This window comes from Halichoerus grypus, chromosome 10 (genome assembly GCF_964656455.1).
Source record: "Halichoerus grypus chromosome 10, mHalGry1.hap1.1, whole genome shotgun sequence".
Classification (NCBI taxonomy): domain Eukaryota; kingdom Metazoa; phylum Chordata; class Mammalia; order Carnivora; family Phocidae; genus Halichoerus; species Halichoerus grypus.
The window spans coordinates 117899664-118028676 of record NC_135721.1 but is presented as its reverse complement, the minus strand read 5'-3'; the positions used below and the strand labels follow the sequence as shown (position 1 = coordinate 118028676).

At 44.4% G+C, this 129013-nt stretch overlaps 2 protein-coding genes and 2 long non-coding RNA genes across 9 annotated transcripts; 2 read left to right on the top strand and 2 right to left on the bottom strand.

The window, feature by feature from the left end:
* Positions 1-9144: 9144 nt before the first annotated feature.
* RPRD1B (regulation of nuclear pre-mRNA domain containing 1B) lies at positions 9145-74139 on the bottom strand. 2 transcript variants are annotated; one of them, XM_078057165.1, is made up of 7 exons: positions 73624-74139; positions 68792-68921; positions 61155-61288; positions 53138-53250; positions 51215-51341; positions 45135-45310; positions 9145-9287 (listed from the first exon to the last, which is right to left on the bottom strand). In XM_078057165.1, the coding sequence occupies exons 1-7, from the start codon at positions 73772-73774 to the stop codon at positions 9198-9200; spliced, it is 921 nt and encodes a 306-aa protein (XP_077913291.1). In that variant the 5' UTR covers positions 73775-74139; the 3' UTR covers positions 9145-9197. The 2 variants fall into 2 exon arrangements, with proteins under 2 accessions (XP_077913291.1, XP_035957467.1); XM_036101574.2 differs by lacking the exon at positions 9145-9287 and adding an exon at positions 25000-26218 and having other exon boundaries at positions 73624-74134.
* Positions 33027-44205, top strand: LOC118541768 (uncharacterized). Its single transcript, XR_004920248.2, has 3 exons — positions 33027-33314; positions 41305-41344; positions 44132-44205. It is a non-coding gene; the product is annotated as an uncharacterized LOC118541768 (long non-coding RNA).
* Positions 74140-74252: 113 nt separating the features above from the next.
* Positions 74253-118729, top strand: TTI1 (TELO2 interacting protein 1). Of its 4 annotated transcripts, none has more exons than XR_004920246.2 (8): positions 74253-74312; positions 90370-92702; positions 97422-97631; positions 100561-100709; positions 103366-103506; positions 105362-105645; positions 105941-106028; positions 117994-118043. XR_004920246.2 is itself a non-coding variant. In XM_036101566.2 (8 exons), exons 2-8 carry the CDS (start codon positions 90401-90403, stop codon positions 118175-118177), a joined length of 3279 nt encoding a protein of 1092 aa, XP_035957459.2. In that variant the 5' UTR covers positions 74256-74312; positions 90370-90400; the 3' UTR covers positions 118178-118729. The 4 variants fall into 4 exon arrangements, 3 of the variants coding, with proteins under 3 accessions (XP_035957459.2, XP_035957460.2, XP_035957461.2); XM_036101566.2 differs by having other exon boundaries at positions 74256-74312; positions 105441-105645; positions 117994-118729; XM_036101567.2 differs by having other exon boundaries at positions 74271-74312; positions 90363-92702; positions 105441-105645; positions 117994-118729.
* On the bottom strand, positions 115412-123279 carry LOC144379286 (uncharacterized). Of its 2 annotated transcripts, none has more exons than XR_013442029.1 (3): positions 123135-123279; positions 116977-117088; positions 115412-115544 (listed from the first exon to the last, which is right to left on the bottom strand). It is a non-coding gene; the product is annotated as an uncharacterized LOC144379286 (long non-coding RNA). The 2 variants fall into 2 exon arrangements; XR_013442028.1 differs by lacking the exon at positions 123135-123279 and adding an exon at positions 120862-121094.
* Positions 123280-129013: the final 5734 nt, after the last annotated feature.

Sequence of the window (129013 nt, the reverse complement as noted above, 5' to 3'; positions counted from 1 at the left end):
GACCAGAAACGAGCTGACAACGGGCTCTGGAAAATATCATTTTCAGGCTTCCAGCCCCCCTGAAAAACAGATGGCTAAGCAAGGGTGGGGCGTGGGGATAGAATTGAGTAGCTGATGCCTATCGCTGTTCCCTCTGCTAAGCTTTGCCGTCATCTCTACCTAAGGAACTCTTAATCAGCCTTCAAGACCCTGCTCCAAGGAGGCCTCCTCTGGGAAGCCTTCCTGGACTGCGGCCAATGGCTTCAACCTCTGGTTCTCCTGGGTCTATCATAGGTAGCATTTGCTCCACTCAGCAGCCTGGATTAGGAACAGCTGTTTGTGTGCCTGGCCGGGGCTCTGGAGCACCCCAAGAGCAGAGTCAGGGCACACGCCCTGCAAGGGGGTCACCAGGTGGACTCAGGACTGCTGACTTTGCCTCCAGGCCTGACACCTCCCCCCTAAAACACAAGGGCAAGGCTGCTTCAGCAAAGTCGGCCGATGCTGAGCAGATTCAGAGGCCTCTCCTGACCAGCCCCCATGCCTGTCCCACCCCTGGGAGCCTACTAGCCAGGAACCCAGGAAGGAGAAAGGCCCTGCTGCTCCTATTGGCCCATTTTACAGACAAAGAAAAGGAGCCTGAGCTCCTGCTCCCAGAACCAGGGGATGGCTGAGTCCAGGCCCCTACAGTGCAGGGCTATGCCCTGCTCCACGACGGCTCAGAGCCCTGGGCTCAGAGGCCTGGGTGCTGGAGCCACAGACCCAGGATCAAAGCCTGGCTCTGCCATAGATTCAGAGTGTGGCTTCAGGCAGGTTCTCAACCTCTCTGTACCTCCGCTTTCTTAGCCGTTGAATGGGGATGATATGGTGTCTCCTTCCATGACCAGTATGCAGGCTCAAAACAATGACACACATAAACTAGCTGACTCTTACATGTTATAATCCTAAGAGCCAACTTCACGTCAGGAACCTTTCTGTGCATTGAGCTCTTTCCTCCTCGGATAACCCTAACAGGTTGTTGCCCCCATTTTACAGATTCTATAGTCACAGAGCTGGGACTGGCACCCAGGCAGCCTGCCCTCCCCAGCACACAGCCTAGGCCAGGGGAGGTCTGATTTCCACCCGAACCCTCCCTTCCCACGTACTCCAGGACGCGTGGCGCAGCGTACTCCACACAAGCTCTGACAGGCCTCAGTGGGGATCTGATTGGGTCCATCTCCCCACCCCTAAAAGTACCTCTCCTCTCCAGCTGCTCTTGCTTTCCTAGGATGCCTGCCAGCTCACCCCTCAGCCTCAGGCCAAGCCTAGAATAACAGAATATTGACAGAGTCCAAAAGGGAGGGGCCTCGGGAAGAGGGCCAGGTGGCAGCCTCCTAGAAGTACATGCACCTTGGGGCCAGGACTGGGTCAGCACATACCCTATCCTGGCTTCCCCACTTCCCTCCCACACAGGCCTGGGCAGATGCCCAGACACACACTCTCGGGAGAGTGTGAGACCTGGTGTTCTGTTTCAAGAAGAAAAGCCCAAAGAGACCCATTAAAAGCAGAGGCAGTGAAAACAATCATCATTGTTTTCAATCATTTGCACGGCCTCGAATACAGGGGAGCTATGATGACACATAACAATACAATGAATCTCACGGACCTGGTGCTGACCAAAAGAAGCAAACACAGAAGACCGTGAACTACGGAACTGCCCTCATAGGAAGTTCACGAACGGGCAGAACTCATCTGTGTTCTCCTTGGCGGGGAAGACGGGGCTGGAGCGCAAGGGGACTGGGGGGATGGGGATGGGTTTCGATTTCCTTCATCTGGGCGCTCAGCACCAGGTACATTCAGCCACGCACAATGGTGCTCTTTTTGCGTGTAGGGCTTACCGCAGTAAAAGTTCAAAAGATAGAGTACTCCTAGATTCTAAAATTAAGTCTCAAGGGGATGGAGAAAAGGGACTTGGCTTCCAGAGTTCTCTCTTCTTTTTCTTCTTCTAGGAGATGGGATACCAGGAGGTATTCCTCCCAGGGCTATCCTGAAGCTTAAGCAAGATGCTTCCTGTGTAAATACAAGGGATTTTGAGTATCTCCTCCGCTATGAACAGGGCATGGCACATCAGCCACCAATGAATGTAATGAATGAATGGACGCAAACTGTGTTTTTATGATCTCAGTTAACCCTCAGAAGGGACCATAGAGATTACTATACCATTTCCCAGATGGGAAGACTAAGGTTCAGAGACGTAACACAGCTCACCCGTAACATGCTGACGTAACATCAGCAGGTTGATGGCAGAGAGCAGGAGTTAGAATCCAGTTGACTCTCCCATGCAGAAGACTCTGCAAAGTGGAAGGGAAGACTGGGTTCCCAGACCCTGGGCACTGCAAATGGCAAGCCTCCCCACCATCAGCACCCTGAGGGTCTGAGAAAGCCAGAGCCAGGAACCTGGGCTCACAATCGTAGTTACCATAGGACCCAGCAATTCCACTCCTAGGTATATACCCAAGAGAACTGAAAACACGCCCACCCAACAAGTTCTACATGAATGTTTACAGCAGCACTATTCACAATAGCCAAAAAGTGGAAACAACCCAAGTGTCCATCAACTGATCACTGGATAAATAAAATGTGGTGCACCCATGCAATGGACTATTACTCAGCCATAAAAAGAAATGAAGTACTAATACAGGCTACACCATGGATGAAACTTGAAAACACTATGCTCAGTGCAAGAAGCCAGTCACAAAAGACCACATGTCGTATGTGAAATGTGCAGAATAGACAAACATATGGAGACAGAAAATGGATGGGTGGTTGCCTGGGGCTGAGGGGATGGAGGGCTCGTGGGGGCTGGGGGAGGGGAAGGGGGTTGACACCGAAAGGGTACGGGGTTTCTTTTTGGAGTGGTTAAATGTTCTCAAAGTAATTGTGGTGATGGATGCACAACTCTGTTCTAAAAGCCATTGAATTATCTACTTTAAAAAAGTGAACTGTAACATATGTGAATTATATCTTAACAAAGCTATTTTTAAAAATAATTAATAATGTTGGGGGGGAAAGAAGGCTGAGACCTGGAATCACAGACTTGATTCTGATTCGGGAGGTCTGCCTGGATGTGCTGGGCGACGTTGGGTAAATCTCTTCCCTCTCTGGGCTTTAGTTGCCCCTGCGTCACCTGGGAGAGGAGAGAGTAGGAGCAGAGGAGTCGTGAAGTGCCATTGAGCTGGACATGTTATCACACTGTTCACAACAACTGTCCAAGATCATGTCTGCTCGTTGCCCACCCTGTGAGGTGGCAGTTGGGGGGGGGGGGCATGTATTCCAGGGGCTGGCAAACCCTTAACCATTCACCGAGATCTTTGCAGATCATCTGGGCTCGCCAGCGGCGTTTCATCAATATCTATCAATATCCTTTAAAGATGGCAGAGGAGCTGCTTCTCCAAACATGGCTCCCGGCCACTGCTCTGGGTCAGGACGGACACCAGAGGCTTGGAGGGAAATCCCAGGTTCTCTCCATGCCATTAGTCAGTCCCGACTACATGCCAGCTCCTTCCAAAGTCATCATGGAGTAGACAGACAGACAGACAGAAGGACCGAGGAGAAATACCACCCAGGCCAGTTGAGATAAATCTGCCTTCACTTGGTAAGTGAACCCCTCTTACAGATGGGAAAACTGAGGCACAGGTGGGTCAAGGCCTTGCCCACGGTCCCAGAGCCAACGACTAAAGCGCAGCCTGTCCTCTTTCCACTCTTTCTGAACAAGCCTAAGTGCCTACTATGTGCTCAGCCTCTGGTGCTCATCAGAAGGGATGAGAGGTGCCCTGGGACCAAGGGTGGGCAGCCTACCCAGGAGTCCTGGGCATGTGTCCCATCCCCCCGCTTTCTTGAGCTGTGTGACTTTGAGGAGCCACTTACCCCTTCCAGACCTCTGTTGCACTGGGGCTCCCAATCTCGGCCCTGTTACCGAACCCAGAGATGTGGTTATAGAAGGGAACAGGCCTAGTAAACTGTAAAGGCCTGGGGGACACAGAAGCCAACAGAAACTCTGGCCCCAATCTGAGAAAGGTGAGATCAGGGTAGGCGGCCAAGGCTCATGTATTCAGTCAGTGCCTGCTCCAGGTGAGCAAGGGGGCCGCTGCCTGCACGGAATGATGAAGACAGACCAGGGTATGGCTGTGGCTTGGACACACCTGGACGGATGTGAGATCCGTTGAGGACAGTCAGTCACTCAACATCTTCTTTGCTCCTGCTATGTGCCAGGGGCCACATTCGGCCTGGGGATACAGCGGACACCACGACAGATGTGTCCTGCAGAGCACTCAAGCAGATCATCAGTGTGAGGTGAGATGTGCCAGAAGGAGAGAACCGAGGCTCATGACGATGGGGGCCATCATGACAATCTTATGGACAAGGGTGCCAAGCACCCTTTCAACTGCATTATGTGCATTAACTTGCCGGGTCCTCACGTTGCCCCACCACGTGGGAGCTAGCATGGCCTACTTCACTCTACAGGTGAGGAAACTGAAGCCCAGAGAGGTTGAGTGACGTGTCCAAGGTCACACAGCTAGAAGATGGTGGAGTCAAGAGGTCAACCCAGGCAGGCTGGGTCCACAGTGACTGCTCCTAAGCCCCTGCTCTGTCATCATCTGTCTCAGGACGTGGCCTTACAAAATGAGGGCAGAGAAGGCCTTCTGAGAAGCTGACGTGGAAGCTGAGACCCTAAAGAGTAGGAGATGGGCAGGGGCCAGAGGTCCTTTCCCGGGAAGCTGGTGACGCCTGAGTTCTGGGCCCCTCACTCACGGGGGCCTGTTCACCAAAAGCAGCTGTTGAACACTGCAGGCGGCGAGGGGAGCCAGGTCGCTATCAGGAAGCACTTCCATGTAAGCATTTCTGGGAAACAGCCTCAAAAAAATCTCACAAGAAAGGAATCTGAAGCTTGAAAGTCTCCAGAAATTTGTTATGATTTCTTTTCACATTCTTAATAAATATTCACTTTTGTACCCAATGTTATATTCAAAATTCTATTTTATATTTTTTCTCTTAAAGATAGTCCCCTGGGGCGCCTGGGTGGCTCAGTCCATTGGGTGTCCGCCTTCGGCTCAGGTCATGATCCCAGGGTCCTGGGATTGAGCCCCACGTCGGGCTTCCTGCTCAGCAGAGAGTCTGTTTCTCCCTCTCCCTCTGCTCTGCTCATGCTCTCTCTCACTCTCCTTCTCTCTCTCAAATAAATAAATAAAAATCTTTAAAAAAAAAAAAAGATAGTCCCCTAAAATCAAAATTAAGACCACAATGTGATAACACAGCCTACTCACCAGAATGGCTAAAATGGAAGAGGCTCTATATATATAACCTCTCTTTCTGTCTACATCACACACACACACACAAAGTGTCCATGAAGATCTGGAACAAGAACTTTCCTATGTGGCCGGGAGAGGAGTGTAAATTGGCAGGACCACTTTGGAAAATGATTTGCGGTATCTTCTAAAGCCGAACGTTCACTTGTCCCGATGGGGTGGCAATTCTTCTCACGGATGTTTACCCAACAGAAATGAGTCCATGTATCCTCCAAAAGACATGGGTAAGAATGGCTTTTTTTCATCATATCCCAAAGCCGAAAACAACCTAGAGGCCCAAACCCAGTGGGAGAGGCATCTAAAGGGCAGTGCAGGGGCTCTAAGCACCGCACAGGGATGAGAAAAGACAACGTCTGGCTCCAGGCAACAGCTTGCCTGACTCTCACAGACGTGTTAAGCAAAAGATGCCCGACACAAGGTACACACCGAATGATTTCATTCATGTGAAGCGCAACGCCAGGCAAAACTCCTCTGTAATGTAAGAAGTGGTTGCCACTGGGTGATGGGTGATAAACTAGAAGGGGCCCCGGGGGCAGGTGTCTGGGTGCCCGTAACGGTCTGATTCTTGACTATGGTGTCGGTTTACACAGACGTGTTCAGTTTGGTGGAATTCATCGAGTCGTACACTTAGTATGTGGAACTTCTCTATATGTATGTCATATTTAATGACACACACACCCCCCGCCCACACACACACAATGGTAAAAACTTCAAGGCCCTTAAAACTTGCACTTGCCGTCGAGACCAGAGAAGCAATTTATCCTCTGGCAGCCACTGCCACTGGAGGGTTGTGGGCAGCGGGTGATAATGACCTCCTGGATGCTTTAGGAAGCTCCCTCCAGCTGCCTGGGAGGGAGTGGGAGCACCAGGGTGAAGACGGAGTGGGGGATGTGGAGTGGCCCAGGGCAGGGGGATGAGTCTTCCTTGGTGGGACCTCAAGGGCAAGACAGGCATTGGGGAAGTGGAGGGATTGTTTGGGCAAAGAGGAGACGGGACTTGAACAGGGACAACCAGTGTGGGAAGCTGAGGGGAAGAAGGAGGTCTGGTCTCTGATGACTTCACAAATAACCAGGTATCCTGGCACCACCAGGCCAGGCTCTACCTGGAAGCCACTAAATCCCCCTTCATTCCTTCCCAGGCCTGGCCAGCCTAGCTCACGCAAGCTCTAAGGGGCCCACAGCCAGCTCTTGGCAGCCACTCACACCCTCACAGCCCTGAGAGTTTGTCTCTCTTCAGTCATGACTCTGGTTTTTCTTTCTCTTTCTCTTTTTTTTTTTTTTCCTATTTTATTGATCCAAGCCTGCATGAGGGCCTCCTTGGGGCAGACCTCAAGCTTGATGATATTTTATCTCATGTCATCAAGGTCCCTGCTGGCCCTGGTGAAGTGGGTGGCACTAACCCATTTTATGGATGAGGATAGTGAGGCTTGATGAGGTGAAGTGACTTGGGGCCAAGATCACCCACCCAATAAGGAGCAGAGCTAGATTTTACAATGATGCCAATAGCAGCTGCCATCTCTTAGCGCTAAGTGGGGCCAGACCTATGCCAAGCACTGTGCACGCATTCACTCATCCAGTCCCCACAATGACACAGTGGAGGAAGCAGCAATTATGATCAGCCCCTTAAAAAACTTGTTTATGGAAATCTTGCATACATGTGCAGAAAAGTACACAAACTAATAGCCCAATGGGTTTCCACAAACTGAACCACCCAGGGGACCAGCACCTAGGTGAACAAAATAGAACGACTGATACAACACCAAAAACACAAGTGCTAAAAGAGAAAACTGATAAATTGGACTTCATAAACGCTTAATACTTTGGTGTTTCAAAGGATACCAGCAAGAAGGTGAAAAGACAACATGTAAGTTGGGGAAAATATTTGAAATCGTGTAACTCATGAGAGTCCAGTAGCCAGAATATATAAAGAACTCTTGGAACTCAACAATAAAATGTCAAAGAACCCAATTTAAGAATAGGCAAAGGATTTAAATAGGCATTTCTCAGAAGATCTACAAATGGCCAATAAGCACATGAAGAGAGGCTCGACATCATTAGCCATTGGGAATCGAAAATCAAAATCACAAGCTGCCACTTCACACCCACCAGATGGCTGTGATCAACAAGACAGATGTGAGAGAGGATGTAGAGAAATTGGAGTTCTCATAGGTGCCTGCTGGAAATGAGGTGGTGCAGCTATCTTGGAAAACAGTTTGACAGTTCCTCAAAAGGTTAAACATAGTTACCATTTGACTCATCCATTCCACTCTTAGTGGAATCAGAAAATAAAAACATACCTGCACCCAAAAGTTGAACACAGATACTCAGGGCGGCATTATTCACAGTAGTTAAAAAGTGGAAATAACCTAAATGTCCATCAACTCACAAATGGATAACAAAATGTGGGGCATTCATATAATGGAATATTATTCCGCAACAAAAGAGAATATGGTGCAGATTCATGCTACAACGTGGATGAGCCTGGTAAACTTTAGGCCTACATGAAAGAAGCCAGTCATAAGAGATTATATATTGGATGATTCCATTTATACGAAATGTCCAGAATAGACAAATAGACAGAAAGTAGATCAGTGGTTGTCTAGGGCCACGGGGTGGGCCAGGGAGAGGGTGGGGTCAAGAGGATAGGGAGTGACTGCTAATGAGTACTTTCTTTTTGGAGATGATGAAAATGTTCTAAAATTAGGTTATGGTGATGGTTGTGTAACTCTTAGATACACTTTAAAACCACTGAATTGTACATTTTAAGTGGATGAACTTTCTGGTATATAAATTATATCTCCATAAACATAAAAAGATATTCCATGCCTTCATGCTGCTCCCATGCCTGAATTGTTCTTACCTTCTTCTATTTCTCTGAACGTCCAAAAATAACTGGTTTCCAAGGCCCAATTCAAATGCCATTCCAAAGATTGCCTGGATCCATTCCCATCAGACATAATTTCTCTCTCCTCGGAACTCTTGTGGCAATTCACATCATTCACTCAGTGATGATTTATAAAGGCACGTATCAGATGTCTGGCACTTATTACATTCCACGTGATTTTTGAAGTACCCATGTCATCTCTGCTACTACACTGTAACCTTTTGGAGAGAGGAGACTGTATCTTGTTCTCTTCTATGAACTCATAACCCAGCTACGTGACCGGCACACATGGAAGGTATGTGGAATTCATTCTAAATTTCCCTTTCCTCCCATCACCCCTCCCACTAGGAAACATAAGGATATAAAATGGTGGAGGGCGCCTGGGTGGCTCAGTTGGTTAAGCGACTGCCTTCGGCTCAGGTCATGATCCTGGAGTCCCTGGATCGAGTCCCGCATCGGGCTCCCTGCTCGGCAGGGAGCCTGCTTCTCCCTCTGACCCTCCCCCCCTCATGTGCTCTCTCTCTCTCATTCTCTCTGTCTCAAATAAATAAATAAAATCTTTAAAAAAAATAAAAAAAATAATAAAATGGTGGAAAGTAAAAGGATGGAATAAAATACAGCTTGCAAAAGAACTGTGGCATGACTATATTAATATAAAATAAAAGAAGCTTTGTCATTGAAAGTATTACCAGAGATAAGAAGGGCACCATATGATAAAAAATGTTTCAGTAAACTATTTTAATTTTATAAACACCTAATGGCATAGTTCAAAATGGACAAAAGAGAAATTGACAGAACTATTAGAAATATTCAAATCCAAATCGGAATGGAAGATTCAATATATCTCTCTCAGAATTTGGCCGGACATGGAGGCAAAAAGTCAGTAGAGGGATAGGTTATGCAACGGTGACCAAAAAAAAAAAAAAAAAATCCCAAAGTCTTGGTGGCTTAATACAACAAAGGTTTATTTTTTACTCACACAAAGTGCAGTGGTCAGGCAATTCTTAGGGCCGTTCTCCTCCGTGCAGTGACCCAGGGATCCAGGCGTCTCTCACCACATGGCTCTGTCATCTCAGTGTGCTTCTAAAGAAGAAAAAACGTGGAGGTAGCACACGTTCTTAGGTGCCTTGGCCCAGAAGGTAAACATATTTCCATTCACATCTCTTTAGCTAGAACTGGTCACATGGCCTCTCTTGTCTCCAAGGGTATGGAAAAGTGTAGTCTGCCTATAACCACCCTCAAAAGAGAAGAATTAGGTAAGAATGAGCATTAATAGTCTTTACTCAAAGGACTTAAATAAATGACACATACAGAAAACTGCATCCAACACCTTATTTTCAAACACATAAGACAATTTACAAAATTTGACTATGACCTGAGCTATAAAGCCAGTCTCACCAGATTTCAAAGAACCAAAACCACACAGAGCATATTATCTAAACTGCTATTCCTTATAATGAAGGTATAAATCAATAATGAGATAATTAGAAATTTTCCATAGGATAGGAAATTTAAAAATACACTTCTAAATAACCCATGGGTTAAAAGAAGAACTGATAAAGGAAGCTAGAAAATATTTTTAATCAATTGATAATGAAGAAAATTCATATCAAAATTTGTAGGTGTGGGTAAATCAGTATGTAGAGGGAAATTTATAGTCTTAAGTGCATATGTCAGAGAAGAGGCTGAAAACTGATCAACATTCATGCCAAGATATTGGAAAAAGAATATCAAAACAAATCTAATAAAAGTAGGAAAAAGTAAATGATAAAGGCAAGAACAGAAATTAATAAAATAAGAAAGCAAAAATTAAAACAGAGCTACTCCAACAAAGCCAAAGTTAGTTCTTTGAAAAGATGAATTGACAAACCCCTGAATGAAACTGATCTAGAGAAAAACATAAATGGCTCCCCAAAACCCCAATATTAGGACTAAAAAGTGAGACGTCACTACAGATACTGTCACCATTAAAGGAAAAAAGAGAATGTTTTGAGCAACTTTGAGTCAATACATTTGAAAACTTAAATGAAATGGACAACATCCTAGAAAGGCAAAATATACCAATTTTGACTCGAGACAAAATAGGAAGCCTACATAATCCTCTAACAATTAAGGATATTGAATCAGTTGTTAAAACCCTTTTCCATACAGAAAACTTCAGCTCTAGATGGCTTCACTGACAAGTTCTACCCAACATTCAAAGAAGAAACTATTTTTGTCTTTGACAATCTCTTCAGAGAGTAGAAAAAGAGTGAGTAATCTCCAGTTCACTTTATGAGGCTAACATAACCTGCATATCAAAACAGGACAAAGATATGGCAAGAAAAGAAAATTACAGGCCAATTTTACTCGTAAATAGAAATGAAAAATCACGGATAAAGTGTTAGCCACAAAAATCCATCAGTATGCAAAAGGATACCACAACCGAAATGGACTAATCCCAGGAACACAAGGTCAGTTTAACATTAGGAAATCCATTAAGGTTGGGGTACCTGGGTGGCTCAGTGGGTTAAGTGGCTGACTCTTGATTTCAGCTCAGGTCATGAATCTCAGAGTGATGAGATTCTCTCTCCCTCTGCCCCTCCATTCCCCACTTGTGCTCTCTCTCTCTCTCTCTAAAAAAAGAAAAAAGAAAAAGAACAAGAACAAGAAAGTCCATTAAATGAAATGAAATTCAGGTTAATTCAGCACATAAACTGATTAAGGGACAAAACCTACATGCAGAAAACCATTTGATAAAAATTTAACACTTATTCATGATCTAAAACTAATAAAAAATAATCTAGGAAATTATGAACAGAAGGGAATTTCCATAATTTGATAAAGATATGTCTGCAGCTAACATGGTAAAATATTGCAAGTTTTCCCTTTGGAGATCAGAGACAAGTCAAGGATGCCCACTGCACCCATTTACTCATTTACTGGTGGTCTTAGCCAGTGCAGTAAGGCAAGAAAAAGAAATGAAAGAAGTAAGATTTGGAGAAAAAACAAAACCATCATCTTTCCAAAGTAACATAATTATGTACAGAGAAACCTCAAAATAGGCAACTATGTCATTTAAATTGACAAGAAAATTTAGCATTTTTATTGGATTCAAAATAAATATATTAAAAGTATGCTTTTATATAACAACCCACTGAATTATTGAATGAAGCTGTTGGGGGAAGGTTTGTATTTGCAGGGTGAGAAGCTCTTCTGAGCATTGAGAGCTGAACAGGCTACTCCGTATGGGAATGTGAGCTCCCCCTTACCGGAAGGGTTTAAGCAGGAACACGATGGGCTGCTGGGAAAGAACCTGGACTCAGAGTGAGAGGTTTGTCCCTTGCCAGGCTGGGCCTCAGCTCTCTAAACAGTCAGTCCTGGAAGGCGGCCTATCTTCTTTCTTTTGGCTCCTCTCTATGTCAGCTTAATCCCTTTGGTAAATTGGGTAAAATGAGCCAGGATTTACGGCTCCAGGAAATATGTGAAAAAGTTTCTAATCTTATCGCTGTCCACTCCCCCCTTCCAAGGCTCTGCTTTCAGAGAAAACCCACAACGGTTATTTCTCATCCTCTTTCCCCTGCCCATACTGCACCAGACTTATCTTCCTACTTCAAGTTCTCAGTTCAGAACACACATTCTGAAACACCATGCTACCTGGTTTGTGAAATGGAATTTTACATGGTCCCTTGATGGCACAATCCGGAAGAGGAGAGCTGCTTTTGCTGGAGTTGGATGGGGCCCTGCCTCCTTGGCTCTCCCACCTTATTCCCTGAACCAGCTCCCCCAACCACTGAGGCACCAAATCCCTCCTCACCACAGAGCCACCAAGGAGACACAGTGGTTAAGCACACACTTTGGAGTCAGATGGTCTTGTGCTTTTCAGCTACGTGACCTTAGACCTTGGTTCTCTCACCTGCAAAGGGGCGGAGCTCATAGGCATTCCCACTTTGGCAGGATTACTGCAAGGGTGAAACGAGGCGATGAGTAGAAGGGCTCATCACCCAGGAGGTGCTCCATACACCTGTGTGGTTACTGGCAGTCTCTGGGGCTTGGGGAAGCCCCTCAGCACCTCTCTCAGGACCCAACATCGCAGACCCGGGGCCATGAGCTCCGCGAGGCCGCACGGTGCAGGAGTGGAGGCCGTGTCCCCCCGCTGGGGACACGCCCATAAGGCCCCACTGGCTCTACTTGCAGCTGGCCCGTCATGGGCAGATGCAGGGAAGCGAGGCTGTTGATAAATCTGTCCGTTTCCAGGATGCCTCCCCTCTAGGATCCCTGCTCTGACAGACACGGCAGGAGGGCTACGGCCCAGCTGGCTACAGACCCAAATGTTGGCTGAGCCACTAGATGACTCTGTAATGAACTGTCCCTCAGGCTGGAGGCATTAACCTTGCTGCTGGCCTGGAGGCCTGGCTCTGCGGTTAACCCTTCCCCTCCCAGCCTTAGGGAAGCCGAGGGCGCAGCCTGTGCCAGGGAGAGCTGTATTGATTACCTACGGCTGCCTAACAAATGACCCCGAAATTCAGCAGCTGCAAATAAAACCTGATTGTTAACTCTCAGTTTCTGTGGGTCAGGAATCTGCAAGTGGCTGAACGGGGTGGTTCTGACTCAAGATTTTCCATGAGGCAGCCATCGAGGTGTCAGCCTTGGTGGTGGTCATCTCAAGACTTGACTGGGGGTGATCAGATTCCAAACTCACTTAGGCAGCTGTTGGCAGGCCTCCAAATATCCACTTCCACGTGCACTCGAGTGGGCCTCCCCCCAGCACGAGCCATGGAGAGACCGAGAGAGAGCGCCAAACAGAGGTCACCGTCCTTTTATAACCCAACCTCTTTACCCGTCACCTCTGACATAGTCTTTTAGCGGTATGTCACTAAGTGCAGCCCACAATCGAGAGGGAAAAGCACAGAGTTGTGAAAAACGAGAAGTGGGGGGTCCCTGACAGCCATCAGGGGCTGCTGCTTGGAAATGCCCATAGATCCAAGGCCCGCTCGCCTTCAGGTGCCCCTGCTCAGACCACCGGGAGTTGGCCCCAACTCCTCCTTCCATCTTTCACCAAGCCCCGAGAACTCAAAATCCTAAAGTGCCCTCAAGTCTGACCTCTCCCTCTCTCTTGGCTGTCATGGTTCCAGGAGGGCCCCTGTCGTGTCCCCCCAGGATGTTGTCACTCCGTCACCACCTCCTCACTGGTCCCTTGAATCTCTTCTGCTCCCCTAGGTCCCCACTCATCCCTTCCACCATTCCCTGTCTCTTCCCAACAGTACTCAGAGAAGTCTTTTCAAAATGCAGATCGGACCCTGTCTTTCCTTGCTGGAAATCCTCCAGAGGCTTCCCCACATGCTCAGCACCAGGATCCAAGTTTCTCTAAGGATGACAAGACTCTGCAGGGTCTGGCTCAGTCCGAACCTCGACAGCCTCAGCTCACACAGTGCTGGCTCCTTTCAGTGCCTCTGGTCACAGGCTTTGCACATGCTGTTCCTCTTCTAGCAGTTCTTTTTCTTGTCCCCTTCACCTTGTTCGCCCCTCAGCATCCTTTGGATCTCGGCTCGAGTCACTTCCTCAAAGAAGCTGTCCCCATGCCACCCCGACTAGGTTCTAGTCTCCCGTTGAAAACTTGTGTTCTTATGGTACTCTGCCAGTCATGCTGTTCCCTTACCGGACTGGTAATTATCTGGCCCCCAAGACGGTAGGCAGCACAAGGGCAGGTTTTGCTGGCTGCATCCATTGTGCCTGTCACCAGTGGGTGCTAAAGAAAGAGCTGTTGGATTTAAAAAAAAAATTAAACTCTGTGCAGATGATAAAACTATGACTTTTCGACATAATTGGTTAGAATCGTAGAACTCCGAGGCTCAAAGGGGGCTCAGAAACCGGCCAGCCAATCTCCTCATTTTGAAAGGGGAAACTGAGGCTCAGAGACAGGGAAGGTCTCCTCAGGTCAGAGTGAGTGAGAGCAGAGAGCAGAAGCCAGGCCTCTGGTGTGACCCTCCACCTGCCATTCTCCATCTGTCATGGAAGCCCCACTTGCCTTCTGTCACAACCTAAACTCACCACTGGTGCTTCACGAATACCAACCCATCACCTCCATCAGCCCTAAGCCCTTGGCACAAAGACTCTGGAAGGTGCTGGCAAAGCCTCCTCTCTGGTAAATTCTTTTCTTAGCTTTGGAACTCCTTCAAGATGTACAACCAGTCCCGAGGATAGCCATTTCACCCCAAATGAACCGCAAGCCCTACTTTTGAAGATTCTCCTTCTGGGTTCCTCCAAGGAACCCGAGACCATTTGAACTATCAGGGACCTGAGATGTTCTGGGCCAATTCCAGAAGGGGAAACTGAGGCCAGAGAAGGCCCAAGACTTTCCCAAGGTCACACAGGGCAGCAGCAGCAGGGCTGGGACCAGAACCTGGGCCTCCTCACTCTCAGGCCAGCGCTCCTGTCTCCACAGTGGGATCAACCTGAACGCACCGGCAGGCTCTGACCTCACACCTACAGATGCCTCTTAGAACAAGGATTCTTTCTCGGCCTGCGGTCGGCCCTGCAGACTCCTGTCACCGCTCTTTAGCGAGAATAACTCTCTATTCGCAAAAGTGGCAAACACACTGGCATTCTAAAACAATCAAACATTCTAAAACAAAATGATATCGCAAACAAACCGGTATGGCAAAAACGAAACACACTGGCATTAAAAAAAAAAAAAAATCTCCAACTGGTATTCAAATGAGTTGCCATCATTTAAAAATGGAGAGATTTTTACAGACAAATCCAGGTTTCCACCTTCTCTTAGAAAAACCAGACAATCTGGCCATCGTGGTGGCACTCTCAGCCTGCTGACACCTGGCCCCGCTGCCTAGCGGTGATCACACACGCCCCTGTCCACGGCTGGCCACACTTCTTCCCTCCCACTGCCCTCCCAGGGCTTGAATGCATTCAAGTTTACCGCCTTTCTTCTGCTGGGTTCGAGAACCCTCTCTGTGAGCATGGCCCACATACGTGGTCACATAGGCACTGTTTGATGCCTCCGGGGACAGAGGGGTCACTACCAATCTGTTGCACGGCTGGTCGAAAAGCCCTAGTGGGAGCGAGAGCTTGACTTGAACCATGGCTTATTTGAATCCATGTTTAACAGGTCACGCTATAATTTAATACCAGAGCCTAATAAACTTTTAAGTGCCTCAGGACCAGGATTCTCCATGCTTGTTTTGGCGGAGGCACATACGAAAGCCACTCTTCGGAATGACTTCACAGACTTCCAGGCCATTGAAATAAAGTCCAGATGCCACTGGATTATGGGCAAACGCGGGGCCAGGTCTGAATGTCCCTTCTGAAATTTCAAGGGCAGCCACTGCAATATCAAAAGAGGGTTTGAAGATCCATCTTTGGGTTCTTGAGCAATGACAGCTCTCGGACATAGTGCCTTTCCATGGCCTTGCCAGGAGCTGAAACTACCACCCCCATGTTTCATAATCCATGGGGGGGGGGGGGGCTTCTTACAGCAATGTCAGGCCACTGAGCACTTCATTAGGAGGCAGCCCAGGGAATCTGGGCAGATGCTCTTTATAGAGTCTTGGCAAGCTTCAAATTTTGGAACTTTAGAATAGCACACTTATCAGTAGTCAAATCTCAAAGCCAACAGAAACACTAGAGTCCGGGACTCTTAGATTGGGGAGGGGCCGTACATGTCTCATCTCCAACGACTCTTTACCTTCATTGAGAAACTCCCGACAGAACCCCAGACAAGAAGGGTCAGCCAGCCTTGGTGGGGCAACCAGTCTTCCTGATGATGGGTCAGAAGTTCTCTTCACTGAAACGTCCATCTCTTGTCGCCGGTTTTATCCTCAAAGTAAGAACCATTTTTATGCCTGTATTCATCTACAGCCCTTGAGGACCACCACGCTTGCCCTCCCCCCATCTGCAAGCTAAATCGTCCTAGGTCATCCACTCCTCCCTGGGAGGTCGAGGCCTGCCCCGCCCTCCTGCAGTTGACCAATGTCCCCCCTTGGCATCTTTTCACAACAGCTGGGGCTTTAAGAGGGTGCAGTTCTTGCTCCAGGACCTCCAGGAAGAAGAAAGGCTGAGTCCAGCTGTGCCACATCCCAGCCTCGCAGGCCCAGAGTTTGTTCAGACTGTTTCATATCCGCACACAGCTTTTAGTTATTTAACACATACTCATCTCGCTTGGCTGACTTTAGCAATATCCATTCATTAAACTGCCATAAACATCTGAGATAGAGTCTGTTATCGTCCAGAGGATACGGATGATGAAATCAAGATATCAAGATGCAGGGAAGTGAAGTCACCCGGTAAGGGCGCCACTGCGCCTCGAACTCAGACCACTGGAGCCGGGAGCTGGTGCGGACGGCAACCCCGTGCTGCCTTCCTTCCACGGGGCCGTCATGTCGAACGTGGGGATGAAGGCCTCTGCGGAGAACTGCAAATACCGTCTTCCTGTTAAGTCAGACTCACCCCAAGATGCGAAGTGACTTGTCTCAAGTCACTCCGTTCTGCAGTGATGGAGTTGGGGTTTCAACCAGGTTCCAAAGTCAGGGCTCCTTGCTCCAGCCTAGAGCACGCTGAGTGGACTAATCAGGTTTAGCTGAAGCGGAATCCTCCAAGGTAGCAATACTACAAGGAACCTGTCGAGGAAAGTGAAATGCATTCTAACCTGGCTTCAAGTCCACATACATCTCCGAGAGGCCACAGTAACCCAGTGAGCCCCTGGGCCAGGGACAGGAGGAATACCCAACATAGGCATCTGATATTTGGAAAGAGTACATTTTAGGAATTTACATGGAGACCTCATTAATTCATAACCCAACAATCTGGAAAGTCATCACGCTCCATGCTGGGCTCACGCACACATTCCATCAATCCAGAGATGGCATAAAGAACCCTCCTAGCCAGTGCTGGGCAGGTCACCTTGTCTGGAAGAATCTTTCCCCCTCCAGTGGGCTTGATGTATACTTGTTTGTTCTGCATAAGCATGCGCATCATATGGCACGCACCTGGCTGCTCTCTGCTCCCGGTGGGAGGGAACAGGTCCTCGGCCTGCAGCACAAGAGGGGCACATACAGACCGTCCCCATTTTGGCTGCGGGATGAGAACCTTGGGCCGTGGGGCACTGATGCTCACTACTGTCTTACACTGTCGCTTTGTTGTATGTTATAAACCCCAAATACATTATTATCTCTGCTGCAACAATTCTCTTTTAAAGACATTTAAATAAAAAGAAAACATGATATACTTCCCCATGCAGTTTTCAGTGTTCTGCCCTCCTTTCTGGAGATCCAGATTTCCATCGGATATCATTTGTCTTCTGTCCGAGGTTGCCGAGGTCTAGTGGTGATTAATTCTTTCAGCTTTTGTTGCACTGAAAACATTTTTATTTTGCTTTTATTTTTATTTATTTATTGTTTACTTATTTTCAAAGACTTTTTTGCTAGGTTGACAGATCTCCCCCCACACCCCTTCAACACCTGTGGGATGTCATGGGTGTTCTCTTCCGGCTCTCGTAGTGTCTGAGGATAAGTCGCTGTCACTCTGATCTTTTTTTTTTATCACTGGCCCAGCACCTTGACTATGATGTGTGTGAGCCCGTGCAGCTTCTTCAGGGTTGTTTTTCTTGAGGTGCTGAGCTTCTTGGATCAATGGCTTTATAATTTTCATCATAGTTGGGGAATGGCCCTTATTCCTTCAGATACGTTTCCTCTTCCCTCTTTCCTTTCCTTCTGATACATATTTTTGGCAGTCGGTGTTGTCCCACAGGCTGCTCTGTTTCTTTCTTTTCTGGTATTTCCTCTCTGTGCTTCATTCTGAATAATTTCCATTTCTGTGCCTTTAATTTCACTCACACTTTTCTGTTGCAGTGTCCAATCTGTGGTTAATCCCACCCTGGTTAGTTTAGTTTCAAATACTGCATTTTCATCTCTGGAAATTTGACTTGGATTTTAAAAAATATATGTCCTATGTCTTTCCTCATTATGTTCATATTCTCTTTTATATCCTTGAGCATTTATCATGTCAACAACAGCTGTTTCAGATCTTTGTCAACCAATTCCATCCGTCTGTGCCATTCTGGATCTATTGGTTTATTTTTCTTCTGACTCCGATAGTATTTTTTCTGCTTCTTTGCATGTGTGATTTTTTTTTTTTTGGATGCCAAAGAGTAAATTTTACACTGTTGATTGCTAGGTTTTGTTGTATGTCTTTAAACAGAGCTGGACTTTGTTTTGCCAAGCAGTTCAGTTACAGACCAGCTTGAGGCTTACTATCAAGTTTTATTTATGGCTGGCTGAAAGCAGCCTTTCCTCTAGTACGAATTTAGTCCAACTACAAAGGCATGACCTTTCTGAGGACTCTGTCCAGTGCTCTGTGTTATGATGAGGTCTCTCTGCTCTGGCTAGCAGAAACTTCCAACTATTACCGGACCCTTGTGAGTGGTGGGGACTGTCGGGGCCATTGCTTTCTGTTTGTTCTTCCCTTGGTCACGCTGACTTTGATCCCACACATCCTGCTCAGAACTCACCTAAGGGGTCAAGGGAACCCTCTGCGGATTTTCGGAGTGCAGTCTCTGTGCAGCTACCTCCTGTTACTTCTCCCCGCAAATCCCAGCCACTGCAACCTTCCTGAACTCTGATGTCTGCCTCCTCAGTTCAGTGATATGGGGCGCCTCTGGCTCCCAGCAGATTGGGAACACCCTCAGTGAGTAAGATGGGGCAATCAACTCTCCTTATCTGTTTCCCTTCTCTCGGGAACTCACAGTTCTGTGCTTCCTGATGTCCAATGTCTGGAAACATTTGTTTTACATATTTGAATGTTTTTCCAGTAGTTTATGGCAGAGGGCAATTCCCATAGCACTTGCTCCTTCACAGGTGGAACTGAAAATCTCTTACCCTAGTTGTTTTCATTTGGGGTTAAATTTCAAAATATCATTTAACTAATAGACGGTGACTTCACTAAAGGTTGCTAGAGACCTTTAAAAGAAAATTGTGTTTGGAGTTAATTCATGAATATTCTTGAGTTTTACAACTCTCAGGAAGCCAGGCTCTGTGAAGATTTTATGAAAAGCTGAGCTGGGAAGAGATCTTCAAGGTTATTGATCAAGATACGCCCATTACTTAACTCAAAATGGATCGAAGACCTATATATAAGAGCTAAAAGTATAAAATCCCAGAAGGAAATATAGCAGTAATTCTTCATGACCTTAGATTTAGCAATGTTTACTTAGATATGACATCAAAACCACAAGATGCAAAAGAAAAGATAATGGAATGCATCAAAACTACAAACTTATGTATATTAAAGGACACTACCAAGAGAGTGGAAAGACACCTACAAGATGGGAGAAAAAATTGGAATCATGTACCTGATAAGGGTCTAATATCTAGAATATATAAAGAACTCTTAGAACCCAACAACAGAGACAACCCAATTCAAAAATGGGCAAAAGGGGCACCTGGGTGGCTCAGTCGGTTAAGCATCTGCCTTCAGCTTAGGTCATGATCTCAGGGATCCTGGGATTGGGCCCCGAGTCGGGGCTGCCTGCTCAGCAGGGAGTCTGCTTGTCTCTCTGCCCCTCCCCCTGCATGTGCTCACTCTCTCTCTCTCAAATATATAAAATCTTTTTTAAAAAGTGGGCAAAGGACTTGAATAGACACTTCTCCAAAGAAGGCAACAAGCACATAAAAAGATGCTCACTGCCATTAGCCAGTAGGAAAATGCAAATCACTTCATACCCACCAGGATGGCTCCTATTATGGGTTGAATTGTGTCCCCTCCTAAAAAAGATAGGTTAAAAGCCTAAGTCCCAGTATCTGTGACTCTGACCTTATTTAAAAATAAAGCCTTTGCAGGTTTAATCAAGTTGAGGTCATCAGGGTTGGCCCTAAAAAGAGGTAAATTTGGACAAAGACATAGGGGGAATATGGCCATGTGAAGACAAGGCAGAGATAAGAGTTATGTTGCCACAAGCCAAGGAATGCCTGAGCCACCAGAAGCTGGAAGAAGCAAGGAAGGAGCCTCTCCTAGAGGATTTGGAAGGAGCATGGGCCTGCAAACATCTCACAAATATAAGACAATAAATTTGTTGTTTTAAGCTACCTGGTTTCTGGTACTTTCTTGTGGAGCCCCAGGGCACAAATATAGCTATAATTTTTAAAATGGAAAATAAAGTGTCGGCAAGTGTGATGGTTATGTATCAACTGGGTTGGGCCACAACGCCCAGCGCTTTGGTCAAGCATTACTCTGGATATTTCTGTGAGGGTGCTTTTAGCTAGAGAATAACATTTAAATTGAAGGATCAGATGACCCCTCTACATGGGTGGGCCTCATCCAATCAGTCGAAGGACTTACAAACTAAAACAGATTGTGCAAGAAATGCTGCCAGCAGACTGCCTGTGGACTCATAGGCAAATCTTTCTTGGGTCTCCAGCTGCTGGCCTACCCTACAGATTTTGGACTTACCAAGTCCCCCACAATTGCATGTACCCATTCCTTAACACTTCTCTCTCTCTATGCACACCTCCAGCTCTTAAGCTTTCTCCTCCTCAGCACTACACCTTGAGGAGGGCCCTCGCCTTCTTGGTTAGGATCTGAGATGACTCCATGCCAGTTCTCTTGCATACAGCCCACCCTAGTCCTTGGGAGACAGACATGCATCCCTTGCCTGACAAACTCTAGAAGAGGCTGCACCCAACCCAGCCAACCTCTCCCTTGCTCCGTCATCAAAGCACCTTGCTACTGGCATCCCATCCTTTAGGTTTTTTCCAGGCAGGGGTCCGTCCTGTGCACTGGATTGTCACCCTACAGGAGATACATACTAAGTTCCGCTGAAGCCCTCTTCCCTAGCCTGAAGGTAAGGGGCAGCTGGTATCCACTCCTCTCCCTTGGGGGACTCAAAACATCAACGGCTCTCTTCCAAGAAATCCACACCCCAAGTCCCCCTCCTTCAACTCTAACTCTTGACTTTTTTCTACCCTCCATGTGAGTGAGGAAGTTTAAGTGGGCTACAGGTGTTTTACCATCTCCATTGTAAACACAGCATATGGTACAGGCATGTGGGATCTATCGCTGCCTTCCAAAAAACATCTATTTTAACATCTTGTTGTATGAGCATTTAAATACCTACATTCATTATTGAATATAGTATAGCTACCGTCGAACCCCTAATTTAGCCCAGACATGGCACTAGGCCCTTTTTAAAAACTCCACATTTAAAGTTATTAATAGGTATGTTAATTATAATATAATAATAGGTATGGTATAATAGGTATAATAGGTATAATATGGTATAATAGGTATAATAGGTATGTTAATTATACCACTTACAATTCTATAACTAAGAATTCATCCAGATAACTGGCATTCAAAAATCTATGGAGTGCATTCATTGTGTGGGCACTTTAGTAAGATTCTCAGTAGGAGGAAATCCTCTGAAAACCTGGGCGTATTGAACTTTGGATCTGGAAAGGACTTCTGAGGTTACTCAGTCAACCCCCCCCCCCCCACCCAATTTGTTCCCTTTAAGCAGCAGCTAAGGTCTCTAAAGGCTAAGGGACTCAACCAAGGTCATCACATTGAGATCAAATGTGGGTCATCACTTGCCACAACTGCCTCCTATTTATTAAATTCTGATTCGTACTGCTAATTTTAATGTTTATCCAACCAGCGGTAGAAATGAAATTTTAATGAAAAATAACTATTTCCGAGTCTAAAAAATTGAACCACCTGGGCTTTCAACACTACATGAAGCTATGTGAATCCCAATCTACTGTACAGGAGAATAATGGATTCTTAATTGAAACTGTGCCTTAGAGTGGAAGAATGATTTTTAAATGAAAAACCCCACGGAGGTGGTGATGAGAAATGAGTTTAGCCAGATGAATGGTTCTGGCAGAAAATAAGACAGCAAACCAGGCTGGAAAATAGCTTTTTCTTAAAGATCTCAAATATACCAAATGCAGATTAATTTGTGCCCAGTGAACAGTGTTTACTCCCATCTTCCTAGTCCTGGCCCTGTATCTTGTGTTCTGATCCTTGTAGACTACAATCTCCAGGGTTCCATATATGCTCCCCTCTTTTTTTAAAAGTAACTGTATACAGCACAACGGTGGTATTATTAACTTATCTAACAAATGTTCCTGGGAACCTAGGATTTGCCATTCAGCGTTCTCAGACTTCAGTCCTGCGTTTTTCTCCCGCCAACAAAACCACCACAAGCTTTTAGGGCTGGCAGAGAACCCAGAAATAATTTAGTCCAATACCACGTTTCAGAGGTAAGAAAACGGAGGCAGAGAGGAAGTACCTGGCCCAGGAAGGTCACAGAGAGTTAACGACTCTAATCACAAAAGTTAAGCATTTTGACAGATTCATGAACTCTTTCTTAGGCAGTTCCATCTTCAGCTTTCAGGAGCTCGCAGTCATATTTTGTAGCCTGAAGTGCTAATTAAACCCGAGGAATTATGGACTTACTATTTATAGGTAGGAGTGGAGGCATTAAGTAGGCCATGAAACCTGGGGACACAGGAGATTCTGTCTCCTGAGATTCACGTATCTCATTCAACCTTTGTATTTTAAGGCAGAACTTCAGCAATGCATAGTTTCAACTCCTCTGATTCTGAACTTGGCCTTGAGCTGCACTTCAGTCTTGAAGGACCACAGCTACTGCAGCCTCCTTGCATTCTGAGATGGGGAACCCCACTTTTTCTGGCAAATATTGCCATTATCCAGTGGAAAGGTTAAAATCAGCCTTCCAAACCGGTTACTTCAAAAGGCTGTATTTCAAACTGTTTTTCTATTATTTCAAGTATTCACCAACAATGCTCAGCCAATATGCTTTCACTGAGAGTGAAAGGAAAAGAGAAAGGAAACCCACAAAAATGTTTTTAAAAGACACGCCACTTGGATTTATGATTATCTCACATTTTTCTTCTTTTTAACTGTTCAGAATGCCTTTCACTGGATTGCCAAAATCAAATCTCTCTCTGGAGGCCCAGCAGTGTGAACAAAAGCGCTGAAATCAAAGAACTTCCAGGTCTGAATCTGTCAGAGACTGTGGTACTGGGGAAAAAAGTCATTTAACCTCTCTCCATCGGTTCCCACTTCTGTACAATGAGGAAAAAACTATGGAGGTACCTCTCCAGGGCACTGTGTGGATTGGCTAATTAAAGCTAATTAAGCCCCTGGAAAGAACTAGAAAATACTATATAAGTGCCGAGTATTTATGGGCCACTAACAGTCACAAAACTCCTAAGGGACGAGATTCTGTGCAGACAGCACAATCTCTACTGGTGATTACTAATTACCCACTGCTTACAAAGAAAGCATCGGGTGTTCTGTAACAAGGCAGGGAAAAGAAATATCACACGATGTCATTCAACAACACCATCTTTATTCAAAAATATATATCTATGAGACATTTCAGAATATACTGCTGCCGCCAATGACAGCCTATACTTCTAAATAAAGTCCTAAATTAATATACAAATTTAAGCTTTAAAAATATTCTTTAAGAAAAAAACAAAACAAAACAAAGAAGGATGAAGACTTTCTGAGGAATATGACCTAAAAGGAAAGGTCCTTTGAGGCCTATGGATGCCCTAAATAAAGAAAAAACACAAAAAAACCCCACCCACCCCACCCCACCAGATCACCTCATACATACAAGGAGAAGAAAGGTTCATTTAAATTAAACAAATGAAGTAATAAGCACACTTGGGGAGGATACGGGAGAATTAAGATTTAAAAAACAAAAGCATTTCATTAAAAAACAAAACAAAACAAAATAAAAAACCCAAAACTAACTTCCTCATAGGAAGTCCACTAGTAACAGGTGTTAGGAGGCCAACACATTCATTTACATAATTGCTACAGTTTCATTTTTTGCTCTTGCTGTAATAATTATGCACCAAGTGCTGGTCAAACTCAATCAGATAAAACATAGCAGTGGGTGAAATCCATCATGTTTTAACATTTTCAGCTAGCTGATCAGAGCAAACATCTACTATACCCTTTTGATTCATGGCTAGTAAAATTTTGCTTCCTCGGTGAAAGCACAGAGAATGTCCAAGATGGGTCTGTTCCAAAGCAAGCTCACGCACAGGACTAAAGCAGCACACCATATGGGGAGGGGGCGCATGTGCAGAAACAGCGAAGACTAGAATTGATCTTGCAATTTTAGTAAAGTCACCTACTGCCCTATGGCCTCTGGGAAGAAAAACTTTATAGTTAGAGACTCATTAATTTAATGACAGGACAACAGGCAGTGTCAATAAGCAAACAACACACGGTCCATATTCAAATCCGAAAAACACCTTAAACGCTACTATGTTCTACACAGAGTTAAACTGAACACCTGCTAGACTTTTCGTCGTTCTCACTTCATGGCAGGCCGGACAGCTTCTTAAAGGAAAGCCTGCCACACGTTTAAAACACAGGCTATGTTTCAACATGTTTAACATGTAAAATTACAAGTAATTGGCTTTTTGGTAATCCTGAAAATAACAACTCAAAATAATGGAGATTCTGAAGCCCACCCCCCCCCCCCCCACTGAATTCCTTTTTATAGCTTCTGGATTTCAGCCTCTGGGCTCTGACTCCTATTATACTCTTGGGGCAAATTTTTTTCTGCCCTTTCCAATGTCAAAAATAAGCCTGCCAAATCAGAATGATTTACAGTTAGCAGGCCTAAGCTTCACTAAAAGCAAGGTAAAAATCCTCTCTTAAGTACATTATATAGTCATAATGTCAGCTGGCATGATAATGGAATTAAAACCCAAAATTAAAATCCCTGACTTCCCCCCTTCCTCTGCCCGAGATGAGCTATTCAGTAACCGCCGATCAGAGTATTCCTCCTCCCCCAGGCACAAGGACACGTGCAGTGGCCAGTGGCGTAAACATGCACAGAGTGTCGTGTTCGCAAGGGAGATATTCAAGTCTACTCACCATACTGTAGACACGCGCCCAGTGAAGTAAATGTTAGTGTGAGCCCTGCTCCCCAAAAGACATGGGTCGAAAAAGCAACACCTGTGCAGAGCCCAGACTCTTAGTAAGCCTTTAGCTTTTGGGGTCCGCCAGTACCATTTCTAACAATTGCCTTCACAACCGATTAGGGCCAAGAGATCAGGTTTTTAGGAACGTTTTCTCTGACAGTGGGTGCCTGGGAAGGTTGTTTGTAGGAACCTGAAGCAAATAACTTATTTTTAACTCATGCTTGTGATCCCTGTTACCCTTGTTTCTGAACTGTGACTTTATGTTCCAGATCAGCATTGAATCTTATTGCTAGATTCCCTAGTCTGCTTACAAAACAAATGCACCTCACCTCACCTTTGACTATACACCACTAGAAGTAAGGGAAAGGAAGGATGAGATGTGGCAAACTCTTTATGGCAAAGCTGCGTGACGGTTGCTCCTCCAACCTTCAGGGTGGATGGTAGCCAGGAAAGTCAATGACTCCAGAGCGGGTCCTTCAGTGGAGGCCTGTACTGAACTTGAACAGCCCAGCTCAAAAAGAGAAGCTGCTTTCATGACACAATGCTGTCATAAGCGACAAGATTCTTCCGAAAGCTTCCAGAAGTACACATGATTTTCATAACTTCTTGGGTGTAAAGAAAGAGCTAAGAATGGAAAACCGACAGGGGCATGAAAACATGAAGTGGGAGAGTTTGTATTCCTTCCACATCTGAATCTAAACTGGACTCCACTCGCCACTGTTCTGAATTGTGCTCAACAAGAGAGGACGGAGAGGAGAATCAGAGTCTGTGGTTCTTTCTTGAGGCTGCGGGACCGGGATGAAGGAGGGACAGAACCAGGGGCCACAAGGTTATTTCCAACCATGACTTGCCCTCTTCTTTCTGCTGGTAGAGATGGGAATCTGGGGCATGACACCTGTCCTAGTCAGTTGAAAACAGGTCACCAGCAGAGGGCAGGGGGGCCAAGCCTCCTGTGACGTTGGGCAGCAATGAGAGGTCTGGCAAGCTCTGAATATGGGACTTCAGTTCCTTGCGGACCTGGGTTACCCGAGCAAGCTTCTGTTTATATTCCTAAGGAGACAAAGAGAAGACAATGCAGTTAAGTCTGTGTGTGCTGATGGTCAGGCTTAAGGAGCCAATACAGATACTCTCAGCTTTCTTGCTCTACATTCTCCCCACCAGACCGCCCCTCCCCTCCTTCAGCTAAACTACAATGTTCGGGTTCTCAAAAGGAAAAAAACTTGACATAAAAAAGGAAAGCAGAGTTCAATACTGGCAACAGTGAATTAAATGGTATTTAACTTTGCACTTGAGATTTGGAAGTAAAAGCAGTGACACTTTGTACTTGCATTCTCTTAATTGGTTCTTATCTATTTCAAAACACCTTACAAAATAAAATACAGACGCTCAGGCTTTTCCAGTTATCTTGAGGGCTCCACCTAGACATGCCTAGAAAAATCACTATAAAGCTATACTTTGTGTTAAACTGAGAGAGTAACCCAGATCTATCACCTATCACCAACAAGCACCACAGAAGCTTGAAATCCCCACTGCCACTACCTGCGTCCAGGACTTCATTTCACACCTGAGCAACTGCTGCGAGGCCTGGAGAAGGCCTTCTGGGAGGCTCCCCAAAACACGCCAGGCTCATCTTCCGGAAGCCCAGCTTTCATCAAGCTACTTCCTTGAGAAAGTGAAGCATGGCCCCACACTCTCTCCATGACTGCTCAGAGCTCCAAATCTGCTAAGATTAGCTCGTGCCCAAATGTATTTCCCACAGCTTCCCAACCCCCTATGCACAGGCCACTGCCTGTGCGCGCCATTGGTTTGGGATTCCCCTCAAGCCTGGAGGGGGATCTTTCTTCTCCTGGTCTCAGTGAAGTTCTGCCTCCCCGTCTCTCCAGGAAAAGCTTTTCTCCTCATCCAGAAGACTGGTCCCCACCTCCACCCGTTCTGGAGCCCTCCTGCGCACTGAGATGCATCTGAGCCCCTAACAGGCTGCTCTGAGGTGCTCTCTTCATGCATGTTAGACTTCTATGCTCCTCTAAAATAGGACTTCCCTGATGACAGGAACTTGGTATACTATTTTCTGTCCTCCCAGCAAAAGGCACTCTTGGTAAATCTGTATGGAGTAACAACCCTGGGCCTTGTGAGGTCTGTTTATGGACCGCCCCTCCCCTCCCCGTGGGCTGGTTTTTTTTCCTCTAGCTGTGTCACCCTCCTCAGTCCTTCTGCAAAGACAGAAAGTTCCTGAGGATAGATCCCTGCTGACTAAAGCCTCTCCTGCAGGAATGTAACAGAAAGCACTGGGCTATGAGTCAAAGACCTGGGTTAGTTTTGGCTCTGGCTCTAACTTGCTATGTGACTGTGGGTGTGGTCCCTCTCTTCCTTTGTCCTCACCTTCATCTGAAAATGAAGGAACTGGCCCACTCATAAGATTGTTCTTCAGGTTCTAGATTCCTTTGTACCAGATACCTTCTACACACTTAGAGAGACAGAGAGTTTGAGGGCATATGCTTAAACACTCCTGGGAAGAACGGTAAGACAGGAAACAGGTTAAATGAAGAACACTTAGTTCAAGTTGTAAAGACAAAGTCCAAGAAAGGAGGGGGAGAAGAGATATGGAAGTATGGGCAGGGAGGCTCTGTGCCCACATTAGCGTGGGCAGTCAAGGCTTCCATCTGAAATGAGAGCTGCTCACACAAGCCATCAGATGAAGAGTCAGGGGAAGAAAGTAAGCTTTCCTGGCATCCCATTTCTTTCCTTTGTAGACTTAACACAACCAAAATAATGACTTATGTAAATTATAAATACTGACTCCCCCCATTAAATTAGTGAGCTTCAGGAGGCTAAGACCGAACCCATCTGCTTTACCCATCATCCACCACGACCAGCAGTGCCCTGGAAACAGTAGGTGTCCAACAGTTGCCCAATAAATTAACAATACATAAAACATAACATTACAAGCATACCACATTAAGTAATCAGCGTTCATTCTTGAAACTGAAAACTAATTTCAGATCTGAGGATCTAAAATGTCAAGGTTCCCTGCCCTTCCCTCTGCAAACATTTTTCTTCTTTGGTTTTATATACTTCAAGGGACATTAACAGAGAAGACCAATTCTCTATTACTGAACATGAATTCGTTTAATGAGCTTCTCCTGAATTCTATGTACAAAAAGGATAAAATAGTCACTAAGCAGTTACCCCTTGCTCCCTGCCCAAATCCTCTGACCAAAGCTGACCGATGAAAGCCACCCTGACTTGGAGCCATCACTCCTGCAGCTACAGAGGACTTCAAGTCAAGGAATTCCTTAAAAACAGTCTGAAGATCATGAAGTCTCTAACGAGCAGCTCTGGGGTCAGAATCCAAGACTCTGCACTTCAGGGACCCTCACACTAACTTAGCAAGTCCATCTGAGTTTAAAAGGGAAGACAGGTGATCTCATTAGACACCACCTTAAGTTCAAATAATCCTCTCCTAGGCAATCTTTAAAAAAACAAACAAAAAACATTTGTTCCTGTTTGAAGGTAGGGAGGTTGGGAGGAGGTATCTCATCATGCTTAGGCTGCTATTATATTCTAAATATCATCAAAGAAACTTCATTTTAATTAAAGGAAACATGTTCCCCATTAAAGTCCTCTCTTTGGGCCACTCTGAAAGCTGACAGATCCCGTACACACCTCCTCATGCCACTGGGTTACTCTTTCCATAGGGATCTCTACTTTCAGAGCAGGTGCATGAGCCTAGGAGGAGGGCATCACTACAGAAAGGACGAAAGTAGGACTGTCAATGAAAAAGATTAAAAAGCAGAGAGTTTACATTAGCAGCCAAAACAATGAAATACTACTTAGGTATAAATCTAACAAAATATGTATAAGACCCATATGAGGAAAACTGTAAAACTCTGATACAAATAAGAACTAAATAAATGGGAGATATTCCATGTTCATGAACAGGAAGGCTCAATATTGTAAAGATGTCAGTTCTTCCCAACTTGATCTATAGATTCAATGCAGTCCCAATCAAAAGCACAGCAAAGGGGCGCCTGGGTGGCTCAGTCGTTAAGCATCTGCCTTCGGCTCAGGTCACGATCCAGGGTCCTGGGATTGAGCTCCGTATCAGGCTCCCTGCTCAGTGGGAAGCCTGCTTCTCCCTCTCCCACTCCCCCTGCTTGTGTTCCCTCTCTTGCTGTGTCTCTGTCAAATAAATAAGATATTAAAAAAAAAAAAAAAAGCATAGCAAATTATTTTGTGAATATAGACAAAGTGCTTCTAAAATTTATATGGTGGCAAAAAGACTCCAAATTGTCAATGCAATATTGAAAGAGAAGAAGAACAAAGTCTGACACTATTTGATTCCAAGACTTACTATGAAGCTACAGTAATCAAGACAATGTGATACTGCCCAGAGAATAGACAAATATCAATGCAACAGAACAGAGAGTCAAGAAATGCACCCACATAAATACGGTCAACTGATCTCTGACAAAGGAGCAAAGGCAATACAGTGGAGTATTTTCAACAAAAAAGTTGTTGGAACAAGTGGACACCCACATGCAAAAAAACAAATCTAGACACAGATCTTACACCCTTTACAAAAATTAACTCAAAATTAATCACAGACCTAAATGGAAAACACAAGACTATAAAACTCCTAGAGGACAGCAGAAGTAAATCTAGATGATCTTTGGTTTGGTGATGACTTTTAGGAGACAATACCAAAGGCCTGACCCATGAAGCTAAGCTAGATGGCGCTAAAATGAAAAATTTTCTGCTTTGCAAAAGACGCTGTCAACAGAATGAAAAGACAAGACACAGACTGGGAGAGAATGTTTGTAAAAGACAACATATGTTATCAGAGAAATGCAGATTAAAACGAGATACCACCACACATCTATTAGAATGACCAAAATCCGGAACACTGACACCACCAAATGCCGACAAGGATGTGGCGCAAGAGGAACTCTCATACCTTCTGGTGGGAATGCAAAATGGTACAAGTATTCTGGAAGACAAACAGTTTGGTGGTTTCTTACAAAACTAAACATACTCCTACCATAGGATCCAGCAATCATGCTCACTGGTGTTTATCCAAAGGAGTTAAAAACTTACGCCACACAAAAACCTACACTTAAATGTTTATAGCAACATTATTCATAACTGCCAAAACTTGGAAGCAACCAAGAAGCCCTTTAGTAGGTGAATGGATTAATAAACTTTGATACATCCAAACAACAATTATGCAGCATTAAAAGGGAGGGGTCTATCAAGTCATGAAAAGACATGGAGAAATGTTAAATGCCTAGTACTAAGTGAAAGAAGCTAATCTGAGAAGGCCACATATTGTATGAGCCCAACTATATGACACTATGGAGAAGGCAAAACTATGGAGACAGGGGTTGCGGGGATGAATAGGCAGAGAACAGAGAATTTTTAGGGTAGTGAAAATACTATAATGATGGACACATGCCATCATACATTTGTCCAAACCCACAGAATGTACAACACCAAGAGTGAGCCCTACAGTATGGACACTGGGTGATTAGGACGTGTCAATGTAGGTTCATCAATGGTTAACAAATGCACCACACTGGTGGGGGAAGTTGGCAGTGGGGGAGCAAGGGGTATATGGGAAATCTCTGTACCTTCCTCTTATTTTGCTGTGTACCTAAAACTGCCTTAAAAAATAAGCCAAGAGGTCTAAATGCATCAGCAAGGTGACTCTGAATATCCAAATATAGGTGGAGATTGCCTTGAAAACTGTTAAAACATGCAGCTGGCTTAGCTGAGACATCTGAATGACTTAGCTTAATGCTTTGAGGAGAAATGAGAAGGTAAGAATTCATGGCAAGCTCTGATTAGATCAAACTGAATAGTAATAGTAATTTTTTAGTCCCCTAAATAGATCAGGTAGTAACAAACTCTGATCTCCCACCCTTCCCTTTTTTTTTAATAGATGGTCTTTTCCCAAATAAAGTCCTCTATAAACGTCACCATGGATGAACAAAAAAATTACGACTGAATCCGAACAAAACCCTCCCCCCAGCACAACTCCAGCTCTCACCTGCCTTCCACTTCTCCTGCTTCCGGGCTCCCCGGGCTGGGCGGTGGCACCTCCTCACTAGCTGCCTTTCCACAGTTTTTCTCTTTGGTTCTGGAAAGGCAGAGGAGACAGACCACGAAAACCCAAGAATCTTTCTTCTCAACCTACCAGTCTGTCTTCTAACAAAAGTTTGGTCCACAAGCTCTGCTGCTACAAGGTTACAAACCGTGCCCTCAGCAGAAATTCAGCTTCTTTTCATGGTATCACTAAAATCAACGTGATGAGGCCCATTCAAAGTCTTCTGACTCATTTAAGTACACTACATCCCACAGCCTCTTTAGTACATCAAGTACCACTCAGCTAGAGAAATGATGTGGCAAGGTGGTCACATGCTCCTTGTTTAAAATACTGGACACTTGTGTGCAATAGAGGACCAAGCCTTTACTCTAATACTCACGCTACCCTGCCTAGAACAGGAATGCGCAAGATTGGGACCTGCACAATTTCTATCAGTAGGCTGACAGGCTGCAGTGCTCCTGCTCATCGGCCTTCTCCCTCTCTCTTTCCTCCTCTCGATGATCACAATTCACTGTGGCTCCTTTCTGTACTCTTATCTTCAGATACTTGCTATTCCCCCACTACCTATCTTTAGCAAGAGGAGACAAGGCAAATCCAAGTGGTCCTGTGGCCCTTCCTTTCCTACTCACGCATAATTTGTACCAGGGTGGTGAGGGGCTGAGCCCCCATCGGGCTGCACGCACCTACTGTAGCCGCAAACCCTACCTCTCCCACGAGAGACTGCAGGGAGCCGTGAAACACGTGAAGGTTCCATCAGACTTGCTGCTACTACCCTACGAGTCAGGATCCTCGAGCGGAGGGGTAAGTGGGCACCTGTGATAAACTGCCTGGGTTTGACTGCCAAGGAATGTTTAAAACGCAGAGGGTGAGGCCCAGTGTGCAGTTCTAAGATAATGCCTAGGATTTATGCTCCTGGCAAAGCTCTGGAATCCTGCCTCACAGACTCTCTGAACTTGCCACAGAAAATGTGTCCAACACCCCCTGCTTCCTGCGGATCCCGCTGACACTGTGCGAACACAGACCATCATGGAGCACTAAGACAACCGGCTGAAGGGAGCAAGGCTTCCACATTCTTTGCCTTTTTTGGTTAAGAGCAGTAGGCCAGGCCTGACATGCTGCAGATGAGCTCTGAGATAAGAGGGTTAGAAATGACAGGGACTGACATTGCGGTGACCTTTCTACAGGAATTTCATTTTCAAAACAAATTTATAAGCTTCTCCTCTAACCAACTCCTATAAGAAATACTGATCAAAATGTAAACATTGTCAAATCTATTTTTTTCTGGCTAGGAAGTATTTATGTAAGAAAAATTATGTTAGAAAGAACATCACAGGCAGAGGCTTGATTTGATGAGACAAGATTTCCAGTATGAAGACCCATGTTTCCCTTTATCTTGCCCTGTTGTGCTATAGGACATGTGGTATATAAAAATCACCCACTGCTCAGCTACTCCCAATTAAGAGTCATAAAGGGTTATTATGCACGAAGCAGTTTATGAAGGGCCCTGTTTTAAAGGTGGCCTGCCAAACTGAATTTAAGTCAAAGAACTTAATCGCATGAAGACTGAGAGCCAAGCAGAAAGGGGAAGCTGACCCTCACCCTAAAATTATTTAACACCCCCAGTCAGCCCCCTTCATCCTGCCAGGAGGCTTATTACTTCTTGCCACTAAAGCTCAGAGGAGCTACACTTAGAAATCACAGCCTCTACTTAAACTACAATTAATTCACTTCTCTTTCTTTCATTTTTTAGGGAAAATATATAAATCTTCCAACTGAAAATAAGAATGCCACTTTTAACTTCTCTTCAAGAATCTATGAGGGAACAAAAAACCATAACTGATCTGCACCTCTCCCCCAGCCAGCTCTGTGCTCCCATGTGACTCAGTGGCAGCTGCAACATTTCAAAATGATACATTCTAGGGTGTCAGAGCAGGGCCCGAGCTGCTGAGTAAGATGCTGGGGAAGACAGAGGAAAAGGAGGAAGTTGTGCTCCAGCCCCAGTGCTCAGGGCCTCTCGGCTCCATTACTAAACCCGTAAGAAAGGTAAACACAAGTTATTTCCCAGAAGGGAAAATGACAAAATGGCTCCAATTAGAGGAATGTTCTCAGAGCGATCCAACCCATCCACTGTAGGAGTCAAACGGGAAGGGGCTTCGTACGCTTGGAATTGTACCACCAAGAATCTTCAGGATATTTCTTTCTTCCCAGCAGACCCTCTACACAAAAGGTTTAAGGGAGCTTCTGCTGCTGCAGCAAAAACTCCCTTCTGACAGGGATTTGCAGAAGCAAGAGAGGAATAAAAAGACAGTGTCTCCATATAATTATTTTCATAAAAATGAAACAAAAAATGAAGTCAATTTTAGGACTGGGCAAATTTTCCAACTTTAATGTAATCATAAAGCTAAATATTTACAACTTAACAGATGTCCATAAAATGCTTTAAAAAAAAAAAGATTTATTTTGGGGCACCTGGGAGGCTCAGTCGGTTTAGTGTCCGACTCTTAATCTCAGCTCAGGTCTTGATCTCATAGTCATGAGTTTGAGCCCCACATTGGGCTCCACTTAAAAGAAAAAAAAGAGAGAGAGAGAGAGAGAGATTTATTTTAAAAATGCACCTGGGTCCTCCAAAAATGCTTACATTTATGCCATGGGTCCCCTCATTATAGAAAACCATGTAAAACCACGATACTAGTACAAGAAGATTTACTATTTATAGTTAAGTATTTTTCTTAGGGGCACCTGGGTGGCTCAGTCAGTTAAGCGTTGGGCTTTTGATTTCAGCTCAGGTCATGATCTCAGGGTTGTGAGATTGAGCCCCACATCTGGCTCCAAGCAGAGCGTGGAGCTTGCTTAGGATTCTTTCTCTCCCTCTGCCCCTCCCCTCCATTCATGCCCTCTCTCTAAAAAATAAATTAAGTGTTTGGGTTTTTTTTTTTTAAGTCAAATGTCAAAAATCTAAGTTTTATGCAAATAACAAAGTCCCCACAAACTGGCTTCCTTAACAACCATTTTCATGGAAAACCAGGTTATTGATGTTGTGCAGACAAACATGAGAGATGCAAGCCTTCCAATGGTTTCTTCTACTGAGCCAAATGCTGACCGAGTCAAGCCTTCCTGGAGGGCAGCTAAGAAGCAAAGGGTAGAAAGGCAAAGGTAGTTTCCACACGGAATAATTTTAGGTGATATTTATTATAATTTTAAGCGCTAATAGGTCTGCCTGGGGCAAGGCAGCCTGTAGGTTACTGCACTGCATCTGGATACAGTTTTCTCTAGAAGCAATAAAAAGACCAATTTCTTTCCATAAGCAAAAAAAAAAAAAAAAGAGGGAAATAACATTTCCTGGCTCCTCCAAAAGACTAAGGGTATATCGCATCTCTCCCACCAGAAGAAGGTTGCTGTGATAGAAAATAAGGAGTCAGAAAATCCAAGTTCAAATCCTACTCTACCACTTGCCTGTGGTGCACCATACGACTTCACCTTGCTGAGCTAAGCATCCTTACATTTAGGATGGGAATGGAAACCATGCCTGCACCATGGGGTGATGCCAGATCTGAACGAGACCAGGCACGTGCTAAATTGTTCAATGTGAATCAGCAGATCTGAGGGGGGAAAAGAACCACCACCACTCCCATGTTTATTGTGTTCTAAGCAGTCCTTATCTTCCTGATCCACATGTTAAGAAACGGCATGCAGAAATGAAGAAAAAGTGTTAGTGGGATATAAAGATCCATCCTCCTACAAGCCATCTGAGTATGTCCTGAAAATTTAGCACCTTTACTAGAAGTTGGTTTGAGCAAATGAAAGAGCCTCCGGGGGTGCCTGGGTGGCTCAGTTGGTTAAGCATCTGACTTTGGCTCAGGTCATGATCTTGGGGGTCCTGGGATTGAGCCCCACATTGCGCTGCTCCACGCTCAGCAGGGAGTCCGCTTCTCCCTCTCCTCCTCCCTGTGCTCTCTCTAATAAATAAATAAAATCTTAAAAAAAAAAAAAAAAAAAAGGAGCCTCCAACCTTCAAGACCGTGGAAGTCACAGATTTTTGTAACTAGGTAATACCACAGTCCAGTCCCATCAGTCTAAAGGCCAAGAGACTGGAAAAAAATGTGTCTAAGCAGTAAAGCCTAGATCTCATGGGAGCATCACCAATGTGAAAGGAATCCCCCCGTCAAAGATATAGTCTGACCTAGCCTAGGGATGAACTGAGCTACAACTGTACCTGCCGCCTGAGATCAAGACATTGTGCCAAGCATTAGGATAGGGTTGGGGATGACAGAGTGACAATGCAGACAGCACTTTATGGTCCGGTCAGGGAAATAACAAAATCATCCATGAACAGAATAACAAACCATGTGGTGCTCTGAAGGAAAAAGACAGGGAGACAGGACAGTATTTATGGGGGGAGGAGAGGAGAAACCTGGTTTTGTGGGGTGGAGATGGAGGTGGGGTCTCAGGGAAATACCGTTTGACATGGGATATAAATGATGAAACAGGAATCAACAAGGGTAGAGTTAACCAGAGGGAAGGAAAGGGGGGAGAGTGCACTCAGGGGGAGCAGCACATGGAGATCCAGAGACAGAAAAGGCCAACACAGACAAAATGCAATGGAACGTGTTAAGAGATATGGCTGATGAGGTTAGCAGGGGCCAGCCATGGAGTGGGGCACGGAACATGTGGCGGGAACATGCAAGGATTTGGGCTTATATTCCAGGAGCCCGGGGAAGCCATTTAAATGTTTATACAGGGGAATGACCTGCTCAGAGCTACCTTTTGAACAAAATCACAGGGCTGCCACGTGAAGAATGAGTTCCAGGCCACAGGAACAAATGCAGGTGGGTCTGCAAAGAGCTACTACAGGTGAGCAGGGGAGAATGGTGGCAGTGGGGCTAAGGTGGTGGGTATGGACACAGACAGGAAGAGAAGGGGACAGATTCAAGAAAAACTGAGATGAAAATCACAAGGGCTTGCTGACCACTCCGACGGGGCAGTCGGGCAACGAGAGGCTGTCTGGCAGAGGTGTGGCACAGGGGCTGAAGGAAAGGCTGAGACAAGAGGAGGCTGAACTGACCCATCTGGGAGGTGGGACGAACAGGGAGTAATAGTAGATAAGCTCTGGTGTCCGCTCTTGACGAATGGCAATGCCATTCTCCCAGACAGGGAAAGAGAAGAAAAGGTTAGAAGAAGAGGACGGTCTGTTTTGGCTATATGACATTTGAGGTGTCTATGGAAATAAGATATATGGGTCTGAAGGGTCTGGGCTAAAGATCTAGATTTAAGCCATCAGCACGCAGGTGATAGCTGAAGCCACTCTGAGTGTGTCACAAAAAGAGAGAATGAGAAAAAGGCTAAAGGAATACCAACATTTACAGGGTGGGGATGGAGAAAAGCTTACTAAGAACACACACAAAAATAAGACTGGAACAGAAACCAGAGAAGAAGAACACATAAAGGTAATGAATAGTATTAAGCACTATAGAGAGGGCCAAAGAGAGCAAAGGAAACAAAAGACGGCGGGGGCGGGGGGGGGGGGGGTGCGGTGCGGATATGCATCTTGACGTTTGAGTCTGGACCAGTAGTGGGGGATTCCGAAGACAGCCACTTCAGTAGAATGTAGATATGCATGCCAAGCTGCAGTGGGTTCATAAGTAAAGGCAGCGATGGAAAATGGGGTAGTTAAAAGGGACAGTGGGAGTGTGCTCATGTGAATGTTGTTCTGTTTAATATTAGAGAGGCAAAGCATGCTACCTGCGGAGAAGGCCACCTATAGCCAGTCTACTGGAGAATTCTTCCACAGAAAGGAAAATAAAGTGCCCCTGAAGGCCCCATATGATAAGGAAAGGCAGACCCTAACAGCTTCAGGTTAGACAAGTGTTCGAGCCCGTGTGCCCCAGGTGAGGGTATCATTGCTGTTTTATAAATGACAAACCACACCAAAGAGAAAAAGCTGCAAGGACCACTGGCCTCAACAGAGAAAGCCTGGAATGGGGACTACAGATCCTCATCACTGAATCGTAACTGGGTAAATGATATCCATGGGAATAACTCCTAGCAAGTCTATGCCTCACAGAACAGAAACACGATGGGCAAAATTAAAGGACCCAGAAAAGCACCAAATACATCATACCAGACATTTTGAAGAAAAAGTGGACTGAGTCCATTAATCACTATCCAAACCCCAAGAATGCTCAGAAGGCTGCTGATAAATTTTTGTTGAGTTTAAAATTGCAAAGTTACTCCAAGTTCTCCAAGTACCTAATGAACGGATTAAGCAAGAGAGTTGCCCACACTTTTTCCTAAAGATGTTTAAAGAATCTGAATAAGGGAGAAAACAAATTACGGAGGCTTGCAAAGTCATAATGACAGCTGGTACCTTCCCCTCTTCACAGGAAGCACGCCACACCTTTGGGAGCTCATGGGCTTCGTTTGCAAAGGTTTCATTCTAACTCCTGATTACAACCACGAACACTTTTTGCTGTAATCATAGGAAAAGACTTTCTAATCTTAATTCAAGCCCTATTATCTTATAGAGATAAAAACAAAAGTCAGAGATGGAACTTCCAAGATTGCAAAGTATGACATAATCCAATTTTACTTTCTACAAAAATTGCAACTTGAAGTGGGTGAAGGCCTACCTTACCAGTAGCAGAAACATTCCTAAATACTAAAATAGATCTCTGCTCAAAATGACATGTATCCATTGGGTCAGACATTTAAACACTAGAGCTCAAATTTCTGTAATCTGAACCTGCTCTCAAAACGATGCTCACTCAAGTCAGTGTTATAATAAGAAGTAGCTGCTATTTCCCACAGCTGTTTCAAATGTAAATATAACTTAAAACCCAGAAGAGAGCCCCATTTGTCTAATTAAACTATTCAATGCTCATTTCCTCACATAACAATGATTAATCCTTAACTTGGGGATGGATATCTGTATGTCCTATCTGTCTATCTCTAAAGCTCTATGAAGTGCCAAACTGCCGAAGATGCTTTGGAAGAGCAAGAACTCCTAAGTCAGAAATGCACACTAGTGGCAAAGACATTGAAATGTATATAAACTTCAACATACTTAAAGACAAGCAGGCATCTACACATACACAGAGAATCCATTTTCTAAACTTACAGGAAGGAAATAATGCAATACTGGAAGTTAGCCCAAAGTAAAAAAAAAAAAAACCCACATAAATACTCAATAAAAATAATCATTGATTATCCAACTATAGGTGTTCAAGCAACCATTTAAAATGTTTTACATAGGTTTCTGTTAATAAGGGAAAATGACAAAGTTAAAAAAAAAAGCATGACAGAAAATTGTCTACGTATTATGATCACTTTAATTTTAAAACTGTAGGAAAAAGGACGCCGGGATGGCTCAGTTGGTTGAGCATCCGGCTCGTGGTCTTGGCTTGGGTCATGGTGTCAGGGTTGTGGGGCCCTGTGTTGGGCTCCGCACTTGACTCAGAGTCTGCTTGGCCCTCTCCCTCTGCTCCTCCCCTGGCTCACTCTCTTTTTGTCTCTCAAATAAATACATACAATCTTTTTTTTTTTAATAAATAAAACTGAAGAAAAAATAAAGGAAACATACCAAAATCAAAAGTTCTCTGAGTAATGAGATTATAATTTTTTATACTTATTTTCTAAGTTTCCCTGTGATGTGTTTGTAATCATTAAAACAGAAATAAAGAACTATTAGTTGAATAAGAACGAATGTTTTGGCAGGCAAGCAGTGACAAGGGGCCCAGATGCTGTTTTGACTTCACATGTATATGTACTTTATAAATATGAAAAATTAGTGCTACATACACCAGCTAAAACTCAGTGGAGCTATTCTGGAAAACAGGAAGAATCGCCAAAAGTTGGGATATAAAAATATGGAAATGATGCTATGACTATATGTATGATTTTCTAGCTGGGAGAGCTTTGAAATCATGTCACTTCTTTAATGTGAAGTCTCAAATGTTGGCAAACCATGCCCTTAGGTCACCAAGTGTGTGAAATACATTATAATAATAATGTGGCATTTTCCCCCCTGGGATGAAAAAGAGATAAACAAATACCAAAGTTTTTACATTGTAACATAAAAAAAATACACACGAGCACCCACCCACCCCCACACATATGCCCATGTGCACGTGCGCACACACATACATACATACATACATACACACACACACACACACACACACCCTCACAGATAAAAGCTCCGGCTACAAATCTAACCTGAGTGTAAGGGTTGGCAGCAACTGAAAAGAATGGAAGGACTTCAAGGACACAGTCTCTAAACTCCAAATTACCTGCAGAACCACACAGTTCAAGACAAGTCCCCACTTACTGGAAGGAAACTTTGTAGGGGGAGGCTCCCATATCAAAGCAGGGGTGAAAAAGCAGGGGGCAAGGCATGAGCTGCTGGGTGGGGAAGGATGTGAGTTCAAACCCTCCATGGGGTCACTTGAGCAGTGTTAAGCAGACTGACCTTTTCAACAAGGGCTGGATCAGCCCATGGTGCTGACAGCATTGCTACTCTAGGGAGGAAAAGAATTATCTGCTAAGGAAGGGCAGTGAGTGTAGAGGACTATGAGCAGGTGGGGCCAGGCTAGGCAGGGCTGTGAGAGGCAGTCTAGGCAGGGTCCCTAAGCTCCCAGGGGAACAATGCAGATGATGACTAGAGTCAGGAGATTAGGGTTCTGGTTCTCACTGACTTCCTCCTCGACCTTGACTGCTCATAGACACTCTGAGCTTTGTTTTCTCATCTAAAATGAGGATTAGATCACCTGCTCCCATCTGTCCTTATTGGAATGGACAATGAGATACTGGCTTTGAACATCATGGGAAAAAGAAGAATTTACTCCAAAGTTGACAAAAAATGGAGCTATGTCCACCTATTGCCTATCCCATTATTGAAATAATGCTTTTAACAATCTGCACCCTGCAGGGAGGGGGCCGATGCTGCCAAAAACAACAGACGGCCATCAGTTTGGTTTAGTACCTTCTCAGCTACAGCCAAAGAATTTCTCAAGTTGTTATAACCAAACTGCAAACAGAAATATGAAGAGTCACAAGGCATTGTTAGATCCTGGGCCATTTCCCCCTTCCCAGCTGTCTGAAGTGGAAGGCTCTACTCCTGAGTATTCATTATGGCCAAGGGGGAGGTGCCAAGCTGGGGAGAAACAGCAGCAGCCCCAAGTTCAATGGTCCAATCACCCCCACGCCCCCTAGAGCATGCACAGTCATAGCCAGGAGGGTATTTAGAACCTCGGTGGCAGAGTCAGCTCTCTCAAACCTTAGAAAGGTCTTCTCAGAGGCCACTCTGAAATGCTTCATGCAACTATTTTAATCCCCCTACATAGATGGCATTTTTCTAAAACAAGGTTCTTGGGGATTGTTGAAATGATTCAACTTTGGCTACTCTTCTGTGTAGGATGTCTTCCGGCTGTTGACCTGATGGAATCAAATTTAAAATAAACAAAACAACAACAAAGGAAAACACAAACCTGGCGGAAAGTTACCAGATGTCTGCCTTGGATTCTATTCCTGGTCTGTGGCAAACTCCCTTCTCTGGGTCTGATTTCTTCACCAATTCAGAAGTCAGACTCCATGATGTCTAAGGTTCCGTCCAGCTCAATAATCCTGTTAACAACTTACTCAGACATCCAGGCCTCAAAGTGCCACTTCATTTTGAGTGAAGAGTGAAGCTGGCTATCATGTGCCTTGGTGGCTTTGCTGAGCACACATGCATCTGGACACACGCCACATACCTACTAAAAGGTGGCACACACCACTGCCCTCTCCTGTGGTCCCTGACACGCGTGGTACCTAAACAGGGCCTTTGCAATGTCAAATGCACCAGTAAGCGGGCCTCTAGCATACTTTTTAAAATTCTGCAGCAGAAATTTTAAAAGATCTACATAAATAGAAAGAAATCTTGTGTTCATGGATTGGAAGACTTAAGACTGTTAAAATGGCCATAGTTCCCAAAGCAATCTAGAGATTCAGTGCAACTCCTATGAAAGTTCCAATGACCTTTTTTGTTTTTTTTTTGCAGAAATGACAACCAAACACCATGATGTGAATGAAAATAACTGGTATGTTATGGTCGTAAAACAGCGAGTACCTGCTCCTTTTTAATTTTTTTCTCCAGTGTTTGTACAAATAGATCTGTATTCCCTCCCTCCCTCCCTCCCTCCCTTCCCCTTCCCCCCCACATGCCCTGATCACTCAGATGAACATACCCACATCATGCTTTCTCCAAACTGACAAGACAGGAACTCTATCCATCCCATTCTGACATGGCTTATGAGCTTCTAACAGACAACTGGGGTAATAGTCATCTCTGTCTACCGGAAACAAACCTTCCCTTTGCTCTAAGAACTGCAGTTTGGAGGCTTTTCTGGTACCTTTGTCCTCACCTTTTTGAATTAACCTTCTTCTGTACCCTCCACACTTCTTAACCACCTCCAGGCTACCATTTATGCTTCCTTCCACATGCCCTCTTTTCCGTTTCTAGGTATTCTCTTGCTTGTGACAAAAGCATTGCAAATAGATTTGAAGCAGCCCCCTTCTTACCCTGCCTGGAGTTTAAAGGAAAGGTGGTAGGCCAATGTCACCATAACATCCAGAAACAGAAGCAAAACACAAAAGAACAGGTAAAAAACAAAACCCTATCATCTCAAAAAGAATCATGATTCTACTTAAAGGGGGAAAAAAGCACAAATGAGAAACCCATAGGAGTTTCTATCAAAAAGTCACCTTTTTACCACAAATTAAATCAGATTTGTCAAACCACTTTTCATGTAACCTAAAAAAAAAAAAAGTCCTCTTTATAGAAAATTGACTGATGAAATTTCATGCACAGAACAAATGTTTATTGAGAAACAATTATGTTCCTGGCACTGCAAGAGCCCAAGACCACCTAGGCTAGCAGACTTCAGAAGACCTGCTGAAGGGTATTACAGGGTTCAGGGTTCAGAAACTGCCCATGTGTTTAATAAAAACAAACTTCTAGCCAACTCAGACACAGTGAGCCAGGGTGTTCCCCTTACTTCTAACTCTCTGGTTCCTGCTGTTTCTCCCCCAACAGAATGTAAGCTCCTTGAGGGAAGACAGTACATCTTGCTCATTTTGGACATAATTCTGACTGGCACAGGCTGTGCTGACTTTATTCATGAATAAATAAGCAGCTCCTTAAAGAGTACAGAGCCTGGTTCCCATTGGAGGACTGTAGCACTTCCCTCCCACCCCTTCTGTTTTTTTGTCTTTCTTCACACATTTGTCTGCTCCAGTCTGGCTTTCCCATTTATCAACATATTTCTCTTCTCCAATTGCGATTTCCTTTTACAAAAAGCCTTTATTGCCTTCCAGGAAGTTTGGATTTGACCTTAAGCCACAATCAGAGTGGCCAACTGCCTCCTTAATCTACATTATGTACAATCCCCCTGGTTTGGTTTTATATTCACCGATGCTGTTTATGCCACAATGACTTCCTTGAGGGCAGAAACACAATCTCCCTCTGTGGGCCGTAACTGCCCCCTCCTATATGACAGCATCTGAATCATCCTTGGCTCCAAATCATCACATTCCCTACCCCAAAGCTTAGGAGCCACCCAGAAATCTAACATAAGATTCTTAAGTGAAAGACAAAAAGGTATGCTTATTACATGAAGGAAGAGATGAACTTAAAAAAAGGGGGTAGGGGGGACTCATGTGTTAACAAATTAGAACTTTGGGAAGAAAACAGGCTCTCAAGTAAATCATGACATTTCCAGAGTTCTAAGATTTCCATGTTCATACATTAAAGGTAATGAAAGGATTAAAAAATAAAAGCAGATTTCGTTTACATTCTGATATGGCGATTTTAAAACAAGGACTACCAGTGTTAAATAAGTGAATGTTAAAAAGATAAGTATACTTGATGCACAGCCCTCATCAATAAACAACTGTGAGGATTTAGAATAATTCATATTGGTAACGCATCATCTTTCAAGTGGCATATACTTTTCAAGTTTTGCCATCACCATGAGGGTATGGTGGAGTAAGACCAGCCTGTTCCGGAACATGAGAGAAAAATCATGAATTCTAGAGAGCAGACATTTTTTAGCAAACATGGATAAAGAAAAAACTAAAGCCAGCTCTCAACATCTTACATTGTATCTAGTCTTTCGATTTTTTAAATAAGCAAATTTAGCTTCATTTTTACAGTGAATGGTTTTGTTCAAGTGGCTAAGCGACATGGTTTGAGAAAAGAAAGGACCTTCAGCTCAGAATCTGTACTTTCCAGCAATGGGAGTCTCCTGTTCTGATTCTTAAGCAATGGAACCCCAGTGTCCAAATGAGCAGAGGAATTTGGGCTGGAAAGCTACAGAACAGACCCAAATCTCTGATCCATCTCTCTGCTTAATGACCTTTCATGGCATCTCACAAACCACTGCTTCTACAGAAACCAGAATGATCCCCCAAGAAACATAGGGAGCCAAGTGCAACTGAGAGGAAGGGAAATAAACAAAGAGTTAATCCACTCTACCAACCCAATCTCCTTCTCAAAGACTCTGTCCTCTATGGTAGCTTGCCACGTTCCACCCAACAACAGCTGCTCATGATAATCAATGTCTGACAGATCAGAGAAAGCCCTTAATGTGTCGCCAAGGGGCAGTTCAACAGATGGCATGGTGACTTACAACCAGAATCATTAATTACACTCTCTTATTAGTCCCGGGGCACAGTGCTGAAAATGCTTCCTCAGTGAAAGATGAGCATTTCAGATAAATGACCGTCTGGTACTGCCTGTGAAACTCCCTTCAGGATTTCTGGTCAGTGTCGATTTCTAAATCTAAGCCATACTACTCTCACAACCGTTTCCCATCTTCTACTTCCAGGATGGCTTATGAAGTTCCCCCAACCACTACCCAGCCCTGCTCCCGTCATCCCTGCAGGTAAGGATAGGGTCAAAAGTGCCCATCATTCTTTGCCCACCTCAAGTCAGCGACTGTGTGGAAAGGCAAACACGATAATCTCAGCCTCAGGACTAGCTCGCCGTTTCCCCTTCCTCTGTGTCAGAGAACATGTTTCTTGAGTGCTGGCGTGGGGAGGGGGACTATCCCCTCCCTCCCTTACCTACTCCAGTGCTTCCTGTGATATTTAACTGATTCTCCGACTCAAAACTGTCTTCACCCCTTCACCGCTAGCAGCTTGGGGCAAGCCAAGGTTCCCAAACGTCCACACCACTGGCTGTGTTATGCAAGCACGGATGTTAAACCACCATGTACTTATTGAAGAAGCCAGATCAATGCATGGCAAGGAACTAGTTCTGAAGCCCCTCCCCAAGGGCATTCAGGCTAATGCCAACTCAGGGTAGAAAGGAGTTCCTTCTCAACAGTTTGAGAACTGGACTCCATAAAACATTACTGTGACATTTTAGAACTGATTGCAGACAGAGCTTAGAGGCAGACTCCTTACTGGCCTTAACCATGGATATAAGTCAGAAATAAATCTCAAAATAATCTAAAAGAAAGGCAATTTTAAGTATTTTCCAAATACTACCAAATACACATGCTTCAGTTCTGTCAACCACCTGTTCTTTTTGTACCTCAATCTACAATTTTTTTTTTTTAATGTGAGTTCAAACCGAAGTAATATTAAGCTCCTAAATGCTTTAAGGTTTCATTGTTTCTTGCATTCCGGTTTGTTCTTTCTTGGACACACAAAAACATGACTTCAATTTTCAACTCGGTTCAAATGATTACAGTATCTGATGGATGTTCTCATCTCATTCGTTTTTAAAAGACAAAAAAATGTGTTAACGAAAGCATAAAGAAACCTCCTACTTTGGGCTATAGGAAAGGAAACGGGCAGTCTGGGTCTGCCTTGCCATGTACTCACTTCTAGTTTTTTCTCCTTTTCTGACAAAACATCTTTCTGGTTCTGCGTGTACTCCACCAGCATCCGAGCCAGCTGGCGCCGGTCTTCCAGTTCTGCCGCCAGGCGCCCGTTATATTCTGCTAGTAACAGACATGCTTCATCTACTGTTTTTGAAAGACGTTCAGCTGCCTCTTTGTCTATGTACAAATGAGACCAAAAAACAGAGACAATATAGAAATCACACAGCCATGATTGCAAACATTTCTGGGGGAGGTTAACAGTTCCTCTCCCAATGTACAGAGTCCAAGAATAAGCCAGAACCTATAGACAAACAATGGACTGGCTGACAGAGAAATCCAAAGAACTCACTCCTGTTAATAAGACAGGACATCTCTGAATTACCTGACGTGAGGCAACTGTACAAGGAGGGGAATCTTGCAAAGGTTTTCTAAGTGCCTATTCCTGCAAAAGCTCTACAAATAAAACAGAGATATTTAAGGTCATACATGAAATAATTTTTCCTTGCCTCTGAGAATTTCGAAAGCGCTTTCATATTATTTTGTTAAGTATTTTTTGCACATTCTTCTGAAATACAAAAGCAAGCACTCGTTTCTTGGGTGTGGAAACTAAGACCAAATAAAAGCTATAAGGCTGGTTTGATACCATGTGGTTAGCGGAGGAGTTGGGACTCAAAACCATTTCTCTAAAATGGACCTAATAGGATTCTACCCCTTGTATACCATGCAAGCCTTGAACCTGGGCAGGAGCTCTCTTCTTCCATTCAGCAAAATACAGGGACTGATAAGAACAGACGTTCTTTCTAATTCTTTAAACATGACCCACAGTAAGAAACACATTTTATGCAAACACACAGAAAGAAATGAAAATTTCATAAAGCAATACTTATCCTTACTATGTGCAAAGTATTCCATCTTCTATTCTTTTTTTTTTTTTAATTTTGGTCATTACCTACCAGACCGATTTCACATCCAATTAATGGGCTATAACTCACTGAGAAAAAACTGTGCTGAAGTATCAAAGTATAAGAAAGGATATCCTTGGAAAGAGGAGGTGAACAAGGCTCAACATTAGGAAATGAGAGGGAGTGACAAAAGGATGAGCTGTATTAGAAAAGAACTGATAAAATTAATTTCATGTGGGTCTGGTGAAATTGGAGCTCTAATATGTATACAGCATTTTTAAAAAGGCCTTTAAGGGTCAAAAGAATAGATCACTGCCTTGAAACCAAGAGCAAGGGCATCCCATTCCCTCTTGCTCATGCCAAGATTCTGCTGCTGTGACTGTCCCTTGAGACTGTTCCCCACACCTTTCAACTTCTTTCTCTTCCTCCGCCAGCACTATCATCAGCATACGAACATGCTGTTCTACCTTCTGTCCACATGTCACTCTCTAGCTACTGCCCCATTTCCCTGCCTCCTTTACGGAACTCCTCAGGAGAGCTGATCATTCTCCTCATACCCACCTCCTCTCCTACCACTGTCACTTAAGCCACCTCAATCAGACTGCTAGGCCCCAAACCTTCCAATTAACTGAACAAATATGTGGGCTCCTATTATGCCCAACACCATTCTAGGCTCTCAGAGCAACAGGGAACACAAAGGACAAAAACTCTCTGCCCCAAGGAGTTTACATTCTCAGGTAAGAAGAGAAACAATATACCACATTTTACTTGTTCATCAGCCGAAGATCAGAATTCTAGAGAAAAAAAGGCAGAGGAGAAGGCATGGGGCATTCAGAAGGAGAAATAACACTTTTAAATGTGGTGGTCAGGGTAAGCTTAAACTTCACTGAGGTGGTATGTAAACCAAGGCCTGGAAAAAGTGAGAGAACAAGCCACGTGAATGTGACTATCCGGGGAAGATCATCCCAAGCAGCGGGAACAGCAAGTACAAAGTCCTAGAAGAGGAAAGTGCCTGGCAAGGAGCCCATATAATTGGAGTGCTCTGAGCAGAAGGGACATGGTCCAACTTCCATTTGAACAGGTCACTCCAGTTACTCTAGGTATGTGGAGAAGAGAGTGATGGCTGGGGGCGCCTGGGTGGCTCAGTCGTTAAGCGTCTGCCTTCGGCTCAGGTCATGATCCCAGGGTCCTGGGATCGAGCCCCGCATCGGGCTCCCTGCTCCACGGGAAGCCTGCTTCTCTCTCTCTCCCACTCCCCCTGCTTGTGTTCCCTCTCTCGCTGTGTCTCTCTCTGTCAAATAAATGAATAAAATCTTTAAAAAAAAAAAAAAAAAGAGAGTGATGGCTGGGGGTGGGAGATAAGGAGGAAGCAGGGAAACCAAAGAGGAAATGCTTGCAATAATCCCAGTGAAGATGTTGGTGACTTGCACCAGGTAGTAGCAGTGGAAGTGGTGACAGTATCAGATACTGGGGTCAGACACTGGTTTTGGTCCGATCAACAGGAATGAGGAGGGGGTCATTTACTGATAAATCAGGGGAAGACTGTGAGAGCAGTGAATTTTGGAGAGAAGATGACAAGTTTGGTTTGAGATAGGTCAAGTTTGAAATGGTTTTTGAGACAGCCAACTAGTAACACTAAGCAGAAGGCTGGATGTATGGGTCTCAAGTTCAAGTGACAAGTCAACACTAGAGACATAAATTAGGGAATTACTAGTCTAAAAATTATTTAAAGTCATCAAATTGGATAAGAGGAACTGTCAGTGAAACTAACTAGAAAAGAGCGCTAAATACTCAACATGAAGAGGTAACAGAGGGGTGAAGAAACCAGAGAAGGAAACTAAAGAGCCAGAGCCAGAGGAAGGAGAGAAAAGCTAGGATAGAGTCCTACTTTCCTGTTGCTGCTGCAACAAATTTACCACCAATTCAGTGGCTGAAAATAACACAAACGTATTATCTTAGTATTTATTATCATGGCCTCTTCCTCCATCTTCAAAATGCATCTCTCCAAAGACTGTTTCCAGGGTCCTATCTCCTTCTCTGACTACTGCCCTCCGGCCTCCCTCTCAGAAGGACTCTGTGACTAGATGGGGCCCACCTGAATCATCCAGGATACTCCTCCCCACCTCAAGATCCTTAACTTCATCCATCTGTAAGGTCCCTTCTGCCATGTAAGATCACGTATTCACAGGTTCTGGGGATTAGGACAAGGATGTCTGGGTGGGCCAGGGGTATTATTATTCTGCCTACTGCACCAAATCAGAAGAAATGACCAACTGGGCCAAATGTTACTAAGATCAAGTTACGATGACCACAAGTAAAGATTGGGCAAAAATTCACCACTGAATTAGCAACATGGAAGTCATCAACAACACTGATAAGAGCAGCTTCAGTAAACTGGAACCAAAAGAGAATGGGAAGAGGGGAAAGGGAGACAAATGAGCACAGGCAATTATTTAGAATGTTGTATTACAAAGAACAGAGAAATAAGGCAGTATATGGGTCAAGAAAAAAAGTTTTTCCCACGTGGGAAAAAAGTACATGTTTTTATGCTGTGCAGAATGAGCCAGTAGAGGGAAAAAATGGACAATTATTGGAGCAATGTCCTTGAATAGTGAGAAGGAACAGGACTAACAAACAGGTAGGGGGCTGGTTTAGAAAACAGCATGTTCGGGGCACCTGGCTCGCTCAGTCAGTTAAGCGTCTGCCTTTGGCTTGGGTCATGATCCCAGCATCCTGGGATCAAGCCCACACCTCGAGCAGGGAACCTGCTTCTCCCTCTCCCTCTGCCTGCCTGTCTGCCTACTTGCGATCTCTTTCTCTCTGTCAAATAAATAAAATCTTAAAAAAAAAAAAAAAAATGACATGTTCACCCACGGAAGTAGGAAGAAAAGTCAGCTTATATGTGTTATTTGTTTTTCCCAGCCACACTCAGCTGTGCAGGTCCAGGAAAGAACAGAGGAAAAGTTGGATTTAGATATGGTGGCTGAGAGGGGGAAATGAGTTGTTATATATAAATGAGTATAAAGTTTTAGTTTAGTCAAGAGTTCTGGAAATTGGTTGTGCAATGTGAATGTACTTAGTGCTTCTGAAGTGTACACTTAAAAATGGTTAAGATCGTAAATTAGGTGTATTTTATTGCAATTAAAAATCAAAATGAATTTTTTATTAATTTAAAAAAAGTGGGGCGCTTGTGTGGCTCAGTCGGTTAAGGTCCGACCTCAGGATCATGGGATTGAGCCTTACGTCAGGCTCAGCAGGGAATCTGCTTGAAATTCTCTCTCCCTCTTCTTCTGCCCCCCACCTCCAACCCTCCCCCTGCACTCACTCTCTCTCACACAAATAAATAAATAGATCTTAAAAAAAAAAAAAGGGCCACGAGATATGAGACCTTTAGGGCAGGGAAAACAGGTAAATAAAATCACATACATTGCTAGCTTTATGTTAATTTGCTCCCAATTTTTACAGACTATGATTCTGATAGTAAGAATAAATGAGTTGATCATTATAATAACCTCAAAAGTTGGACTTAGCCAAGAGAAGAGTTGGGTTTTGCCAGAAGACTACAGTGAAGAGGAAAGAGAAAAACAGAGACTGAGGGTGTATGTAAGGAAGCGATTATAAAGACTCTGTGCTAAGTAGAGAAGAAAGTAAGGCTGGAGGGGAGTGGAGGCTGAGAAAAGGTGGAAGGATTAACAGACTGTTAGATCTAGTAGGGTCCAACTGCTGGAGCTGGGGAAGTAGGAGTGAGCCCAAATGCTGCCTGTAGGAATTAGGCAGCCTCCATGTTGTGTCCTGCAGCTAAGCGTGCTCCTGACCTGAAGTCTTTACTCAGACTGTACCCTCTGCCTGTGTAGCAGTTCCTTCCCTCAGATATCCTCATGGCTTGCTTCCTAATCTTGGGGGGGCCTCTGATCAAAGGTCATCTCATCAGAAAGGTTTTCCCCAACCACCTTTAAAATACAGGTGTGCCTCAGAGATATTGCAGGTTCAGTTCCAGACCACTGAAATGAAACAAAATGTTGCAATAAAGGAGTCAAATGAGTTTTTTGGTTTCCCAATGCATACAGAAGTTATGGTTACACTATACTGTTCTACTAAGTGTGCGAGAGCATTATGTCTAAAAAAAAAAAAAAATGTATACACTGTAATCAAAAAACACTTTGTTGCTAAAAAATTCTATCATCTGAACTTTCAGTGAGTCCTAATCACTGATCACAAATCATCGTAAGGAATAACAGAAAAGTTTGAAATATTGCAAGAGGGGCGCCTAGGTGGCTCAGATGGTTAAGCGTCTGCCTTCGGCTCAGGTCATGATCCCAGGGTCCTGGGATCGAGCCCCGCATCCGGCTCCCTGCTCGGCGGGAAGCCTGCTTCTCCCTCTCCCACTCTCCCTACTTGTGTTCCCTCTCCTGCTGTGTCTCCGTCAAATAAATAAAATCTTTAAAAAAAAAAAAAAGAAATATTGCAAGAATTACCAAAATGGGACACAGAGACAATGAAGTGAGCAAATGCTGTAAGGAAACTGGAACTGATAATCTTGCCCAAAGACACCTAACCTCTCAAAGCCTCAATTTCCTTCTATGCAATATGGGGATATATAGTCAGTGACCTCAAAAGGTTATCATGAAGAGTAGAAGTATCTGGCACAGAGCATTCTCTATAAGTATCAGTTCGTGCTTCACTCCCTCCTTTCAATTTCCCATGCATAAAGCGGGAATAATGTTATGTGTCCCTCCCTGTTTAACTGGGGGTGAGCATCAAGAGGGCAAAATGACATGACTAACAATATACACCTGGCATTCTTGGCATTAAAGGCACTATCATCTATGGGGTGTGTCTGTGTGCAGGGTATAAATCACAGAGCACTGAATTTTTTTTAGTAAGAGGATCATGAATTTAATGTCTTCTCTCTTGCCCCCCCAATATCACATACACAATTTGCCCTGTGTTTTCAGCAGATCTCACATAAGAGTGCCACAGGTTGTGGCATGCCAGCCTTTCTCCAGTTCCTAGAATCACTATTCAAGCATGGACTGTTTCAATAGCTTCGCTGTTTGCAAAACCCCAATACCACATAGAAGTCGTCTGTATCTGCAAACGTAAGCATGTCCTAGGATTTGATGAATTAGAGAAATGGGTCCCTCTTCCCTCACCTTTCATCCAAACTCTACCTTCTCACCTGTTATTTTTTCCAACAGAGAAACATCTTGCACTTCCTGGGGCAAAGAAGCAATCTTCTGCCGGACAGTAGCATCGCCTGATGCAGCATTTTCCAGGTCCTGCAAAGCTTTGATCAGTTCCTCAGTCTGTACAATGAAAGCACAAGCAACGCTGTCCATTAAATATGGGATTTAAAGAAAGTTAGCCAGAATTAAATGAGGTGAAGGAAAATTCTAAAAATGATCACGCTCCTGACATTTACAAAAACATTGTCCTCAGTACCAGAGCCTATACTGAGGCCAGTGATTGGACTGGATGATGGATTCTAAGAGAATGTACAAAGTTAATTTTTCTAAGTCAACAGCAGAGCATGAACAAATTCTACATAACCTGAAAAAAAAAATCTTTTTAAAAGAGCATGTTTTTGGCAACTTAAAAAAAAGGAGCCTGGTTCAAATTGCTTAGTTTCAAATAATGTATGATTTCTAATACAGAATGGTCTGGTCTCCAGTATAGCATAAAGGCGTGTGTACCAGATGTTGAACAACTGTGTGCTGACTGATTAAATGAAATGACACTGCCTACTTCAATTCTTTCTTGGATTTGCTTTACAAAATGAGTGTCACAAAGATGACAGTTTCCATTTTGGCAGCCACTCCCCAAATTAAATGTGTCAAACTCATTAATTACAAACAAAGGGGAAAAAGACTAAGAAAAGAGCAAACCAAGAACACATACTTTGTACATTAAAAAGGGTAATTTTAAATCATCAGAAAACAGGATGCCTGGGTGGCTCAGTCAGCTAAGCCTCTGCCTTCAGCTCGTCATGATCCCAGGATCCTGGGATCGAGTCCCGCATCGGGCTCCCTGCTCAGCCGGGAGTCTGCTTCTCCCTCGCCCTCTGTCTGCTGCTCCCCCTGCTTGTGCTCACTCGCTCTCTCTGACAAATAAATAAATTAAATATTAAAAAAAAAAATCATCCAAAAACAATGAATGCTGACAGGTTCGCCAGGCCATCATGACCCGGGAGTAAGAAACTGGCCATGTAGACGGTAGTCCAGTTATCCTGAAAGTTAGTAATTCAGGCTGGCCCCCTTGGAAGTTTTTAAATGCAAAGCTACATGGCCTAACACTGTTTTCACTTAACCCACCATCTAATTCAACATTTTAACGTAACACAGACCAGACATGCTTCCTATTTACATGGACCTTAGCCACACCCATGTATAATAAAGTAAAACTGTTTTAGGCAAAATGAGAGGCCATGTAACTCAGTAAAGATCATGGTCTCTGAGATCACTCAGACCCAGATTCAAATTAAGACACTGGGCAAGTTAATCTCTCTTTGAGCCTCACTTTCTTTGATGGTCTAAGTAAAGTAAGTAAAGTAAATTAGTAAGTAAAGAAATAAACAGCAAAAATTAACCAATCACACAGAGCTCATCAGCTAATTTATATGAAGGGCTAAACAATGCAAATATATAATTAATTGGCTCCATTTTAATATTTAAATAGGTGATAGTGTAGCAAATTTGCTATTGCCACACAGACTACCCTAGAAACTAATGAATTGTCTACTTATATAAAATAACCATGTATAGGAGAAAAGCCATGGCAGAGGACATTCAAATGTCTTTGTGGCATTATCTACCCTTTCAAAAAATCTACTTTTTGAGAATATTTTCAAGTCCTAGGAGTGAAACAAAGCCAAGTCCAAATACCGTATAACACATAAATCCATCCAGACTCATGGCATTCAAAGACAAAGGCAAGCCTGCTATCTGGCAAGCTCTACTGGGTAGATCTTGCACCCAGTGCCCTGAGAGCTGCCCTCTGGTGATTCCATACTATTGGTCCCTGGCGCCACCCTGTGGCCATAATCTTCAACTAGCAGTCCCTCCACTAAGCCACTGTGTCCTACTCTCTGGGAGTCCTGACATACCAAGAGGGGTCCTGCAGAAGGATCTTGGGGAGAGTAGCTTCCAGGGTAGTCATCATCCTCCTCCTCTTGTATCTGCTGAAAAGTTCGCTTCAGAGATTTCTTCTCCTCTGTCGCTAGAGGAAAGAAAAAGGGCACAAATTTGGGTCACGAGAGCCTGTGCAGGTAAGAGTCAAAGGCTATGCACAATGGGCCACATGCAAAAAAAATGGCAAAAGGGGTGTACATTTCCAAAGATGGCTTAACCTTAGCCTATATGCTAGTTATTTTAAGTTGGTGGTAGTTCCCTACATTACCGAAGAATCAAAAATGGTCTCAGGTCTGTCATCTTGGACTGACTCACTGGAAAAAGACTACCAAAAACAAGCATCTAAAAATGAAACTTACCAAACTTAACACATTTAATTAAAAAGCTTAGCTCTGAAAAATAAAAGTTAACAAGAGAAGCAAAGTGGTTAAGAAACCCATGAGACAATATAATGAAGGAAGCCAATGTAAGGCAGGGTTTGTAGAAAATACATTGCATACAAAATGAAACACTATACACTTTGCAAGATAATTCAGAAAATAATTTCTGAATTATTTTCAGAAATAATTCCTCACTTTTCTAAAGCTTGCTTTTATGAAAGACCTACAGTAATAGTACCTGCTTTCACTAACCAAAAGAAATTCAAAGAGGATTTTCACTTTCACAAAGAAAGGCACAAAGTGAAAACGGTGGTCAGCATGTGTGTTGCAGGGAGCGGTTATTACAGAGGCAGCACGCACCCCAAGCAGCCAGAGCGGCCCCCGCCCAGCTCTTTCCCAGCAACTACACTCGGCATCTCAGCATCAAGCCACCAGAGCTTTGGGCTGTGTCTGTGAGCATCTGTGCTTTATCTCGATTTATTCTGTGCATCTGTTAGCAAGATGTGGCCTGAGGTATCAGAAAAGCCTGAGAGAAGTTATTTTTGGGGTCTGGGAATGTTCAAAAATTTTTCCATACAAACTAATGGTAACTGCTTCTTCACTTTATGCCATTTCGGCCTAGGAGATGTTTCATAGGAATGGTCTAATTTCAGATAGCAGGGAAAACCTGTAGTAGAGAGAAACCTATCAATAAAATCGTGTCAGAAATTGTACACATCATGTTCTTTAAACTCTCCCCTTAGAAACAAAATAAACCTTATTTTACCTTAAAATTAAAAATAACCGTTGCTGAGAAATATGACTGATACAACTGAAAGAAGTTACTTAAGTCACTATTTTAAAGTTAACCACTTTTGAGGCAAACAGGTTACATTACATTTCTTACTATTTGTATTGTATGCTTTTAAATGGCTACAATAAAAGTGCCCGTTCCAAAATCATTACTTTTGTATCAAATTGGACAATACAAAATAAATGCCAAACATCTATGGGACATTAAGTCTAAATGACACGTTCAGGCTTGGAAAGTAAAGAAACGCTGGTAACATGTGGCAGGCACGGCAACAGCTTCTGTACATTGAGTCCTTCAGGCAACTCTAAGATCTACTATCTCCGGCTTGCAGGGGAGAAAATGGAGGCCCCGAGAAGTTCCATACTGGTTTAAAGGTGGGACTTTCAAAATCTGTGCGCTTCCCACTGTAGTCAAATTCCTCCACAGCACACACTCTCTCATCTGCCAAAGTAGGGGTCACCACGCACCTGCCTCTGAACTCTGTGAGTTATAAACAGAATAACGTACACGTCTTGCTTCATTAAACATTTTTTCCTGGAAACAAGGATGTAGTTCCTGGTCCTACCTTACACATTAACTGACCAAACTATGCTTGACGTGAAAGCCAAGTCAATATCATGGGTTTGTTCCTCTGTTCTATTAAATAAAGGAAAACAGCAACATTTGCATCAAGGCAGCCCCCACTTTGCAAGATTCTATTATGCACAGATTTGTTACCAAGGTTTCAACAACACCAGTCCCCCGACACCACGGTTCAAATTTCAGTTTCTGCGGCATATTCACTCAGAGTAACTCCATAAAGAACAAACTTTGCTGCTAACTTCAATCCACAAATCACTGCGTAAGTAATAGAAACGCATCATGATCAGTGACCACATGACTTCTTTCAGGTCACTGGTTGGTCACTGCACCGCTGTTATTTCAGTCACACACAAACAGCAGTGTTTGGTTGTGTTGTCTCCCAGGGATCAAATTCGCATGACATCTCATAAAGACGAATAATCAAAACAGGGAACTGACTGAAAATGACAAAGATGAAAGAGAAGCCCCAAAATTAAAACTAAAGCTCATGTTAGAAGCGAACGGAACGTAAAGGGAGCTGGCAGAAGACACAGCTGGCCGCGGGGATGCTGGCACGGCCATACCCTTCCAGAAACTCTAGGTCCGCAGCCAGAATCACCTGGTGAAAGCCAATTTATCAAAATAAGTGAAGAAATCAGTTGTGATGACAAGAACGACCGTGTCCCAGAGGAAGTGATGCTGACAAAACTCTTCACATTACAGGAACTCTCCAACACACCTCATGACACGGAGAACACTAAGGGTAAACTGCTGAAAGCCGACCCAAACTTGGAGGATGCTTGCTCCATACCATGGACTACACAAGAAGGCAAGCTCTCTCTGGTCAAACCCCTCTTGTGAAGCTCATTACAAAGAAATAAAGCACTTTAATTCTCAATGTTCCTAGTGTTTTATATTCTAGCATGCTAGGTATCTATTAGTGTTACTATCTTTTTTGTTCCCTATAGATCTGTAATCAACAGTGAGTTTTCAATTCTTTGATAAAAAAATTTTAAAAGTCATAGAACAATCAAAACTTTTCCCATTGATTATTAAGATCATTTTGCATGGTTTCGGCTTACATAGTCATTTTTACAGTCCTGCGCTATGCAAAACAAGGACTGCTATATTTGTAAAACAGAAAATCTAACGGTATATAATTTGCATATGAGATGTCTAACAGTACTTAGCACACACTAGCTGCCTAATTAATGTGCAGGGTGGTATGACCCTCATAGACACTTAGCCACCACAAAGCATCAAAGTGGCCACGCATTAGGAGTTGCCACTAAAATATAAGCACATAAGCGAAAAAATTTTTTTAATATTTTTTTGTTCACTTCCAAGCATCTAGAACAGTGCTCAATGAAATAACTGTTAAATACACTAAAGAAGGTAGAAAAATTACAAAACTTGAATCCTTCAGTTTCAAACTCTTATACAGAAGTTATTATATATAAAAACCACATACCACTTTGTACCTTAGGACCCTCAGAATCACTGGATTTGGGCACTGGAAGGCCTTAGATAGACCTACATCTTTGCTTTCCCCACCTCGTTTTTCATGAGCATATATCCAGGCCCACAGGCTGTGGTTTGTCCACAGTCAAGGAGCTCGTTAGTGTAAGTCTCACCTCTATAGCCAAAGCCACCTGCCCCCTAAACTGGAGTACTTTTTACCACTTCATACTGGCACTCACTCATAGCATTACAAGACTGAAATCAAACTAATGAAAATAATTGCAGGCCCATTTCTGCCCTTCGCCATCCTGATGGAAGAGGGTGTAATAAGAGATAACCACTGTCATCCTACTTCAGTTCTCTCCTATTTCCACTTGGAGAACCTATTGGAAATGAATTATTCATCATTTTCTTCATAAGGTTCCTCCTTTCCTGAGCTACCTACTCATACTATGAACACTTCCACTGGCCCCATCTTCCAAGTACAATGCCTTGGAGACCACCAGAATCTCTCCTAAAGTCCCAACTTCCAGCAGACTCTACACTTCTGAGATGTACCTTACAGATCTTTCCATTCTGTTTCTTCCCATCGCCTCTTATCAGAAATGTGCCCTTTTCCATGCCTTGTGCAGACCACTGTCCCAACTGGTCTCCCTGCCGCTAGTCACTCCTTTTCCAACTTAGATTACACTCTTATGAAATGAATGGCCCACTGTGCCTCTACTCAAAAACCCGGAATGGCCTCTAACGATACTACCTATGCTCAAAGCCTACCCATGGTAAGGGCAGCAGCATCTTGAGCCATCATCTTCCTCTACTCCCGCAGCACCTGGCCCTTGCTGTGCTGTATGGCCGCTGGCAGGCACAGGCCTTACCTCTCTGATAGAAACATTAAGTATCTTATTTCTTTATATCCCTATAATACCTAGAAATGTGTCACCAGACCTGAGTTGGAAACTTCTTGAAAGCAGAGGTGGCACAGAGCTTGGAAGACGCTAGCGCTGTACCAAAAATGACCACATGCCTCCGTTTACACAAACAGGACAGCCTGCTCTTTTAACTGTCCCCTGACTCATCTGTACAAAGTTAGCAATTATAATGCCCAGCATGCTCAATCTAGTCAGGCAGCTATTAAAAATAGCCTAGGAAATCTGTCAGTCCCACTCCTATTACTGAATTTAAGACAAGGCACCCTCCCACTATCAATTCAGCTTCTGACCATAGCATTTACACTTGCTTTTTGACTCACTCAACCACTCTGTTTACAGGCAGGGCAAACACTACGGGTGGCCCCAATCTGCCTGTCCTCATATTATACACTCTCTATCCTCCAACCTGTCCCCGTGTCTCTAGGGATCTTATACTTGGCTAACATTCAAGCAATCCTGGTTCCCTTAAGCATTTATAATACATCTCTTGGAGACCTGACTGTGGTAGAATTTTAGACACTACAGCAGACTACAAAATTAATTTTAAGGCAAAAAGTTGGCCTGAAGTCTCCCAAACACTTTATAAAATGCAGCCATCTACTTGTAAAGCTAGGTCTTCCAAAGAATCCACTTGAAATTTTCTGGGACTAAAAAACAAACAAAATAAAACAAATAAAAATAAAAAACAAATGGAAAAAACCCCAATACCCACAGATTTTACATTACTTTTATAAAGAGAAAAGAATCAGGAAATATTGTTTGTAACAGCTCCCGCATTCTTTGTTCTCTCCCTGCAAAATAAAGGCAACTTTTAAAAGGAACACATTAAACTTTACTCACGGAAAGAGAAAGCTCTGCAGCCAAGGTCTGACGCTGGACCTAGTATTCTGAAAGCACTTCACCAGTACCGTCTCAAACTGAGTGGCCAGCTCTAGACTTCAACCTGGGGAAGCTGGGCCTAGAGCTTGTGCTCTTAACCGCTATGGCTTCTAATCTTGCACAAAATCTGGGGAACTAAAAATACTAACAATTCTCCTCCTATGTTTGCCAGTGGATCATATTGAGAAACTCAGAATATTAGATATTAGAAACAGAGAGTGGGGCTCAAATAAAAGTCATATCGTCACTTCATTAATAACATCTTACCTATGTTATCTCAAGTAATCTTTAGGATAATGCTATGAGGTGTTACTACTAATAGCCATACAGTACAGTGAAGAACCTGAAGCTCAGAGAGGTCTAATGCTATGCCCTAGGTCACACAGCTTGGAAGTGACAGAGCAGGGATTCATACTCTGGAAGCCTGGTTTTAAACCCTTGCTTGGAATACCTAAACTACCTATACTAAGGTCCAGGAAAGTTGGGTAACCTGCTCATGAATTCATATCCTAATTCAAATCTACTGAATACATGTGCTTCCCCAGCAAAAAGTATGGTGTGAAGAACACAGGCTTTAAAGTCATACAGACCAGAACATGAATTCTCCACTTATTAATTATATCTGGACAAAATCACTATACCCTTTTGAGCCTTAGTATCTTCATCTGAAATATGAAAATACCAAATTCATAGAGGAGTTGTAAGAATCTAAAATAAATTAACATGAAAAGCAGCCAACAGGCTGGAACATAATAGATGCTCAATAAATGCTATTTCCTTTGTATCTACCTTTCTTTTCTAAATCCTTCTACAACTGTAGGATACTGTGTGAGTCACGTGTGACTTAAGTAAATAATGAAATTCCATTCAGTCCAGTGACAGCTTGAGTATGCCCAAGAACAGAGAGACAACTTTAGAACACCTGGGTCTTACACATGGGGAAACAGGTATATAAACCCAAGTTCCACTTTTCTAAAACAAAATTCCTAAGCTTATTTATTCTCTACTGTCAAAGCTCCACAGGAAAATTTTTATTTCAAAGGTAAATTCTAGAGTTGTCTCAAGACAAAGAAATATCCATGAATCAAAGCTGAAATATAAAAGGACTATTTAATTTTGGAAATAAACTTCTGGAGAACCCATCAATATTTTGAAAGGACTGAGGTAAAATATTTTGATAACTCAGGTCCAAAGAAGATGGTGAGGAGACAGACTGAGTTAGCTGAGACTAATATACATGTTGGAACCTTTGGTATGCGTTTCCATTTTTACAGCACAGAGAAAGAGAAATCACCTTCAGGTCAGCATTATCCTCCACATGGAGGAATACTGCCTCAACGGCTATCAATGTCTAGACGCTCAAAAATATCAGAAACCCAACAGAGCTATTTTCAAATCTACCACTGCCACAAACTCCCCAATTTGCCTGACTGCTCCCTGAGCGCAAAACTATTTCCCCACCCTCTGCTCAGTCCTATAGCATTTAGCATAGCCATTTACTCAAAGCACATGTCTGGCAAATGCTTGTCGAATTGAAATTCAACACTTAGCTTCCAACATTGTCTTTCAGAGCTCCCCTACTTGCCCAAAGGTGTTTTAAAAAATCAGCACTGTTTACCAATGATGTCTAAGAGTAGAGAAAAGAATGCTGAATAATTCCCCAACACTGTGCAGAACACCTCCAAAAGATACAATATAAACACTACCAGACTCCAAAGTAGGGAACACCTTGCTTTTAAGAAGCTACCACCAGAGTGACCTCAAAATTGTTTCCCATCAACTCTTAAGTAAAACAACAATGACCTGCAGTGTGAAAGCACTTACGTCATTCTTACAAAGCCTCTAATTTGTAGTTTTACGGGAAAGTTGCCCCATCTTAAAATGCGTGTAAACTCAGACCTGGAAGAGATCATGAAAGGTACACAATAAAGGCCTGCTGAATGAATGATATTATCAGGTAAACTAATCATGGTTGAATGCATAGCAGAGGCATGTAAAAAGTACCAGAGGAACATGGAGGGAAGGGCTACATGTGCCCAGACAAAGTAGGGAAAATGTCAAAATGAGAAGAGCATTCCTAAAGAATGAGTTCACCACCCAGTGAAAGAGGCAGAGGACATTTCAGGCAGAGGTAACACCAGATGCAACGGAAGAGGTACCCTGAGAGCATCCAGAAGGGAAACTGTTGGGTATGGCCAAAGACCAAGGTGTATGTGAGGAAATGGCAGAAGAATCTGGAAAAGTAAACTAGTTCAGATTATAAAGGGTCCTAAGTACTATGTTAGTACTTAGACTTGTTCCTCCAGGCAATGAGTTCGTGTGCAGTCAGATCAGATCTGTAGCTCAGAAGCACGTCGTGCCAACTAGAATTAAACCGCAATTAACCACAAACCCACAAACCAAATAATGTTTGATCTTACTCCTCTTTAAAGAAAAAAAGAACATAAGCTCTTAAGAGGAGTTGGTGAGGTTCACACACATACATGTACACGCTTCTGGAGGATATCCTGGGTTCAGTAAAGACCAAAATCAATTATAGACAGCAAGCTGACAAACATCAAAAGTATGTTCCAAAACCACATCAATATTTAATGAAACCAAGCTCTAAAAGAGCTAAGAGACATATTCAAGACCCCACAGTAGTCAGTGGCAGGGCTAGGGCAAAATCTTAGTCCAAGGTGCCTCCTAGTTCCCCACAACTAAACGACGTTGTTCCTTTCCCTTGTGCAAGGAAACTCTCTGCAAGGCAGAAGAGAGCCAAGGAGAATACACAGCAAAAGTTAAGGGTGTGAGATGATGAATAGCATGAATACTAGAACCAGGCTTACACGCTGCGAGCACTACATAAATTCTCACCATCATTTATGTTCATCTCTCTGAAGAATCATATAATCGCTGGTGGTTCACAGCAACCCCCACTGCAGCTTTTCATATGTGATTCGAAAGTAGGCAAAGACCAAGAGCTGTAAACATGTGGTGATGTTTCTACCTTTGGGGGGAGGGCTCTTGGAGTCCTCCATAGACAGCTTCAGCTGCTGTATGAACTCGCCGCCATACACACTTCTTTCTTGCCAGATGTTCAGCAATCTTTCTAAAGGTTTTTTACAGCCTTCATCTGCCTCTCTGCCCAGAAAAGACGAAAAGATAGATATAAGCTTAAGATTTTTTGTGTTTAATTAGGACAGACCTACTTTAAAAATAACAACAACTGACTAAATGATTTACATATTTAAACACAGAAGGAAGAGTAAGATACACATTGTGATAAACAGATACCCAAAATTTGACCAGAAACTACATTCTTCCTGTGGTGCATAGGGAAGACGGAGCACGTTATACAAGTAATCTGTCTTTATCTCCTTTGAAAGATGGGGCAAATAGGGCAAAAAGCCAATTGCTGATTGTTACAGAGAATTATCAAAAATTGATCATTTCAAATGTGACAGCTTGCTTCTTAAGAAGACATTAATCGAAATGTAGTGCCAGACATTCTGCTGGAAATTAAAGGGGGCCAAAACCTTTAAGGGTAGAAAAAAAAATGATTTAAAAAAAACCAAATGTTTAAAAATGGGGAATAAATTCACCACAACCCATCAATGCTAACACACCAACACTTCTACATGCCTTGCAAATACAATCATACACATATACCAAATCTGAACTCAAATTAACTACTTCATCATTATTTTAATTCTGGGTTAGGTACGTAGTACCCATTCTCACAAAGGTGTCTAATGGGTAATCTTAGAACACACCAAGCATAATATAGCCCTTTGTAATTTATATCTGAGAGAAGCTACACCATTTTTTCCCTGACATACCTTACTCTGGAAACAGAGTATTTTCAATGAGATAACTAGAACTAGCACTCAGTGTGCAACAGCTGCTTACCAGAAAACGTCAGACAGCAAGTGGAAGAGTGTGGGAAGACTTTCTGAAAGGAAAACAAATTCCCTCACCATCCATGGTGTTCTATGACTTGTTCTGGTTTGTAAAGCGGCCTGGGTGTCAATGATCTTACCCTGAGCGACTTCCAACAAGAAGGGATACCCTGACACCTTAGTTTCTAAGCCAAGATCTTTAACAGGAACTTCAAGAAGAAAGAGGTACAAAGGAAGTATGCCCTCATGGCACTTTTCTAAAACTTGTGTTAACATCAAGGTAATGTGAGGGTTCAGCTTGATCTGGTCAAATTGCATCATTTATGAAATATTAGTGGGAAATTTTCCTGCACTGGGGTCAAAGGACTAAATCAGGGTACATACTTTTTTTTTTTTTTTCGGTCAAACTTTTTTTTAGTCAGAGGTGAGGGGGGAAAAAAAGGAAAAAAAATTTCAATGGTAGTTTACAAAACTTAAAGCTATGACTGAGTTATTTGATATTGGTGATAAAAACACTTTTACTCCACCTACAAAATATATCTAGAAACAAACTGCTTCTCACCTCTTCCTCTGCTGTCAAGCTGGTCCAAGCCACTATTACCTCTTGCCTGATTACTGGTCTCCCTGCTTCCACCCTTACCCTCCTACAAGCTAATCTCAAGCTTTAAAAATTCTGTTGTGTGAAGGCAGATTATGTCACTCTTTTGCTCAAAACTTCCAATGGTTCTTCCCATTCTCCCCCAGAATAAAAGTGAAAGTTCTCATAAAGCCTACAAAGCCATTCTCAACACAGCTCATTATTTCTCTGGCCTCACCTAGCCTCTCCCTTCTTCGCTCCCCAACAGCTACCCTGGCCCTCTTGCCTCAGGGCCTTTGCCTGGAACCACATTTCCTTACTTGGCAGCATGGCTCAGGCATCCCTTCCTAATCTCCCTATTTAAAATTACACTCCCTACCCCTACTTAATTTTTCTCCATACAGCTTGCTTCTGCTATGCTATTCAGTTTACTCATTGTTTATTTGATCTCATTTTTTTTATTTATTTGACTTCCCATAAAAAACTGTCCATTTGAATGCAACTTCCACAAGGGCAGCGATTTGTCCTCTCCCCCGCCCCCTGCTACCCACCCTAGAACAGGCACAATATTGGCCTCATTTTAATCTTTCTCGAAAATTTTTAGTTAGATTTCGATAGGCCATACAATTAGTTACCTTTCAACAATCATCTTTCCACAACAAAGTCACTCCTATCAGACATCAGCTAAACACTCACCTGCTCATTCAGTGAGGTTTATGAAATACTGTGTTTGTAATACAAAGACCAAGGCCTAGGGCCTGACCTCTAGGGCCTGATCCAGTAGCCCCTTCCCTTTCCACACCCCAACCAGGGCACTTAACCACATGTATCTTCCGCTCAGAACTTGCTCCCTCTCATCACGCATGTGCCTTTGCTCATGTTATCTCCTCTCCTTTGAATGGAACCCCCAAAGGAGAACAAGGTGAAGAGGGAGAAGTTGGAAGTAATGCAGGTGGCTTAAGTATATAAGGAATATGTGGAAATAGCAGAAGAATCTGGAAGGACAGAGTGGAATTAGATGAGGGCCCTGAACACCATATTAAGTACGTGGCCTTTATCCTGAAGGCAATGGGAAGTCTCTGATGAGATCAAATGAATGACTTAGAAAATAAAATAATTAGTATAACCAAATCGCAACTAATCAGAACTTAACTGGTTGATGCTTTTAACATATAACCTGTTCTCTGCAAATTCTTTGTTCACTTAATAGAAAGAGAAACCTATCATGACAATAAATTCTTATCAAGGATTTAGTTAAGGGGGGGGACACAATGCAGACTAAATATTTGGGACTCAATTTAGACTAAGACTGATTTGGGGTACAGATTCAGCCACATTACTATATGCAATGGAAACTGATACACAAACCTGTAAAATCCAAGTCATTTTCATAAGGCTTTTACCACTAAAGGCAAAAAAAAAAGAAGCTCTAGTTTAACTGGTGAATGTAATTAGCCAGGATAGGCTAATTTCTGGAGCAATATAGTAAATCAAAGTTTTGCCAGGTAAGTTTCAAAGCTACAGATAAAACAGTCAAGAAATCTTTTTACTCATGAGGTTTTGCCCAAAGTAGCTCCAATGAACTGAAGTCCCATTAGCATTTGGAAGTGGGTACAACTAAAGCAATAAAGTAGTTTCATAACAGAACTATCTTTTCAGGTTGCATTAACTCCATTCTAAACTGAGAAATCTTTAAGTGAAAAAATACCAAAAAATCCTTGCCATTAATCAATGAATAAGCAGAAAATGATAAGTATAACTTATATGAAACACAACTTAGTATGCATTTTTAATTCTAATTATAAATCCGATCTGAAAAGTATAAACTATGTATTATACACACAGAATTGCTGCTTTAAGTGTCAGCTGAGGCCTCACCAAGCTAACCTGGGGACCTTTTCTTCCTCTGTAGGTCTAATGGCACATCCTTGGCATACCCACTATAATTTGTGTGTTTCTGTCTTATCCCCTGCACAGTAGCCCTGTGATAAGCCTACTAAAGGTGGGAATTCTTTCTAAATAACCCCAGCACTTCCATCAGAGCCTCCTGTGAAACTGGAGCGGAAATGTTCCATTGCCAATCATGCAGGAAAGAGCAAGCCTGAGACTGCCACCCTTAGAAAGGCCTGCTCACCATGCTGGCTCTTGGCTGGCATCTGGAAGGAGTGTTCCTGAATTTCCTAACTGATAATCATGGTTTACTGTGCCTAAACTGTTTGTGCAAACAATATAATTTACGCTGAATACCTGCTTTCCTTCTGAGAGCTGGGAATTTTGGCAGAGGGTACCTGCGGCCAACGCCAATAAAAACCCTGGGCACTGAGTCTCTAATGAGCTTCCCAGGTACACAACACTTCACACATGTTGTCACAACTCAAAAATGGAGGAATTTAGTATGTTTTGTGTGACTCCACTATGAGAGGACTCTTGGAAGCTTGTATGTGGTTTCCTCGGGACTGCGGCCCATGCAACTTTTCCTTTGCTGATTCTGCTTTGTATCCTTTCACTGTAATAAATCATAGCCATAGGCACAACCATACTGTGAGTCTTGTGAGCCCTCCTAGCAAGTCACCAAACCTGGAAGTGGCCTTGGGAATCCATAACACAATAGTAAATAAGTATGTATATGGTGATAACTCCAAATTTATGTCTCCAGAAATTAATTTCCTACTGAGCTTCAGACTATTTCATCCATCTACCTATCTGGCATCACCCCCTTGGAATATCTACTAGCCATCTCAAACTTAGCATGGCCAAAACAAAACTCCCGACTTCCTCTACCACATCTTTTCCCCAAACTTCATCTCAGCAAATAGCACTTGCAGCCATCCTCTTAGTCATGTCAAAAACCTAGAGATAATCTGATTTCTCTTTTCCTTCATGACCAGTTCCCACTCAACTCCCACAAATCCTATCAGTTTTACGTGGGGGAGGTGAGGCAAATCCATTCACAAAGTAAACATTCGATAATCTGGAAGCTTACTATGTTCTCACTGCTCTGAGTCCCAGCCAATGTCATCTCTAGCCTGTAGTAGAGCAATACCCTTCATAGGCGTGTCCTTGGCCTTTATAATCCATTCTCCACACCAAGCCACAGGGACCTTTTAACCATGTGATGGAATATATCTTTCCCCTGCTTAATACCCGTCACTGACATCCCATCAGAATAAAATCCTCTCTCCCAAGGCTTATAAGACATAAGTGACTGGCACCTGCCTACCTCTCTGATCTTATCCGGATGCCGCTTTTCTCTTTGCTCAACACAACTGTTTTAACCACACTGGCCTTCATTCTGATCCTCTTAACATGCCAAGATTATTTCTACCTTAGGTTCTTTTTAATACCTGTTTGTTCCTACTTCGCATGATTATCTCAAATGTCATTTCCTTAGAGAGGCCTTCCTTAACCACACTAGAACAGATCCCACTCCAGAATGTCATTCTATTTCATCATGTCCATATTATCACCCTCTGAAAGTATCTTGCTTGTTTATTTGTCCTTGCCTGACTTGCTCACTGCTACTCCTCCAGTGTCTGCGTCAGTACTTGGGACATAGAAGGCACTCAAATATATGTGGACTGAAAAACAAAGTGCACAACTATCTCCAAACTCAGAAGAAAATAAGAAGGCATCTGTGTGGGGGCACCTGGGTGGCTCAGTCGTTAAGCGTCTGCCTTCAGCTCAGGTCATGATCCCAGGGTCCTGGGATCGAGCCCCGCATCTGGCTCCCCGCTCTGAGGGAAGCCTGCTTCTCCCTCTCCCAGTCCTCCTGCTTGTGTTCCCTCTCTCTCTGTGTCTCTCTCTGTCAAATAAATAAAATCTTTAAAAAAAAAAAAAAAAAAAAAAGAAGGCATTTGTGTGGGAAAAAAGTTCAAAGTCCAGTTAATTAAACTGCTATTCAAATTAAATCTAACCTATGAGCTTGGCTGCTTCCTCTGACTTCAGAGGTTTGGTTTGGGGTTTTTTTTGGGGGGGAGGGGGGAGAGGTGAGGGAGGAGGTAGGAAATTACCATAAAAAGATTCCTAATCAATTTTGGTCAATATTAATGGGTCCACTATCTTTGTTCCTCAACTGGGCACAGAAAGCCACACAGACTACTTCTTACCCTGGATAAGGTACATCAGGATTAAAGTGGAGTTGCTGGCTTTTCTGTTCTAACAATGGTGGAAGGAAAGGGCTTAGAAACATGGGGATCCTGAACCTAATACCCAAAAAGGACCTTAAAAGAACAAGATGGAAAAAAAAAAAAAAGGAATTAGAGCTTTTTTTTTTTCATTGAAAAGGACCAGATTTACTTTCCCCATAATGCCACAGAAATCTGCCAAGACATTTTTACAGCGCCTCCTAGATAGGCTTTAAGATGTTATACCAAGTAGAAAAGGAATTTTCAATCCCAGTATTGCCCATTCCCCTTCTCCTACTCCTTTCTACTTACCCTTTCCTGGTTTGGGGGGCAGTTAATGATTATTGTTCAATTTTTAAATAAAAATGTTATGTGTACTATCCCGACAGGAAATTATTTTAGTCAATTCCCTATACCCAAATTAATTCATTCAACAAATACTTACGGAATCCTTAAATGCCAGGGCAGACCACAATGTTGCCCAACTCCTGGCACACCGATCACACCAAGGCTACATAAATGGTACTCCCTAAAGCTATGTAACCTGACAGCTCTGTGCCGGGCAGACACGTTACTAGGTGCCTGGGATACAGTGAAGAACAAAAAAGAAATGGTCCTTCTTGCCACAAAGTTTACAATTTAGCATATTTCCGTAACTGAGCAAAGACTGGGGACTGGGCAGTGTGCTATGTGTTTTCAAACAGACTGGTGTATTTCCGCCCCACAACAACTTCAGAGAGGTAGGTGATGTCATCCCCTTCTAATCCGTTAGGAAACTTGTAACTGAGGCATCAGTAGAAGCTAAGTAACACATCCAAGGTCACTGAGAGTGCTGGGGGCAGAGCTACAGCCCAAGAAACTTAACTACCTTTCCTCAAAACAAGAAAATGCCGGGGCTCCCATTTGAGATAGCTATTCTAGCAGTCTGTTCTAAGCTTACTCTGCTATAAGGATTCAGGATTGTTTCAAGATCATAATGCATTCTGCTTCTTCAGTGCCCATGTTCATCAAAAGTAGGGGCCAGCTACGTAGCTGACAAACAAAAATCTTTTCTCATCTCCAGAAAACTAGGTATCATTTCTTTCTTTTGGATTTTTCATTTTATTCCTTCAAAATTCTCAAATCTTTCATGGAATGCTGGACTCATTTATACATTTAAGGCCTTTCACTTATACTTCAGACCCTAGTACAATTTTAACCAACTGGTCTCTTTTTTTTTTTTTTTTTTTTGCCCTTCCCAATTTCCTTTTGCAAAGATGTTTCTTATATGTTTACTAAATAATATTCTAGTGAAAAATAGTTGTTGTTTGCTCCTCCTGGACAACTAACTTGTGTCTACAGAAAAGCAGTTTATTTTTAAATAAATAAAAGTGATTTATAGAAGTTTTAATCAAATGAATTTCATGTGATATTAGCTACATGTGTGCTCTATGCTCTAGTCTTCTTGTTCACAAAACACAATAGGGGCAGAGATTTAATATGATATAGCCAGTGCAAGTATCTACTTTCCACACTGATAATTATTATCTTTGCAGTTACAGTAATGACCACTATTTTTAGTAAATGAGACATCTAGACATTTAGAAGGAAAGAAGTAAAAATAAAGGCATAACCAACTAATATCTTGCTATTAAGGTTTTGTTACTGGAATGTTTCCTGGTACTATTTAGCTTTGTTTTCTGACCATAAGCTAATGAGACAACTCAGCCAAGCCAAGGAAAACACCATAGTCAAAAAATGAATTCAATAAATGAATATACCTAGGGAAAAAGATGTTCTACAAGTGCTAGACTCAATCCCTTCAATGCATCAAAATGTTTACATGTCTGAGACAGTTCTTAAGGGTCCAGCAAAACAGAAAACTGTAATTTGGCCTCTACAACGCTCTGTAATGTAATTTGGCCTCTACAACACTGTAAAGCACAACCCTGTAAAATATGAAGTTGTCAATTTACAAAGGCTCTCCCAGAGAAGGAAAGAACAGTAAAGAGGAAAGGATAATGCATTTAAATACCAAACCAAACAAAAAAACCAGACAACATACCTGGCAACATGAGAAAAAGCATCCACAAGGACAGATTCAAATTCTCTAGTGAATTCAGGTCCTTTCCTTTTACTGTTTTGGATGACATCATTGGCTAAGTACAGAAAAGTAAGCTTTCTATTTGATTTGGCTGGAAAAAAGAAAAAAAGATAATTTAATTTACACCAAGGAAATTCTCAATCCACAATTCTGCCCTAAGCTACTCCTAAAGAATATTAAGCATTATTTACTTGAGATCAGAGTTCCTTTATGTTTGAAACAACAACTTAAATAACTTATTGACATCACTAACAAAACAGGTTTGAGAATACAAGTTTGAAAAACAAAACAAGAATGGGCCATCTTCATTTCTGTGATATTTTAACAAGAATAATTGATGGTAAAAATAAAGATAATCCAAAGAAAATTCCTAAAGGATAAGCATATCCTCAAGAAGACATATTAAAATCAAGGTTTTCATTTATTCTATTGCAAAGATGAGCATTTTTAATTCACTCTTAATTACCAAATACTGCAGAATGAAAAGACTGAGCCAGGTTTCAGTTTTAAAATAGATTCTTATAATTTATGTTCCTACATTGATGATTTCTCTTTGAACACTCCAATAACAATCATCAGTCAATGATATCAATTCTACAATCCAGAGAAATCTCTAAATGCACCAATGGATATTTATCTCAAATATAAATATATATTAATGCTACGTTATTAATGAAAATTTAAAGATGTCTGAATTCTGGATATGCAAAATTCTGGCTCCCACAGAAACCATAATTCTTCTCTCTTATACATACTAAATGTAGTATTTCCTATTACTCTATATGGCATCATATATTAAACCATAAAAACCTCATGCAGTATGTCTGAGTTACAGTTGCTTAGGGAAACATTACTGAATTTCCTGGCTTCTATGCACATAACTTCTCAACCGTAAAGTTACATCACTAGCATTTTTGGTCCCAGTTTTCTTTTAAAAGAAATAAATAAGAATATAATCAGACAGTCCAAAACATTAAGTTTTCTCCAATGCTAAAATACCTGAAAAACTCAAGCAAGCCTTATATCAACCTTTACATACCTGAAAAACTAGTCCTTACTCTATTCCTCTCAGAAACCACTTGTTTCTTTTGAAATGCACACAGCATGTATAAATTCTGACACAGCAGGCATAAGATGTGACATTTTTAAAGGTAGCTACAGAAGAATAACCCAAGTTAAAAACAAGATTTTAAAAGCATGTAATAGTTTAAAATGATGACAAAGTATTCATAAAATTAAATATGGCTATCCTGAGTTTTATTAGCCTTCTGGTAATAACCTAGTTTACATGGCTAACTGATGATAATATTTAATCTTTAACTATTCTTTTTTTTTTTTTTTTTAATCTTTAACTATTCTAATTATTATTCAAAACCCGATCAAAAGTGTCAATAGTTACAATATTCTACCGTTGCTACAAACGTATCATTATGGCAAAGGCTTTTCTCTTTTTAAAGTAAACCTTGTCCTGGGATGTTGCAACAAATAAAACTACCAAGTCTATAACGCCATGAGTTAGCGGATTCAAAAGTACAACAGAACTTCAACAAAGGTAATTTGATTAAGCAAAGCTTTACAAATGCCATATATTTTATGTTTAAAAACCCAGAATCCATTGTATAAAATGTCAATTTGGACAATTAAGACATGATACATTTTTTTTCAGTGCTGCAAACATGATAGCCAAGAGGCCAGAGAGCCAAAGTTTTCACTATTTATAATGCCAATTAATTTTCATCATCCTCAAACTTTGCAATGGGGATTTTAGTCAAACTTTATCCCTCTACATCCAGCATCCTGAAGCCAACATAAATACCATGTGTGTAAAGGTGATACGACAAAGCCCAGAGCACCTGAATACTCACACCCTCTACTCTAGTCCCAAGTGACAACTCACTTATTCACATGTCTTTCCAATATAACATAATAGATCCTTTCATCCCCTATCTATGCCCAATCCAAATGGGATGGAGTAGTTATTAGGCAAAATTTATATAACTAGCTGACCAAAAAATTCAATTTGTTTAGCTGGTTTTGACATCTAAAAAAGTTGGGCGGAAAAAAAGCCTATTTATCTGCATTCAGGCCAACATATAAAAACATTACTAAAAATATTCATTTAAGAGCATTTTACATCAAACTTCTCCATAAAGAAGGGAAGTTCTTTGGACAGAGCCCAAAGGGATAAATTAAAAATTATTCCCAGAAAGTGGAAAGACAATAACCCATCAAGAATAAAAGTAGTATTTAAGTAAATAATAATAATAATAATAATAATAATAATTTCTTTAAACCCTGTAAATATTTTGAAGGCGACTCAGAGATAGTCTGTAAACATCTTAGGGAAAATGACTTGACCACAGATAGAAATGTCCATTCTTAAAGACTCAGGGTGGGCCAGAATCTAAGGGGCTAGTCAATTTGAGCATAAGGGCACAAAATCTTTTTCCACTTCAGTGTGGGGGCATTCTCTATTCATGAAGGAAGCCTGGGTATTAGGAAGCTATATCCTGATGCTTGGAAGAGCATCCTCTACTTTGGCACTATCCAATATGGTAGCCAGTAGCCACATATGGCTGTTGAACACTTGAATTGTAACTAGCACAATTATTTAAAACTTTAGTTCCTTAGTCACACATTTCAAGTGCTCAACAGCCACATGTGGCAAGGGGCTACCTTGCTGGGCATTATGGATAGAAAACATCTCACAGAAAGCTGTATTAGGTAGTGCTGTTTGGATCCTCTACTCAACCATGAAAATGACGTTGGAGACCACAATCGAACTTCTAACCTATTTTTAAACTGTGTTAAAAGGCACCATGTTAAATGCTATGGGTATTACAAAGAAACAAGAAGCCCTAGTTTCTCCCTCAAAACACAAATCTAGTGAAAAAGACAGAACTAGTAAGAATGAAATAAATGCTCAATTAGTATGGGATGGGGTGGGATACAGTGACTAATTCTAATCAACAAAAGTGCTATGGGTTTGGTTGGAGTCAGATGATCACCTTCACTTATTAAAGGGCACTGAGGCACTGGGAACTTGAAAGCACAAATTTTGGCATCAGAGGGCGCTGGGCTGATGCTCCAGCTACATGCCCCTAAACAAAGCACTTAATCTCTCCGCATCTTTACGTTCTCATCTATAAAATGGGAGATAATAATGCTGGTCTCCTTAAAACATAAAGTTCCATGAAATTAGGATCATGAGATTAGGGTTAAAGGAGCTTGTGTCACAGATGAATGCACTCTCTAAACTGTTATTTTCCATAACTCAAATAGGGTACAAGGAGGAGGATCTGGGGGCTCCAGGCTCTAGCCCCCAGCTGCCCAGAGGGGACCCCTATTTGTGGAGAGGGGAGTCTCTGCTAGAAGGCCAGAACCGGGTCTCCTGAAAGAATCTTGGATTTTGGTGTCTGATGTAGTCTAACCTCACGAGTTCTAAGGAATTGAAAATATCACTTAACCACTTAGGTGGGATCTCCATCTCACAGATAGTGGAAAACACATGTAAAGTTACTTCCTATACTATAAAGGGCCTACTGCACAGAGGCTGCCCAAAGTGGTTCTAAGCTCCATTTCCTCAGCTTTCTGCTATGGAATCATTAGGGTAACAGCTGTGAAGGTGCCTATCCTTCCCCACCAGACTGTAAGCAACTTGAAGGCAAAGACCATGCCTCACATTGAGTAATCAGTAGTCCCATTTCACCATTATTTATGAAATGCCTATACTGTGCTTGACACCATGCTAAATGTTCATTTGGATTATCCTGTTTACTCCTTACCACAGCAAGTTGTTTGAGCCTCAGTTTTTCCTCATCTGCAAAGTTCCTACTCCAGAGAACTCTGAGAATTTAAAAAATGACAATGTATGTAAAGATATCAGTACTGCACCTGCCACATAATTAAAGGCACAGTAAATATCAGTTTTCATCACCTCCATTTTATAGGTAAGGAAACTGAGGGTCAGAGAGGCTAGGCTGCTGGGGTCAGTGAATGGCAAAATCAGGCTTAAATTCCAGGCAGATGGCCTCTGGAGTCAACATGTTATCAAGCATCCAACCCAGTGCCTGGCACATAACAGGCTGAGCTCAATGAATGCCTGTCAGATCCTGAGCAGGGTCTAGAATCAATGAAAGATGCATGAGAAGAGGAGCCTGAGAGGTAAGGTCTAGGTAGCGTGGCCCCTTAACAGCTCCATAATGGGGGTAACTGTACCCACTTCACAGAGCCGTTCTGAGGACTAAGTGAGGATATTCGTAAAGGTCTTAGCATAGTGACTGGCACAGAATAAAGGCTCTGTAAGTGGCAGCCATCCTTGTCCTCGTTTTACAGATGAGAAAACAGAAGCACAGAGAGATGAAGAAACTAGCCCAACATCACTCAGCTAATAAGTAGCTAAGCCAGGACTCGATCTAGGCAGTCTTTCTCCAGAGTCCTCTGGCTCTTACTCCAAATGCCCAGCAAAGCGCCTGGCATACAACAGCCTAGGGCCAGTGCCCTCTACAAGGCTGTCGAGATAATAATAGTCACAAATGTCAGGAGTAGCCTGCGGGGAAAAGGGCTGGATGAACTGGGAGTCTGGAAACTTCAGACAAGTATCTTAAACCTTCCCGGGCCTCAGTTTCCTTCTCCGAGAAATGGGGATAACACTGTCTCCAACCTCAGAAGCGCAATCAGAGGCCCAGGCTTGGAAAGCAAGCCTCAACTAAGAAGCTAGAGGAGCCTCGGGAGCGGGCTGGGGAGAGGTCAATCCGGGGGAGGGCCCAAGGGGCTGCGCAGGGGGTGTTTACCTTTGCGGAGCTCGCGATGCCACACAGAGACGATGGGTCCCGCGTGCTTGCGGTGGTGGATGAGCCACAGGGACAGGGTCTGCACGCTCTGTTGAGAGTTGCTCAGCTCCGAGAGCTTCTTCTCCAACGCCGACTCGGAGAAGGAGGACATGGTGGCGGCGGTGGGGCCCTGCAGGGAGCGGCCTGGGCCGCCCAGTGCGGCGGGAAGAGTGACGGCACGAGGCCGGGGCCTCACCTGACTGCCTGCGGGGCTCTTTACTGACTGACAGACGGCCAGGGGGTAAGGAGGGGGAGGGGATGGGTCTCCGCAGTAACAGCCGCCCGCGCCGCCGCCACAAGATGGCCACCGACCTCTCACCCCGCCGCAAGCAGGGTCAAAGGGCAAGGGCCGAAGTAGCTGGGCACCGGGAGGCGTCAGAGCCACAGAAAAATGCCCCTCCAGTGGCGGCGGCCTCCCTGAACCTCGCTCAGGGTACTTCGAAAGCGACAGACTGGGAGGAAAGCGCAGTTCGGCGGCCTCCGGAAGGCGCTTTGACCGCTCGCGCCCGCACGCAGGCGCAATGAGGCTCACCGGAACCCTTTCTCCCGCTCTCACAGAACCTTTCTGGCGCTGTACGGCGCGCTAGTTAGTACGTCACTTCCGACGGGGCGGAGGAGGCGGGAGAGTGAGGGAAAGGCTGGAAGACGAGGTAAGGGAAGAGTGGCGGGAGCGAGAGGTAACCAAACAACCGGGAGCTCTTAGAGGGGAATCCCGAGGGGACACTGATGCTGAGTGATCAGGACAGGGTACAGGAGTGGGGACTCTCTCCTTCATCTGGCAAGCCCCAGGCCGCACCCTTCTCCGTAGACGTCCTGCTCTCTGGCTGTCCACCTCCCCACCCCCCAAAAGCTTCCTTTGGTTGTGCCAAGCCACCCACGTGCACTTTTCACGCCTTGGCTCTTGCTGTTCTTTCTCCAAAGGTGACGCCTCCCCCTCTTCTCACCTGGTGTGCTCCCACTCAACCTCCAGGACCACCCTTTAATGTCCTGTTTTGACGTTTAGTCTGTGACAGCACAGCCATAGAACACACCTTTGTGCCCTTAATTTGGTTGCTTCTTTCAGGGAATTACATGCTGCCCTTGCCCTCTTGGGAGTCCATTTGACTGTTTCTGAAATTTAAGCAATATGTTAACTTTTTTGAGGGTGGGGGCAGGGAAGTCAATGGTTCCATTGACCTTTCTTTGAAACACTATTTGAGACTGTGACCTCTTTACCTATTTTTTAAAAGTTTTAAATTCCAGTTATCAATTTCTCTAATTCCAGTAGAGAAATTTGTCTTTCCAACTGCTATTGGGTTGGTAGTAGGGAGTTAGGTTATTGTAGACATAACAGTTTTTAAATTTCCTGATTATAGTGGAACTTACCAGTTATGGGCAAACTCCAGTTAAGAGACATTCTTCTAGTTGATGACTGTTTTTTCTCTCACTGCACCGTATTGTAGTTCTTTGCTTAGATGCTTTCACTCCTCTTCCAGACTAGAATCATCATAATCATCATAATCATAGCCAACATAGTGAGCAATTGCTACGGGCTAGACATAGTTTTCACATAGTAACACATTTAATCCTCATGACAAAGCTGTAAGGCAGTTATTATGTTATTCTCATTTGGCAAATGAGGAAATGGGACAGAGAAGTTAGGCGAACTACCCAAGATCACATAACTAAGATTAGAGGGAAAGGACTGCATCTTCATCTATTTTTCTCATCCTGCCACCTTATTCATAGCTGATTGCGTGAATTAATATAAAAAAGGTGCATGCCCTAAAATTACACAGTCAGTATCTAGTCATAATTGTAATCTAGGGCCTTTGAGTCCAAATCTAGACCATGTTTCTATATTAAGTAGCACTGTCATATACTGAACACTTAACACCAAGTCACTTTGTACTAAGCACATTACATACTTTGTTTTATTTAATCCCCACAACAGTTTTGTGGGATGAGGACTATTATCACTATTTGAGAGATGAGAAAACGTAAAACATGGGTGAGTAATCTGTCCAATATCACTTGGACATAGAAAATGACAGAGCTAGGAGTTAAATCAAGGTTATCTGATCCTAAAGTCTTCACTCCTGAGCCACTGATTCTTTCGGCAAATAATTTTTGAGCACCATGTCTCAAGCACTATTTTAAGCAAAAAGAATCTATGTCCCCAGAAGCTTACCTTCTACAAGAGAAGATAGGCTAAAAAAACATGCAAGTATAAAACAAGTCAGAAAATGATACCTACCTTGAATAAAAATCAAGGAGGATAAGGAGGATGAGGAATGCATTTGTGGGAGGATAGGAGTCTCTTATATATGCTGGTCAGAAAAGGCCTCACTGATAGGGTGACATTTGATCAGAGCCCTGAAAGAAACGAGAGAACAAGCCGTTTGCTGTATGGTGGAATGTTGTTCCAGGCAGGGGGAAAACCAAGTGCAATTGTTAGACCATTGTTGGCATTTTTGAGGAACAGCAAGAAGGATGGTAAGGCTGGAATGATATGAACCAAAAGGCTGGAAATGAGCTCAGAAAAGTAGCCAGGGACCACATGACATAGACCGTATCACATGGGGACTTGTAAGCAATAGGAAGGATTTTGGATAATACTCTGAATGAAATGAGAGTTCGCTGACTGCTTTTGAGCAAAAGAGAAGCATTGTGGCTGTTAGGCAGAGAACAGCAAGGCTGCAAGGATAGAAGCAGGAAGAGCAGTTGAGCAGCTGTTGTAATAACCCGGGTGAAAGGATGACTCAGACCAGGGTGGAGGTGGTGAGAGAGGGTCAGATTCTGAGGATTCTGTCTTTTAGAGGTAGAACAGGATTTGCTGACAAATTAGATCTGTAAAACAAAGATGAGTCTATGTGGCTCCTTAGGTTTCAGCCTAAGCAACCATAAAAATGGGAGTTTGCATTTACTGAATTGCAGAAAGAGCTGGCTTGGGGAGTAAAAGCAAGAGTTTAGATTTGTACATGTGCAGGTGGAAATGCCTTATCCAGGTAGAGCTTCTCTCATAGGCAGTTGGATTTATGGGTCTGGAGTTCAAAAAAGAGATCTGATAGCAATAGAGATATAAATATGGGAGTCATAAGGGGGAATAGGTGTAGAAAGAAGAGAGGTTGGGGCGCCTGGGTGGCTCAGTCAGTTAAGCGTCTGCCTCAGGCTCAGGTCATAAAAATCCCTGAGTCCTGGGATCAAGCCCCCGCCCCCCCACCACGTTGGGCTTCCTGCTCCGCAGGGAGCCTGCTTCTCCCTCCTCCTCTGCCCGTCCTCGCGCGCGCGCGCGCGCGCGCATGCGTGTGTGTATGTGTGTGTGTGTGTGTGTGTGTGTGTGTGTGTACTCTCTCTCAAATAAGTAAATAAAAGGAAAGAAGAGAGGCCCAGTGACTGAGTCCTCAAACACTTCAACATTTAGAAGTCTGAAAGATGAGATGATACAATCAAGTGATTTTTCTTCTTTAGCCTATTAATTACACTGATTTTCAAATATTGAATCGACCTTCCATCCCTAGCATAAACCCTACTTTGTCATGGTGTATAATTCTTTTTACATGCTGCCAAATTATATTTTATAATATTTTGTTTAGGATTTTTGCATCTGTGTTCCTGAAGGAAATTGGTCTGTAGTTTTTTTTTTATTTACGTATTGTCTTTGTTGGGTTTTGGTATCAGGGTAATGCTAGCTTCATAAAATAGGTTGGAAAGATTTCTTCCTTTTTCTAGAAGATTGTGTAGAATTGGTGTTAATTCCTTAAATGGTTGGTAGAAGTTCCCAGTGAAACCATAAGGGCCTGGGGGTTTGTTTTCTTTTTCTTTTTTGAGTTTTTAAATGACAAATTCGATTTTCTTAAAAGTTATAAGGCAGGTCAAATAATCTTTTTCGTATTACTTGAGCTGTAGTAGTTTCTAAGGAATTCACCATTTCATCTAAGTTGTCAACTATATGTGGGTGAAGTTATTTGTGGTATTCCTGTAATTATCCTTTGATATCTCTTTGTCTGTCTTTCCCCCTTGTCAGTCTTGCTAGAAGTTTGTTGATTTTATTGATCTTTTCAAAGAACCAGTGCTTTGTTTCATTGATTTTTCTCTATTTTCTGTTTTCAATCTCATTGATTTCTACTCTGTATTTCCTTCCTTCTGCTTGCTTTGGTTTTATTTTGCTCCTCTTTTTCTGGGTTCTTAAGATGGGAGTTTAGATTATTGATTTGAGACCTTTCCCCTTTTCTAACATACCTATTAACTACTATAAATTTCCCTCTCAGCATAGCTGTAGCTGTGTCCCACAAATTTTGATACGTTGTATTTTACTTTCATTCATTTCTATGTATCTTTTAAATTTTTCCTTGAGCTTTCCTCTTTGATCCATGGATTATTTAGAAATGTGTTGCTTAGTTTCCAGGTGTTTGGAGATTTCTAGTTTGATTCCATTGTGGTTGGGGAAGGTACTGTATTCTCTGTGTCATGGCCCAGGATATGATTTATCTTGGTATATGTTCTGTGGGCACTTGAAAGGGTATTCTGTTGTGGGTTGGAGAGTTCTTTAAATGTTGATTAGGTCCTGTTGGTTGATGGTGTTGTTGAGTCCTTCTGTTATCCTTGCTGATTTTCTACTTGTTTTACCAATTGTTGAGAGAAGAATGTTGAAGTCACCACCTATAATTGTGGTGATCACCCATATTTCTCTTTTCAGTTTTAATGCATTTTTGCTTCACACATTTTGTGGTTGTTTTGTATTTAGGATTTGTGTCTTGACATAAGCCATTTAGTATTGCTATGTCTTCTTGATGGGTTTACCCTTTTAATGGTTATAGAATGTCCTTTTCTATCTCTGGTAATTTTCTTTGCTCTGAAGTCTATCTCATGTTAATATAGTCACTCTTGCTTGCATTTGATTAATGTTTGCATGATAATATCTTTCTGTCTGTCCTTTTACTTTTAACCTACCTATATCATTATATTTGAAGTGAGTTTCTTGTAGACAGCATAGAGTTAGGTCATATTTTTTTTAAAGGATTTTATTTATTTGAGAGCGAGAGAGAACGAGAGAGAGAGAGAGCACAAGCAGGGGGAGCGGCAGGCAGAGGGAGAAGCAGACTCCTCGCTGAGCAAGGAGCCCGATGCGGGGTCCTGGGAGCATGACCTCACCCCAGGGTCCTGGGATCATGACCTGAGCCGAAGGCAGACACTTAACTGACTGATTCATCCAGGCGCCCGAGTTAGGTCATATTTTGTAATCCACTCTGAAAATTTCTATTTTTTCGTTGGTATACTTAGACCTTCTATGTTTAATATAATTATTGATATGTAGAGCTTAATCTTCCATTTTATTTTTTGTTTTCTGTTTGTTCTGTTTTTGTTTCTCTATTTTCTTTTTCCAGCTTTCTTATAAGTTACTTGAACATTTTTTAGAATTCCATTTTACTTACCTATAGTGTTTCTGAATGTATCTCTTTGGAACCATTTTAATGATTCTTACAGGTATTACATTATTTGTACATAACTTATCTTTACCACTACTAATGAAGTATAACAACCTCACTTCCCTTTATGTCTCCTTACCCTCCCCTATTTATAAGGTAATAGTCTTAAATATTTTTTCTACATATACATTTAGATCCAAATCAGACAGTGATATAATTTTTGCTTCAACTGTCAAACACAATTTAGAAAACTAAAAAGAATAAGGAAAGCCTATTGTATTTATACATATCTTCACTTACCATGTTCTTTCTTCCTCCTTGACATTCCAATATTCCTTTTTTTAATGTGTCCTTTCTGTTTAAAGAATTTCCTTTAGCCATATTTTTAGAGCAGGCCTGCTGGTGTTAAATTCTCTTAGGTTTCCTTTATCTGAAAATGTCTCGATTTCCACTTCATTCTTGATGAACATTTTGCTGGGTGTAGGATTCTGTCTTAACAGTTCTTCCCCCCCCCCCCCCCCAGCACCTGAAAGTTCCTGTGCCACTTCCTCCTGGCAGACATGGCTTCTGATGAGAAATCCATTTTCATTCCAATTGTTTTTCCCTGTAAGCAAGGTATCATTTTTCTCTGGCTGCTTTCAAGATTTTTTCGTCATTCGTTTTCAGAAATTTAATTATGATGTCATTATAATTGATGTAAATTTCTTTGGGTTTATCCTGTTTGGGGGTCACTGAGCTTCTTGAGTATATAAATTTATATTTCTTGCCAAATTTGGGGGATTTTCAGCCATTATTTCTTTGAGTACTTTTCCAGACCCACCCTTTTTCTCCTTTTCTTCTGGAACTCTTAGATCTTTTGTTATAGTCCTATGGGTCCCTGAGGCTCTTTTCAGTCTATTTTCTTTCAGTTGTTCAGATTAGGTAATTTCTGTTATTCAGTTTTGCAGCTCATAGATTCTTTCCTGTGTCCTCTCCATTCTGCCTTTGAGCTCATCTACTGACCTTTTTATTTATCGAATTTTTCAGTTCTAAAATTTCCATTTTTTTCTTCATATCTCCTGTTTATTTGCTGAGGCTTTCTATTCTTTCATTTGCTTCAAGCAAGTTCATAATTGCTCCTTTTAATCATGGGTGCTTTGGTAACTTGGTCAGATAATTCTCACATCTCTGCCATCTCAGTGTTTGATGTATTGATTGTCTTTTTTCTTTTAGTTTGAGATCTTCCTGGTTCTTGGTATGATGACTGATTTTTGATTGGACATTTTTGCATTATGTTCTGACACTCTGGATCTTATTTAAGCCTTCTGTTTTAGCTGGCTTTCTCTGACACCAAGTGTAGGTAGAAGTCCAGAGTCCTCCTTCAGCCTCCTTTGACACCCAAGGGGAAGGGCTCCTCATTACTTCCCAGTAGAAGTGAGAGTCCCAGCTCCCCACTTGGTATCCACTGCACTACACTAAGGGTGGCCTCATTATCACAGGACAGTAGCAAAAGTCCTAACTGTCCACTAGGCCTCCTCTGACACTACCCCGATGGTGAGGGAAAGGAGTATATATTCTTGATGTACACCCTTCTCTAAGCTAAGAACCACTTTTCTAGAATGTACTGCCTACCAAAAAACTTCTTGTCTAGTAGAAGGTATAGGCACATAGTATTAGTGTAGTACAAAGCACGGTTCCACAAATATTCTGTAGAGGACAGCTGTAAATGAAATGAGCCTAAAGTAATTTCAGGAAGGATTTATGGGAAGTCTCCTTGATTCCCCTCCTCCACCTCTATTTTGTATACTCTTTAGTGTTCTGTTGTATACTCCTTCCTTGCAGGGTTAGACCCTCCAGTTAACTTTGTTTTTTTTTTTAACTTACTTTTTTTTTTTAAAGATTTTATTTATTTATTTGACAGAGAAAGACACAGCGAGAGAGGGAACACAAGCAGGGGGAGTGGGAGAGGGAGAAGCAGGCTTCCCGCCAAGCAGGGAGCCCGATGCGGGGCTCGATCCTAGGACTCTGGTCATGACCTGAGCCGAAGGCAGACGCTTAATGACTGAGCCACCCAGGCACCCTTTCTTTGTCAAGACCTTAGCACAGTGCATGGCACATAGTATGTGCTAAGGAAACATTTGAGGTAGAAAAAAGAACAAGTAGGAAGCTACAAAATTTCAAGTATACTGGAGGTTTAATGTTTATCCAGCTTCTTTTACTCATTTATTAAACAAACAGTGCTTCGTAGACACTGTACCAGATGCTGGGAAAAATCACAAGTAAAGCTGTAACACTAAAAAAGTATACTGTTCGGTTGCAGAGGTGCACAAATAAACCAGCCACTTTATTTTTTTTTTTTTAAGATTTTATTTATTTGTCAGAGAGAGAGAGAGCACAAGCAGGGGGAGTGGGAGAGGGAGAAGCAGGCTTCCCGCTGAGCAGGGAGCCCGATGCGGGGCTCGATCCCAGGACCCTGGGATCATGACCTGAGCCGAAGGCAGACGCTTAACGACTGAGCCACCCAGGCGCCCCTAAACCATTCACTTTAACCCCAGGCAGTCCTCCAGCACACTCTACACACTACTGCCAGATGGATCCTGAGCAAGTACTCCTTTCATCACCTGGTTCTTATTCTTCAGAAGACAGTTTGTGTAGAATGTGTACAGTGTGGGAGTCCCATGCCTGGCTGGTCATCAGACTGACCTTGCAAACTTTTAAAATAGATTCACAAACGTACCTACCATCCCCCCCACCCCAGTATAGATTCTGATTCATTAGCTCTGTTGTGGGACCCAGGAACCTGTGCTTACATTGTTCCCCCTTGATTCTGATAAACAGACTGGGGGGGCCTCTGGTATAGTGGAAAGTGTGCATATAGCCTTTGGAGTGCCACGGGCTTGAGGTGAATTCCAGGTCTGCCGTCGCTTGCTGTGTGACGAGGCATCACTTCACCTCTCTGAGCTTTGTGTTACTCAGCTGGTGGATGAGGAATTTTTATGTACATAAAATATCTAGTATATGCCTGGCATTTAGTGAAGTGTTTTTCAACAAATATTAATTCTCTTCCTTCTGTTCAGAAACCTGTATTGGCATTTTGTATGTCTGAACTCTTGTCTTTGGAATCTAAACCCAGTCTTTTTATCCATATGGTGGTCATTCAAAGTTAGAACTTTTGGAGAAAAGTCTTATGTACCAAGTTTATGTTATGTTGAAGAAATTGAAATTCACGGAAATCACGCAGCCAGGTGTGGAGCGAGGACTTGAATCCAGATAATCACCTCTGGGTTCTTATTCTGTCCCTGTCCTAGAAACAACCTAAAAGTAGCCTAGCCAAAGTCTAGAGCTATGATTGCCCCTTAAGAATGAATCTAACAAGATCCTCCCGTAAAGGATGATGTCAGCTGCCTGTAGGAATGACCCCAAGAGAAGAAGAGGATGGCAGTTTTTACCCAGAATCCAGTTCAGGCATAGCTGATATTAAAGCTCTACCAACGAGAGAACCAGACCTTAGAGTATGGCTGTTGACTCAACAGGCATTTATTGAATACCTGCTGTGTGCCAGAAGCAATAAACAAACCTGTCAATTATCACTCTTCTGGAGCCTATATTCTAGTGAGAGGAGAGAGACAAATAACAGGTAGATAATCTGGTTTGATGGATGGTGCTAAGTGCTATGGAGGAAAACTTTAAAGTCAGGGAGAGGAGATAGGGAGTGCCAGGGTGGGGAAGAGAGAGAATGGATTACAGTTTTAAACAGGAGTGATCAGAGAAGGCTCACTCAGAATTCATGTTTGAGCAAAGCCCTAAAAGCAATGAGAGAGCAAGTCATGAGGAAATATGGTGGAACAGCAAGTGCAAAGGCGTAATGTTGAGAATGTCAGCCCTGGGTGAAGTGTGGCTCACTTGCTGTGATGGCATCTCTATCTTGCCTCTAAATTTATAAGATGCTTTGACTTCTCTTCCTCCTGGCCTTTGCTTGTAACAGCTATTTTACCTTGAGCAGCCTTCCCGTGTAGCCCTAAACATGTATTCCCCGAACTCCAACACAAATCCTCCTCCCTCCATGAACACTGCACTACTGAAGTTTATTCTTTTTCCAAATGTCTTTTGTACTTCTTTCTTTTTTTCTCCCTTGTTCACTTCTTGATTGTATGATATTACCTTGTGATCTACCATCTTACCTTTAAGTGTCTGTAAGGTATATCACCTCATCCTGTGCAGATTGCCCCATTTGTCTTCACCACCTATACGCCGTGGCCTAGGGGTGGTCCCTAGCCCATCCCTGTGACGAGGCAGAGAGAGAAGGGGAGGCCAGGGAGAGGCTGGGGGGGGGACGGGCTCACCCATGTACTGTGATTGCAGATCTCTTCCCTTGCCTCTCCAGTGACTGCTTTCCGTGACCACAGTCTGGGTATACTGAGCTAGGAAAGGTGTAGTTGGCCATCAGCAATCAAGAACTGGTTATTCAGGCTTATGTTTATTCAGTCTCTGTCTGCCACAGTTGAACTCTGGGTGGTTTTCTCTACTCAGCCAGAGAATCCACTCTTTCTGAATGCCTCATCCCAGTGGGCCAGAACGCCCCTGGTGCCATCAGTTACAGAAACATCAAACTTTGCAGCACCACTTTAAATAATCAGGGTTGCATTTTATAGGACTAGAATCTGGGATTCCTAAGTCTCTAAATCTCTAAACAATTCCTTTTGTAATTGACATATTGTCACACAAGTGTGATTTCATGGCCATCCCATAAAGGTATATGATTGCCTTTTATAGTCATGTCAAAGTAGCAATTTGGTATACTTTCTTCCTTACAAAAAGCTGGTTTATATATTTCTGAGTCTATAACCTATTCTTTTGAAGATCTCCAATTGTGGTAAATCTTCATCTATATAATACTCCATTGAGAGAATATACCACAATTTATCCATTCTACTGGAGATGGGCATTCAGGTGCTTTCTGTTCAGGGGCAGTTGTGGATACTGTATTCTTGAACACACCTTTTGGTATATTTACGTATGCATTTCTGTTGGGTATTTATCAAAGTGGAATTACTAGGTCATAGAGCATGCGTATATTTACCTTTAGAATAATAGATCCTGCCAAAGAGTTTTCCAAAGTAGTTGTACCAATTTACAATCCTACCTGCACTGATGAGAGTTCTTGTTGCTTCATTTCCTTGCTAACACCTAGTATTTTCTTTGTCTTTTTTTTTCCTTTTTCTCAGCTCAGCCCTTCTGGTGGGTGTGTAATGATATTTTATTGAGGTTTTAAATTGCATTTTCCTGACTGATGTTGAGTGTCTTTTTTCATATGTTGATTAGCCATTTGGACATCCTCTTTTTTGATATGTCTGCTCAAGGCCTTTTCCATGTTTTTGCTGGGTTGTCTTCTTAATGATTTATGAAAAATCTTATATTATCAATATGAGTGTTTTGTCAGATATATAGCAAACATCTTTCCTCCCTTTATGGGTTGTCCTTTCCCTGTCTTAATGGCATCTTTTGAGGAACAGAAGTTCTTAATTCTAATGTAATCCAATTTATCCTTTTTTTTTTTTTTTATGGTTAGCCCTTTTCTGTATCCTGTTTAAGAAATCTTTGCCTACCCCAAGATCACGAGGATGCTCTTCTCTGTTTTCTTAACATTTTCTTTACATTTCACATTTAAATCCAGTGTCAGATGGAACCAAGACATAGATACTTTTTCCTATGGATAGCCAAATGACACAGCACCTTCTATTAAAAAGACTATTCTTTCCACCAGGTCATTTCAGCTTTACCTTTGTGAGGTATGTGGATCTGTTGCATATGAGGGAGCTATTCTGTTCCATTAGTCTGTCATTCTTTATGCTAATAATGCACGGACTTGACTTATCAGTACCTGTACAGTAAATCTTGAAATCAGATAGTGAAAGAACTTACACTACCACAACTTACCAACCTAATTTCTCTTCTTCAAGATTGTCTTTGCTGAAGTGCCTGGATGGCTCAGGTCACGATCCTGGAATCCCAAGATCGAGCCCCACATCAGGCTCCCTAAACAGCGGGGAGCCTGCTTCTCCCTGTGCCCCTCACCCCACTTGTGCTCTCTCTCTTAAATAAACAAAATCTTAAAAAAAAAAAAAGATTGTCATTGCTATTTGAGGCACTTTGCATTCCCATATCAATTTTAGAGTCATCTTGTTACTTTCTACAAAAGTCCTGTTGGGATTTTGATGACTATACCAATGATTTTCAAAGCCGTTTTTGCTTCCGTGGGGCATTTGACAGTGTCTGGAGAAATTTTTGGTTGCACCTGGGGGAATGCTACTGGCATCTGGGGGACAGAGGCCAAAGATGCTAGCAAATATCTTACAATGCATAGGACAGCCTACCACTAACAAGTAATTATCAAACCCAAAATGTCAAAGGTGCCACTGTTGAGAAAGTCTGGATTAATATAATCATTGTTTCAGTGAGCTTTCTGTCTACCATTTTATTATTTTCTATATGAGCCAGTGGTTTTGCTTCTCTTTTCCTCATTTTTTACCTTTTTTTGGATAATTCAGAAAATATTATCACATTTTTACCGCTGTCTGAACTTAAGTATATATTCTTTTACAGTTCTTTTGGTGCTTACCCTACAAATTTCAAATTATTGTACCACCTCCTGATACTACTAGACTTTTAATACACGTAACTCCTTTTACATCGTCTGCCATGCACCTTTGTGCATCATTGTCTTACATTTTGGTTTTATATCTATACGTAAACTGCAAAAGACATAATTACTGTTTTGTACAGTTAGTATTATTTTATATTGGTATATTCCATTGTTCTTCATTGCCTCCTAAATAGCCATGCTTCTATGTAGGTTCGTTTTTCCCTTTATTTTTTTCCTTTAGTGCAGACCTGATAGCAATGAATTCACTTAGTTTTTATCCAAAAACATCTTTATTTCACATTCAGTTTTGAAAGCTGGCTTCATAGGGTATAAAATGCAAACCTGATAGTTATTTCCTCTTAGCGCTTTAAAGATGTTCTTCTACTTCTACTGTCTTCTGGATTTCATCATTTCTGTGGAGAAGTATCTGTCAGTCTTACTGCTCCGTTACTTTTAAGATTTTTCTTCTTAGTTTCAGTTTATAACAGTTCTACTGTGATATGTCTGTCTTTGTCTTTGTACCGCCAACCTGGGTTTGCTGAGCTTCTTGAATCTGTGGGGTTGATCTCTTTCATGTGTTTGGACATTTCTCAGCCGTTTGTCCCCCAACAGCAGCCTTCTCCCAGAAGCCATGTAGTTTGAGATCTCTAAAAACTGCAGGTTTGTCCCACCTCAACCCCACATAACCACATTTTAAAAGCATTATGGTTTCTCTTTCCTCAGTGACAGCCCTCGGCCTTGGCCACACTGTAATCCTGAGCTCATGTCGAGGGTCGGCAAATGCAGCAAGGGCAATAAAATAAAATAAATAGTAAAATTAAAAAAAAAAAAAAGAAACAGCTATCGACTGTTGACTCACTGAACATTCACCCCTGGCTAGAGTATTCATCCACCTAGTCCTTGTTGCTTCCACAACTACTTATGCTTTAAGGAATTATTTTTGTAATTTATCTGGCTTTTTCTAGTTGTCAGCAAGAGTATTAGCCTGCCAATACCCTACCATATCCAACTTCAAGGTAGAAGGGGCCCGATGTTTTTGAGTGCTTGTCATGTGCCAGATGCCCTTCTAGGTTCAAGGTATAGGATTGCCCAGTCTAAAGTAACTTAAGACAGATGGATACAAAATCATGCAGCTTACGATGTTCCATAGTAGCGGTGTGCACAGTGGTGAATGTGAAACAGGACAAAGGAGGTGAATGTGAAGGAGCACCACCTGCTTGGGAAATTGCAAATTTTGTCATTTTACGTGGCTGTAGTTTCAGGTGGAAGGAGTGAAGCCCTGAGAGCTGAGGTTGCTGAGATAGGCAGGAGCCTGATGGCCAAGGGCCCCGCATGCCATGGTGAATAGGTGGGCTAGGGAGCGCAGTTGAAGAATTTTAAGCAGCAAAGAGTGATCAGGTTTTTGTTTTAGAAAGATTACTTACATGTCATTGTAGAATGTGGATCCAAGAAGGGCAAGCACGCGAGACCAGGGGCCCTCGAGGAAACAATTACAGCCAGTCCAACAATAAATAGATGGTTATCGTCACCAACAGATTTGGAAGATGTTGAAGGGGTAGAATTGATGCAATTTAAGAGAATGGTGGCATTAAGAGGGAGGTGGGAGAAAGAGAGGCTAAGGTTTCTAGCTCAGGTGAAGGCCGTAAATCACCAAGGGGGCACCGACAAGCGAGCAGAGTTCAGTTTGGGATGGATTGTGTGTTCCCACTTCATTGGCTCTATTGCAGTTTGTGTCGTACAGTCTGAGAGCATAGTTCAGGGGGGCCCCAGGTCGTCGTCTTGAAACTCCTGAGATGAATAAGAGAGATGTAGGGCCCCAGGCCATTGTCTTCACTCCAGCTTCAACCAGACCCTCTGATTTATTCTACCTTGTGTGCTGGGCTTCCACTTAAACATTTTATTTGAAATAAGTTTTCCATGCTAAAAGAAGAAAAAACAATTTACTAACACTTTTTCCTTCCTCATTCATCTGCCCATTTTAGGTCTCTGTTTAGAGTTGTTCATTTGAATGGAATCCTTTCTCAAGTATCTTCCTTGGGAGGGTGTGTGGGTAATGCCCTCTCTGAATCCTTGCTCTTGTTCTTGCAGTCTGACTGGTGACTGCTTGCCTGTATATAGGGCTTGGGGGCCACAGTCCTTTCTTTGCAGTCCGTAGATGCTATTCCATTGTCTTCTGGTGTCCCTTGTTGCATATGAGAAAGCCAGAGCCAGTCTTCTAAGTTGTTTGTTTCTTCCTGAAAGCATGTATAATTTTCCTCTGTCTCTTTTAGCATACAGGAATTTTACCAGAGTGTGACTAGGTGTGTGTCTTTCTGTCTTTTCAGTCTCCAGATAAATCTTTCTGCAGCTCAGGGAAATGTTTCAGTTGTTTATTTGCTCTGGCTCCTCCATCTGGTCCTTTCTCTCCTTCCAGAATTCCCAGCTATTTACGTGTTGCTTTTCCAAGTCTCACGAGTTCCGTCTCTTTGTAGTTCTGTTCTGAGTTTTAAAATAGCTCTACTTGATCTTCCAGGCCACTGATTGGATCTCAGTAATTAACCATCTTTTTTAAAAAAATCCCATCAATTGAGCTTTTTCGGTGTGGAAAATCATGTTTTTAAAATTCTAAAAGATATCATTCGCCTTGTGATCAAACTTTTTTATTGCTCTTATTATTTTTCAAATTCTCGTCTGTCTCCCTTAGTGGTTCTGTTAGTCTAAGACTCACCACCTCAGACTGCTGGGTCCCATTAAGTGGCTATCTTCCTTCCCTTCTGTTGTTCCAACTACAGTACCTCAGGCAGGGGACAGCACAGCGGCCTCTGGGTCATTCGTGTGTGAGCCGGTGCCAGTGGGAAGGCAGTAATCCCTGGCCGAGCCTTCTAGCATCAATAGCTTGAGAAAGGGCAGATTTGAGCTTTCTTCCTTTCATAGCTTCTGGGGGTGGTCACAGAGACCAAGAGATATCCCCCCAACAAGCCTCACAGTGACCAATATTGCCCTTCCTTGCAGAAGACCATGGGGCTCTGTGGACCAGACTCTCTCCAGGGTTTTAGAGCCTGATTGTTGCCCTGGAGCGCTCTCCTGACCCAGGAGGAAAATCCGGCACTGACTGTCTCTCTCTGGGCTGAGCAGATCTTGCCCACACTCACCAGGCACCACTTGCCTGCCAGCCCTGTAGTCAGTGGGGCTCTGGAGGGTTCATTGGATTGGGGACAGGAAGGGGCATCATCTGTTCAGAAGCCCCCAGTAAGTTGAGCCCAGAGAGAGAGAGAGATTGGGAGAGACAGACAGACTGACAGACCCCACCAGCCTAGACAATCTCTAACCTCCCTCCAGTGCCAACATTTTACAGTTGTACGCGTTTATGGTCTCCAGCTTCAGCTCAGTCCTCAGTACCCTTGGGCCACACTTTTATGTCTTCCCAGCATGCTCTGCTTCCCCAAAGGGAATATTTGAGACTTTTATTTCTCTCCTCAAGCCCTCTGTTTACCCCACCCTCCCCCTTCTTGTTCACTGTCAGCCTATGACTTTGAATTTCTCCTTACAGAGAAAAGAGACTCTCTGGTATTAAGTTGCTCAGTTCGTTCGCTCACCTATAAACCTGTCTCCTTTCACTGCTTGCCTGCTGTCCATCTTTCCATCCTGCTGGACTCTCTCTTCTCCCATGATTTCTGTGATGGTGTGCGCTCCTGGTTTTCCCCTTTCTCTGGCTACTCCCTTCTGTTTTGTTCCGCTCTCCATCTCACCCAGCTCTGACTCTTCTTCCATATCACTGGCTGCCAGGGGGTGTTCTCGGTGCATAAAGTTGATCCTATAACTTCCGCTTAAAACCTCTCCATGACAGGAACAGGTGATAGAAGTCAAAATAGAGGTTACCACTGGGCAGGGGAAGCAGGAATCAACTGTAAAATGACTTGAGGGAGCTGGAAATATTCTTTGTCTTGTTTTGGGTGGTGGTTATATAGATCTCTACATCACAAAAACCCACTGAGCTGTACATTAAGACTAGTGTATTTTACTCTATAAATGTTATACGTCAACTTGAAAAAGATAAAACTGGGGCGCCTGCGTGGCTCAGTCAGTTAAACGTCTGCCTTCAGCTCAGGTCATGATCCCAGGGTTCTGGGATCGAGTCCGGAGTTGGGCTCCCTGCTCAGTGGGGGGCCTGCTTCTCCCTCTGCCTCTGCCCCTCCCCCCACTCTTGCATGTGCATGCACTCTCTCTCTCTCTCTCTCATAAATAAATAAAATCTTAAAAGAAAAAGAAAAAGGCAAAACCTTCAGTGGCTCTCCATTACTACCACAGGTTAAGATCCAAACTCGTTAGCATAGCCCACAGATTCCTGTTATTCCTCCCTCAAGTCTGGCTCAAGCATCTTCCTCCTGTGAAACCTAGCCTGGCTTTCCCAGGCTTCTGATGCATGGGTCTCCCACACTCACTCAGGACCGTGAGCACAGGCCCGTCCCCATTCTTAGCAGCCTGTGTTGGAACTGTCCGGCTGCTTCCCTCACTAGACCGGGGCCCCCTCAGAAGAGCAGCCACCTCTCTTCAGTTCCGTTGCTCCCCTAGCACCTTGTGCAGTGACTGACACATAGGCCCCCACTAAATGTCTGTTGATTGAATGACTGCAGGTCCACTTTGAATTTGCTTTGAGCCTTGACCTTTACTGAAAAGTGTTCTTCCTCCAGCCTGCAGGATGCTTCCTCAGTGAGAAGGCTACTGCACAATGGCAGTGTTCGATACTCCTGAGGAGGCCTTCGGTGCCTTACGCCCGGTCTGTGTTCAGCTCACAAAGACCCAGACGGTGGAGACCGTGGAGCACCTGCAGGCGAGGTTACAAGCTGTGAGTGACTCCGCCCTTCAGGAGCTTCAGCAGTACATCCTCTTCCCTTTGCGATTTACGCTGAAGACGCCGGGTCCCAAGAGAGAGCGCTTGATCCAGAGCGTGGTGGAATGCCTCACGTTTGTCCTCTCTTCAACATGTGTGAAGGAACAAGAACTTCTCCAGGAGCTCTTTTCGGAACTCTCTGCCTGTCTGTATTCGCCCAACTCCCAAAAACCCGCAGCTGTGTCCGAGGAGTTGAAATTGGCTGTGATCCGTGGCCTCAGCACGTTAATGCACTCGGCTTATGGGGACATCATCCTGGCTTTTTATGAGCCCTCCATCCTGCCTCGTTTAGGATTTGCTGTATCTTTACTGTTGGACCTAGCAGAACAGGAGAAATCAAAGCAAATTAAAATTGCTGCCTTAAAATGTTTACAGGTTCTACTCTTACAGTGTGACTGTCAGGACCATCCGAGGTCCTTGGGTGAGCTTGAGCAGAAGCAGCTGGGGGATTTGTTTGCTTCTTTTTTACCTGGAATCTCAATGGCACTGACCAGGGTGATCACAGGAGACTTTAAACAAGGGCACAGCATTGTCGTGTCTTCCCTAAAGATCTTTTACGAGACAGTGAGTTTCATTATGGCTGATGAGCAGCTCGAAAGGATCTCAGAGGTCCAACCAAAGCCTGCAGTGGAGCATAGAGTCGCAGAGCTGATGGTTCACAGGGAAGCCAAGTGGGTAAAAAACACCAGTGACAAACTGACTCTCCTTCTTAAAAAGATCATTGAGTGTGTCTCAGTCCACCCACACTGGAAGGTCAGGCTGGCACTGATAGAACTCATCGAGGCCCTTCTTTTGAAGTGCGGTCAGTCCCTGGTTGGATCGGCTGGACCCCTTCTGAAGGCTTTGGTGGGTCTAGTAAATGATGAGAGTCCTGAGGTCCAAGCCCAGTGCAATAAAGTTCTGAGACATTTTGCAGATCAGAAGGTAGTGGTTGGCAACAGAGCCTTTGCTGACATCTTGGCAGAAAACCTGCATTCCCTCGCCACGTCTCTTCCCCGCTTCATGACCTCCCAGGACGATCAGGGCAAATTCTCTACTCTCTCCCTGTTACTCGGTTATCTGAAACTCTTGGGCCCCAAAGTGAACTTTGTCCTCCACTCTGTGGCCCATCTTCAGCGCCTTTCCAAAGCGCTCATCCAAGTGCTAGAATTGGATGTGACTGACGTCAAAGTCGTCGAAGAGCGGCGCTGGAATTCTGGTCACCTGAGCGCTTCTCCGGAGACTGCGGCTCCGCAGCCGTGGAGCCCAATGCAGAGGAGATATTTCCGCTTCTTCGCCGATGAGAGGCTTTTCCTGCTCTTGCAGCAGGTGTGTCAGCTTCTCGGTGTTTATGGGGACCTCTATTTGCTCGTAGATCACTTTATGGAGCTGTACCACGAATCTGTGGTTTACCGGAAGCAAGCCGCCATGATCCTGAATGAGCTGGTTGTGGGGGCTGCTGGGCTGGAGGTGGAGAATCTTCATGAAAACCATATTAAGACAAGCCCCGAGGACCTGAGGGAGATCGTGACATCTATACTGGAAGAATACACAAGCCAAGAAAACTGGTATTTGATCACTTGTATCGAATCTGAAGAAGTGGAAGAGGAGCTAACAATGAAGCGGTCAGGCCTCCAGGCCATCACACGTGGTGCGCACACCTGCCAAGTTACATCTTTTTCAGCCTTCTCAAAGCCAAGTCCCACTATCTGCTCCATGAACAGCAACATCTGGCAAATATGCATCCAGTTGGAAGGGATTGGCCGCTTTGCGTACGCACTAGGAAAAGACTTTCGTTTGCTCTTGATGTCAGCCCTCTATCCAGTACTGGAGAAGGCTGGGGACCAAACCCTGCTCATTAGTCAGGCAGCTACCAGCGCCATGATGGACATTTGCCACGCTTGTGGCTACGACTCTGTGCAGCACCTGATCAATCAAAATTCGGACTATTTGGTGAATGGGATCTCTCTAAATCTGCGTCATCTGTCTCTGCACCCCCATACCCCAAAGGTCTTGGAAGTCATGCTGTGGAACTCGGACGCTAGCCTGCTTCCTTTGGTGGCAGATGTGGTTCAGGATGTCTTGGCCACTCTGGATCAATTTTATGATAAGAGAGCGACTTCCTTTGTCGGTGTCCTGCATGCCCTGCTGGCAGCATTAGGTACATTCAGAGCCCTTTTTAATGCTAATTTCGGGGAAGGCCTAGTATCCTTGTTTGCCTGATCTTATCTTTTGTTTGTGTGTGGTTATGCTATGGAGGACATTATTTGAATAGTTGTTGGTCCAGTCCTACATGTTACGCCAGGGTTCCACTGCTTTTTATATATATATATACACATAGATATATATAAAATATGTGTGTATATATTATATATATATTATAGATGTTATTAATATATATGTTAATATATAGTAATGTGTAATGTATTTTAATATATACATATATATACTTTTAATAACACACATGTATATACACACATACACACTCTTAATAACCTCTATCATATATTGAGCTCCTGCTCTGTGTCAGGGACATAAACCCTGCAGACTAAATGTAAACATCATTTTTATTTTACAGAAAAGAAGAACTAAGGCTCAGTGAGACTGACTTAGCCAGGGTCACACAGGCAATAAAGAGTAAAGTCAGGATTTATGACAGTTTTGTTCTTTTCAGTAAACCAAACTGTTTCTGACAGTACGTGGGGTTAGCAGTATCTGTGCTAATGGAGAACAGGAATAACAGGAATTACTCAGTCCACAGATGCGCTGGAGCATTACTGTCCACTAGAACTTTCTGTGATGATGGAAATATTCTATATATGTTCTGTCCATTACAGTAGCCGCTAGGTACATGTGGCTAGTGTCGCTGAGGCACTGAATTCTTTATTGTAACTTAAATAGCCACATGTGACTACCATACTGGACCGAGGTCTAGAAACTTTCTTTTAACCTTTGAATTGTATGAGGTGGTTTGAGTTTCTCTCCTTCCTTTTGATCCTGTTGGGTATCTATTGGAGGTGTTAATAACCATTAAAATGGCAAAGTTTTGGACAATAAGAAAAAGAATCTCTCAATTAGATAGTCTTTGAATGAAAAAATAACGAGCTGTATACTTGAGTCCCTTTTATCCAAAGACCATATCTCTAGTATTTATCTCAGCCCAATAGCCTCCATGGTAGGTGAAAATGTCACTGACCTCATTTTGTCAGCCCAGAAATCCAGGATTTCTTACATGTAAGAAAGCTTGCCACAGCAAGGAGGGTGGCTGGAACAGAGACCCTCGTCTGCCCTGTACCTGATACCATTTCCAGTGTTCATTCATCCATTCATGAACATTCGCGTGCCATCTAAATGTTTTTTTATTCATTCATTTAATAAAGAGTAGCTGCCATGTGTCAGACACTGTGCTTAGTAATCAGGATATAGCAGTGAGCAAGATGAATAAACTCATGCAACTTTCTTGCTCCTGCAAAGGAGATGACAAGTAAATCATTAAACAAGTTCATTTTAGAGTCTAATAAGCACTCTGAAGAAAATAGACAACCTGATGCAAGAGAGGAACAGGGTAAGATACTTTAAGTAGAGTGATCAGGGAGGGCTTCTCTGAGGAAGCAACACTAGAGCTGAGACCTGAAGACTGAGAAGGGCCCCTCGGTATGTGTGGAGCTGTCCTATCCTTCTTATGGTTTTTTAAGAACCTTCGGGCAAAAGAAACAGGTGCAGAGCCTGGGAGAGAGGCCATTGTGGAGAGAGTAGTATGAGATAAAGCTGGTAGGTGAGGCGAGGATAAACCCCGCATGGTCTTGTAGACCAACGGAGGGAGTTTGGATTTTATTTTGCAACCACTCGGAAGTCTGTGGACTGGACTAGTTGCTGGGATGTCAGCAGTGACCAAGAAGGACTGGACCCCTGCCCTCGCAGCAGCACTGCTGAGCCTGGCTCATGGCTTCCATGGTCTGAAGCTAGCCCAGACTTCCACCTTTAGTGCTTTGGGGAACTAGACTACATTGTCAGTTTGAGATTTTAAAACTATATTGAGAAAAGGCCTATTAAATATATCCTCTCAGGAGATACCTCAGTTGGGGCCTTGGAAAATGAATTGTCTTGGGTTGCTGATGTTTTTGGTCACCTTGAAAGGAGAAACCCTGTGTAGCTAGCGCTTTATCTTTTTTTTTTTTTATATTTTTTTATATTTATTTTTTTTTAATTGAAGCGGAAGAGGAAGGGTCTCCACTGTAGAGAGAAAAACAAGGATGATTAACATTGACTTGAGGGCATCCTACGGAAAGAAGCAAAATGGGGGATGGCTTTCCTGAAAGTGTTGAAATCACCCCAAACATATTTGCATTTGAAATGGTGAGCCACACTGAAGTAGAGTTGGTCAGTCGTTCACGAATCAGAGCAGCACTGCGTGCTGCCATTTGTTTGTCTTTGAGATGTCTAACTGATGGCCACTCTCTCATTTTTTATTTTATTTTGAGAGAGAGAGAGAGAAGGGGGGAGGGGCAGAGGGAGAGGGCAGACTCCCCACAGATGTTCGATCTCACGATCCTGAGATCTTGACCTCACTGATGGCCACTCTTTTAAGATGGGAATGGAACTGTGGTCTCAGAGAACCTCTAAAAAGTCTTCAAAGGACCCAGCACATGTTTTAGAAAATGGAGTTACCATAAATACCAGTGTTCCACAGCCATTGGCTGAAAAGCATTAGGTGCCACAGTGAGGGCAAGCACTATCAGTTCAGTTACTGCTGAGCACCGCCTACCAGTTGGCCGATGACTCATAGCAACAAGAGTAGGGTAGCTTTAAAAGTAAGAGAGTCCATGCCATGCACCTTAGCACTGAGAGGCTGTACCACATCCATACGTGGAGGGCTGCCACCTCGTTTTCATGGCTGCGTAGGATTCTGTTGTGTGGCTGCACACAATTTACTTAAATGGTCCTTTCTTGGTGGAGATTTTGGTTGTTTCCATTCTTTTGCCACCACCACAAAAAAAAAAATTGCTGCAATGAGTATCTTTATAGGTCATTTTGAACATGTCTGAGTATATCAATAGGGTAAATTCCTAGGGAGGAGTATTGGCTTCGAGGACAGTACATTTAATCTGGGGGTTTTTTATTTGTGTTTTTTTTTTTGTTTTTTTGGTTTTTTTTAAGTAATCTCTATACCCAATGTGGGGCTCAAACTCACAACCCCAAGATCAAGAGTCACATGTTCCACTGAGTGAGCCAGCCAGGCACCCCACATTTAAGTTTTGGATGGAGAGTTTCAAACTGCTCTCCAAAGAGGTTGCACCAATTTAAACTCCTGTCAGCGGTGTAGCAGAGTGCTGATGTTGCCACCCCCTCATCTCCACCATATTCCCGAGCTTTTTGCTAATCCTTGCTTATCCAATAGGAGAAAAATAGCACCTTGTTATAGTTTAATTTACATTAAGAGTGAGGCTGAGCTTCTTTTCATGTTTAAAAGCCATTTTTGTAAGCAAGGACTTTAGTGTCTGGTACTAGCCTAAATGTAGAAATGTAGAAATCACATATCTTCTTTGAGCATTGTAAATGCTAAGTCCTGATTTTAACTCGTTGGGAATGCAATCCCTTGGAGTATACTAGGGCCTGACTTATGTGTGGGGACAGGGCATTGAGGAAATGGCATAATTGATCCCCTACATGTAGAACCTCTAGGTTCTGGAATGAAGACTGTCACCCAGAGAGCATTTGCTCTCTGCGGTTCCCATTGGCCTGGCCCTGGCATCTCCCATCTGCTGTTGCTCCAGCTCTGCGCACGTGCTCCTTGATAGAAAGGAGATTAGCAGGTGCAAAAGGTTATCAGAGGCATTTTTCCTGCTGTCTGTAAAAGGATGAAAATTCACACTGGGGTTTTCTGGGATTTTTTTTATTGTTGTTTCTTTAGTGTTAAGAGCCTTTTTTGAAATGAAGCCCTAGGGGAAACCCAGTATACAAAAATAGCTGAAATCAGAGCTGCTGGGTTAGAGAGGAGTTAGATGCCCTGGGCCCACTCCTTTAGCATGCTGTCTCTTGGGGCCCTCCCTGTTGTGGCCCCGAGACATTCCTGCAGAACCGTTAGGGTTCCTCAAGGCACAGTTTGAAAGCCACTGGTTCAGTGATGTTTAAGGCTTATTCTGTGGTGACACATCAGAAATACTGGAGCATCCCGAAGAAGGAAAAGCTTTGGAGAGAATATGTCAGCCTTTTCTATCAGAAATACAGATGTGAGGGTCTGTGTCCATTCCAAGACTCTATAGAGCCTGTCTTCTTCTAATGAAGAGTGCATCCTGTACTCAGAATTTTGTCACTTGTATGTATTCTCTTGCATATTTTCTCATTCAGCATATATTTGAGCACCCACTCCATGCTGGGCTTGTTGGATTCCAGTGGCGATCAGTGGAGCAGAGTCTAGTGGGAGATTCAGACACTAAACAGTACACTCAAGATAAATGTAATTATAAATCATGATGAGTTGATATGAAAGGAAAGAAGACAGTACTATATAAGAAAGCCTATAGGGACCCGAATTGGATTGGGAAGTCAAGGGATGGCTTTACCAGGCAAGTTCTATGTGTACTGAGACACGAAAGGTGAATTGGAATTAGCCAGATGTGATGTCATGAGGAAGGTACTCCAGACAACAAGAACAGCATATGCAAAACATTCTGGGGTCGGAAAACACCTGCCACATTGAAGGAATGGGAAGATGCTCAGTTCACGGGCAACTGGGAGGAGATGGAAGATGAGGTTGGAGAGACGGAGGGACCAAATTGTGTGGGGCCACGCAGGCCATGGCAAAGAGCTTATTCTGCCTCTAGAGTACTAATGCCTATTGTCAATGACCGTGGTGATCATTATAACACTTTATTTTCAGCCCAGTGGTTCCCAGACACAAGTGATCTCGGGCAACCCCAAGAGCAGAGTGCAGGGGAGGAGGGAAGTCATTTGAGCCAAAGACGAGCAGCTCCTGAGAAAGGACTTGAGAATACCACCACAGCAGAAGACATTGAACAATTTTTGCTGAACTACCTAAAAGAAAAGGATGTGGCAGATGGAAATGTCTCAGATTTTGATAATGAAGAAGGTAACTATTTATTTTGGCTTAGCAGTTTTTTCTTTTTGAAGCAGATTATTGTGAGAATGAGATCTCATTACAGAAAGTTTGGAAATCAGAAAAGTCAGTCATAACCCTACCATGCTCAACAGAAGCATCTTCATTTTTTTGTGCCATCTTATCCCATTCTTTTCTGTTGCAGACCTATTTATATATGGTCACAGCCACAGTTTAAATGCATTATACCCTTTTTGCACTTAGTTATATAATCAGCAACTCTCCACGTTGCTATAGAGTTTTCATAATTAATGTTTTAATAGCTGCTACTAAGTATCCATTCCCCCGTGGGACGTTCGGGTTGCTTCTAGCTTTTCACTCTAATAAACAGTGTGGCAGTGGATGATTCTGTGCACGTGACCTTTTCCCTTTTTTTTTGCATATTTCTTTAATAAATCCCAGAAGTGGGATTTCTGGGTCAAGGATATGAACATTATTTTATGCTTGCCAAATTGCCTTTCAGAAAGGTTGTGTCAATTTATACCTTCCCTTCAGCAGCGCGGGATTAACACTGGTTGTACCACAACCTTGCCAACATTGGCCATTTACGAGTTTCACTTCTTGCTAAATTAATAGGTGAAAAATGGTTCTTGATATTTGACTTTGCATTTCTTTGATTACAGGCCAGGTCGGACATTTTCCTATATGTTCCTTTCCTGACAATTTTTTTCTTGTTCCCATTGTCTGTTCATATGCTTTGTCCATTTATTTATTGGTGGGAGGAGATTTCAATGTTTTTCTTACCTATTTATATGATAAAGGAGAAGGGAGTTCAGGCTGGTTGAAGCTCTGGCCTGTTGTTTTATTCACAAGCTCAATCTGGAGCTTCAGGTCACGGAACGATTAATAAATTGTTAGAATCTCCTCTGCAAATATAAAATGCCAAGTCATAATGAGCTTGGTGGTCTCAGAACTATCCTAAATCGAACCGAGTCCCAAATTAGTTTGTTAGGTTGGAATTGAGCAGGATTCTTTTTCTTTTTTGGTGGTCTCCACTCCAAGATTCCAGTGAAGTGAAACCAGTACTTCCAGGATAACAGGAAATAGTGGTTCGATGCAACTAACTACCGCCGGTTCCTGCGGTGTGTCAGGGAATTATCACAGAGCCCGGGTAATGATTTATGCGGAACGGAGTCGTTGCCCTCCCCGAGGACAGTCTGATCAGAAGTCTGTTATCAGGCCTTTTCTTCTCAGTTTTATTTCTTAAGCCAACCCAATCTTTCTTTTCCTGACCTGCATCCCACACCAAAACCCGGAAACCCAGAGGGAGGGGAGGCATCATGGTCCCTCGTAATCCGGATTTGCCATTCTTGTTTGAAATTCTAGCATTGTCTGTGAATCCATTCTTTCACGATTAGGATCTTCTGGTTCTAGCTGATGTTGGCTAGGAGCAGACTGAATGAATCAACCTTTCTCCCAGTAATGGAAGAATCCACATCCCTCAAATAACATTGTGCAATAGGTGAATTTCAAACAACAAATCCTCTGGGAAGAAAAGCACAGCCTTCTCATTCTTATAATTATCATTCATCAAGTACACACCACACACTTGGCATTATAAAGAATGTTTGGCTTGATGTTGGTTTGACATGTGTTTTTTGTTTTAGCCACGATGAAAGCACCTCATGTATCTGAGGTCCCTTTCTCCAAGAAATCCAAGCATTCTACAAATGCATTTTCATTTATCTTTTCAGCATCTGGTAGAGACAGGTGTGGCCTCTGCTATAAGATTCTGTTTTTTTCCAGCAGAGGAAACAGAAATAGGAAAAAGTGAAGCGAACAACGTTCAGCTCAGTGGAAATGAGCATAGCTAGTAATGGTGGCTTGGTGAGGGGGGGATGGTACGGAACTGGGCGCTGTAAGTACATAGAGGAAAATTTTTCAGGGTAGGGATTTTGGCCTGGGTTTCATGCAACTCTCAGGTCTTTTTGTTGTTGTTTTAATTTACAAATTTATGCCTATCATGTGCAACACAGCACTCTAGGCAGTGAAAGAATGCTAATAGCTGGTGACATTCATCTTATTTGACTCTCAACAAGCAAATGAGGTGTGTGTGCTTTATACCTTTTTTCCAAATGAAGTAATGTAGGATGAGAGGGTTGCTAATAGGTCTGCAGGCAGGACTTGAACTGACCTCCTTTGACCAAACCCATCCCTGTGTATTGCGCCAAGCTGCCCCACTGGTATCTCATGCAGACATCCTTAAGGCCTGATCTTGGCCATCAAAAGATCTCACAGGCTGGTGGAGGAGACACATGAGCCTTTTAGTCAAAGAATGAACCAAGAAGAGAGAAAGGGTAAAGGTCAGAGCAGAGGCCAGCCAGGGAGCTGCCCAGCCTCAGGGCTCCAAATTAGAATGTTGCCCTCTTACGTTTTTATTTGAAATATTTATTAATGGAAATTTAGAAAAGACCGAAGGTATAGGAAAAAAATCAAAATCCCATATGATCTCATGACCCCATCTCTGTTAGTATTTCGTTGTCCTTCCTGCTATGCAAAAAATATACATAATAGTGCTCCCACTGTGTATGCAATTTTATTATGTACTGCTTTTCTCCTTTTAACACAATATTCTTTCATAAACATTTTCCCTTGTTAAAGCCCTCAGTAAACACAAATTTGGGGGCCCTCATGATATGTCATAATTATTTCCCCTTGAGTGGCCATAGTGGCCATGGAGGGGTTCTCCCCCCCACCACACCCCCCAGTTTTTAGCTGTTATAGTTAATGCTCTGGTGAATATCTTGACTCATAGCTTGACCCAAATTTTATATGGTTTCCTTAGAATCAGTTCCTAGACATTTTCCCTTGTAAATGCTATTCCTGCGTCTGAGGTTGGGAGATCACATCAAAGTGGGGCATCTCTCATAAAACACTGTCCCCAGTTATGCTTTTTTTCCAGAGGAGCAGTCAGACCCTCCGAAGGTAGACGACAGTGACACTGGTCCCGATGTGGAGCCGCCGCTGCCAGTGCAGATCCAGATAGCCACAGATGTGATGGAGCGCTGTATCCACTTGTCGTCAGATAAAGATCTGAAAATCCGCTTGAAGGTCAGTGTGCAGCCCCTTCCCTGCACTTGCATGGCAGCAGGACTCCGGGTCGCTCTGGCTGGCAGCGCCTGCACGGATGAGCAAGAGGCTGCCCTTATCTCCTGGTCCATGTGGGGTGGCCAAGAGAAAGCATCGGGAAGAAGTTATCTGTGGGATGACAGCCTTACGTCCTTCTGTATCAGCTCAGATGCCAAAAGGGAGCCAATTCCCCTTTGTGGACTTAAAAAACCACAAAGTTTTGGACATCCATTGACTCTCCAAGGGAAAGAAAGTCCTATGCTTTGGACAGGATATCGTTTCCTGAAGTGACTTAATGTGGGAGGCAGGTTTTAATCCTTGCAAGCCGTCATTCTTCCAAGACTGACTCTGGCCCCCATCGCTCTTTCTCTTTCCATGTTCATCCCCAGAAAAACACCCACAGTTCTTAATTGTACTTACTCATTTGCTGGCAGTTTCCCGAGAGCATCCCCGTCAGCAAGGACTTAAACTGTGTGATAGTGAAACTGGGCAGCAGGGCGGCCGGGCGTGGGGACAGGGCTTTCAGCATCACCTGGGAGAAGCTCTCACAGGGAGGGGCCTGGTCCTTCCCACTCCCAAGCAGGTGTGAGAAACACAGCTGCCTCGGTGAGTTACTGCTAGTGATGAGAGCATGCTGCCCTGCTCGGAGTGGTGGGCTAAGAAACCCCAATCCAGGATCATCTCAGATCTCAGGGTCTGTGCTTTGTGGAACTTGTTTCGTTTCCCCAGAGACACTTCTTAGCATTCATCGCTTGTTGCATTCAGCAAGTACTCTCTGAGTGCCTGCTATTTGCAAGGCTTGATTGTAGATGTCTGGGTGATACATGAGCCAAGTGTCTTCCCTTTTATGGAGGCTCTGTAGCAGCTGTGTCCATATGTGTCCAATGACCGTAGTCATTGAGATCACCAGCGTTGGAGTCAGACCTACATACCTGAATTCACATCCTGGCTCTGCCTCTCTGACCTTGGGCAAGTTACTTCACCTTTTGAAGCTTCTGCTTCTTCTGTAAAATGGATGTGATGGTACCTGCCTCGCTGGGTTGGTGATTATAAATATGAAACAGTTTGCATCAGGCATGGCACACACACATTCACTCGTTCATTCACCCAGTGTTTATCGTGGACTGCTGCAGGTCAGGCAGAGGGTGTACAGAAGGAAGTGAAGCAGGCATCCCTGTCTTCATGGAACTTCCTATCTCTCGTGGGGAAATATACAAACACACACCTAGAAGGTGAAGAAATCTCTGAAGATAATAAGCAGGTTCTGTGATAGAAGATCGGAATTCACCCATCCAGTGAATGTGCATTAGGAGCCTACGCTATACCATACCCTGTTGAAGAAGACAGAGCTTATGCCCTGATTTCGGCTAGGTCGCTGGGGGAGGCCTCTCCCAAGGTGGTGATACTCGAGCCAAGACTTAAAGGCTGAGAAGGAGCAAGCCATACGAAGGGGCAAAGGCAAGGAGAGGAATGTCTTAGGCAGAAGGAGGAAATGTCTGTCTTGGAATCAGTGGCATCTGACGTACCTTGCCCAGGTAGTGACAGAACTCCCGCGCGCCGTGATAACAGCGCCGTTTCCGCTGGCTTGCTCTGCTGTCCGCTACATGCCGAGGTTTCTCTTCCTCTCCTGCCTGCCTGTTCCCCTCACGGGTGGGCCCTCTTTGGTTCTTTGTTGCTCTTCCGGTCTCGGTGTGACCAGCACACAGTAGACGTCCAGCAGGGTTTACTGCTCGATTAGCAGACCTCGCCCTATCTGACTCAGCCGTGTACCCTCCCCTGCTCTGTGAAGGCCGGCCCGTCTCTGGGAGGAGAGGCCCGCTGGTCATCGTCGTGACCCCTGCCAGTGACACCGAGGCCGGCCAGTCGTCTCCCTCTGAACTGCAGATCAGGACACGTGTTCTCGGGGAGGGTGAAAAATCCAGTTTACATCTGGGCCACTCCGAACCTTTCTTCCGAGGTGGACCTGTAGCTCAGCTACTTGGCTTCTCCATGTAGAAGAAAGAACATGACCTCAGCCAGCCTCTCAGCGTCCTCCCCTCCCTAGCTCCTGTCTCAGCCGGTGCTGCCTACATCTGTTCGGTGGCTAAGCCTGACTCCAGACAGCCCCTTTGGATACCTCTCTTCATTGCCCCGATATCGGGGGCCGTCAGTAGCTACACACCTCATATACACATTCCAGTATATGCACACCTCCAGGACAGACCTCAGACCCCTTCACCCCTCCACCGCCACCCTGTGGCTGCATCCCTGTCCTCTCCTGCGGGCACGTGCCTGCTTCCTAAAGGGCCTGCTCGTATCTCTCTCCTGCTGCAGGCCCCTCCCCCACTCAGCAGCCAGAATGACCTTTTTCAAACATGAATTGTGTCATGGCACTTTCCTGCTTAAACCATTCTGATGGCTCCCCACTGCACTTAGTACAAAATAAAAAATTCTAACGTGACACCGTCACGGTCTAGTTCCTCTTCCCCCTCCTGTGTCACGCTGCACGTGGCCCTGCTTCAGTTCCCTGAGCCCTGCAAGCCCTCCCTCCTCTGGGTCCTGGCTGCTGTTTCCACCTCTAGGATCTTCCAGGAACACTCTTCCACGCTTCCCGTGACTAACTCCTACTCTGCTGAAATCACATCCTCTCTTCTTTCAGGTCTTGGATGTACTGGATTTGTGTGTGGTTGTTCTGCAGTCCCACAAGAACCAGCTCCTTCCCTTGGCTCATCGGGCCTGGCCCTCACTCGTGCACCGACTCACCAATGACGACCCCCTGGTGGTGCTCAGAGCCTTCAAGGTACTGTGCGGACGCCCCACCACTGCCGCGTGGGTGGGGGCAGCCGGCACAGAGGGCGGCCGTGTCTCTGGGCATTCGTGCTCAGTGTAGCTGATCCTTGAAGAAAGCATAGCAAAATAAGAAAGGCACAAAGAAGAAAGTAGAAGTCAGTCTCCTCTTGAGTTAGAAGCAGAAGGAACTAGCAGATGAAAAGGACTGCCGGTATTCATCGAGCACCCCACTGTGTGCTTGGCACTTCCTCACGCGTGAACTCATCTCCTCCCAACAGCTTTGCAAGGTAGCTACTATTCTCCCCATTTTTGACAGGTGGAATTAGGCTCAGAGAAGTTCAGGGATTTTCTCAAGATCACACAGCTAGTAAGTGATAGAACCCAAATCTGTGAGTTTGTGCCCATGTTCTTTGCACTACACAGGAGTCAAGGTGAAGGGGCCCAGGTCCTAGCAGTGGGCATCCTCTGCCCATCCAAGTGACTTTGGGCAAAGCCCATGACCACCCATTTTCAAGTTGGCCTTAGGAGCATGTGTTCCACCTTCCTCATAGTATTGTTGACAAGGATAAAATGGGACTATTTGGTGAAAGGCTTTGAAAAGTTAAAAGCCATATATATATATATGTCAGGTATTCTCCCCGACTTAGTTTGGCTCATATCAGCACATGTATTTTGGCTTATTTATTTATATTCTTCCTTTTTCTGAAAAGCACTTACAGCAGCCTACGGAGATATATTTCCCAGGGCAAGCTAACATAAATTAGGGGTAGGCAAGCAAGATGAAGCAAAGAAAAAAGATGTGTAGGGACATAAAATGAAGCCAGGAATGCAACTGGTATACTTGGCAAAACTATTTTGGTTTTCTGTAAGATTCTTCAGCATATACTGGACTAAAATAGGAGCTTACATTTAAAACATATAAAATTGTTAATATTTTTTTCTAAAGCAAAATATACAAAATCACACACACACAAAGGGGAGGAGGGAGGCTGGGGGAAGGGGAGAAGGAGGGGGGTCTTGCTAAATCTTACTCAGATGTGCTGCCTTCCTTTATGGAAATTAATAGGTAATCTGAAATGACAGGCTTAGAAAAAGGAAAAAACAGAAAGACGTGTGCACTGTAACTGAGGCTGCTTTTCCACCCCCAGACACCCCGGTGACATCCGAGGCCTGGAAGGCCTTGTGCAGGCCAGCTGAGGGCCCTGCAGTAAGGGCCTCATTCTCTGCAAAGTCGGCAAACACCCTCCGTGCTTGTTATGCCTTGCTTACCAATTTTTAAAGAAATTCCTGTTATCCTGTATATTCAGCCTTGTGCAGCGGGGCAAAACATTTCAATATGTTCTGCTAGAGAAAGTTTAAAACGAGACATGCCAAGAAACCGCCGTGGTGGAAGATGGGATGAGGGTGGCGTACGTGGGGATGGTGCCATGGGACAGGAAGGGCTCTGCCAGGGCCCTGACCACCGAGTCCTCAGTCGAGGGGCCGGGGCAGCCACTGCCTTCCCGGGGCCTTCACGCAGCAGCAGCTGGGCCTCACTGTTTGTGTTTGTTCAGCTCGCTAGAGTTCAAAGCACAAGTCTTTTCTTAAGGGATGTTAGGAAGAGTCAAGAGATGATCTATGTGAACTGCTTTAAGCTCTCTCTCTTTTTTTTTTTTTTACCAAAAAAGGGAGGAACATCAAGGTATTAATCATATTATTCATCCAACCCAAGATTCCTTTGAATTATTCCCCGTGTAATCTGTATTTATGGATGGAAGCAGCCATGCCTTGGGAGCAGAGACCTCCGAATTCATAACTGTCAGAATCACAAACCATAGGCAAGGAATTAACAGCAGTAATTCTATTTTTTTTTTTTCCCCAAGAAGAAATTGAATTACCAGACATTCCTTAGCTCTGTGCTGCCTTGGCGATGTGCAGTCACCAGACCCGGGGCTGTTTCTGCAGGTCTTGCGTACCCTGGCAGGCAAGTGTGGCGACTTTCTGAGGAGCCGCTTCTGCAAAGACATCCTGCCCAAGCTGGCTGGCTCCTTAGTCACCCAGGCTCCCGTCAGCGCCCGGGCTGGACCAGTGTACTCGCACACGCTGGCCTGCAAGCTGCAGCTGGCCGTTCTGCAGGGCCTGGGCCCCCTCTGCGAGAGACTGGACCTCGGTAGGTACCGGCCACCCTCCCCTGGTGACACGTACCCTGCACACGGTCTCGCCACCACCGTGGTGCCCGGCGCCCCCAGTCGTGCTCCCTCCTCTCCCTTCGTGTGTACGTCCTTCAGTCTTACTTTGGCCTCGTTTTCCCACCTATCTTGATGTGTTTTTCTGACTTGCGGGGTGGAGTCAAGAGCCCAGGGCCTCTCGCCTAGCTGTTCCAGGCTCACCAGACAGCAGTTGCTTCCTGCTTGTCCCAAATGAAGTCTGAGGGCCAATGCTTGTTTTGTTTTTCCTCTCCGCAGGTGAGGGTGACCTGAATAAAGTGGCTGATGCCTGCTTGATTTACCTCAGCACCAAACAGCCCGTGAAATTACAAGAGGCTGCCAGGAGGTACGTCTGCTTGATCACCCGCATCTCTTTACGTTTGCTCTAAATTATAGATGATTTGCTAATGGCGAGCAGAGTCAAGGCATCTCCGTTCTTTTCTCTCTTTGCTCTTCTTGCCAGGTTAAGATGGTTTCTTTAACTGAGCCAACTCTAGAGATGGTATTTTTACTAGATGCGTTTCTCTTTGCAAGTAACCTTTTCCTCTGCTGCAGTGTCAGCAGCAGTTCCAAAGGGGCAAAAAGCAGAAAGGTGGCGTGCCGAAGGGGACCAAGCACCCTCCTGGTAGGAGGGGGATCTGCTTCTAGGCCCTACTCTAGTGACCCTGGCACCTGTCTGGACCACAGCTCCTCGTCTGCAAAGCATAAGCATTGGGTTGCTGATCTAGCACACCTTGACTCCACAGAGCATCTCAAAGGACGTCAGGTGTTCTAAACCCTCACACGTTGTACACAAAATCGGGTGTGTACAAGCAGACACTTAAATTCCTTTTTCTAGATAGAGTCCACAGCATTCATCTGATTATAGTAGGCATCTGTGAACCGAGAAACATAAAGAATCGCTGGACTAATGGTCTAAAGGGCCTTTTTCAACTCTGAAATTAGGTGATTGTAACTTCCAAGAGTTTTGCTTATTCTTATTCTCGAATAGCTGTGTCACCGCTAATGGAAGAAGCTATGTCTGGTTCCTTGAGCTCCAAAGGATTTTTCTCAAAAGCTAAAACTCTGAGCACAGCAGCATTCCCCAGGCTTGAGACCAAAAATGCACTGTGGCCCCCTTGCCCCAGCTGGATGGAGAGCTGGGGCAAGGGGGCCAGAGTGGACCTGCCATCCCCCCAGGTGTCACCTACTGGAACAAAAGTTAGCTTCCCTGGCCTGGCACTTTGTCCTACCCTGGGCGCTGCAGCTCCATGGCCCAGAGCAAATCAGCAATCCCTCCCACTTCTTAGGCTTCTAGAAATGAGTCCCTGATCTTCCTTGGTGAGGTAGGAGTCCTCTCATTCCCTGCAGGCCTGCAAGGCCGCTCAGACTATGAGATGAGGAAGCTACTTGCTCCCTTATAAACCTTGCACTCCCTGGGAGTGATGGAAATATCCTTTTGAATTGATTTATTGTCCTTTGCAATTTTTTTGCTCTTGATTTCCCCAGTTCCCTTTTTTCTTTCTGTCACTTTCCCGTCACTTCCCCTAGGCCCAGAATCAGTCATGGTTTCTCGAGCACAGGGGCGCATCCCAACCAGCTTCTTATCCTCAGACAGTCTTGTTCCTTAAAGAACCAACTTAGGGTGAAAATAGTCCTCCCCCGGACGGCATTCCTGAAGCTGCTCTCATGCCGATTCCGGGTGCACCTCGAGAAGGTAATGAATTCATCTTGGAGTAAATTCTCTGTGTGCCTGCTACAGCCAAGAGTCACAGAGATCTGACTCTCCCACTCTCTGTTCCATTCTCCTTTTCCTACAGCCACCACATACCCGTCCTTCAAGTTTAGACCCATCAAACAAGCTAATATTCGCCATTCATTATCTCTTCATTTCTAATTTTCCTTTGTGCCGCTAAAAGCAATTAAACCTGGAATTGGACCTTGCTGAGTCTTGAGTTGGTATTCAGGGTGCCTCTGGAGGAGGGAAGTGCAGCCAGACCACTTGACTGCGGCGCCTTTGTTTGCTCTAGCGCATTCCATTCGGGGTTGAGTCAGATGACCTCCCTCTTGCCGGGCTTGGAGGGGAGGAAGTGCAAGGTTGATTGGTTCACAAGCACATCATCTGCAAACTTATTTTGAAGTCAAGGAAAAAAACCAGTGTTATCCTTGATCAGGAGCTGATTTGGCATCTTGATTCAGAAATTAATAAGCTCCATAAATGGGAAAAGAAGCCTGAGACAATAGGAAACCTGGTCTCTTTGTGAGCCTCGTTACTGAAGGAAGAGAGGGAGGGGGGTGCGTACTGAAACCCTCCGTGCCTGTGGGTGATGTCGCCCTCTGCTCCCTCATCACCAGGTCCCCTGGCTCAGGGAGTGGCTGCACCTTCCAGCGGTTGTTTGTCCTTCACTTTCATCTTTCCCTCACGCCCCACATCCATTCCGGAAGGGAAGCCGGTCTACCTGACTTACAGAATCTCTCTTCAGACTCTCCGCATCTCATCGCCGGCCCCCTTCCCCCGCTCCTGCCCCTGTGTATCCCCCACTCAGCAGGCGCTGACGCCCGCCACGCGCACCTGGGAGAAGGGAAGCCTGTTGGGTTTGTTGCCAGGGCCCAAGAGGGAGCCCTGGAGCTAAGTGTTCAGAAGAACCAGTGAGAGCCAGAGCTGTCCACAGATGCCCCGGCTTCCTCAGAGCTAGTGAGTTGCCGATGCGAGGTGGACGCCCCCTCCGTCTGACAGGGGTGGTGAGGGAGCAGTGAGGGCCAGTGTCTGCTCTGAAAGGAGATGGGTGAGCAGCCGTGTGAGGGGTGGACGAAGTTTCCTTCTACTGTACCCTTCTAGGTTCTTTGGCTGGTCTAATAATTGACGTAAGATAGATTAGCGGGAGAAAACCACATTTTTTTTTTTATTTCATACCTAAGGGCACCTTATGAAAACATGAGACCCAAGGTCAAGTGGGGCAGTTGAAGCTTCTTTGCCATCCTGAGCTAAGGAATGGCACAGGGGCCTGGGGCTTCACAGGGGGAGGAGGGTGATTCACAGGACCTACAAAAAGCAAATGTTTGGTAATTAGATGTTTGCCCTGCCATACACATAGGTTATTCAGATAAAAAGTTATCTCTGGTAATAGCTCTCTTTCTGGACCAGGCCCCCTATTCAAATTCTTCCAGGTAGTTAATGGAGGAGTAAGAGTTTTTCTTGAATCTGCTGAGTCTTGATTGCCTCCGGCTCAAGTCAGTCCACACGCCAAAGTGGCACTTTTGGGGGCAGTCTACTCTGCTCCCCTTCACGTGTCTGTGGGTCCGGCAGGTGGGGGCTGGAACCTCCGAGGGGCAGCCTCCCTGGCGTTGGCAGGGAGACAAACTCAGCAGCTCCATGAAAGTTCCTCTTTGTGTGCATTACCGTTGGCTTTTTCCTTCCTCCTGTTTGCTTCTCCTGGCTCCAAAGAATGACCAAGCCTGTGTTTGCTTTTTTAATTTGTCATATTAAATAGAGCCTTTGTGGCAGGCTTTTACATCCAGGCTGTAAACTCTAGAAATGGAAATTGATCAGGGGGTGGTTGATATAACCAAGGCTGTAAATGCTAAGAACAGAAATGCCATTCCAGTTCAATGCTTTTATCTAGCGAATGTGCCTTGTAAGGAGGGGCATAAATCTTGCAACTTGGGGGAGGGGTGGGGGGTAGGGGTAGGATAGAACCTCGCCGTATGTTACCACTAGGTGTCACTGTTAACTGGCTATGCAAGAAAAATACCAGCTCCCCCAAAGTCCATCTAGTTAAATAACTTCAATGGATAACAAACAAGAAAATCCTATTTGGGGTGTGGGAGGAGGGGTCAGCATACCACAAGTTGTAAACCAGGCAGGGTCCCTGAGGGTAAGCATTAGATTACAAAGAACAGGTCAGCCATACCCCTACCTCAACCATGGCAGAGGCCCACTCAACTGATTGAAATTCCCGAGTAGCCCTGGACGCCTCTGAGATCTCTCCCAGCATGCAGTGGGCCTCCACAGTTCTGTGCCTTTCTGACCATGGAGCTCTTCCTTCTCACACATGAAAGGAATCTGAGATGAGAGCACATACCCCAAGTTTCTGTGTTTTTCCTTAAAGCCAGTAAATGCTGTCAGCTTGATTCAACTCAACTCCGTTGAAACCACACTCCTTGGGCCTATCTCTGAGCGGCCTCTGAGGCTCCCTGTCTTTTGCAGGGAGGTCTTAAATCATCCAATAAGCCTTTCACCCTGGGGCTGAAGGGAACAAACGAGGCAATACCTGTTTTGAAAAAGAAGTCTATGCTCCACAGGTCTCACGATGGAAGAACAATGCTTTTAGGCCCCTTGGTCTCCGCCCCTAGGCCTGCCTCCACCTGCCAACCCCAGGACCCAGGTGGGGATGCAGGGTGCCAGCAGATAGTGACTGGCCGGTGCCCCTTTTGGTTGTGCGGGTACTGAATGCTACAGTCCTCAGTGCGGTGGTGGCCGGGGAGGGCGTGCTGTGGCCGGGGGCTCCCTCCCAGCTTCCTCTGCCTAGCCATTGTGTACAAGGGCAGAGGATCCAGCCTTGGACAAACCTAGGTTCAGACCTTACTGGCTCTGTGACTTTGAGCAAATGACTTCATTTCCTTGTGTCTTGTGTCCCTCCTCTGTAAGCTAAGGGTGGTGGTAAATGAATTGCATTTCTCTGTGAAGGAGGCCACTCAGCGAGTCCGATCGTTCTCCTGACCAGCCGAGGAGCTGCGATGTACCAGGCACTGTTCTAAGCACTGAAATGAGAGGAGAGCAAGAGAGAGGAGTCCTCTGCCCTCACAGGGCTTGTGCTCTGGAGGGGTATTTGTGTGTGTGCACACCCCTGTGAGGGATGTATGTAAAATATGAGATGCAGTATGTATGTATCATATGAACATCTGTGCACTTGGGCATGGTGTGTCTTACTGGAAGTCTGCTGCATCTTCACCGAACTCTGAAGAGAGTTTTTCACCCCGGAATGATCTTTTCATGTTAATTGTGCCACCTCCCCCTACCACCCTCTGCATGAGAAGTTAGGACCAGGTTTCAAGGTTCATTTACTGGCTGACTTCCCCGCTTTCTTTCTAGCAGTAGGATCCCAGCCCATCAAAGAACCAGCCGGTGCCTTCAAACCCGGGACGAACATGGACTGGCACGGGCTCGTTCATTTCATCCCCGTCAGAGCCCGGCTCCTCTCTTTACCCACACATGGGCCTTTTATATTTGAACAGATCAGGAGCCACAGAGGTGATCCGTTAGTTCAGCTGAGCTTGAAATTAGTAGCTCATCCCCTCAAATGTTGTGGGCAGTTTGTTTGAGCTTGGGCTGCAAAGCTGTTTCCCCCTTGGATCGAACCCAGCATGGAAATGAGGGCACTCCTAATATTTTTCCTTTTGACATTTGATTAATAGTTGACAAATCCAGACCCAAGTAGTTAGCTTTCCTATTATCCATCTTTTGACAGGCATTGCTGCTTTTCTTTTCCAGGCTCATTGTTCTAAAAATACACTCAGGTCTGAAGCTGTTCGCTGTGCATAGACAGGCGTGATTTCCTGGGGTCAAAGATAAGAGACATCTGCCATGCAGATTATAAACAAAGTGGGTTGCCGGGTTTCAGATCTGAAGGCGGGGACCTCTGTGCTACTTAAGCCACATGCTACCTGTCCTTCCCCTGCTTCCTTGGTGCTGTCCTGTGATCGATAATCTGCCGGGGTCAACCATTTTACCACCCAGAGGAAAGGCAAGCGTGGGGCGTGCCTGCGCATCTGCGCTCTGCACTGGGTTGGGACCCAGGATGCGCCTCGATGCTCCAGGGAGCAGGACCACCTGCACGAAGTAGATTTCACATGTCAAAAGCCTTGGCAGACCACAGGGTACCTGTTTCATCACTTTGCAGGGTCCATGGTCTGTCCTGAGCACCTGAGAGGCCGGTGTGAATGTCATGATCTCAGTACCGAGTAAGGTAGCCAGGAAAATGGCCTTTATTATCTTATTATATGTGTGTTTATTCACAAGATTTTTTTTTTTTTATTAAGAAGCCAAGTACTGTGTTGAGAGTTGAAAGATTGCAAAAATGAATACCAAGTTGGAGTGGGCCTCATGTTGCTGCTTGGTGGCAGCATAACCCTGGGCCAATCAGTTTACTTCTCCAAGTCTTGGCTCGCTCATCTGCAAGACTAGAGTGAGCATATCTGTTATCTTCCACCTAATTAAATTATTGCCAGGATTCAGTAAACTCATGCATATTATTTTTCAGCACAAAATGTCAGTACAGAGGAAAAAGTCCGTCGGTAGTGGTTGTTAGCATTATTAACTTCCTCCTGATACCAAAAAAGACCTGGGTCATCTTATCAATTAAGTGTATGCAACAACAACAGCAAAATAATAAGAGGGGGAAAAAACAAGGTGAAGCCAGGGTTGAGGTTAACATATGAAGTGCACACCTAGAGCTCAGCGCCCTTGCTGGAGATGAGCCTTCAGTGTGGCCCTCATCTTCCTCACAGACAGAGCAAAGAGGGAAATGCATCTATTGTGCAGCTTCCTGGCATCCCCGAAATAAGAAAGAGAGCTTTGCAGAAAGAGGCACAGCTTTCCTTGGTTCCGAACCCGAAGAAAATTTCTCCATGGGTCATCTTAGAAGAACACCGGGTACTGTTGTGGCTAATGTCTCTAACGTCCTTGCAGTGAATACACAAGTACACTTTCTAGAGCTGCTTCTTCCCCACATCCATCAGCAGAGGCTGCTGGCTTAGTGCCAAAGCGTGGGTTCCAGGAAAACAGACCAGGGGGAGGGGGACCAAATAGGTAGGTTGCTACAAAGATGTCTTTATCTTCAAGGGTATGCACCTTTGGGGCGAGAGGGTGGGTGTGGAGCAGGAAACGCTGCATGTGGCCTGAGTCAGCCCCCTGGGTGCTCTGGCACAGGGCAGCTTTGAAATCTGCGCCTAGCAGCATCCTGGCTGGGGGGGGTGGGGGTTGGGGGGGATCTAGGCCTGCGGGGGGCCTGGAGGCAGGAGAGGCGGCCAGATGGAAGGGGCTGCTTTTAAATCCTGCCCCAGTGGGATTTAAACCCTTCTAGGTTCTGGCTTATTTTTGAATTGTCTGTAACAGATTGGTCCTCTCAGTGCCGTATCTTTTTAAATATGCACAAAGCAGTGGAGTCATTCCACTGCATTTATGATACTTTGTCTTGTGGTACTTTAGAGGTGCGATTAGCATCGTAAGCTTCTGCTGGTGTTTATGGTTTTAAATCCTGTTCCCGGTGCATTTAAATATTTTTATTATCGGTCTCTGCGTGAGTATGCGAGACGGAGTTAGATCGATAGATGAATGGTTTTGAACAGGTAAATATAGTTAAGTCTAACGAGTACGTATAGCTCCAGAGGTAATTGGTAGTATTTATTTGGAGAGTAAATTGTTGCTCCAAGTCATAATCCTCCATTTCCAACATTTAGAAACAAAAAAACGACCTCCTCGCAGGAGAAGATAGCTAAATTGAATAGCAAGAAAGGACAGGCTTGAAATACTGGTTAACCAATGAACCGAGACCCATTAGAGTAAATTACCAAGATAGAAACATCACCCCACTGCTCGCTGGCTAGGACATGTCGACACCCCAAGCATCCATTTGTTTAAAAGGAAACACACAGCCTCATTTGTAGCACCGGCCTGCGCCGAGTCACGGGGGAGGAGATGGCCAGAGAAGAAAAGAGTGTACAAGTTCTGCCAGAAAGGGAATAGCAGGGAAACTGGAATAACTTTGTGGGTGTGCCTTCTTTCCAACAAGTGAGTTTATTTTCTGATTGCATTTAGTCATGGCCATGTAGAGATAGCCTGTATCATGTTCCTTAAGGAAACATCCCTAAATGACTTCTTTAGAAGCCCAAAATAAATAAACAGATCACAAAGCCACAAGTTCTTTACCACTGGCACTTATGCAGACAGCTCATGAGAGCATTTTATAAATCCAGAAAGAGACAAGGAGCAGCAGATCCCTCAAGCAAGTAATTGACAGAGAAAGAATAGCCTGTCACCCAGGAGAGGGGGAAGCTCTGCATTTCACTTACAGTTTATTTAGCTTCACTAGGCCTGGATTGGCTGGTGGTTTTCTAGAGCTGCCTTTGAGCAGATGCTGTCTAGATCGAGATGGTGAGGACACACTCTATAATATTTGCATCTGCGGCAGAGAGGTTTCTTTGGGGTGTTGCCACATTTTGGGGCGCTAAGGGGCTGTGATCCAGTGCCCGTGCTTGAGAACCACTGTGGACTGTTGACATTGGAAGGGGCCTTAAAACTGATGTTTACAGAGAAGCAGCTTGCCGTGTTCCCTCCTCAGGAGTCCTTCCCCAGCTCCACCCCCCATGTGCAGCCCTCTCCACAGTGCACATGGGCCTCCCTGCTTAGTCTGTTCTCCCTACCAGAGGCGGAGCCCCGAGGCCTGAGCCTTCGTCCCTCCATCTTTGTATCCCACACACCCAGCTCAGTGCCTGGGCTGGGCTGGAGCAGGCAAACCACAAAGAGGGGGGACCCAAGCCCTGCTGACCGGATTCTAAGTAGCACATTTCCCCCCCACCCCCCAGCTTTGTCACTCGGAGCAGGCCACTACTGATCATAAAGGAATGAGCCGCTTCTGTTGGTTTGGTGTCTGGAGTTTATTAGGTACTTGCTGATGCCCGTCAATTGTAGATAGGGCTGGAGTGCAGGGAAATGGCTGCCTGCATGAAGCGAAATTCAATAAAACCGCATTTTAAGTGAAAAATCAGTATAAACACCAGGCTTCTTTGCCATGGAAACAGAGGTTGCTTAGAAACTGCCTAACGGCGAGTTCTAAATTTTTTAAAGTCAAGTTATCATTTAAGCTACACGGCCCTACAGGTTATTGAGAGATAATCACTCGCCTCAGGACACTCGGAGGCATGAGGCACAGCTGAGTGCCTCCCGAAACTCTGGGGACCAGATAATCTCTTGATAACTGTGCTCCCCGGAGCCACTGATTTGGGCCTGGGGGAAGGAGAAAGAAATTTTTGTTCAGGACTTAAATGGTGTACATATTTTTTTTTTTTAAGTGTTTCTTTTTGGGTTTGAAAAACCATGGAGCTGGCCATTTGGCCTGTTCAACAGCCATCTCTGCCATGTCTCACAATGTATTAGGAACATTTTCCAAGCACTTATACCCCAGTCACTTCAAAGCAGAGGTCCTCTCTTTGTATTCTGGCTTTTGATTATGCAAAAGGGCTTTTAAGGTCTTCAGCTTTGGGCTCTTCACTTTCTGGGAACCCCTCTCCCCAGCTCAGGATGGGCAAGAACTGGCCGTAGGACAAAGTGGTAGCAGAGTTTGGAGCGAAGCTGGGCTCCTGAGCTCTCAGACAAGACCTCCTGGGCCTCCATTCAGCTCCCAGGGGCTTAAAGTGAACAAGGGTTCAGGTTCAGAATGTGTCCATGCTTCGAGTTCAGCAGGTGCGTGCCTTTCGCGAAGCAGGAGCGCAGCTACGCCAGCCCGCGCCCGGTTGCCCAGCGTGGCATTCACTCCCAGCCTTGGGCACGCAGAGGGCGAAGATGATTGCATTTGTTTCTTCCTGAAAATAACGGGTGAAAGGAGAGCGCCACTGGCTGAGACCTGGGACCCCCACCAAGTCAGTATGAAGGAAATTGCGAGTGAAACAAAAGACAAATGTTTTGCCCTTTTCAGAGTGTCTGAGAGGTTTCCGTGGTGTGGCAGTGCTGCAGAGGTTGGTGGTGGTAATTATTCCTTAGACACACACATACTCCCTGGAAGGAGCGGTGTTTTCATTATACACTTCAAAGTGTTTTCCTGCACCTCATCTCCTTAGAGCCTCCCCACGAACTTGGGAGGTGGGCGGGGCTGGTGTGATCATCTTCCTTTGGAGAAAGAGGAAACAGGTTCACAGAGGCAAGATAATTTACTCCAAGCGCCAGAGGCAGGAGAGGGGACTTGTATGGCTGCCTGCCATTCTGGGGAGTCTACCCCTTTCAGAGCTAAGAAATTAGACCCAAAATAATTCTTGAAAGAGTTTAACTCTCACTTAATAAAAGAAGGTGAACTTTGTACACACATTCTTCCTTTGCCTCCCTGTGAGCATTGTATTTAGAGTTCTCACAGGGCAAGGAGAGTGGCTTCTTTCCTTTTCCTTTCCTGCCAACAAGTACATCTGCATTTAGCATGTTAAAAAGGACTCAGAGCGAACATTGCAACGTGTTCGTGCCGTGTTAAGTCAGAGCAGAGCCGTGACTGCGGTGGGCCACGGCCTCACTTTGCTGGGTGTTGCCCAGATCAAAATATTCTTTAGTGCGCCAGGCTGTAGCCTGAGAAACTGTTCCAGTTCAGGAAAGGAAAAAAAATCAAATGAAACCATTTGCATTCTAACCGTCTTTGGCACCAGGGAAAACTGTCAACTGTGTCACATGTAAATAGAAATCAGCTTCCCATTTTTGGTGTGTTTTTTCATAATTTCCCTTGCCACTCTAATTATCAAAGATATTTTTGTTTTTAAACAAAAATTGTCTCCCACGCAGGCCCCATCTCCTTTCTGCGGTGAAGTGGAAACGATGAATTAGAATATTCTAATCACTTCTCCAGCAGCCACCGCTGAGATTATAAGCACAAGATTATCCTAAGTAAAGAAAACTTAAATTGTTTAGGCACAAACCAGGCCAGAAAAATTTTCAAAGGGCCCCCTTCCCACCTGCCTCCCTTCCTCCTTAGCAGATATCTATTAAACCCAAGGAAGAGAGCAAAACTGGCCCCCCCCCACCTCAGTAAGACCCAAATCCCCTGAGGGCATGGGGTTTTCAGATTAACAAAATTAAAAACAGAATTTAGCTTCATTCAGCAAGCATTTAAATTCCTGTTTGCTGTCCAACAATATAGGAGAGGCTCCTAGGTCATCAAGAATAAAATGTGATTCATCAGATAAACACTATCCACCCTATTGGTAGATAGAGATCGCATGGGCTAGACACTGTGTAGGGCTGGATCTGTGTTTTCTCATTTAAGCCTCAGCAAAACCCCGAATGAAGTACGTCCCCTGTTTTTAGAATGAGGGGATGAAGACCGAGCCCAGTTGAATAATCTCTCACAGCCGCAGAGCAGTGATGTCCGCGATAACATGAATCCTATTGGTAGCCTTCCCTAGACCTTCCTTGGTGATGAACAGTTGACCTCTCCTTTAGATTCTTTTATAGGATGTAATTTTCCAGACAGGTATGTCATCTTAAGCCATTATCATGCAGTGTCATAAATCACTTATTAAATGTAAGAACTTGTTGGGTCAGGTGTTCGTTGAAAGCTTACCATGTGCCATCCCAGGTGTGGCATGAAGCAAAAAGGCGTGGTCGCAGCCCTCAGGGGCTGTACTGTGAGAAAGGGAGCTGGTCGATGGACAGGAAGTGCTGGGAGGGGTATCCTAAAAGAGAAAAATAGGGGGCAGCCACCTAAGCAAAATGATCCAGGAAGGCCAACCTCTCTGAGCAGGTGATACATGCCAACAGGGAGCAGCCCATCTAGGGCAGGGTCTCATCCTTCCTGGGATGGAAACGCCAGTCTCTGAATCACTGAGTCGGCCAGGTGTATGAAGTTTACACTTGGACTGCCCGGTGCAGTGGCCCTGGGCACATGGTTAGTCATTCAGAAATGGGATATGAGCAGATGAGAGGCAAGGGTGGTGACCCCAAAGTTCAGGCCAAGTTAAAGAACCTCACCCTTAGGGGGCATATGATGCTGGGTGGCCTGGGCCCTTCAGCTCTGTCCCTGTCATGTGTAGGACACCAGTGCTCTGGCTCAGTTGGTTTCTGCTGCAGGAGAGTAACTGGGTCTGATCCCCGTGTGAGCATGTCCAAACCACCAGGAACCCAGGGCTCTTGGTGGCCAGAAGGGGCTGAGCTACAGAGTGCAGCAGCAAGCTGGCGGGCCAGGGATGAGGACCTGGAGACTCGGGAGTGTGGGCTTACCCTGTGAGCCTGGAATGAGGGGTGGGCCCTGTCAGTTTTCTTTGAAAACTCCTGCTTAACACCCCAGAACTTAACTGGTTTCTTTGCCAAGAGCCTGTTTGATGTCAGTATTGTTCTGCTCAGACTAATTTTCTTCTCAGTGTCCGTGGATATGAAGCTCTATACACTGTGGGACCATCTTCATGGCTCTGTCTTACGAACTGCAGTGGGTTTGCTCTGCTCTTCGAAGGGATTTGATGTTACTATCAGGTTCTCCCCCCAAATAACCCAGTAAGCAGCCTCTTCGGGAGGACAGCAGCCACTCCCCCTTCTCTCTGCTCCCTTGAGACCCCAGCCCACCCTCCCTTCCGTCTCTCCACAGGGTTTTCCTCCACCTGATGAAGGTGGACCCGGACTCCACCTGGTTTCTCCTGAACGAACTTCACTGCCCCGAACAGCTCACACCTCCCCACCCCAGCCTCCACCCTGTGCAGCTTGGGGGAACCACTGGGCAGGGGAACCCCTACGCGGCCAACGTGCTCCGCCTGCTCCAGGAGCTGCAGTGACCCCCACACACACACCTCGGTGCCGCAGGGCAGTATCCCGCCCCAGCAGGCAGGGCTGACCCCACCCTAGCCCCAAGCGGTGGCTGAGAAGACGGGCAAAGGCGGATTAGACAGCCAATCGATGTATAAATTGATCGATCACACAACTGCTTAGAAATTGGATTGAAGGAAAGTAGCTGACTGTTATTTATATTTCATACCTGGTGTTTTCAAATGACATTGTCTGGCAGTTCTAAGGGCTTAACTCCTTTGCTTACCATCTCCTCGGCCCCAGCTGCCCCACAGGCCGTCCCTGCCACACACACACCCCCCACACACCGAAGAGCCTACGGACACATGGTCGGGGGCCTCTACTATGCACCAGGTGTGTCCCCTGAGCACCTGAGGACCATGTGGAAGTACCAGGCACCCAGGAGTCTTCAGAGCGCAGCCCTGCGTCACAGACCACGCTCACCTCCTCTCCTGGAACAATGAGCTGGAGCGAACTCATCGTACCTAACTTCGTATTTGGAAGAAAATGAAATAAAGGCACTTCTTGGATAAAAACTGTGATCAAGAGCTCACTTTAAAGTTTGTTATTTAAATTGGGTGCTTTTTAAGAAATGTGTTTATGTTCTCGAATGGGTAATACAGAGCCATGGCATAAAATCCAAGCACTACAAAACAAACAGTGAAAAGTCAGTCTCCCCACCTTGTTCCCCAGACATCTGGTTTCCCGCCCCAAAGACAACACTCATGACAATTTTTTGCAGACCTGTTAAGTAGGAGATTGATTATTGTTTACTTTTTATTATGGACAATAGTAAACAGCAGGCCCCATGTACCCGTAACCCAGTGCACCAGTTATTAGCACATGGCAAGCTTTGCTTCATAGCCACCCTTACGTAGTTACCTCCCCAGCTCACCCAGTCCCCGGAGTATTTTGAAGCACATCCCAGATGTCCTATCCAAACCTTTTTTTAAAACGTACAACTACGGGGCGCCTGGGTGGCTCAAGTCTGTTGAGTGTCTGCCTTCGGCTCAGGTCATGATCTCAGGGTCCTGGGATCCAGCCCCGTGTAGGGCTCCACACCCTGCGGGGCGTCTGCTTGAGATTCTCTCTCTCTCTGCCCCTCCTCCCCCTGCTCGTGCACGTGCTCGCGCTCTCTCTCTCAAATAAATCTTTTTTAAAAATAAATAAAACGTGCAACCACAATAGCATTATCACACCTAAACAAATTAGCAGCTGTCCTTTCATGTTGTATGCAGTGAGTGTTTAAATTTCCCCAGCATGTTGAATCAGGATCCAAATAAGGTATATACATTGCTGTTATCTATATGTCCCTTAATAAATCTCTCTTAATTTATAGATTCCATCTCCACCTCTCTTTTTCTCTCCCTGTACATTTTTGTTGAGGAAACAAGGTCATTTATCCTACAGCATTTCCCACAGTCTGGATCTACGGATTACATCCCTGTGAGGGTCATTTCACGGGCTTCTCCTGTCACCTGTATTTCTCGTAAATGGGGAGGCGTGACCTGGTTTGGGGTTTTTTGTTGTTCTTGGCAACACTCCTCCAAAAGTGGTATTATTTACTTCCATCAGGAGGTGTCTAATACCCGATCTCTTACGAGACCGGCAGTCATTGGCAATCCTCACCTGGATCCACTCCCTCATCAGGGACTGCAGAGTAGTGCTGTTTGGTCCCACCTGCCGGCTTGCCTTTAGCTAGAGTACTTGTGTAAAGGGAACATTCCCTACATCAACCATGCAGTAACCTTGAGGGAGTTTGTGTAGAAAAGGCAGGATAAATACTTGATTTTTTTTTTCAACTGAGGGATTTAAAACACAAATAATGTAAATTTGGGTCCACCGCCACAGACACACACACACACACACACACAGAAATGAGCTAAAGGATCTTAGGAATGATGAGTGCTTCCTCACCATATGCATGGTGAGACGCCATCCGGATAACTCCTGCAGTGATGTAGATAATCCCCAAGCTCTATAAAACCCAGAAGGTGGCTGGCATGGGGACATATTGGAGCAAGGGCCCCCAGCCAGTTCCAGAGAGGCCCACTCATCTCCTGTTAGGGTCTTCTCTGCAAGGGCATAGGATGTCCAGCTTGGGTCTAGGTGGCAGCAGCCTGGCTTCTGGTCTGGCTCTGCCAGGGAGTCATCAGAGGTCCTCCCTCACCTTGGGCCTCAGCTCTCCTCCCTGTAAAGTGGAGAGGATGGGCCAGAGAGAGAGCTTAATTTGGGGGATCCTGGGTCCCTCCAGGAATCTGATGACATCTCAGGACTTGCTCCCCCAGAAATGTCCCTCCTCTTACCCCCTCCTTCCCAGGAGAGCACCACCTCCTCCAAGACTGCAGTCATGCACCATCTCATCTCCTGCTGGGTGGGTCTACTTAGCTGACCTCACAGATTCTATGTACAATTCCAGAGACTTCATCTATGAGCCTGCAGGGACCCCAAGTTATGAAACCCTGAAAGAGAGACAATCACTTAACTCTCTTCTAGTTTTAAAATTCTGGGATGATTTCCTTTGGGAAACGGGGAAAATGCCCTCGAATTGGGAGGACTGTAAAAAGATTCACAGCACTGTTCCTAATTCCACTGGGGACACAAAGTGCAAGGCTAATTCAATCTCTACGTCCTGACAAATGAGAAAACAGGTCAGAGAGGTGGTGGGACTTACCGAGTATTACCTATCTTCCAGGGCGATTAAAGTAGTCTGCCTTCCCAGGGCACCTGGGCACAGCAGGCCGTAATGGTGTGCCAAGAGGCAAGGGAACATGCACACAAATCCTGTGCCGTGATGCAACATGGGCCCTCGGGAGGCTCTCCAGGAGATAATCCGTGTGGGAGGATTCGCCACGGTGTTCCAAAAACCCACCTCCTCCTCAAAGAGTAAAGACATCCTGAGCTGCTTTTGGATTCCTGCAGGCAGATTGTTGCAGTTGATTTTAAACAAACAAAAAAAAACCCAAGTGCCTTTCCAGTCATTATATCCAGGCAACTTTAATTTGAACCCATCCAGCTGACTCATTCTAGTCCTTGTTTACGTGGGCTTCTCAAAGTGATCCTTTACCCCTGTTAAACCTAGCTGGTGCAGTGAGGATTTCTCCTTCCATTCAGGGTTTCCGAGTGTTGGTTCGGCTAGAGTTAAGGGTAGGTACTGAAAGGCCTCGAGTTTCAGGTTCAGACATTGAGCTCTGATCTGCAGGCAGTAGATGTCTCCTGGGAGGGTTCAGGAAAGCACAGAGATGGAACCGGGGATCCTGCAAAGGGTTGGGCGTGGTCCTCAGGAGGTTCATATTGTGGAAAGAGCATGGATGATCTGGAGCTCATCAGCACTGGGCTTGGTTTCTGACTCTACCCCTTAGTACCTGTGTGACCTTGGGCGAGTCACTTTCCTTCATTTTCCCATCTCTAAAATGGAGTTGCTGCCTCTGCTTCTTTGAATGGCTACAGCAGGAGTAAGTGCCGTTGTGTTTACGGTGTGCAGGGCTTCGACGCTGTGCATCCCTCCCCTCCATCCAACCCCACTGCTCACGGCTTTGGCAGGATGCAAGACATAATCCTCTGGACAGTTATCGCTGAGGAAGGAGATGGCTAAATCTCAGAATAACCCCCCACCCCACCCCGGGAACTAAAGAGGACCCCGATGGAAGAGGGTAAGATCCTGGTAGGACCGGCAGACTATTGGCAGAAAGAGAGGATGAAGGGCATTCCAGACAAGGAAAATGACATGACAAAGGCAGCCGGACATCCCTGCCAATATCTGCAGTCGTCAGAACTCCTTCAGTTGCAACTGACAGGAGACTTGACTCAAACTGGCTTGAGCAGGAAGAAATGTCTGGGCTCGCATAACCAGCAGGGCCCCCTGGCTCCAGATCCCACAGCCAAGCTCCGTGTTTCAGCAGCCTCTCTCTATAAAGTGTCAAGGATGTCTAGGAGTTCCAGGCTGAGTTTGAGTTAAACAAGCTTAGGAGAGTGTGCACCTCCTTCTGGCAGCTCCAAACTAAAGTGCTAGGATTAGCTCTTCTCGGCTCAGCCGGTCCTTCACCCCACCCCAAACCAAGCATTGTGCATCCAAGCAGGGTTTGGCCAACTTGCTCCGTACAGGGCCAGATGGTGAATATTTTAGGCTTTGCAGGCCATAGGATCTCTGTGGCATCTTCTTTGATTTTTTTTTTTTTTTGCAACCTTTTAAATGTGTAAAATCCTTACAGAATGGGCCGTGGGCCATTATTTTGCCCTTGGACCTTACTTTGCTGCCTCCTGATCCAATGCATTCTCCTGGTGGGCCTGGAGGCAGGTGCTCAGATCAGCTCACCCGAACCATACGGAGACAGAGCTGGGGTGGAGTGGAAGTTTCCCCCAAAAGGAAGCACTGCTTTTGGTTACCAAGAAAAGAGATGCAGAGTGGGCAGTGGGCAACAGTGACAGACAGCCACCACCCCGTGTCTGTGGCAGGTGACCAGTGTGGCCCGGCAGCCCAGGAGGGTATGTGTGAGCAGGTTGTGCTCGCTGAGGCCACATTTATGAGGGGCGTTGAATGCCAACCTAGGGATTCCAGCCTTAACAGATCAAGAGGCCTTGGAAGGTTCTTGAACAGGTGAGTAATGCATTGAAAGCAGCATTTTAGGAATATTCATCCCATGGCAGCATCCAGGAGCAATCGGAAGGGGGAGAGACTGACGATGAAATTGTGTTTTCGAAAGTCCCAGGACGAGAAAATGTACCTCTTCCATCAACCCCAAACTGTTTGACAATCCGTGGTTCATGGGCAACTTGAGGCACATAAATATGTGCTTTAAAGTTTAAAAGTAAGAAGTGAGATGAATGGAACCTCTGATGAGGCTTCCTCCAGCTCGTGCCGGAGAGTTGAGAAGCCCTAGAAATGATTTTCCCCAGCTCCAGCCGTGATGAACAGCGCGGGGGCCCCTCTCCCTTTGTGTGACTTACCCCAGCCTCTGTGTCGGGCTTGACTGGAAGCAAAGTGCCCATACTGCCTTTCCTCCAGAGTACGGAATAGAGGCCAAATTTCGGAAAATAATTCTGAATGATGGCTGACTCTGTCGCAGCGCTGATTGCTTTATAAATGGCATTCTTCTCTCTGCACCCCCGCCCCCCGCCACCACTGAAGTTTTGGAGGCAGCGGCTTTTCAAATTACGCTTGAAAAGCAGCCTGATTTCCCACAGGAATCATCTCCTAGATTAGGAGCTGTTCTACCTTTTCTGACAGTTTTACCCAGAGTACAAAGCCTATCTGCGAAGGGCGAGGTGGGAGCGATGCTGTCCTCCCTTCAAAGCCTTCAGCACAAACCATTTATGAAAATGTCTCTCACTGCAGCCATCTCCCAGCGTCCGTCCGGGGCTGCCTGCTTTTGCAGCAGGAAAGAGTTAAAAAGCACTGATGAATGGCTGCCTCCACCCACCCCCCACCCTTCCGCTTTCCCTCCTTATATAATTTACCATTCTTTTTGCACAACGGCTCCTGGGTCTCAACCTGCTCTCTCAATCAGTACCCTCACGTCCTCAGCTTCCTCCCACACAGGCGGGCTCAGAAGTAGGGAAAGCACCTTTCAGAATCTCTGAGGCCGTTTCCAAGGGAGAAGATGTTGGTGGGGGGAGAGGCGGAGAGAAGTAGTGGAGAAGAGTCAGAAGTTTCTTCATTAAATAAAAATGTGGCATTCCCCAAGGTGGAGGTGGGGAGTAGACACAGACGGCACGCCCACCTCCCCTTCGCCCCATCTTCATGTCCTCCCTCGCCTCGTGGAACCCATCCCGTACGCTCACACATTCCACCCAGGACACTGCCCAGTTCCCTAGAAGTGGCCAGAGAGTCCCCAAATGCGAATTGAACTGTGCTATAGCTCACAGGTGACCTTGGGCACTCCCTCCCCATTCCCGGGCCTCAGTGTCCCTGTCTGCTCCATAAAGGGTTTGAACCAGTCGGTCTCCAATCATTGTTCCACCCCCTAAAACATCTGTGACTTAATAATAAAATGTTGGCAAGTATGTGGGGAAAGGGGTGTGTAAGGTGGTATAAGCTCTTTGGAGGTCAATTTGGCAGTATTACCAAATTTGAATGCATGCACCTTTTGACCAGCAATTCTGCTTCTAAGAATTTAATGCTCACACATGTGCACAAAGATGTACGTGCGTAGGCAATTCACTGCAACATTGTGATTTACAGAAACTCGCAAATACCGAATGCCCGGTATGTGCCAGGCATTATGCCTAATGCTTTGCATAAATATCTCGAGAGACTGGGTGCAAAAGATAGGAAATAACCTAATCATAGGATATAAACATCCATCCAGAAGAGGCCAAAACACCCCCGTTCCACACCTCCTCACAACACAGAAATTCCAGTGAACTATATATACTGAAGGATGACACATCAAAAGTCACGAAATGTTACTGTTAACTATTTCGTTAAAGTAAATATGGAAATTGAAAAGAAAGCAGGAGAAGAGCTTAGGGAGGGAGGGATGGACTGGTTAAATAACCTACGGTACAACCCTGTAACAAAATGAATAAAACAGCAATAGCTCTCAGAATCTAAAATGCACATACCCTTTGACTCAGCAATCCTGCTATTAGGAATTTCCTTGTCCATGTGCAAAAACGAACAAAGTGTTCGTTGAAGCATTGTTTGCATTAACAAAAGGTTGAAAACAACTTAAAGGTCCATCCAGAGAGGCCCGGCTTAATAAGACCCTTACTAACATGTAGTTTGCCATGTGGTCTTTAAAAAGAAAGAGCTAGTTCTCTGTGTTTATCTCCGAGATACATTATTAAAGAAAATGGCAAGCAGAACAATGCAACTATTTATGGGGGATGAGGGTACTTTATGTGTGGAATTTCTCTTAAAGAACACCCAGGTGGCAGCCTCTAGGAAGGGTAACAGGATCAGCGATAAGAAGTCTTTTCACATTATACCCTTTATACTCTTCACATCTTTAAACGATATACACATATAACTTACTCACAAAATTTTTTTATTATTAAAATATAAGACATTTGTGAGTCCATAATGCTATGATAAACTCACATTTTGGTGACAGGAGCCTAATATCATCGGGATTTCCTCTCCTGTGCTTTGCATTTCTCAAGTAGAACCAGGGCTGGAGGGGGAGGAGGCATTGCTTAATCCAAAAATGCAAAGGGATCTTGGAGAGGATCTCTTGAGGGGATGGCTGGGCACTGTGCAGGCAGCCCCCCTCCCCACCGCCATGGCTCCTGTGTGCATGCAGGAAAATCATTCCCCCTCTATGCCCTAGCTCATCTGAGTCCCTTAGAACCCCAAGAGAAGCAGGTCGAGCCTCAGAGCCTTTTGTGACTGCCCAGACAGAATTTAGGGCTCATGCTCAGTGCTCTCAAGGCATTGCCTGATGTCCTCTGTCCTGCCACAGTTCTGTCTGGGGCTTGCTGCCTTTTCCCCACGGAAGGGGTCACCTTCCTTACCGCATCTTCAGCACCTTGGACAGGGCTGGGGTTTGTGCCGCCGTCCTCTCAACATTAGGATGACTGAGCTCTCCAGTGCCGGGCCCCAAAGCATCAAGTAAAGGGCAAAGATAGGATTCGAACCTGAGACTGCTAACATCACATGATCAGTTATATCAGATTTATGCAACAGGATCCAAAATCTGCAGGTTGGAAACCAATTAAATTCAACAAGCATTTTTTCGAGCCTTTCTATGGGCCAGGCCCAGAGACAAAAAGACATAAATGCTGCCTCCTAGGGACTAGGCTCAAAGGAGAGCTAAACAAGACATGTCAGGAGGAGGCAGCTATCTGTATTAGGAGGAGGTCAGGAGCATCAGTTAAGAGCATGGTCTCTGGAGATGGACAGCCCGGCTTTGAATCCTCACCCCGCTGCTTTGGGCAAGTTTCTTCATCACTCTGAGCCTTGATGAAATAGGAATAAAAATAATACCTCCCAGGGCCCCTGGGTGGCTCAGTCGGTTAAGTATCTAACTTCAGCTCAGGTCATGATCTCAGAGTCCTGGGATCGAGCCCCGCATCAGGTTCTGCGCTCAGTGAGGTGTCTACTTCTCCCTCTTCCTTTCCCTCTGCCCCTCCCCTGCTCATGTGCCCTCTCTCTCTCAGATAAATAAATAAATAAAATCTTTATATATATATATATATATATATATATATAGTACCTCCCTGAGAGCATGATGGGAAATCAATTGGTAAAGTGCTGGACTCAGGGCCTAGCCCCTGGGCAGTGTGCTCTAGGAACTGGTCATCATGATGCAGGTGTTGGTACCTTAAAGGTATAAATGGCATCGCAGAGGTTGAACTGAAAGGAAACTGGGAGGCTGCGTGGAGGAGAGGCCAGCCAAGCTAGCTTGCAGTATTTGCCTGTCAGAACAAAGGGAAGGACCCCTCTGGGTAGAGGAAGCAGCACGTACAGAGGCTCACACAGCACATTCAGGGTGTTGCTCATGTCAATGGGAGGCGGGAACCATACACAGTGAGACTGAAGAAAAGGACGAAGCTTTGGGAAGGGAGGCTGGTCTGTTTAATAGCCCTGTGAAAATTAGTAACGGGAAACGTCACTATAGTGGAGTGGGGAGGTTTTCACAGGGGGAGCTCTCATGCCCTACCGCTCATAGTGAATTGCAGACCCAGCAGGAAGAGACAGACTTGACCTCGCACGTGGATACTACTCCACTACCCCAGTGGAGGAAGAGATGTTTTTCTTATCCCCCCAGCAACAGCTCAGCCAATGAGAAACCACTACACTTCAAACTTCCAGTTTACTCCAGTGGATTTTTAGTTCATAACAGCTTTCCCAGCTTACCCCTTTTCTCCTTAAAAAAGCGTGCCTCTCTTTTGTTCCCAAGTTGCCTATGGTTTTGCCATAGCTTGTTGTCCCAGATTGCAATTCTCCTTTATTCCCGAATAGACCCATCTTTTGCTGGTAAAATAACTGGTAATTTTACTTTTAAGGTTAACACTCCAAAGGTGGGCTTGGGCTCCCCTGCCAGTGAACACCCAAAAGGTGCCTGAGGAGTGACTTGGTAGCATTCCCCTGGGAAGTTGTTCTCTGGGGCTTTTCTGCAGGGCTCTGGTTGGGTGGAGGGCAGAGCTCACCCTTGCCATGTCACCCCCAAGCACCCCCCTCCCTGTCCACAGTTTCTGAGACCTGTGGTGTGGGCAAAACAGTCCTTCCAGAAGTGAAATGCACGGGGCTCTGAAGGCAGACTGCTTTTGCCATTTGCATACTTTCCAGTGTGGCGGTCAAGGACAGGCCACCCCAAGATGGGCCACTTTGGCATGAACATTATTTTGAGTTAAAAGTAATCAAATCCCATTCAGGAAAAGATTTTTACCTTTCCTCAACTGCCTGCTTATACTGGGAAGAGAGTTATTCACAGAGATTCCTCTTTACCTAAGGAACTTATCTGCACAACTGGACAACCTTTGTTTTCCAAACATCTCCTCTCACCTTCATGCTAATGGCCTTTCTCTCCTTTGTATCCTCAGACCCCTACCACTCTCCTTAGCTCATAAACATCATGCTGCTTCACTGTCTTCAGAATGTCCATGTCTGTGTGGATTCCCTGTGTGCACACTATTAAATTTTATTTTCTCCTGTTAATCTGTCTCCTGTCAATCTGATTCTTAGTCCAGCTAGAAGGACCTTGAAGGGCAGAGGAAATTCTTTCCTCTCCATGTGAAGAAATTCTTCCTAACCATGGGATCTTTGACAAGTCGGTTTCTTCATCTGTAAGATAGAGATGATAATAGTAGCTCACCCGTGTAGCATTGTTTGAGGACTTGGTGATTTAATGCATGGCATGCACTGAGCCCTGAAGCTAGTTAGTACTCAGACAAACAGAACTGTTTCTTTTCTGCAGACCTACCAGGCCCCTGAGAACATTAGGATGAGTAAGACCCAGGAATGGCAGACCCACCTAATGAAGCACAAGACTGGACAGAACAGCCATTTCTTCCTCAAGGGTCAGAAATGGCTTCCTGAGGGGATGGCTCAGCGTGGCAAAGAGAAAAGACCCAGGGCAAGAGCCTCTACCCTCCAAACCTCAGTTTCCACACCTGCAAACGCATATAATGGCTACCTGGTTGGTTTGGCTGTGAGGATTAAATGAGCTAGTGCAAAACAAGGGTGGGCACGACATGGCCTCTGAGCACCCTCTAGGCATGGGACTGCTTATAAGAAAAGAGGAGCCTGTTTGCTATCAAGACCTGAAGAGTTCAGACCAGTGGGCCTGCAGGGTAGCTACATCCTCAAAATAAACTCCCTCCCCTCACAGTCCTTCAAGGGGGATAATACCAGGGTGTGAGCTGACATTCCTGAGTGCACGGCTCCCTCTAATCTTCACTCCTAGCCATGAAATTGAATGCTGTGCCCATTGTACAGGGGCAGAACCCGAGCTTAGAGAGCTGGAGAAACAGGCCCCTCCCATGAGAAAGGACTAGGGGTCCTCAACTAGGGTAGTTCCAGCTTGTGAGCACGTGCTTTGCTGACATCTGGGAGGTCTGTACAAAAGAGGGGGTGCAGCCCTTGAATTTACACTCCAATGTGGGAGGCCAGACTTCCCTGAGAAACATTTTCATTTACTAATGGATTTAATGAGTGCAGAACTTCCCGTTTTAAACAAACAAGTGATTAGCATTGACTACAGAAGTGAAAATGGATCCTAATGAATTGCTAATTAGCCTCCTCCTCTTCCAGGGGTCTTTAGCTGGTAAATTCCCTCTCTGGCTACTGGGAGTCTTCGTCAATCTGACTGGAATTCGTTCATTCATTTTTTCATTTTTTTATTCATTCATTTTTTCACTCATCATACATTTCTTGAAGACCT

Bases quoted from the DNA above. Each gene is read 5' to 3' on its own strand.
- RPRD1B (XM_036101574.2), bottom strand. From the start codon at position 73,774: ATGTCCTCCTTCTCCGAGTCGGCGTTGGAGAAGAAGCTCTCGGAGCTG. The intron at 68,922-73,623 runs GTAAACACCCCC...TCTTTTTTCCAG, and splicing joins GCATCGCGAGCTCCGCAAAG to CCAAATCAAATAGAAAGCTT. The intron at 45,311-51,214 runs GTGAGAAGGTAG...ATTTGTACATAG, and splicing joins TCTGTTGGAAAAAATAACAG to ACAAAGAGGCAGCTGAACGT.
- TTI1 (XM_036101566.2), top strand. From the start codon at position 90,401: ATGGCAGTGTTCGATACTCCTGAGGAGGCCTTCGGTGCCTTACGCCCG. The intron at 103,507-105,440 runs GTACTGTGCGGA...CTGTTTCTGCAG, and splicing joins TGGTGCTCAGAGCCTTCAAG to GTCTTGCGTACCCTGGCAGG. The intron at 106,029-117,993 runs GTACGTCTGCTT...GTCTCTCCACAG, and splicing joins TTACAAGAGGCTGCCAGGAG to GGTTTTCCTCCACCTGATGA.